Source organism: Hyalella azteca, unplaced genomic scaffold (genome assembly GCF_000764305.2).
Source record: "Hyalella azteca isolate HAZT.00-mixed unplaced genomic scaffold, Hazt_2.0.2 contig1314, whole genome shotgun sequence".
NCBI lineage: Eukaryota > Metazoa > Arthropoda > Malacostraca > Amphipoda > Hyalellidae > Hyalella > Hyalella azteca.
In genome coordinates, this window is record NW_025931635.1 from 139125 (window position 1) to 283303 (window position 144179).

The 144179-nt window shown below is 39.1% G+C and overlaps 6 protein-coding genes across 16 annotated transcripts; 2 read left to right on the forward strand and 4 right to left on the reverse strand.

The window, feature by feature from the left end:
* Window positions 1-8969: 8969 nt before the first annotated feature.
* LOC108670030 (DNA helicase MCM9) lies at window positions 8970-28896 on the reverse strand. 6 transcript variants are annotated; one of them, XM_047882184.1, is made up of 16 exons: window positions 28873-28896; window positions 21708-21804; window positions 19586-19833; window positions 18775-18932; window positions 18240-18380; window positions 17711-17826; window positions 17028-17112; window positions 16446-16577; window positions 15502-15628; window positions 14983-15131; window positions 13774-13884; window positions 13423-13482; window positions 13011-13126; window positions 12595-12816; window positions 11827-12050; window positions 8970-11328 (listed from the first exon to the last, which is right to left on the reverse strand). In XM_047882184.1, exons 2-16 carry the CDS (start codon window positions 21749-21751, stop codon window positions 9425-9427), a joined length of 3837 nt encoding a protein of 1278 aa, XP_047738140.1. In that variant the 5' UTR covers window positions 21752-21804; window positions 28873-28896; the 3' UTR covers window positions 8970-9424. The 6 variants fall into 6 exon arrangements, with proteins under 6 accessions (XP_047738140.1, XP_047738133.1, XP_047738132.1 ...); XM_047882177.1 differs by lacking the exon at window positions 28873-28896 and adding an exon at window positions 28100-28153; XM_047882176.1 differs by lacking the exon at window positions 28873-28896 and adding an exon at window positions 27910-27974.
* A 17436-nt stretch (window positions 28897-46332) lies between these two features.
* LOC108670019 (PDF receptor) lies at window positions 46333-56682 on the forward strand. The gene is made up of 11 exons (XM_018157461.2): window positions 46333-46507; window positions 47026-47136; window positions 47540-47688; window positions 48023-48126; window positions 50199-50361; window positions 51254-51356; window positions 52280-52388; window positions 52645-52714; window positions 53807-53901; window positions 55049-55232; window positions 55419-56682. Exons 1-11 carry the CDS (start codon window positions 46459-46461, stop codon window positions 55569-55571), a joined length of 1290 nt encoding a protein of 429 aa, XP_018012950.2. The 5' UTR covers window positions 46333-46458; the 3' UTR covers window positions 55572-56682.
* On the forward strand, window positions 56477-58152 carry LOC108670010 (mucin-1-like). The gene is made up of 2 exons (XM_018157452.1): window positions 56477-56496; window positions 56946-58152. Exons 1-2 carry the CDS (start codon window positions 56477-56479, stop codon window positions 58150-58152), a joined length of 1227 nt encoding a protein of 408 aa, XP_018012941.1.
* Window positions 58153-59063: 911 nt separating this feature from the next.
* LOC108670022 (inhibin beta chain) lies at window positions 59064-84246 on the reverse strand. The gene is made up of 3 exons (XM_018157466.2): window positions 83831-84246; window positions 63999-64231; window positions 59064-60726 (listed from the first exon to the last, which is right to left on the reverse strand). Exons 1-3 carry the CDS (start codon window positions 84213-84215, stop codon window positions 60097-60099), a joined length of 1248 nt encoding a protein of 415 aa, XP_018012955.1. The 5' UTR covers window positions 84216-84246; the 3' UTR covers window positions 59064-60096.
* LOC108670020 (glycogen synthase kinase-3 beta) lies at window positions 76748-108245 on the reverse strand. Of its 5 annotated transcripts, none has more exons than XM_018157464.2 (9): window positions 107643-108245; window positions 92606-92796; window positions 92075-92158; window positions 91074-91184; window positions 90615-90852; window positions 90135-90328; window positions 89190-89255; window positions 80602-80788; window positions 76748-80476 (listed from the first exon to the last, which is right to left on the reverse strand). In XM_018157464.2, exons 1-9 carry the CDS (start codon window positions 107728-107730, stop codon window positions 80319-80321), a joined length of 1317 nt encoding a protein of 438 aa, XP_018012953.1. In that variant the 5' UTR covers window positions 107731-108245; the 3' UTR covers window positions 76748-80318. The 5 variants fall into 5 exon arrangements, with proteins under 5 accessions (XP_018012953.1, XP_047738153.1, XP_018012951.1 ...); XM_047882197.1 differs by lacking the exon at window positions 107643-108245 and adding an exon at window positions 94494-94535; XM_018157462.2 differs by lacking the exon at window positions 107643-108245 and adding an exon at window positions 93390-93686.
* Window positions 108246-113040: 4795 nt separating this feature from the next.
* LOC108670028 lies at window positions 113041-120268 on the reverse strand. Of its 2 annotated transcripts, none has more exons than XM_047882208.1 (7): window positions 120043-120268; window positions 119439-119599; window positions 118929-119012; window positions 118575-118665; window positions 116880-117107; window positions 115654-116360; window positions 113041-114760 (listed from the first exon to the last, which is right to left on the reverse strand). In XM_047882208.1, exons 1-7 carry the CDS (start codon window positions 120152-120154, stop codon window positions 114605-114607), a joined length of 1539 nt encoding a protein of 512 aa, XP_047738164.1. In that variant the 5' UTR covers window positions 120155-120268; the 3' UTR covers window positions 113041-114604. The 2 variants fall into 2 exon arrangements, with proteins under 2 accessions (XP_047738164.1, XP_018012966.1); XM_018157477.2 differs by having other exon boundaries at window positions 116880-117105; window positions 118570-118665.
* Window positions 120269-144179: the final 23911 nt, after the last annotated feature.

Consider the following 144179-nt stretch of genomic DNA (forward strand, 5'->3'; position numbering starts at 1 on the left):
ATAAAAATTAGTTGGATAATATGCTGGAACAACGATTTCAAAATTGTATTCATTCACTTATAAAAAAAATGTGTGTACATGTACGAATTATGATTGGTTTCAATAATAAGTAGTACATGTCGCTTCGAGTTTTACGCTGTCTCAATAAATTAGTTAATCTCTTATTACATCAAAACTCTCATGTTCTTTCTGTGTGAAACAAAAGAGCCATAATAGCGTTGCTAAATGCTGTCGACGTAACGCTGTGCAGCGCTCACGTCAGCTGCACTGCGGGCCGACTTTCGACCGCACAAGCTTGCAGGTTTCGTCGAATTCAACAGGCAATTGATGAAGAAAAACCAAGCAGTCTTTGTGAGAGATTTATAACAAAATTTTCTGGGGTGACCATGGCTTCACATTTTTAGAGCACTCGCTCACATTTATAAGTACGTAACTTAATACTAAACATAATTTAGGTAGCGAATTCTTCAACTTGATTTACATTTATTGCCTAAATCAATGATATTAAATCTTATCAATCATTACAAGAATATTATCTAGGTTATATTTTGAATAAAATTGCAATAATATCGAAGTTTTGCCTAATGGTTATATGAAATGAAGGATTTCCAGCTGGGTTGAAATTATACCATTGATCGTTGCTAAAACAAAAATTCATAGGTAACACATAACAACATTGGAATGAACCATTTTTAATAAGGACACAAGCCAAATTTTTTGATCATTTTTATACATATCTTAAAAAATATCTAGCAGACTAAGGAAGTAATTAAAACAGGATAAGTGGCAGGAGCCGGTAGCCAATTCTAAATTTTCAATTAAAAAAATTGTTTATTTTTGCGTAAGAAAATTATTTAGCTTTCTATTTTTCCATCCAGAAAGCAAAAAAAGTTTTCTATAAGGCAAAAAACTTTTATAGGAATCTCTTTCTCGGACCAAACACACACCTTGATATTCAGCATAAATTGCTTGCAATGCCACCGTCATGGCGCTTGGCTACGGAACACATTTTTTTTGTTTCGATGAATTTAGCTTGCGTGCATGTACAGGGTTAGTCGAGACTGCAACGTGTAAAGATAACTCATATCTAATAGATGTTTGAATAACATATGTTTTGTTTAATAAGTTCGTGATTTATTTATACAAACAATAGATATGTCATTCCATATTCGCTTAATTCGTATCTCATTAACGTGTTTTTGAGTCTCATGCACAGCGCATTGCTCTGTGATGTCCTACAAAGCGCAGTGAAGCAGAAAACAGAGGAGCCTACAGCCATCAAGAGATGAGTCATCACACTTTGTTCTCTCAACGTTCTTCTATCACATCTCTGCCCCTTCTTCTACCTTCCTTTTTTCCTTAGATCATCTTTGATAATGTAATGTATGATAGAACAAAACTGTCATCGCGGAAAGTGATGGCTTAGGAATAATGCAAGTCTATATAGGAAATTTCTGTTTTTCTTGATGGCTTAGCTAATTTGTCTGCAGTGCTGAACTCCCGAACTCTCAACAAAATAATTTCATTTTTATAAGAAGCAACAGTTGAAACTTAATTAATGAATGCGTTTCAAATTCAACTGAATTAAATATGATAATTATCATGGATTAAACAATAAGGTAAATACAAACAATATAATAATTATACAAACAGTGAGAGAGCGGCTTGAAGGCAAAATTATCGGACAATATTTTATAGGAAAATTGAAATTAATTATATGACGTTCTTTCAAATTTCACTTTAATTAAGTACACTGTATCATAATGAAACTTAAGCATTTACCTGTTGCACCTCCGGAATGCAATATAAGATATCTTGTTATTTCTATCTTGGCCTTTCAACAATAACAGAATTAATTGTTCCACAGCATGCAGCGAGTTAACGAATAATAATTTGATTACCAAGCACATTTATCTGTTCATACAGACATTCTCTTACAGCTTGCACTCATCTTTTACTCGCCCCTAACAACCCGAGGCTCCAAATTGTCAACTGTTCACGCCGCCGCACAACATCCGCGAGTTGTCGCCACGCCGACCCGGTATTCCCGACGCTCCGCCGCCTCTCCTTGCGGTTTCTAGTGTCATCCTGGGCCACTTCCTCCTATCAGTTCCAACATCGTAAATCAAACGGAAAAATCTGTCCCCGCTAGTAAAAATTCTTTCAAGGCAAGCGCAAGCACATCTTTACGTGGCATCTATTTTAAATTTTTTTTGCTAATGCCTCAGAAAATTCGAGGAGAGCTCGTGTGGCCGGTGGAGGTCACGATCTGAGTCTCTGACATTATAAGGAGCCATTTTCTGCCGCAGTTAATGGCTCGGCGTGATTACCGGGAATTCTGTCTGGAATCGAATTGGGAACGACCTCAGATTCCTTGCGTGAGAACTAAAATTACTACCTTACATCACAGTGTCTAGGAGTGCAGCAAAAAGTCACGTTTTAATGTTGCGTGAAAATTTAAAAATTTGGGAGACGTTATAAGTGTTATCGCTGTTATTAATAACATTGAGTGATTACGAAAAAAAAAATAAAATTTCGTCCAAACGCTGTATTTTACCACGTTTTTCTTGACTTCGTTTCGTGTCTGTCTGTCATCAAAAATTCAAACCTTAATTTAAAGCACTTCTAAACATCATAGTAAGTTGAAATTTGGCATGCATGCTTATGCTGCCTAACAATTCAAGATTTGATCATCAGAAATAATAATTTAAATTTTATTTTTTTTAATAAAAAAACACAAAAAATTCACGGTTTGGAATTGAATTTTTTCTCGAACATCCACACTTGCCAACCCTGGAAATTGATTTGAATTGCTAAAATTGCTAACTAAAAAGTAGAAAATAAATGAATATAAAAATATTTTAAAAAACCATGTTTTTCTGATTTTTACAAAACTAAAAATAGTGAAATAAAAAAAAAAATTTAAAAACCACGTTTTCTTCATGGACAAAAAGAAAAACATTTACTCTAACATAACTTTTTACATAACTTAAATGTTATGTAAGAGTAAATGTGTTTCTTTTTTTTGTCCATTAAGAAAACGTGGATTTTAAAAGTTTTTTATTTGTTTTATTATTTCTTACAAGAACGTAATTCGTGATAGAACATGCAATCAAAACACCAGGAGGGATTGTTTATGTATAATTTTGCTTCATTTTGATTTAATGAATGCGCGATATGTCCTTCATTCTTCTTGACTTTTTTACTGACTTTTTGATTGACGCTCGGACTCACGCAAATAATAACTGCAGTTGGGAAATCTCGTTTCATGCAATACTTTTATCGTACATACAAAATACCAAAATTTAGGCACCTGAAGTAATATGTATAAAAAACCATATATACTTATCGGCCCCGCTCGACTGGTCTAGTGATTCGTAGCAGGTTAACTCGGAGTGGAAGGTTAAACAGGAAATTAAGCTGTTCCTGAGTTACTACCAGATTCGAACAAGCGCTAGCACAGAAGAAATTCAAATTCGTGGTGACCACAGGACACCCAGCAATGATATTTGTTCATCAGTGGATCCAAATCCGCGATGAAATCTAGTATACCGAGAATGGTAAAACCCATCAAAACACAAATAAATTGTCATTCTAAAACATACACATGATGATTATACTATCCATGAATACCTTAAATGAATTTAGAGTCAATAAACATGGAATCAATAAATATTTATTTTCAATTTCCGATGAACAATTCACATGAAAACATAACTTCTAAGCTAAACCTAGCACAGGTAACATTATATTGTAATTGTTCGTTCAGTATTTACGTTTAAAAAAATCGAGCCGGTTCTATATGCTTTCAATCTATTGTGTATTTGAACTTATTCTCCTGGTTGGTCAATTACCTGCTATTAGTTTACATTTCCCCGTGCCTTTCCGGTGTTTTGAGAAAAATCAGCAGGAATTGGAGACGGGGAAAAATCTCAATCTGGGAACATTTGCGCCAGCAGACGCTCCTCCAAACGCCGTTTGGCAGACCGAAGATGCAGCTCATCAGCTCAAGTGCCATGCCATGAGAGTCAACTGGAAGCGAGCAGCGCGATTGCCACCACACTTGAGTCCTTTCGCAAGATGAAAGCAAGCTATCGAATTATCAAAGCTTGCTTTCTCAGTTTGGTCCTTTCGCAAGATGAAAGCAAGCTATCGAATTATCAAAGCTTGCTTTCTCAGTTTGGTCCTTTCGCAAGATGAATGCAAGCTATCGAATTATCAAACCTTGCCTTCTCACTTTGGTCCTTTCGCAAGAGAAATGCAAGCTATCGAATAATCCAACGGTCATTTCTCTGCTTGGTCCTTTCGCAAGATGAATGCAAGCTATCGAATTATCAAACATTGCCTTCTCACTTTCGTCCTTTCGCAGTATGAAAGCAATCTCTCGTATTACCAAACTGTTCCTCTTCATTTTATTCCTTTCGCAAGCTGATGTAGATAATGTGAAATCTCACCAAACTTTCGAATTATTAAACTTTGCTTTCATTCCCCAATAACTTTGTGAGATAGAAGTAATTTATCGAAATATTAAACTTTGCTTTCTTACTCCAATTACTTTGTAAGATATAAGTAATCGATCGAGTTGCCAAACCTTACTGTCTTATTCCAATTACTTTGTAGGGTAGAAGTAATTTATTGAATTATTAAACCTTGCTTTCTCAATCCTGCCAAACCAATTCCTTCCAAGGATAGGAGCAAGCTATCGACTTTTAGCCTCGGTGAGCAAGTGCCTCGATTAAAATACGCGTGTCCCCCAGAGCAAATGAATATCGAGTCTGTTTCTGAGTTGCTTACCACGAAAACCAGTCAAGTTTCTGCCTTTATCCAGAGAGAAATTAGAATCGATGCTTGGGGATGTAGACGAAATCGATGCTTAGACGAAAACGATGTCTCAACAAAAATTATATCATAAAACCTAGTTTTGTTGTATACAATTGACTCTTTGCCGAGCAGGATATATAGTTTTTTCATTCAAATTAAGACGTGGTCGGATCAAATCAAGTGGTTGTTTTTAATAACCACAGGATAATCTATTGGAATTTATGTGTATTTCTAAAAATGCGGATCCGGGTATTTACTTTGTTAATCATTTATGGATGAGAATTCATTATTAATTACTAAATTGAATACAAACTCCTTTTAATATGCCTTATTTACCGTTATTCATTCATATACCAAGTGGTTTCTGATGTAACTGGACCAGTTTTTGCTTTATTCTATGCACGAATGCACGATCTAATCGCGATAAGCATTTCGCAAGTTTGTGCCGCTCCTGATAAAATCTGCGGATTTCGCATAATGCTGCACTCAATGAGATATCTCGACTCTTGAATTTCCAAAAACGTAAGAATAAAATCGGTTAAAAAGAAAATACGAGGCACGTGATGAGCTCACGGCCTCTCAATGGCGTTTACAACATTCTTTGTAAGAGAATTGAATGCATGCACAGGGGGGGGATATGGGTTGCCATTTCGATGGCAAATTGCAACATTTCATAAATTAAATAGGCTTGTACCAATATAAACAACATTTATTTTTCGCCATCTTCGAGAGCAACAAAAAAGGTGAAGTTATGATCTCTAGCGGCTCCCATCTTGAGTATAATTTTTATATTCTGGATAATTCCTGAATTTCGTAAGAACGTCATCATATTGCGTAGAATGAATCTCGCGCAATTGATTCTAAAGCATTCAGAGTCAGGCCAGCTTATTTCTACCTCCAACTTGGCGTAGGCGATTAGTTCCCGACCTGCAGGAAGTAAACTTGTTGAAAATCTCTATAGCTAAGTCTTTCCTCCAAACGTAACCTGTTGGAAACCTGTACGTCTTACCTCCGAACGTAAACCCGTTGAAACCTGTAAGTATTTCCTTCGAATGTATTCCTGTTGGAAACCTGCACGTCTTACCTCTGATCGTACACCTGTTGCACACCTTTGCGCCTCATCTCCGAACGTAAGCTGTTGCACACCTGTACGTATTTACTCCGAACGTACACCTGTAGGAAACCTGTGCGTGTCTCCACTCACGTGCAGTGATGTCACCGATGATTCTAAAAGCGCTCTCGGGAATCCCACGAGTACAAATTATGCTAGCTAAAGTTTACGCGATGCGCCTTCTTTCTCCCGAAAAGATGGGCGGGACTGGCTCACAAATTGAGCCTTGTGAATGATCTACGAAGAATGTCTAAATAAGCTTGTTCTCTTAGAACCCTGCTAAACTTGGGTGGCCGCCTCAGTGCTATCTTAATTGCATCTTGAGATGTCTTTCTCTCCAGCAAGGCAAACGCGGTGCGTACATATTCGCGTGTTCCTGAAAACCTGCCCCATGCGTTGGCTCCAACAGTTCCTGCGCCCGCCCTACACACGTTCCTGTATCCATTAGGATGGTTCCTATCTCTAACCGGATATGTTTCCGATCTCTATCCGGATATGTATACTGTCTCTATCAGGACATGGTTACCATCTCTATCCGGATATGCATACTGTGTTTATCTAGACATTGTTCCTGTAATTCAGCGGGAATGGTCTAAGACAATATCAAGTCATGGTTCCAGTTACTGTCGAACATCGTTCAGGCCTCTTTTTGATCACAGTTATTGTCATAATCCGGAGATGATTTTTGCTGAAAACTTTGGGTTATCCTTTCCACTTTCCGTGCATTCTTTTCCTTCCCAGTTTTTACAGAGGAGTCGATTACAATCACTGGCGTTTTCTGAATAGGACTTCAAAGATATCCAGACGTCGTATCGTAAACTCAAAGCATGTAGCAGTGCACGCGATTGAAAGCTATAAGGCCTTATCCTCAGTGAGACATCCAAATCTTGATTGCGTTGGAATGCACACTTTTTCCATAGGTGATGAATGAAAGATAGATGAATACATATTAAATGTGTAGCAAGAATATAATCATATCAACTGACAGCAACGCGATTACAACAGGGATTATTATCGATCACAAAGAAATTGCTGTAGGTTGTTTGAGTAATTTTCATTAAAAAAATATGATTATCCAGCTCAGTAATGTTGAAGTTTGATTACTAAAAAGATATCACGATAATAAATTGTTTTATTTATCTGTTAATGAGCAATAGGGTTTGGGTGCGATGAGCAGTATTAATACTGCTCATCGCACCAAAAAAATATAATAACTTAAAAAAATTCCTAATTCCTAATAAGGAACTGGTTCGCGTGCTGAACAATTTTTGATGAGGACGCATTCGTGTTTAGCTCAGAAATATTGCTCAGAGTTCAATCCAAATCAGAATTCAGAGTTAAAAATAAAGCTTTATACCTAGTTTTGGATAGGTAATTTCGTCAGCTAAAACTGCAATGTGTCAACGAACAGTTTCTTGCTCCTTTGACAGTTTCAGGTGACAGTTTCTTGCTCCTTTCCAGGACTCCATTTAATTGAAAATTAATTAAGAGGCGCTGGGCAATATGAAAAGCAAACGACATTTCAAGGAAAACTTCGCCTGGTGCAGACTTTGAGTCTCATTTAAGCAGACTAAAAAGCTTCAACAGACTCATTAAACAAGGATTTGAGGAGGAACTTGTTGAGAACGCTCAATGGCCCGCCCAGCAGCATACGCCTCACTCAGAGTCAGAATGAATGTTGTTCTGAGACGAAGACTTTGTCAACTAACAAGTAAATTTACCCACCACCATTACGTTTTTTAGTTTGTGTTAGCAGGCGAGGATTTTAACCGGGAATTAAAGTAATAAAGAGAAAATAATACAACGTGCAGTTGTCTACAGGTTATAATTATTTGTTTCATATGTGATCACAATAAACCTACTAAAAAGAAACCTTTTCCTATCACAATAAACCCTCAGCACCTCAGAGATGAAAACATTATAATAGTTTTTTTTTAACCGTGAGGCGCGAAAAATGGTTCTAATGGGTCGAGGCAACGAACAAGATGTCAAAATACGAGAGGAAAGTAGAATCTCAGCTGATGAAGTAAATACAAAGTACAGTATAAGAAATTACTTCCTCACTTCTCCCAACTGCGCATCGCATCCTTCACTTGCTGCCAAGTGATTTAGCCAGCGCACTTCATTTGCACCCATGGTTTAACTAGAATAAGGTTGACCCATCGGAAGCCCATTGGGGGGGGGAGGGGGGAAGCCCAGTTCGTTGTTCACCTGTGACGTCACTGATCTCAGTGACGTCACGGGCATTAACCAATCACCTAAATGCGATCAAACCAGTCAACCCATGGTTGAATTAATGTATTATTTCACCCATGAGTCAAACAATCCGTCATGGGAATGACGGGTTTGTTTACGTTTCTCGATCTACGTGACGTAACAAGAAAGCTGAACTGAGACGGAACTTCTCGCGGGTCAACCTTATATATTCAACCATGAGTTGCACCACTTTACCTGCGCAACAACTACATACCCCTAATATTTGCTAAGACTATTTTTCAACCATCTTATTATGTTGTGTGAATTTAGTTTTTGCATGATCTATTTTTGGCGAGCATTCCTCCTACTGTGCCCTTTTTATTTAGGGTTTTATAACTGGTCTCAAAGTTTTGAAATTGTTACATGCTCCTAATAGATTAAGGCCATCTCGTATCCGTTTTTCCTGTCATTTATTTCTGACTTCATTACGAGTGCAGATGACTGTGGATGCCGTAATATTTTATATTCTGTAGCATGCCTAACTACACCTGCTGCTGGTCACGGCCCTTGTCTTGTTCTTTTCCATCCGGAGCGAACAATTGGATGAAGATCGCTGATTTTGATGTCCGGTTATCCATTTTAAATTTTCACGCCTGGACCAAATCTAACTTCCACGAGTTCCTAGTGAAGAATTAAGAAGAACCAAACCTTGAAATTAAACATCTAATAAAATTTGTCAACCCTACCGTTAAATTTTTACTTAACCTATAACGTGTCATAGTCATCGGTCCTGACACGTCTTCTTAAGACATATTTGACAAAGGATAATTTCATAAGCTTATTACAGAAGTTCCATTTATTAAACGTTTTCATGGGGGACTACCAGGCTAAGTACCGATCAATTTGCAATTTATACATTGATGCGAAATTTTCATAGGATCCGCACTCCATACCACCACCATATATTAATCAAACGGGTGATACATCTGATGCTCCTCCCCAAGCAAGTTGGAGCGAGCCTCCCTCCAGACCTGGCAAAAACTTTTATAATATTTGAAAACCTACAAAAATTCAATTTCGTGAGATCATCAATAGGATTGAGAGCATCAGCAAAATGAGAGCATCGACTATAATGGCCTTCTATAAATTATTAAAATAAATAAACAACTATAATTTAGAATAATTGAAATAAATTTTAGACGAAATTAAAGCTCCTGACGTGAATATCGAATAACGAAATTAAAGCTACTGACGTGAATAAGTGAATAAGGTCGACCGATTTTCGACAGGAAAAACTCAAAAATTGAAGTCATCATCCAAATCTTGAGAACTGGCGAATTTATTGAAGGACTTGCACCTAGAAAAGCCGGCAGTAATCTTCACATCCTCAACCTTACTCTTCTCCACAAGTTTTTTAGCGCAAGGACTAGAGGATTTTATTAGTTCAAGTTTCTCAGTAGCTTGATCACAAGGCAAACTATTTACTGGATCATCTACTAGATCCTTTGGAATGAAAGCGAATCGTTTAAGCTTGGCAGAAATCGAATTCGATGACGCTGAACTGCGCGACACAGCGACAAGCTTGCAGCGAAGTTTTTGTCTGGAAGTGTGAGTAGCATTCTCCTCCCCAGCGTCTCCACAGCTGGAAGATTTCATGTCAGAGTCAGAGGACACCTCGAAATCTGGAGTTGAGTGGTCCATTTCAACACTGCGCCCGGGACCCGCACTTATCTGACCCCCACCTACTGCAGGCATTTTTTTCTTGGTAACCTCTTCGCTGATAGGATTAGCTTCAGGTGTGATATTCTTATCTGCAGCAGCTGCGGCAATGGTAACCAAAGTTGATCCTATGCCGCTACATTTGACTTTATGAGAGAAAGAGAATTTGCGGAGAAACGAACGAGCTTTCTGAGATAAACTGACTGAATCTAAGCTTGTCGATCTATCGAGATTCACTGGTTTCGTGTTTTGTGGTTCTCTGTCGCACAGGTGAAGAGAATCATTGCTTATTCCTTGTACGACATCGGGGCTGGCAGTCAACCTTATATCACAAGTTTCCTGGGCTATGATTTTGCGATCGTCCCTCGCGGCAAATTTTTCATCGCTTTTAACGTCCGATGCTTTTGTTTTCATAAAGTTACTATTACCAGAGGAATTATCCCCAGGAACGCCCCCGGGTACAGTCACACGGTGTTCATATTCGGGACGGATGGTGCAATGCGTTGTTTTTCGATCATTAGGAGTCCATCCATTGCTATCTTCGATTGTTCTATTATTAAAGTTTTCTTTAGACAAAGAAACCTTTTTCCCTCTTACCTGCCGGGATTTTTTGAAATTTGAATTGACACAAAATGGTGATTCCTCTGATTGTTTTCTCTTGGATGATATTTCATTACTCAATGTGTTAGGCTCAACTAAAGAACCATTAGAAATAACTGCATTATCTTTCTTCCCGCCACATACGTTAGGTGCAACGTTTCCTATCTCTTCAACGTTATTCACACTTCCAGCACTTTTGCGGGCATCTGCGATACTTTCAGAGTTTTTGTGCAGTTCGCTCTTAGCACTTTCAACGCCAAAAAGAGAGTCATCACCGACGCATGGAATATCAATTTCTGAGTCGGATTCTGTTGAACTGGCATGATTGGAGCTCGCTGACGAGATTTCGATGCACATTTTCTCCTCGGAACGTTCCTGTCGTTGTTTTCTGGTACGCGACGTTTTGAGCTTCGTAAAACATTTGCTGATACTTTCACTAGGGCTCTTTTGCTTTCTTTTAACTTTCTTCTTTGTTTTTTGTCGTGCCGAGGGTTTTTTATTCGTCACTAGAGCGGTTGAAAACAAAGGAACGTCTTCCAGTTCCTCGATGACATCTCTGCGCCGAGCGTCTTGCGTGGCGCAGGCAATAAATGCGGAGTTGCGAGAGGCTTGCACGCTAGAGAATTCGGGGTTCTGTGAGTGGGGAACGTGTCGTCCTGGCCGCAAGCTGAAGGAGTTACTGCCACGCTGCGTGTTAGAAACCGTGTCAGCAGGAAGACACTCTGCGGTCGTCGTTATCGTCGTGTGCTTCTCGGGGGCATCGGCAGCTTTAAGGATCTCGGCAAGCACGTCTTCTGATGCAAGGCGATCCTCTTCGTCGAGCCTGTTGGATTCTTCATGCCAAACTTCTTCTAATCCCAACCGAAGCAATAAAGATTTTGCTGCACATGCAAAAGCAAATAGAGATCAATCAATTGTTTATAATTATGTGGCCTACGGTGTAACCAATAATTCAAGGTACTTCTGAGGTTCTGATAACTCCACTGCAAAAACGATTACTTGATCAAGAAATGGAGGCTAGCACAATATAACACATTAGAGTGAGGTACATTGAAAACGTAGCAAGCCTAAAATGCAAATGAGCGTAGACAAAATGAAGTAGAAACTTGCGCATTTCTAGCAGTCATGTTTGGCAATTTCTTATTCTCAAACAATCTCTTTCCAATAAAGTTTATTACTGCATAGACAGTAGAAACCCATACTTCTTACCTTCAACCTTATCTTCAACAATTTGCGCTGTATTGTCGCAATAATTAGAAAACAACAAGATAAAGTAAAATTGGTTCAAAACAAATTTCAGGTAACCATCGTAGGAACAGTTTCATTTATGCAGACACACAAGGGATAAACTAAAGCCACAGTGATTTGAGGTGTATAACCTTGCTCTCTGTAGTGCATAATTGGCTCTAGAGGAAAACCGGAGTGAAGAGTGGATGTTGGATTGCGTGGCTGCTGGTCGCCGAAGACCGCGTACAGGGCAGCAGGTGTGGCGGCGGCGGCCTCCCAGAGACCCACAGCCACTACGGCGTCCTCGGTAGTGACCGTGTCACGCAGCATAAGTCTGGCGTGGCCTTGGCTTAGTCGAACGAGCGATTCCAATAATCTGAATGATGAAAACAATTAAATCAGCGATTCAATTTGTATACCAATCGACTGAGTATTGGTCATTAGATTTAATAGAAAAACAAGAGTCAAAAGAGGAGTTAATGGGTAGACCAGACAACTGGAATAACGTCAAAAGGAAAGAACAAAGATTTTACATTACAGTGCAGAGTTATAAGGCGAATAATAGGTAGGAAAAAAGAAAAAATCAAAGAAAATCTGTAGAGAAATGACCGCCATAAATAGTACTCTTGAGTATCCAAAGTTATGAACCCAAATCATAACGTGGACGGCACGTGGAAACTTAGAAACCCCACAAGGTTTACTGGACATTTTTTAATGAATATACAGAATCCTTACATACACAACATATCAGGCAGCAATGGCTATAAGCAAGGGAAAACGCCAATGCCTGACACCCATTGGCAGCGATGAATATAACGAATGAGAGCAATGAATAATTTCCGCGAAGAGAATAATATTCTTACTGCATTTAAAGCTCCAGGGCAAAGCGGGCAAAGCCAGCAAAGTTTTTCTTCACCCACCTGATGGTGGTTCTTGACTGATCGCGCCCGGCGCTCCTCCTCTGGAGCTGGTAGAAGTGGCTGAGAATCTCGTCAGCGGCTGCGGAAAGTTTAGGCTGAAGTTTCCTCACATACCGGAAATACGTGCGCATTTTGTCGAGGCTCCACAAGCCACTACTAACGACAGCGTCTGCAGGGAAGCGTCCCAGCGCTCCCTCAGATAGAATGTAGCTCGACACCAACCTGAGCACGTAAGTTTTTATCAGTGGTGCGGGATTTCAATCGCAGGACGTAATTCAGTTCAGAATTCGTTACGTGGGTTACTGCATATCAACGCAAATTTCGGCTTTCACCTTAATTAGCAGGGACTACAAAGATTTACAGTGAAATAATTGTCTATTCTATCAAGTTTAGTGCAAACAACGAATTCTCATTACTTGTCCCAGTTTGCATTCTCGGTATCCAAGAGAACAAGGATGAGGTCAAACCGCGAGAGTAATGGAGACGCCACGCCTACGTTCAGGTTCAGGGGCACAGAGAGATCATAGCGTCCCTGTCGGATGATTATTGTGAATAAATTCATAGTTAACCTAAAAATACTGATTTGTACTCGTCAACAAATTAGTACTCATTAATTACAATCGAGTTTATTGAACTATCAGAAGAGATCTCACTGAACGCAATGAATTTTGACCAAATAATTTAATTTACACGTTTACATTTCGTTATCGGCACTCAAGTCTGGAGGTCCCAATCATAAAATATTTAATGCATGAATAATATGAAGGCACACCATTGAAAATAATTTAAACATATTTATGTTGAAGCAAAACATATTTGACAGCTAACCTTGGGATTGGTCGCTGCAACGACGCTGCATCGAGTGTTCAGCTTGCACACCATCCCCGCCTACAGCCAAACACAATTTAATCCTCAGCAACATTATTGACTTACAGCTCATATATAAGAATTTTAACCTACCATTTGAAAGATGTTGAATAGTCATAGTGACGGCAAACTTAATGATTGTAATTACAGCCTGGGATTATATTAGACGCAGCAGTTCAATAACGACTGACGAAAATGCTATCAATTGCTTAAAAATCGTTATCTGCTCAAGACCACATATCATGAAATGAGAAATGAACTTCAGAAAGTATGATTGAAATGAAACATGAAGTATCGATAATTTGCAAGCACCTTGGCAACACTGATGGTCTGCTGCTCCATGGCCTCGTGAATAGCGGCGCGGTCGGCCTCCCGCACGCTGCTGAACTCGTCTATGCAGCACAAGCCCCCATCTGCCAGCACCTACAATACCAGTGTAGAATTGTACATACAAATGCAGGCTCATATCAGGAAACAGTTACACCCAAACTGCATGCGACTACTCGACCGCTTCATGACGGTGTAAAAAATTGTATACTCCACCAACGCCTCGTGCCTTGTGAGTAATAGTGATGCATAGTCAGTCCTCCTACACAAGCAAAAAGGTCCTAAATATATCCAAGTACTGGTTCACGTATTTAGCTCTATATTTCCCTTCTAACGGTCAAAATTATGTTCTTTATCGGGAATTCGAAGAGATTTGGGACTCAACGTCAGAGTCGTGCCAACGTGAGTGATTCTGGATTTTTCATAAAGCGTAAAATTAAAGCGCTCCCCAAATGTGTGATACGTTTTTGGTGTTATATCACGTTATATTTATAAAGTTTCACCTCTATTCGAAATGCATAATTTACTCTTAATATTTTTGGCAACTCGCTAAGTAATTTGCTAACATTTGATAAATTTGCATGATATGTAACGTGAAATTTTTAACAGTATGCGACTATGCGTCACAAAAGAGTTTGGTTTCATTTGATTTTCTGCAGCGAATAGTCAGGCGTTCAGGACAAGGCCAATTCGTACGTAGAGTGCCAATTCCAAGGCTCAGCAGATCACAACTAAACGCTGAATTACGCTCTGCAGGGTCAAATAGACTCACAACAATTAATATAATAATGATATGGTCGTTTCAAGATTTTATTCAGGCCAAACCGAGGACAACATGGTACTAAAAAAATCATCTTCCAGAATTCTTTAAATTCAATCCACGTGTTTCTAGATATATTCATACACAATATTTGTCAGTTTTTCAATGCTTCGTCAAACTCTAGGCAGTACACCTTTGGATTAAATAGCTATGATGCTATGGACAATGCCTGTACGAGCAAGGGATATATTTTTGGCATGAATATCCTTCGAGAAAGTAATCGCAATACGATGCAGGTGAGTTCCACAGTGAGCTGCTACGTCCAAAACGTCTACCAAGGACCCTGAGGTGAAAACTACTACGTCCGAAACAATTACTAAGGAGATCAAGGTCTACTATGTGCGAAACCTCCACCAATGAGTAAATAGGCTCACCAAGGCTCCTGCCTCAAGTCCCCAGTCGCCCCCAGGCTCCTTGACGGCGGCCACCGTGAGCCCTGCAGCCGAACTGCCCACGCCCGTCGTGAAGACCGAACGACTGCCGGCGCTACACGCCCACGACAGCAGCTGAGATTTGCCGGTGCCTGCACACATGTAGCAAGTGAATCAACTTTACCATACAGGGGGTCTCCTGTAAAAGGAAGACCAGGAAACCTCAACAAAAACTTTACCATAGAATGTGTTTTAGCAAAGTTCTGGGCTTTATCTGACTCTCAACGTATTACAATTTATCATGCAAAACTTTCAATCACAGTTTCTTGCTTAGACGGATATATTATGGTGTAATGAATTTATAATGCTCCACTTTCAAACGCATTTTATTGCTGAAACGGAAAAATTTAGGCGCTCATTCGTGATTCGATTCCAGTACAGTTGTATTGATGACTTAAGATGCTCACATTTGACAGTCATGTTAGCAACCTAAAAAATTAGGATGAATACAAATGAATGTACCAGGATCTCCGACAAGCAGCAGATGAGGCTCCCCTCTGACGCGGTTGCCTCCGCCGCCACACACACGTTGCACCCCACCACACAGCACCACCGCTACCGCAAGCTTTACCAGGTACAGCCCGTAGATCTGAAAATTTATCATTAATTTATTGAATCTAAAACGCTGAATTTACCATCGAAAATGGGACATAGGGAATTTATTTTTTCTTTTTAAATTAGCGAGAAAAGCCGACTAACTTACCAGCCAATGTTGTTATAATCTTTGGAACTGCATTTATAATCTTATACTAATTTTAATTCATTTTCTACCGATTAAGATTTTCTGAATTTAAACAGGCGAAATTCCTGTAATCAGTTTATACATAACAAACCAATAATCACTTTAGTACTCGATTTTCTGCCTCGAAATATCAATAATTTACAAATGAAGTGTAACTTAATAAATTCTAGAATTATTAGATATGTAAGTAATTTAGCCGCTTCGACTACAGTGAGCATCAACAAAAACCGCGCCACTATTGATTCGAGAAAACTAAAAGAAATTCATTTAATTTGCTAATCGGCTTCATTTTAAAACCGAGGCAATAACAATGGGGGAAATAATTATCGTAGATGAAAAGCCAGATAATGGCGTGCGTTGCTTCCACTTGAAAAATGGGAGGCAAAGGGTAGTATTTCCTAGCAGCTAAAAATTAAAAATTACATATCTAAGGACTTGAACGCGATGAGGTCTCCTCCAAACGCGACTAAAACAGTTACACCATAAAACTTAAAAAATTTTAATGTATAAAATATAAGCAGGTTAGCCCGGTATCACGAAAAGTATCCTGGCTACGCGCTCGTGCAAATCCCCCCAGTGTATTTGCCGTGCCAGGCTTCAAATATAAACACAAATACAGACAAATATGAATAAGATTTCTGCGCAGGCGATGAAGGCAGAAGACCTGGGGACAGACGGAGGCAAGCAGCACGTCTCGGCCGCAGAGAGGCTTGTGCTTGTAACGGCTCCAGAATTCCTGAAATTCTGCCTCTTGCTCGGGCTTGATTGCCGCGTTGCCTTCATGTTTGTTCCGCACCTTTCAATATTAAAAACAGTTCAAAATGAAGATAGTTAAGGAGAGCTTAGAACTATCAAGGTCAATTTAATTAGTTATCAAAAGTTAATGAATGAAAATGCTTTTGCAAGAGTACACACAAAGAAGATCATTCACCGAGAGATTTTTCAATAATGAAAATCGGAAAATCTCAGCAATAATCACATAAGTAGTTATAAAAGTTAATTTAGTGAATAAAATTACGACATTAATAATTCCATTCCAAACAATTTGAAATTAGGCATTACAATTACTATCATGAATACGTTGACAATATTTGAATACAACACAAGATTAAAGGCATAACAGATTTTTTGATTGGCAGCAGGTGATGACAAATCCAATTGGTGGAACTTAATGTAGGAAAAATAAAGGCCAATAATTGAGCGATACTTCTCGTGTAACGTGAGCTGAAGAAAGCAGGACACTCACGGTGACGTTGTTGGCTTTGATGACGACCTCGACGGAGGGTCGCGCGTCGCGCGCCACGGGCCGCCAACGCCTCACCACAGTCCCGCTGCAATCCAACACGAATATTACAACCAAGGAGACCTTCACTTAGCTAGATCTTGCTTAAGAAAAATAATTTTTGCCACAATAAAAATTTCAAACAAAACATATACCTTAGTTTTTATAGGGCTTTTCACCAACAAATATCATTTGGGACGTATGAATAAAAAAGAATGTTCAAACAATTGATTTTATCAATCAGAATGTTATTAGCTTTGATAGTTCGAATAAATAAAATAAAATTCTTGGTATTTCGATAATTTGTAAATTTCACATGTAGATCAACTTTATTTGGTTTGTTTACTTGGTTTAAAGCTTGATTTAAACTCATGTTTTCATGACTAATGTCTTAAAAATGGGCAAAAAATTTCGGCTATGCACCACATCGCCACAACCAGGCATGCTTATGCACCACTCCAAGACATCATCCCCAGGTCTACTTACGCACCACTCCAAGACATCATCCCCAGGTCTACTTCTGTCTCTTATACACATCTAGATGTGTATAAGAGACAGGAGGTCTACTTACGCACCACACCAAGACATCATCCCCAGGTCTACTTACGCACCACACCAAGACATCATCCCCAGGTCTACTTACGCACCACACCAAGACATCATCCCCAGGCTTGCAGGAATCGACTAAGTCGTAGTGGAGCGTCACCCACACGCTCTGGGGGAGGCTGTTGCCCGCACCTCCTGCACCAGAGCTCGTTGGTTCCTGGCAAGGTAAGTAATCTGTTGATCAAGATAAAATATTTTGACCAGTGTACTTGTACTAATCATTGCTGACACATCAAGAGTTGCATTCATTATTGGATCCAAACTCTGTAAATAAAGTTTTATTGCAAAAAATTCTATTTAAAAAATTAGTGTACTTGAATGCAGGAGACGTGCATGAGCAAAAACAAATGCATCATGTTACTACAAATTTAACACTGGAATATTAAATAAGAATTGAAAAACACTACTATGACAGTGAAAGTATATAAAAGAGACATGCATGACATCATTTCCCCGTGCCACGCTCAAATTACGGCCTCAGGCAAAATAGTATTCTTAAATACACAAGAAAAAATTGATAAATGATAACCACATTTCCAAAAATAAAAAGACATCTAAAGTCTCACCCACCTGCAATTTTACTTCCTGGTAATCAATCGTGTGTTGAGCATCAGGCAATACGGCAGATGAGAAATTTTTGGAATAACAGTTGATGTGAGGGTTGGTGCAGTGCAGGGGCTTGCTCGCGGCGTAGTACTGGTCATGATCGCCCTGTAACAATGACAAGCTTTTGGGCAAAGTTGGACTAGAGTGGCATTTGCTGCACACAGTACACTCCAGCAGAGTAGTACACCATATCAGCAAAATACAAGATATTTCTACAGTAGAATAAAAATGTTAACACTTGGAATAAACTGGATATATATAAACTTAATCCTACATTAATATAATGAGAAGAGTGTAAATGGGACATAAATTTATTGTTATTTAAATTTCTGAAAAAGATGCCTGCTGAGCTGTTTAGGACACAAAGCATAATATTTTGGGGGGCAACAGTATTTGCCAGTGTCTCAAATTTAATGGAAAGCAATTACGGGTCGAATAAGTCAAATGAAAATTCCTTTTCACGAAATTGCAAACATAAGAAATGCCAAAGATTTCCCACCTTAACCTCCACAGGATGTTTACAAGCGTCGCAAGTATACAGAAGAGTGTGACGCAGCAGCCGAGGTGCCGTTACCCTCACCACCGTGCCAGAGAAGCTGAGCAGGGAGCCAATATCAGCTGATCTTGGAACACGAGTTTCTGCAGGACATGGAACACCTGAAATGCAACAACTCATTAGGCAATGATTAGGTATCTTCAAACATTTGTATAAGATTGATAGCAAAGAATACTCCGAAAAATACAATAGAGGAAGAGATTTATACTGCACAAACTAGGCATGGTAATTAACAACATGAGACATTCACTGCCAGTTATACCAATACAAGACACACCTGACATACGCCATATTTAAAAAAATTTGCTACAGACATGAATAAATTAGTTAATTTCATACTAAACTATAAAAAATCTTTAAGGAACCTAATGACCAAAATCATTTCAAAGGCATTTCGAATAAGGGGTCAGACAAAAATATATCCAATCACGTTCCTAATTTACCCTCTAACATTCAGAGGAGAGCAGACCTCTGTTCCATATCCACAACATTCTTATAATATCACTTTAAAACTACAGTGGTTGCATGCAATAAACCGACCAGAACCGACCGACCTACAGCCTTTTTATTCAGTTTCGTTACAGTCGAATTTCATAGGCATGGATTAAATACATATGTAGTCCACGTGACCACTTCAGGGGTAAATAACGGTAAGTATAAATAAACGGGTAATAACATAAATGTATTAATGTTAAAGTCACAGAATATGTATAGGTATAGTGATCATATTTAGTAATAATATCTGATGACTCACCAACAAGTCTTGGATGAACATCTTTTTTCACATCCAGGATCTCAACATCAACATCACGCAAACCATGCTTAGTCATCAATGCTGTTCTTTCTGGTGAAGCAGAAGCATGGTCATTGGCTGCTTTGAGAACTAGGAGGAGATCTTTCTGCACTTGAATGATAGCATCACTAAGAACTGGCAGCAGACGTTCTGGCTTGGATAGGAGTGCTTCAGCCACCTCCACATGTTGCTGCATCAGGGGCATGAAACTGAAATGAATGGAATAAATGAATTCAAATTGCATCAGACTGATTGTGCCTGGTGATGAAATAGGTTCAAAACTATTTAATGTACTTCGTCGACCAGACATGAAATAATTATACTTTTATGGCACAATTAGATCCCTATAAAATCTCATTATAATCTTGACTGTTATATCTCTGCCTCAGCCTATGCAATATCTGACTTTTAACTATACTTTGGAAAGTTAATTATAAACATAGGGAGGTGGTATGTGAAGTGATATGAAAAAAGTAAAAAAATGCATGAATCCAATGCAACAACAATTGAGCATTAGGGGCATAACCATATATAAATGATAAAAGACATTTACTTCAATGTTTTCCTTTTCTACTGCCTGAGATTCCAACATTCTGACAATCTTATGAGAGATGGTCATGCTGCAAATCAAGAGACCACCCTTCATCACATGAAATATAAATTTTAATAGATTTCAAAAAAGTACCCTAAAATTAAATTACTAATAAAATAAAATTTCAAGAATACCGGTATGATCAGGAAATAAATCAGCAAATCACCATAACAGAGAAAGTGGAGAGTATAAAAAGGTAAACTTAGTGGGAACCAAGGGTAGGTATACCGGTAGGTATATATATTCTTATATTGGGGATAAACTTTTGCACCTTTTTCGAGACAAACATATGAACACTTCAGGCTAATAAATTAGCCTGAAGTATTCATTTAATTGTGACAACTCAGGAGAGTGATGGAGTTAAATGCACTGTACTCATCTGTGTACTAAATGAAGATATAAACCTATTTACAACACTTCTCTTTAACTTCACTTCTTGTTTGTCTGTCTGTCTGTCTGCTACAAATCTTATAATCAAAATTTAACACACTTCTACTTATCCTAGCAATCTGAAATTTTGCACACTTGCGTAAAGTTGGAGACAATGCATGAATCAAATGATAAAATAAATGATTTTAAAATTTAATTTTTTTAATATTAAAAAAATTGAAAAAATAATTTTGTCAGATACAAATCTTACCAAACTCATATTTGACACACTTTTACCTGTCCAATTGATCTGAAATTTAGCACACTTGTGTGAAGTCGGAGGCAATGCATGAATCAATTGACAGAATAAAAAATTTTGAAACAAAATTTTATAGGTATATTAAAAAATTTAAAAATTAATTTTGTTAATATTCAAAAATTAAATTTTATGAGAATTTCATTGTTCATCTGTAACATTGGAGACACCGGATTTGTTGGAAGTGTTGTATTTAAAATGATTTTTTAAGCGTAAATTATTTATATCTTCATATGGCCTTGTAAATTTGGTCATACTTACTATACATTTGCCAATTATTTGTTCATAAATAATTTAAAAGCAAAGACAGTTCCAAGTATATTCACCATATGTTCAATGAAAATGTTCATCAAAAATTGGACCCACTTTAAACTACTTTTTAAAGTGTTGTCTTTTTAAAGACAACACTTCCAAAGAATCCAGTATCTCCAATCTTACAGATGTACAATGAATTTCTCATCTAATTTTCACATTGCCTCTGACTTCACACAAGTGTGCAAAATTTCAGATCAAAAAGACAGGTAAAAGTGTGTCTGATATCAGTTATAAGATTTGTAGCTGGCAAAATTATTTTTTCAATTTTTTTAATATTGAAGAAAAAAAATTTTTTTTTAATTTTTAAAATCTTTTATTTTGACATTTGATTCATGCATTGTCTCCAACTTTACACAAGTGTGCAAAATTTCAGATCGATAGGATAAGTAGAAGTGTGTTAAATTTCGATTACAAGATTTGTAGCAGACAGACAGACAGACAGACAGACAAGAAGTGAAGTTAAAGAGAAGTGTTGTAAAAATTGGACCCACTTTATTTCTATGGAATAAAAGGTAGAAGCAGAAGATGACTTCATCAGCAGTAGGATGTCAGCAGCATGATGATCTATGAGGAAGGATCCAAATACATCTGAAAAAAATTTCAAAATTAGTATCGTCACCCAAGCACAATAAAAGGTATCAACCAATTTTGAACATAAACTAAATAGTTAGATTTTCAAATTTTTTTTTACAAATTAAGGAAAAAATGTTTCAAATGGTCTTTAGGTTTAATAAAAACAAATGCCAATAATTCCCAAAGTGATGGAATAGCATTAGAAATGTGCAATTATATTAAGGAAGGGTACCAACAATTCATAAAATATTGAAAAGAGATTATGTCTAAAAATGTCAGGAACCATCTCAGATTCCAGGCTTCCAGCAGTTAAATTTCTACAGCAACACTATTAATATTTTTAATTGAAGTTGACTGGAGACCCAGTTGCAGGAAATGAGAGATTTTTTTAGTAGACTTAGGACTAGTTGACTCATCCCGATATTTCCTAGATGAATTAATTCTTATTTAATAGTTAGTGCTAGTGGCATGATCAAATGTTGCTTATGATAAAATGTACAGTACTGTTTGTAATCAAATTTTTGCAGAACATGACATATAGAGCTGCAGATTTACTGCAGCCTGTATGCTGTAAGAGACCTTATTCTTATCTGTCAACTAATATATAATTGTTGGTAAGATCAATTGCTATGTTGAGTGGTGATTGGTGAACAAGACATAATTTAGAAAGAAATTCATTTTCAATTTCCTGATCTAGTTAGAAAGTTATTCAATATCCATATGATAAGTCAAGTATGCATGATGGTGATACATTGTTGCTGGCCAGGGATTTATCTACCTTTCAAACCACAATTTGAGCTTCCCCACAAGATTCCCACCAGGGAATTATCTGCTATCTAAATGTTAAACAAACTGTAACATAGGCCTAAGGCTACAGCTATGACATTCCAAATGTAACAAAAATTCATCACCTTAGTCTTAGTTGTAAGATATCATTCATAAGTAGAAAAATTCCAATCTAGCCTACGTGGCCGGTTGGTCATTCCATGCCAAGTGGTCTAACCCTTCCCACCATCATGTCACCAATTTTCTTCAAATTTTAACTGTAGCGCTAGTGAAGTGCTAAACTAAGTTTCCCAAAATATTAGGCCTCTGGCTGCAATGGTTGCTTTTCTAGAGCCCCTTGTCTGAAGGGTAGTCAGTCCACATGCAAGCACCATTGGACAAAATGCCATTTTTGGGGTCCAATAAAATTGAAACTAATTTATAAAAATGGCTGGTATATTGAGATCCTCTACAGTTTTTGGTGCTGATTCTGATAAAATTACTTTTAACACTAAACAAGTTGACTTGAAATGTACCTCAAAATTTGTTTAGACTTGACGCAAAAAATTTTGACCAATATTTAGACTGCAACAATTTCTTTGCAGATCAAGATATGGACTTGAACTTTTGAACAAGCTTTATACTTGTGCTGGACATAATATAGCCAGATTTTCAGCTTCCCAGACCCTATAGCTGTCCTGCAGGATCTCTTCAAATTTGTCAAGGTCAGCACAAATGGTCAAATTTACCAAAGTTCAAAGCCAGTTGCTAAAAGATAGTCAGCAAAATCTGCTTGTGCATAGTATCATCTAAAAGAAAAAATCTTGCTCTACAAGGCCTACGTATGTATTCTTTTTTTGCAACGCGACCATTAAGTATTTATTTACTCAGGTCAAAATATGTTATTTTTGTATACACGATATGCTAATTTTTCTTCATTTCCAGGAATTTAAATCTTTTTTTTTTTTTTTTTTTTTTTTTTTTTTTTTTTTTTTTAAATTTAAATCTTAATAGTCACTTATAATTACTGATATAATTTTATTTTCATTCATATATTATTCATTGATTGGTAAATCATTTATTGTGCATTGTTATCAATTTGATTGTGCCACCATATGTGAATATTGTAGCTTAATAAAATTTAATAAAAAGTATTTACCAGCTGTTTACCATTCAATTAAAGATGTCAGAAATTAATAAATAAGAAGAATTGGCCCCTTGTTCAGTTGGGAAACATGCTGCTGCATCAAAGTGCCATGTTATCTGCTATGCTAAGACTGGATTCAAACCTTTTGCTGATTTTGCAGAATATGACCAGAATTACTGGTTTCACGTTCAGAAGCAAAACTTGACAAAAATTCCATCATTTGCTTCCACCATGAAGCCATTATACTAACTGAATATCAATTCCTGCCAGGGTTGGTGATTTTTTTATTAAAAAAAAATCAACAAAATAAAAAATCAATGATTTTTTTCAATTTTTCGATTTTTTTGTGATTTTTTTTTATTTATATGATTTTTTTTATTAGCTTTTTTTGTCTTTTTGAAAGGTCATTTTTTATGTTGCAATTAGCCTACTAACAATAACAGTACCGTATATGTATCATAATAGATGGCTAAAAATTTCACTTATTGCCTTCAATAATGGCCAACAGGCCAAGGTGGTGTTTACCACTTAGGGATTTTTGGGTAAACAATTATTGAGAAGTCTATTCATTAGCTTTGTAAAGTTTGTATGGAGCAAGGTACCAAGCTAAATATTGACCATTTAAATGGTTTCAATATACAAGAACACTTCAGGAATGTGGATCTTCTAAACGTTGAAGAGTCACATAACAGATACCAGTAGGTAGCTGATAGCACAGTGCACAACACTATCAATAGATCTACTAGTTTTATGTCATATAAACGTACCAGACTCTACCCTTTATACACACTGACTAGTATAGTGACTGAGTGACTGACTGCACTGTTCACATTTAATTCAGACCAATAAACCAATACTAAATATAAACTGAATGATAACCAAACAAACCTCAAATGACTTGAAACAATACTTATGTTATGAGAATAACACTGTTTGAAATAAACATGTGCACAATTTAAACATTTTATTTCCATTAACTGCATTTAATTATTTTATATGTAGTTTTATAATTGTAACTGTTTTGTTTCTAGTTTTAAATTCACATATTTAAGGATTGAAAGTAATTATTTTAATTAGAATTACTAGTATTAGGGTGGAAAATCTTTCTAATTGCCTAAAAGGTCAATACAATCTCAACCAACCCTTCTTATATAAGCTAGCTAACACATGTAAATTGTATGTGATTAATATATAATAGTCAAATTGTTAAAGACCTTATAAAGCCTTATAAGAATTATAAGCCTTATAAGAATTAGCTAAGCTGCTAGCTATGTTATATGTACAATGTATTGCAACACTTGATGCCTCTCTACCAAAAACATACAATTCACCGGAACATAATATACACTAAGACTAAAGGCAACAGGTTTATATTCCAATTTTTCATAGTACATTTACACTTTACCATGAATAACAATACCTCAAAATAAATTGAAGACTGCCACTCAATATATTTAAATGGGTATATAAAAAAATATTTAAAAAATAGAATATAAATATCATAATTTTTTTTATATAAAAATCAAGTGATTTAATCACATGATTTAATCAGTTTGATTTAATTATTGCCAACCCTGATTATAAGTGACTGTTAAGATTTAAATTCCTGGAAATGAAGAAAAATTAGCATATCGCATATATATAGTCAGATGGGGTAAGACAGGACCGAAATCTCTAACAAGCATGGAGCATCTATACCATGAATAAATAAAAAACCCTAAACCTATCACAAGGTGTAGTTATGCAATGGGCTTCTAAGCTACAACTCAGGCTTTCTGCATACAACATAGTTTTCTGTACAGATTAAAAAAAGTGAGCTGGTCCCATCTTACCCCACTGGGGTAAGATGGGACCGGGCATGGGGTAAGACAGGACCAACAGGTAATTCTTGTGTTACAAGGTTTTTAATAGGTAAAAGTACAAACCTGATAAATTCATTATTTGCATAAGAGGGTTGAAACAAGCACTGAAATGACATGCAATGATTGCTCTAACATATTCTTCTATCAAATTAAATTCAGTGCAATTAGAATGCATGATATGGGCTGGTCCTTTCTTACCCCATGAAGGCTGCGATCCTGTCTTACCCCATTTGACTATACAAAAAATAACATACGTATTTTGACCTGAGTAAATAAATACTTAATGGTCATGTTGCAAAAAAAGAATACATTAGTAGGTCTTGTAGAGCAAGATTTTCTCTTTTAGATGATACTATGCACAAGCAGATTTTGCTGACTATTTTTTAGCAACTGGCTTTGAACTTTGGTAAATTTGACCATTTGTGCTGACCTTGACAAATTTGAAGAAATCCTGCAGGACAGCTATAGGGTCTGGGAAGCTGAAAATCTGGCTATATTATGTCCAGCACAAGTATAAAGCTTGTCCAAAAGTTCAAGTCTATATCTTGATCTGCAAGAAAATTGTTGCAGTCTAAATATTGGTCAAAATTTTTTGCTTTGAGACAAAACAAATTTTGAGGTACATTTTGAGTCAACTTGTTTGGCTGAATTTTGCATCAGTAATAAAAGTAATTTTATCAGAATCAGCAACAAAAACTGTACAGGATCTCATTATACTAGCCATTTTTATAAATTAGTTTTAATTTCATTGGACCCCAAAAATGGCATTTTATCCAATGGTGCACGCACGTGGACTCAGGACTGACTACCCTTCAGACAAGACAAGGGGCTCTAGCCTATAGATCAGCAACTATTGCAGCTAGAGGCCTAATATTTTGGAAAACTTAGTTTAGCACTTCACTAGTGGTCAAGTGCTACAGTTAAAATTTGAAGAAAATTGGTGACATGATGGTGGGAACTTTTTTCAGTTTTAGACCACTTGGCATTGCCAGGCATAGAATGACCCCAGTCTGGGTCTGGGTCCAGGTTTTAGATAGTACCGTCTACTTACTCTACTAGATGGTTTATCTGCGTCTACTAGGCACTAGGCAGCATCTAGTGTCTAGTGTCTACAATAGTCAATAGGTACTCAGGATTCAGAAAAAGGGAAGAGCAAGTTGAGGTGGGCAAGTTCCCTAAATCGAAATGGAAAATTGGGCAGAAGCTAACCTAGAATTTGAAAGAAATGTCTGTGAATCTGGCTATTGGCTAATTTAACCTGGTCCTAAGGCCTTTTTTTCTACTTCTTTATGAAAAAGTAAAACTCCCTTTTTACATTTTTCAAACCTGATTTTCAAAAATCACTAGTAAAAAAATTGCTTCAACCTGCTTATCCTGCTATAGCCTACTGCTAGGCTGCAAGTCCTGCAACAAACCATTATGCTTAATAAAATAAAAAAGTAAATACTACCTACCAGGCTACCTCAAGCGCAAGGCTCAATTCCTTAAGTTAAAGACTCCAAATATTTAATAATACTTTAGTAGAGCTTGTAAACATGTTGATGAACTTATTAATAAGTACCTAATAATTTCCCAAATCATCATAAAATGCTCATTGTCACAGGTTACTTGTCATTACCTACCTAGTTTCATCTTACCTACCTAGTTTCATGAAAGACTTAGGTACGTTAAAGGTACCTACTACCTACTATATGCTAAAATAATCTTACCTTTTGCCTTAATTCTTCTTGGTTCAGGGAGGTTAACCATTACTTTATGGGTCATTATGAGTTATGACATCGACATGTGTTATGACTTAGGTATGACAGCAAGTCGGCAACAATTACTTAGGAGTTGAAGCTCAGGCCTCTGAGTCTGAGATGTAGTTTGGTTTAAACATCTAATGATAAGATTTAAATTATAATATCAATCATTTTTCTAGCAAACATAATTTCCAAAATGGATTCAGATTAGTGAAAAATACTGACATAAGCAACCATTGCCAAAGACTGGCAAATAGGAATTCCAAACTTCATAGTTCAGAACTTCAGAGTTCAGACTTCAGAGGACTCTCTCTTCACAGTTTATAAAATACCAACAATTTTGAAAGTCGCGCGGTCGCCGTAGTGTTACCTGAAGAGCAAAGACTATAGCACATAATAGCAGTATAGCTAGCATGTGGGATCTAGCGTGAAGGGAAAATTCTGCTATAATATGTTTGATAATACAAGGAAGGACTGAAAAACGCAATCATAATCAATAGAAGATAATCAAGTCGAACCCAACACAATAGGCTGTTAAGCTCGAGCAGGTGTTTGGCAAGAGTCAGACCTCGCAGGGACGCACGCACCACGCCGTTAGCCTTACCACGTCTAGTCGTCTTACACATATAATTAGTGGGCAATTTTTCGTTTTCATGATTTCAAATTGTCGCGTTATCAGGAATTAAATATATTTTTTTCTGAGAAGTAAAATCTAAAATATGCAACCCAAAACCGTCGTGCATCCGTAGCAGCTTTCGGAGGCAATTCCATATAAAGAGCAATATCATACTTACGAATTAAAATCAACTGTCTACCGGTAGACGACCGGTCCGACACTTCAGCGAACTCGCGTGCGAACTCGCCTGCGAGCTCGAATGGAAAACCTAACTTAATTTTCAACTCTGGCACGCATAACTCCTTCAATTATGAACGGATTTTATTCAAATTTGAAATATAAGTAGATAATATCAGTACGCTGCGGTGAGTATTTTTTTCAAATTTTTTCATCGATAACTTTTTTTTTAATACGGAAAATCTAACTTAATTTTCAACTCTGGCACGCATAACTCCTTCAATTATGAACGGATTTTTTTCAAATTTGAAATATAAGTAGATAATATCAGTACGCTGCGGAGGGTATTTTTTCAGATTTTTACGTCAATTACTTTTTGTTAATGCCACAAAATACTGAAACTTGACCTGACTAGGACCTAACCTGCGAGGTGAACGTGAAGTTAGGAAAAAAAATACTCACCGCAGCGTACTGATATTATCTACTTATATTTAAAATTTGAATAAAATCCGTTCATAATTGAAGGAGTTATGAGTGCCAGAGTTGAAAATGAAGTTCGAGCTCGCAGGCGAGTTCGCACGCGAGTTCGCTGAAGTGTCGAATCGGTCGGTAGACGTCAAAGTAAGGTTGCGGATAACCCAGCAAACCATCAACCAGTAATTGTGGGCTTGCTGCATTCTACTTCAATACAGTTCTAGGACGGGCTGGACAAATTATCTCTACAACTTCAAAGCTTGTTAATGAACACTAATCTTTTGACGAATGAGAACGTACCTGTTTCGTTTAATTAAAGCCTCCTTCAGGGTGACCGATTTATGGTCGTGCACCAAATTGCCTCACGCGCGACGAGTGCCGGGACATCAAAGGCGGTCCAAGACAATATGCGAAGAATATTTCCAGCGTCTTTACGTGAATACCAACTTAAACACTTCCCCCCTGCACCTAAACTTCCTTTAAGTATGCTGTATAATTTGTCAGTGATCGCTGAAGAATTGTTTATTAACTAGAGGAAATCTAGTATCAGCTAGATTAACAAAATCTAGTATATCTAGTAATTCAGCTAGATTAACAGAAACGTCTTGTATTTTTTATTAAATGATCAGAATGTTACGAGTTTCGTGCAACATGATAATTGTGTATCCTAAATCATAATTTTTAAACATGTTCGAACTTGATGATTAGTTCGTAGCTGACAGCACAACTGCGTGGAAACCTCATGGCACATTTTCGAGTTCTCGCATGTATATGCTATTCCCCGTAGATCTACATTATCACCAAAGAAATATTATCCTACATAATATTTTTCTGGAATTATAAATGAAGTGTATGAGCGGAAATTTTTGTGCAAACATGCGTAAACGTGTAAGGTAATTCAACCGTAATTGATATGATTTGATGTTTAAAGGCCATTATGTAAGAATACTTCAGTTAGGGATACAATCATTTTCTAATACGCTGATTTCACACGTTGTGTTCAGTAGTTACGGGTCGGTTGCGACTGAATAACGTCGATATGTCGTGTTTCTCCTTCGGCTCCAAAACATATTTTTTGATCCCTAAAATTGCTGTAACGGCAAAAGGATATATCAATCTAGTACGCATTTAGAGAAAGTTCCTTATTGCAAGCGTTGCCAACTGCTGTCATTTCATACCAGATTTCACAAATCTGGTATTTTGGGACGGTGTCTGGTATTGATATTTTTTATCTGGTATTTTCTGACTTATTTCAAATTAACTGCATCTCTGCAACGCGAACTCATGCGTTTCTGTTTGGTAGTTTCGAAAGCAGATGGTGAGTTGTCTATATGTACTATTATATTAAACTGAACACAAGAAATGTCTGCTTGTGAACTCGATCAAATGATAGGAAACTTAAATATATTATACCATAGAATATACAAAAATTTACTGAGCATATTACTATAATCGTAAACTGAACACAAGCGATATCTGCTTGTGAACAAGATATTTAGTCTCCATAGGAGACTAAAAATATTATATCTTAGATTAAAATGTTAAAGCATCCTCATTTCTTTAGGCCGACCACTCTAGAGTAGAAGCATTCTTGTATTCGCCAACTCATTTACGAGTCGTCTGTCAGCTGAGATTTATTTATGCCATAGGTCCAGTAATTAGTATTAGTAATTTGTTGATATATGATTCATGATTTAATTGAATTTGTAATATGAATGAATTGTAAGTTCCTTGTATGAATTTATGTATTTTTTAAGAAACCGGTATATGAGTAAAAAATCTCGAAACTGTTTTTTCAATAGTTTACCTCACGAACCTCGAATCTAAGGAATCAACTCAAGATTCTTTAGATAGAATAAAGAAAAAGTTACTGAATATATTATTATAATCTTAAACTGAACACAAGCGATATCCGCTTGTCAACACGATCAACCGATAGGAGACTTTAATACGTATATTATACCTTAGGAATATACAAAAATTTATTGTGCATATTACTTTAATCTTGAACTGAACACAAGCGGCATTTTCTAGTTAACGCGATCAAACGATAAGACAACCATATATACCCTAGAGTGAACAAAACGTTCCTGAGCATATTACTATAGTCTTAAACTGAACACAAGCAATTTCTGCTTGTGAAGACGATCAAGCGATATCAGACTTAAATATATTTTAACTTACAATTCCAAAGAAGTTTCTGAGCTTATTACTATAATCTTAAACTGAACACAAGCGATATCTTTTAGTTAACGCGATCAAACGAGAGGAGACTTAAATATATTATAACCTAGAATAAGTAAAAAATTACTGGGCAAATTACTATACTCTAGAACTGAATACAAGCAATTCCTACTTGAAGACGATCAATCGATAGGAGACTTAAATATATTATACCTTAGAATATAAGAAAGAGTTACTGAGCTGATTACTATAATCTTAATTAACCTGAACACAAGCGACATCTTCTAGTTATCGCGATCAAACGATAGGAGACTTAAATATATTATACCATAGAATAAATAAAAAATTACTAGGCATATTACTATAGTCTAGAACTGAACACAAGCAATTTCTGCTTGTGAACACGATCAAACGATAGGAGACTTAAATATATTATACCCTAGAATAAAAGAAAAATTACTGGGGATATTACTATAGTCTTCAACTGAACACAAGCAATTTCTACTTGTGAACACGATCAAGCTATAAGAGACTCTAATATATTATTCCTTAGAATATAAAAAAGTTACTGAGCTCATTACTATAATCTTAAACTGAACACAAGCGATATCTTCTACTTAACGCAATCAAACGATTAGAGACTTAATTAAATATATTATACTCTTGAATAAACAAAAACTTACCGGGCATATTACTATATTCTTGAACTGAACACAAGAAATTTCTCCTTGTGGACACGATCAAACGATAGGAGACTTAATTATATTATACTTAGGAATTTATTAATTATACTCGGCAACAGGCCATGGGCCTATTTCTTCAGCGCCGACACTTCTATTCTTAAGTAAAGTTACTGAGCTGATTACTATAATCTTAAGGGGAGCGTCTAGGGTAAAATTTATCTCGGCTATTTACGGACGGATCACTCTGAAACTTGGTACACATATGTAAAATAGAAATCTAAGACTTTTTTGTTCATGTGAATTTTTCGAAAAAAATGGAAGAAAACGTGAAAATCTTAGAAAACGGCCAAAAAAGGGGGTACCGTAGAAATCTATCTCCTCCTAGGATTTTCAAGCTAGAACAACGAAACACATATCATTCGATGCGTAAAGACCATATCTAAAATTGAACAGGGCGTTTTTTCGGATTTCCCATTTATGTAGGTGTGGGAGCAATTTTCGTAAATTTTTCGAAAATTTTTCGATTTCTCCCCCGCCACCCCCCTTTTTGCGGGATAAAATCCAAACTATTACGAAATTAGAAAAACGCATTTGTTCAGTTGTAGATAATTTTGTTGCGCATCGAATGGTATATGTCTCATGGTTGTAGCTTGAAAACTCTGGGAGGAGATAGGTTTGCAGTGACAAAAAGTTAACTTTTCAGTAGAGCCCGTCAAAGTACCGCGCTCATCGGAATAGGCACTCAATGTGGCAAGGATACAAAACTAAACGTTACTGGAGCTTGATTCCAGTCAAGGATGGTGGGAGCGACTGCATGCACACCTCTTCATACGACGCCAGGCGAGTAACTAAGGTGCACTTCAAGCAGACACTCTATTTAAAGTGCTCGCAGCGAATTTCCTCATATTCTATTTGTTAAAGAACTACCCCACCCCCCTCCCTTTCATGATCTGTCATGAACGCATAAATCAACGTACAGAGATGGTTCTGGTATCGTTGGATAGGTCAGAATGTCAGCTTTAAGATGAGACTAAAAACCGGAAAAGCCGAAATCCTAAATTTTACCCTAGACGCTCCCCTTAAACTGAACACAAGCGACATCTTCTAGTTATCGCGATCAAACGATAGGAAACTTGAATATATTATACCCTAGAATAAATGAAAAATTACTGGGGATATTACTATGGTCTTCAACTGAACACAAGCAATTTCTCCTTGTGGACACGATCAAACGATAGGAGACTTAAATATATTATACCTTCGAATATAAGAAAGAGTTACTGAGCTGATTACTATAATCTTAAACTGAACACAAGCGACATCTTCTAGTTATCGCGATCAAACGATAGGAGACTTAAATATATTATACCATAGAATAAATAAAAAATTACCAGGCATATTACTATAGTCTAGAACTGAACACAAGCAATTTCTGCTTGTGAACACGATCAAACGGTAGTAGACTTAAATATATTATACTTTAGAATATAGAAAAGAAGTTACTGAGATTATTACTATAGTCTTAAACTGAGCACAAGCGATATCGCTCGTGAACACGATCAAACGTTATGAGACTTTAATATATTATACCCTAAAATGAATAAAACGTTACTGAGCATATTACTATAGTCTTAAGGCCGGTCCACACGCTCAGTTTTCCACGACGATTTGTCTGCGCAGTTCTAATCGTTGCAGTTAAAACGTTGCGTGTGGACGGGAAAGCTGCGCAGTTTTGAAGCCGGCGGGAAAAGTGCGCAGTTGCATCGAAATCTGAGCTACAGAGCATAGATTTCGATGAACTGCGCAGACAAGTTGGAACGTGTGGACGGTATTACAGTTTTCCGATGCAATTTGTGCTCAGTTTCAATGATTCCGGCGACAATGGCGGACCTTCGGTAATGTTCTCGGGAATTTATTGCTCTTCTATACGAAAGTTTTTCTTGCATTTGGCGAGTAAAATTCAAGGACTATAGTAACAGGGACAAAAGAGGTGGAGACATACGCAAACAGAGAAACAGCTGTAAAATAAGTTGAGGAGCATTTACCGTAAACAATTGGGAATAAATCAAAAAATCGATTCCATCTGGACCTGGGGCAGAAGACATCTTCAAGCCTCTCTCTTGTATTTTACCACGTTTTTTTAATTATTACCACGTTTTTCTTAGCTCGCTTTCGTGTCTGTGATGATCAAATCTTGCAATCGATATTTCACCAACTTTCCCATTAGCTAGCGCTCTGAAACAAGCAAACAGAGATCAGTAGCTGCCGAAAAATTATTTTCTACTTTTGAGTCCACATGAAAAACGTGGTCTTTAAAAATTTTTTTTAGACATTTTATTAATTCCTCGCATTCCCTAAATGATCCAATCTCTTTTGTAACAAGGCACAATGCCAAAATATATCAAAATACTGTTTTCTCCATCGAATGTCTCGGACAAATTTACGGTCGGATTTGCGGCCGGTCTCGCCAAATTCGATGAGCATGGAATATCTCCCAAAGTAATGAACGTAGCTCGATAAAACTTTGTACACGTATTCATTAGGACTTATCGGTGATAATTAGCACGTGACAATTTTTTCGATTTGCCTTCGTTTGTGAGTTATACGGCTTTATCTAATCTAAAAAATTGTCACGAGCTGAACATCGCCGTTGGGAGGTTAGGTTTCTATATTCAATGTTTCGTTCAAATTTGTACAGTAGTTGACACGAGAAATGTCATGCTCACTGCAAATTTCGGCACGTCTCGTCATATAACTCACGAATGAAAGTGAAATTCTAAAAATGTTCACGAGCTAAACATCACCGTTAAGTCCTAATGAATACGTGTACCAAGTTTTATCGAGCTACGTTCATTAATCTGGGAGATATTCCATGCTCACCGAATTTGGGGAGACCAGCCGCACGTCCGGCCGTAAATTTGTCCGAGACGTCTCTTTGGCGAGATCGCGCAAAACTGAGCAAACTACTCAGATAAGTCGGCACCGTGTGGACGCTCTAAAAATTGCAACGATTTCATTCCGACTTAAAACTACGCAGACAAATCGTTGTGAAAACTGAGCGTGTGGACCGGCCTTAAAACTGAACGGCGCCTACTAGCGGCCGCTACATTTTCAGTAGCGGTAGCGGCGCTACATTTAAGCAATTGTAGCGGTAGCGTCCGCTACATATTTAAGTAGCGATACGAGGTTTTGCCGCTACAGCGCTACCGCTACATTTATAGATAAAGCCTTTAGATTTTACTTAATAATAATAAATATTATTTAAAAACCAGCATGATTCATACATAATATAAATTACAGAAAAAACTGTACCAAAGATTTCGGTGTAATGTTGTCAACCTCAGCCTGTTACTAGTGTCAACATGTTAGTTGTTACTTGTTAAGTTGTTACCAGTTACCATTTTTTTTTTCAAAAATACCACAGGTATTTTTTCATGTTCCAGTTTGCTTAGTTACTTTTATACAGTTATTTTTATGTTCCACCTTCCCTACATGGTTTTCTACTTTAATCTACCAATCTCAAAAATAATCCACGTATATATACAAATAAAAGACTGATTTTTTATATGTATATGTGGATAATTTTTGAGATTGATAGATTAAAGTAGACATCCATGTAGGGAAGGTAAAACATAAAAATAACTGTAACTTTTATTTACTGTATCTAACCCGTACTAGTTCGGTTAGGTTAATTGCAGTAAAATTGCATTGATATGTTTTGAAAATGCTTTATTATCATTAAATATTTATGAGTAAATCCCAATAGCAGAACAATAAATATTTAGAGATTTCCAATAATTTTGGCCATTGTAGCGGCGCTACATTTTACTGTAGCGGTAGCGCCCGCTACATACTAGTTGGTGTAGCGGTAGCGGTAGCGCCCGCGACATTTAGAGCATGTAGTGGTAGCGGTAGTGGCGCTACATTTCAGAGTGGCGCTGCCCAGCTCTGAATATATTATACCTTAGAATATACAAAAAGTTACTGAGCATATTACTATAATCTTAAACTGAACACAATTGATATCTGCTTCAGAATGCGATATACGATAGGAAACATAAATTTTTTATACCTTAGAATTTACTAAAAGTTACTGAGCAAACTACTATAATCTTAAACTGAACACAAGCGATATCTGCTTGTGAACAGGATCAAACGATAGGAGACTTAAATATATTATACATTACAATATTGAAGTATTTACTAAGCATATTATTTTAATTATGAACTGAACATAAGCGATATCTGATTATGAACACGACCAGACGATTGGAGACTTAAATATATTATACCCTATAATATACAAATATACACTATAATATACAAATATACACAAATACACTCCGACTCCGAGTCTCAGATTAGTCAGATATACGAGTGATAACTTAGCTCAACAGTCAGAGTCTCAGAATTATCTTTGCCTTAATGGCTAGCAGCTATTAAAGCCCTTGGTTGAGTGCAGATATTTTATGGTAAAAATTGAAAAGTCTGAAAAATATTTATGCCTAAATCCATCTCGAAGTGATGGATGCACTTCCCGTGTTTTCTCAACTGAAGTCCTTGGTCCAGTGGGTGTGCCGTGATCCTGAAGGAGCTAAAAACACACAAATTAACTTCTCCAGACAATGCCCAGTGATCTCCCAGGCAAGATCAGTCGTGGAGGTAGTATTTGGTAGAAAACAAGATGCCAAAGATACGCCAAAAGAATTTGGAAAGTTCGTGGGCGCTTCTGTGAATGCTGTTCCAGTGGCTGGACATGTGAAAGGAGCCATTCATTACGCCATGAGAAAAAAAAACAAATAAAAAAACTTTTAAAAACCACGTTTTCTGATCGGACAAAATAGAAAAACATTTACTCTTACATAACATTTAAGTTATGTAAAATGTTATGTAATGTTATGGAAGAGTAAATGTTTTTCTTTTTTGTCCGTTAAGAAAACGTGGTTTTGAAAAGTTTTTTTATTTGTTTTATTTCACTATTTTTAGTTTTGTAAAAACCAGAAAAAAGTTGTTTTTAAAAATATTTTTTATATTTATTTATTTTCTACTTTTTAGTTAGCAATTTTAGCAATTCAAATCAATTTCCAGGGTTGGCAAGTGTGGATGTTCGAGAAAAAACTCAATTCCAAACCGTGAAGTTTTAGTGTTTTTTTGCAATTTTTTTTTTATTTTGTTTAATTATTATTTCTGATGATCAAATCTTGAATTGTTAGGCAGCATAAGCATGCATGCCAAATTTCAACTTACTAGGATGTTTAAAAGTGCTCTAAATTAAGGTTTGAATTTTTGATGACAGACAGACACGAAACGAAGTCAAGAAAAACGTGGTAATAAAGAGCAGGGCGATGCAGCGATGAAAGCTGCATCTCACACCACTGCATGTCATTGGAGGAGGAGTTGGTGCATTTCTGGTAGCTGGTCCTCCTGGGGCTTTTGCTGGAGGTGTTGGTGCTGAAGTTGCCATTGACTCTACCATCACTGCTGTTGATTCTGTCATCAAGGAGTTCGAGCCATACGGTGTTTTAGAACCTCTGGGCGATCCAACAAATCCTGGCAAGTGGTGCGATGCAGTAGGTGGTATGGTGATTGATGGTGTAACCGGCAGGTGTGCTGGAAAGGTGGTAAAACAAATTGAGCTAAAACAAACGTCTAAAGGTGCTGCTGTGACAGACAGTAGCATTGTTGATACTGTGACTCAGGAAAGAGATACTGTATTCCCAGACCTCGTGGTTATATTGGAAGTCGTATAGTATTGGAGTTGAAAGCAGCATCGGGAAAAATATTTTTTAGAGTGATGGAAGTTGGTCAATAGTATGTGGAAAAAAAGTTACTGAATGTTCCTGTTTATCAGGACCAACGCTCTTTTAACAAAATGGAAGATGATGAGGCAGAAAAGGTTGACAAAATTTTGGAAGATGCTTGTGCTGAGGAAGCCAAAGTGTCATTTAAGCTAAATGGCAGTGTCTTGGAAGTATACCACAAAGAAAAACTTGTGGCCATTTAAAATGAAGAAGCCAGGTACATTATCACTGACAAAGGCATGGAGCAGATCAAGTATGGGTACACATACCGATTACTTGACAATGGCTGTTTCGCCAAAGAAGCAACTAGTGTGAATTGTTTAGATAGGCCTCCGCACCACAATTCTACTTGTAGCCTCAATGACGGTGACTCTGAGGTGTGGTTTGATAGCAACGACTCACTTCCACTGCAGCACGGCATTAGTTGCACTTATGATTCCTCCACTCACAGGCTCGTGTGGAGCAATAATGTACAAGATTCTCATTCCACTGAAGATGAAGAACACAGAGACCTGCATTTGGCTGTCGAGAACCGATCCCTTCAGCTTGCTTAATGAAACGAACTTCTTGACAATAAGTTTTTATGTTAAGGATTAAGAATGAACTTTTCCGAGTTCGGAACCTAATCCCGGAAAATTACCAAAAATGTATCTGTTTTGAGAAAAGGTGCATGTGCAATTCACCTCAGAAATCAAAAGAGGCTTCCGAAATATTTTATATGTTTAACTAAAAAAACATGGTAAAGGCATGAGATTGATTTCAAATGGATTATAATCCTGAAATTATAATAAAATAATTATTAGAAAGGAATGGCTTCCAAAGCTTATTTAACGTGAATTCATATGTATATAGTTGTCTTATGCCGGAATCGAGTTTCCTCTGATCATCTATTTTTCATGATGTTCTACGCAGCTACACTTTTGTTAAACTCTTTGAAGGAAAATTAAGTTTTTTGTTTGATTTAGACAATTGTGTTGATTTCTGTGGCTTGATAAAGAAAAAATGTAGACGTCAATTTTGCAAATAATATTTAGAATTTATTTATAACTTGATCAGTGCAGAAGAAACTCGTGATTTTTCATGTTACTGGTTGATTTTTTTTCTAGAGGCTCAATCCTTGACATTATTTGCCACAATAGGTCAAAGTGCAAAATGCTGCTATTTGCCAAGGTCAAAGTGCAAAATGCTGCTAACAATACCCTAGTTAGTGCTTAAATTGTTGTTTTTATCGGTTATATATGAATACTCTTAAATCAAATTGTCTAGCTCCGAGACCTAAAATAACGAGGGTAATATGGCCTGTATTGCTTCATTGTCAAGAAAGGTGGGAATTAATTTGCTCTGTCAACTTTATTACTAAATTTCTGATTATATATATTCCTGGCTGATTATTTTCGTTATTTTTTGCCATTTATTTTCTTTATTACTTATCAAATTACTTGCGTTATTAATTACTTCATCTTCTTGTTAGTCATGTAATTCTCGTTACTTCTGATATTTTTGTTATGCTATGCCTGATATTTTCGATATTCTTCGCCGTATGTACTCGTTCCTCATTGAAGATATTGTTGTTGTTCATTGCCTATTTTTCTCGTTTTATTTGTTTGAATAAAACATTTTTGATGCATTATTTTTTGTGCTAGCGAAAGTTATTGAAGTCTAAATCGCGACCAACTGCTGACGCATGCCTCTCATTCTTGCTCACTGCATCGAGTCTGTCGCTATAAGCAATTCTTTGATGCCTGCTAAAAATTTCTTCCAGAAGTCACTTCTATAGTCATGTTCAACTAGCAGGGTGTCCCAGTAGTTACAATTCCAGGTCACCTCTGTTTTCCCGATTCCATGTGTGGGTGTCGTAGGTGAGGGCTTCCAAAATGGCAAGAGAATACTTTCAATTAGGGTTAGTAGTTTTGGAGTCCGAAAATTTTTTAATTTGATATAATTTACTTCGCAAAAATTTAATATAAGATAATTTGACAACGATTTGCAACGGTGAACACGACGCCGCCAACCTAAGGAACATAAGTACAGATATTCAGTTAATTTCTAGGCAGGTAGATATTTCTTCAGCACCCGCCTGCCCGGGCACAGGAGCTTGGTTCAGAATACTGTAGTTGGGTCACTTGCTTATATCTTGTCAATGAATCAGGTTGTAGTCAGGTAAATGAGGTAATTTACTAGTACTTATGGAAGAAACTCATTCCTCAAAAGGGTTTTCAAGGAAAATGGTCATCCGAATGTTGGATAATTTTCTTCGGTGTTAGCCGTGGTTGCTGCAGTATAGTAGGCACTCAAGAAGTAGAAGCGTTTCTGTCAGTCTGTGGTACTCAGTGGTAGTAGAAGTATTTTTCGTGCCACCACGCCTGTAAGTTCATTCTTCTTATCATCACTTATAGAATAGAATAGAAGTGTCGGCACTGAAGAAATAGGCCCATGGCCTGTTGCCGATGCTTGAATTTTTCGTGACTTGATTCACAAGGGATCCAGCCTTTGAAACCCGATCTTTCCATAACTGACGATTGATTGAGATAGCTGCTGGACTTATTGCCTGGTCCGTAATTTGCTAGGCATTTTAAGACTGAACATATGCTCCTGCATAGCTTCGTCTAGTCTGTTCTTGAAGGCGTTCATACTCGGAGCGTCAACGATGCAATCAAGGAAGCTGTTCCAAATGTCGGTGACTGGAAGCGAGAATAAAATTAATGTTATCGCATGGATGTGTTACAACGCAGTTTTTTTAGTTTAAAGCCGTGGCCCCTGGTGTTGGTTCTTGTTTCAAATTGTGAAACAAACTCATTGTAAAATGAGTGGTGAAAACGTGTTGTAGAACTTTTAGGGAGCTGAGAGAGTCGGTGCATACCTTGTTTAAGCCTACCTAGCTTGGTCACAACACAACTTGGTCCTAGCCTAATGCACAAGCACAACATACACGTAGCACTAATACAAGAAACAAAACTACAACACATATAAAACACCCAACATCCCGGCCTACTCTACAATGCGACAAGACAGAGCACATGGAGCTGGCGGGGGTCTCATCACATACATACATGAGAGCGTCTCATGCATCGACACCACACAACAGACACGCAGAAACAAAAATGCAGACCAACACCTTGAACTTCAATCACTTAGGGTACAGACAGACCACAACACCAACATCACACTCATAAACACCTATATTCCCCCACACAACTCTCCAGGATTACCTGCTAACTATCAATTCTCACTACAGGCCCTGGATACACAAAACATCATCCTGGGCGGCGACTTCAACGCCAAGCTCCCAGGATGATACAACAACCAACAAGCAGATGACAGAGGAACAAACTTAGCCACACAACTTAACACACTCTACATCCTCAACGACACAGAGCAACACACTCACATCCCATACCAAGCAGACAGACAAGCCACCTCCCCAGACATAACATTCTGCTCTCCAAACCTAGCAAACACAACTACATGGAGTACAGTAACAGACACAAGTTCAGACCGCCTACCCATCATCTTCAGAACAAAATTAAAAACGAACAACACACAACCATGCAAAACACACAACAACTTCAAACGCGCACACTGGGAGGATTTAAAACACGAGACAGAAGTAAAATTTGAATACCTGAACCTCCTCCCAATCACAAACATTGACCACACTGTTGCCCAATTCAACAAAATCATCCAAGAGGCTGACAAGAAACACATACCAAAAGGCAACAGAAAACAACACAACCCTAACTTCACACCTGAGATAGCCAGCTTCATCCGTCAACGCAACAATCTCAGACAAACACCCATCCCTCACTCACCAATCACTACTCGAGAAATCCTGGAACTAAACGCACAAATTCAGAACAAAATCACAGAGCAACAGTAACGGGCCTGGCTCAAGTTCCTGGATACTCTGGACCACAAAATGAACATCACACATCTTTACAGAACAATACGCATCTTACACAACTCAAACAGCAAACAAGAACACACCCACGCAGCAATCACCACCAACACAGACAACATCCCCACCAGACAAGCACAAGCAAACATACTAATACAACACTACGCAAACATAAGTAGGTTACCCAAATACAAAGAAGACAGACGCATCATAAGACCCAAACAACAATTTCCACTAGACCCAACAGCTACCCTAGCCACTACAAACGACACCAAAAGGGTCATACAACAAATTAAAAACTCTTCCGCTGCTGGGCCCGACAACATTACAAACATACACCTTAAGCACTTTGGCCCACACGGAATCACGACACTTACAAACATTGCCAACTTCTCCTACTCACGCTCTAAAATACCATACATCTGGAAAATTGGCAAAATAATCACACTTCTCAAACCCAACAAACCACCCACTGAGGCCGCCTCATACAGACCAATCACACTCCTCTGTACACCATCAAAAGTCATAGAGCGCCTCATACTGAACACAACCACTCCGCACATTACACTTTCTCCAACACAACACGGATTCAGACCTCACCACTCGACCACAACACTACTCACAAACCTCACACAAAGCATAAACGATGCATCAACTCCCGCAAACCCGCCCACAGAACACTACTCCTTACAATAGACATCAGTAAAGCCGTTGATGCCATCCCTCGCCTCCATCTCACAAATAAATTTACAACACCACACTACACAACAACAATAAACGCTGGCTTGCCAACTACCTATCAGGCAGACAAGCATACGTACACTAACTACTCAGGCAAGTCATCACACACATCACTCATAGCCAACGGAGTCCCACAGGGCTCCGTCCTATCACCCTCACTCTTCAATCTATACATGCACGACATACCCGAACCACCTCCAAACATCCAAACATCCACATTGCCTCCTACGCAGACGACGTCACAATAACATCCACTCACCCATCCGCAGACATATGTACTCAACAAGCACAAACATATCTCAACACTTTATCACAATGGCTCACATGCACTGAACAGACTCAAGGTTGCTCCCAGTAAATCCACAAACACATTAATGACCAGCCACACAAAGGAGCACCAATACAGACCAAACATCACATTAAACAACACCCCGATCCCGCACACACACGAAACAAAAATATTAGGGGATACTTACAACACCTCCATGACATTCGGCCCTCACATCAACAACATAGTGAACAACGCAAACATCAGACTGAACTCACTTCGGGCCCTAGGCGGTACCACATTCGGCAAAAACAAAGGAACACTAGCACCAACATACAAACAGTTCATCAGAACAGTGCTGGCTTATGCCAGCCCCGCCTGGGCGCCCGCACTATCCAACACAAACATACAGAAACTCCAAACACAAACGATGTGTTGATATCTTGGCTGGAGAAGTGGCTAGTAGCGCTGATGCAGCCATGGTGAGAGCATCTGTGCCGCTCTTGTGAAGTATCTTGGGTTAAGTGAATCATGGCTTGTTCGAACGATAATGTTTCTAAGAAGAAACAAACTAAGTGGATTCCAGACGATATTCAATTATTCTTTGAAATATTCCAAAGATATGAATTAAAGTATAATGCTTTCCATGATGGTTACTCCAACAACATGAAGAGAGAAACAAGTATTTTGAAACGGAAAGAAGACCTTATTAGTCAGGGTTTAGTTGTTCCTGACGCTGCATTTTCAAGGGCTAGAATAAATAGTATAAAAACGACGTACAGACTAGAGTTGTTGAAGGTGATCGCACTATCCATCTTCGCAGACCTCACTCGACGACTTCTAATGACGCACTGGCGGGCGCGAAAGAGAAGATAGCGTCAGCTTCTACTCTCCACGTGTGTACAGGCTTACTTGCCGGATAGTCACCAAGCGACCGTCACTAGCCAGATTTACTAGCCGTCTGCACTATCCCCGTGTACAAGCACCTAAGCAGCACAGAAACACAGCTCTCTAGACTGAAGAGAGTACACCTAGCCAAGCTGCGCTGCGGCCACCACCTTCACTACAAACATACGCAAACAGAATAGGCCAAGCAGACACAGACACCTGTCCATCCTGCCAGAGAGCTACCCACACAATCACTCACATTCTCCTGGAATGTCCGCTCTGGCAGGACCTCAGACCACACCACCACATAACCTCGACCCTACAGCTCTGGAGCGAACCCCTGTCGGTGGCGTCGTACTTGCGCGAGGGGGGTCTCTTCTAAAAATGAGACCGGAGAACCACAACAACAACAACCTAGCTTGGTTTACAAGAATTTTAGTGCACTGAAGAATAAAGATGCAAAGAATTCTGAAGAAGGAATAAAATTATTTCTGCTGGGTCGTGCCATGATGGTGAAGTGTGTACATAATAGCCATTCAGTTAATCTTTTTTATTGCTATTGTTAAAAGGTGCCTGTACACAGGGATAGTACTAGCCGCTAGTTCATCCGGCGCTTGGACTGTCCACGCTACTAGCCTCGTGTATAGGGGTTCAGCCGCTTCAGAGGCATGCGCCGGCAAGTGCCCGAGGCGCGGCCGAGAGAGACAACGATGTGTTGATATCTTGGCTGGAGAAGTGGCTAGTAGCGCTGATGCAGCCATGGTGAGAGCATCTGTGCCGCTCCTGTAAAGTATCTTGGGTCACGCGAATCATGGCTTGTTTGAACGATAATGTTTCTAAGAGGAATCCAACAAAGTGGATTCCAGACGATATTCAATTATTCTTTGAAATATTCCAAAAATATGAATTAAAGTATAATGTTTTCTATGATGGTTACTCCAACAAAATGAAGAGAGAAACGAGTATTTTGAAACGGAAAGAAGACCTTATTAGTCAGGGTTTAGTTGTTCCCGACGCTGTATTTTTAAGGGCTAGAATATGGAGTATAAAAAAGACGTACAGACTCGAGTTGTTGAAGGTGATCACACTATTCATCTTCACAGACCTCACTCGACGGCTTCTAACGACTCACTGGCGGGCGCGAACGAGAAGATAGCGGCACCTTATACTCTCCTCGTGCGTACAGGCTTACTAGCCGGATAGTCACCAAGCGACCGACACTAGCCAGATTTACTAGCCGTCTGCACTATCCCCGTGTACAAGCACCTTTATTCTTTTTCAGTCGTCAGAACTCCAATCGCGACATCCTGCTCCCTTCTTACGCGCGAGTAAATATTAATTTGTCTTAAAGCACCAGCCTTCAATGCACAGTTGCTTTAATCAGAGCAGGATGTATTTTTTTTATACAGCTTGTCAATGAAGCCAGCTTCGCACATGTGTGTTACCAGTTTTTCCGCTGGGAACTCATCTCTCAGCAAAGATGCAAGTGTGAAGGGCCAGCGCCTAGTTTTCTGCAGTGCTGCAAAAAGTAAGGAAGTGTCTTAGTTGTCGTAGATGAAGGCATTATAGTCGGAGATAGTAGCAGTCCAGAGGTTTGGTTACAGGGAAGGCTGCGTGTTGGCTGTTGCTCAGTAGAGAGGTATGCATGGATGAGTCGAATCACTTCCAAGCGTAGTCGGGAAAGTGGCACTTGGTGTGATCATTGGATTAGGTATGGAGCTTTGCCAAGCGCGTAAATGGTTGCACGCAATGCGGCGGCGACCGTACGATACTTTCTGTATATGTTAACTTTTTTATAAAGCCTACCCTTCATCAGCTTGCTGACCTAATGACGACTTTGCCGTGTGATGCAGTACGAGTGCTTTCGTATCTGTGGAAGCATAGCTATGAATAGCTTTTCCTTTGCTAGAGAATAAGAGGTGTTGAAGTCATTATAAAAATTGTTACTGTAACTTGCCGATGTTGCTCGTACTGCCATGCTGAAACCAGAACTAAGTTATGTAAGGCCTAGTAAAAAGTATTCACGTTAACCTCTCATTTTTCCTGTAACTGCAATAATGCTGAACCTAGAGCCTAGAGCCAAGGCATCAAAAAACGTATCATTTTTACATATATTATTTTATTATAATTCTGAACCTATATAGAGCTCAGTTATTGGAGGCATCAAAAATGTATCTGCTGTAAACTCGCGATGTTGCTTGCTGAACCTGTTCACATAATTTCGTAATCTCGTAACACGTTCAGAAGACGAATGCGGTAGTGATGATATGGTTGACTAGGAAATGGTTGCTTGTATTCCAATTCTCTTCGAGCGGCAACCAGCGGCCGTCTACCAGCATCGGATGAAAGTAATGCCCTAAATTTTAGCAAAGAAAGCCATACAGCCATTCGTTGTTGCAGCACGTGCTCTAAAGTGGGACGCTTCGCCGGTTCTGCAGTGGATACGTCGGAAATGCGGTGGAGTTCCTCCGGCACAGCAGTGGTTGTAATGCTTTGTCATTGCTGTGGAGTTTCACCGGCACTCCACCGTTACCGCAATAGAGTTACATACAACCTGCACCGTTGTTGTGATCTAGCGTAATTCGTTGCAAGAAGTGATAAGCGTAACCCGACATAAAATAATCAAGCGATAAGACTTAGTTATGTAAACTACCTACCTTTAACTTTTATTTGCATTAAAAATACATGCTTGAGCGTTTCAAAACATTCTTGAGCGTGGAATCACACCTGTTCATTCTGGAACCAACGCCATTGCGGCCCACATAGAAAACGACGCACGACGACCATAAGGCATATCAAACTGTGCAGGCTGACGTCCGACGCATCACGTTTCAGCAGGAAGTGTAAGGTGAGTAAAGCGTGACCGGCGGGCCTCAGCCTGGCTTATTAGCGCGCGCCTGCTGCCTATTCATGTTGTTCTCAGGGCATCGCAGTCAAGTAGGAGCATATGTGCTTGTACGACGTGTATTTCGAGGAATAGGCGCTTGTACAACGTGTGATTCGAATAATTGGCGCTCGTCCAACTTGTGGTTTGAACCAAAGGCGCTTATTCGACGTAATTCAAAGCAAAGACGCTCGTACGACGAGTATTTTGAACCATATGTGCTTGTACGACGTGTAGTTAGAAGCAATGTAGCTCGTACGACGTTTAGTTCCAATAATATGGGCTCTTACGACGTGTAGCGTCGGTGAAATGTGGCGTGCTGTAATTACCGAGCACTGTTTGTTACCCAGCTTCAGTTGATGTGGTCGCTTCAACATTTCTTTTGTTCTGGATCACTGCCATTTTCCTAACATATATCTTTCTCAAAGTTCAGAAGTATGTACATCCTATTATAGTCAGTAATACACCGGCTTTGCATTTGAGGTGCGTAATAATCGTTAAATGTCAATTTTTACTTTGTGCCGTTGGAAACATTCCATGTGATGGACGCCGAGCTCTGCAGCTCAGACCCTACGCCAGCTACATATAACGGTCAGTGTAAATCGAGCCAAATCCCTGATGTGGATATATCATCATATGGATTTTAAAAATTAAGTTCGTATTTTTTTAATATTTAGCATATGCTTGCGTGCTTGATTGATGATCACAATGCTGCACTTTAATCAGCTATCAACGAATTGTTCATTAAAAATCAACCTGAAAACAATGGAACCGAAATTACGGTTCTGTCTCAACCTGTAAAATATGAAGAGATGAAGTGATATATATTTGATTTGCAAATGTCATGGCATATTTTGCAAATTTGGCGGTATGCGCATTTTTAGCGAAATCCGTCGCAAGTCAAAGTCAGCGTTATCTAAAGCTGTGTCAATTTTGTATACATTTCTACTAATATTTTTTACTAATTACCCAAATAAGAGCTCACTTAAGTTTTTAGCATTCTATATCAATTTTTTATTTTAAGTGAACAAGGTATTCAAATATCAAGTCTGATAAGAGCTGTGCATGTGGTTGACGCGTGTGAGTGTCGTGTTGCGATCGAACAACAGATGCGCAGCGCTGCCCTGCAGTGTGGGACGGCGTGCTGTGCTGGCCCCGAACTACAGCTGCCGGTCTCGCTGTTGTCGCCTGTCCTGCTTACAACGGCTTCGACACCTCGCGTGAGATTACGCATATTCTAACCTGTAATATTTTTTACACCATGTTAGAACTAACACACCAATTGATAATTTTTCCAAACCTGATAAGATGTAACAGCTCTAATTGAAAATTCATAGATATTCATAAAATGCAGTATTTTCAATTAAACATTCAATTTTTGGTTCTCACTTCTTGTAATCATTTATCAAACTGTGCCACTGCAGCTCATATTTCAAATGTTTATTAATACAAAATTTTAAATTTTACATGACAATTCCAGAAATATAAACATTTTACCAAACAAAACAATGGCAAAAATATAACTGCGCTGTACCTAATCTGTGAGCAGTAAAGTATCTCTGCAGACACCACAAAATTTCCGCGACAGCGAACAATTCAAAGCAATTTCAGTGCCGTTGCCAGGAAGTGTGAGCAGGAATTGCACCGCTGAGGGCACCTGGGCTGACTTAGGCCAAGACAACCTGACGGAGTTCTACATGACTTGCCTGACGCCTGAGGTGCTCAACCTCCTGAAGACGGTCAGCGAGGCAGGGGGACAGCACCAGCTCTTGGTATGATCCTTTACTGCAGCCGAGCTTTGAAGAGCAAATCAATATAATTAGTTTTTATCGATATTCTTCAAGGTTCCTTTTTTATAGAGTTATGTTTCCTTCAGCCCGCGGTAAGACGCTTTGATGAGGAGATAATTATTTTGTCATGTCATAGAAATTTGATCATAACATTCTGCAATTTATAATTTAAGTATAAAAAACTTAAAACCCGCACAGCGAGATTATGCACGAGAAATATGATATTACAAATGGCAACGTAGTGTATTGACAAATTATCCTTCCTATGCAAATTGTAAGTTCTGAATGAAAATTTCTCGTATAATTTTGTGGGCAGCTAAAAATGAAAGTCGCAAAGGCAACAAGAATCGTCGAATTCATCGGTTTAATTTTATCGCTAGCCTCGCTGTGGATCTCCATTGCAATATTTTCATTCTTCAGGTACGGAAACTCTTAGAGTTATTGACGTGTGGCCACTAATATAAAATATTAGTTTTTTATTTTAGATTTACCAGTGCAAACGAAAATTATTGTTCGATCTATTGACAAAACTAATGAGAAAATTGTCAATGAAACGAATTCTCTGGTCTTCAATGAAACCTGCTTGAAGGAACAAATTTTGCCAACCTATACTAATATAAAATAGTTTACTCCACGTGTATAGCATCACTGCTGATGCTACCAGTGCACGATACTGTCAAAGCCAACTTGCACAAAAAATTGGCAATGTATAAATAATTATTCAAATTAATAGTAATTAAAATCATTTCGATTTTTTGTTGAAAATTCACGTTGCGATCAAATTGAATCGAGTATTAGCAAGGCATTATACATGCAGATGAGCATGACTAGGAGGAACAGAGTTGGTTTTGCAAATGTAAAGATGAAAAATGAAGTGAAGTTATACGAACATTATTCTATACTTACATTCTTCTTCACCTCTTATTTATATATTATACATTTTTGTAGAATGTATATAGTGAAGAAGAATGATGTTATAGATGATTAAAAGGTGAAATTCGGTTAAAAATAGAGCGAAAATTTTAGAGTTTAAAGCAGATATACTGTAAGTATTTTAGTATCCGAAACTTAACAACAATTTCGGTGGCAAGGTTCAGCGTTGACAGTTAAAGATGTAAGTATTATGGGAGCCGAAACTTTGCAATAGTTTTGAAGGCTTGATTCAACTATGGAAAATTTCGATCTTGGGCAAGGATTAGCTTTATTAAACAAGTTCGATACTTCTAGTGCTGCGTCTGTAGGAAATTCGGCCTGCTTTAAGTATTTCGTTTTGAAATCATCATGCTCGGACCTGGCCAAACCTATTGGACAATATACGAGCATGTTGGAAATTGCTGGTAGCTATTCGTTTTGAAAATTAGGAATCAGATCGAATATCAATCAAGGAAAGGAAGAAAAAATGCTAGAAGTGTTCTCTCCCAGTAGAAGGGCAGAATCAATGTGGATGACCAGAACATTTTTTCATTTATTTTCAAAAAGTGCTGTTGCAGTTTTACAAAAGCCAAAAAAAGTCACAAATATTTTGATTAGTGATATCCCAAATATCATATCTGGAACTGTCCGAATCTCACCTTTCGGACACTGGCACGGCAGGACCATGCGGTCGTTCTCCAAGGTTCAGTGAGCCTTAAATATTTCACTTACTAGTGAACGCAGCTCGATGAAACTTTGCACATGCATTTTTTTAGGCTTTAACGGCGATGTTTAGGTGGTGATAATTTTTCAGATCTTGTCTTCGTTTCCAAGTTATTCGGTCATACGGTCTAAAATTCTCAGTGAGCCTAATAATATATCTTCAATCCTATTGTTCAGGTTTGAACGAAACTTACCGAATTACTAGGAAACGAATGCAAAATCGAAGAAAGGATCACGACCTGAAAATCACCGTTATCGTCATATAAATGCATCTGCAAAGTTTCATCGAACTGCGTTTATTAATTTCGGTAACATTATAGACTCACTGCAAATATGACAATCGGCCTCAGAAATGCCGGTCGTTCCTCTGTATATAGCCGTATAACGCGCGAACGAAGGTGAAATACGTAGAACAAATTTTCATGACCTGAACATCACTGTTAGATGGTTAAGAATGCATATGCAAAGTTTCGTTCAAATCTATATAGTAGGATAGAAGATATATTAGGCTCACTACGAATTTTGGCCCGTATTAGCGTACAACTGACAAACGGAGGTGATATAGGAAAAATGATCACGCTGTAAACCTCACAGATAGGTTCTATTGAACATGAAATCAAGGTTTAAACGAGCTACGGCCAATAGCTTGCGAGTTATTATAGGTTCATAAAACCTTGGATACCAGCTGCGAGTCCTGCCATCAACATGAAAGCGTCCGAGAGGTTCTGTATCTCAAGCAAGAAGCTAAGAATCTAATAAAGGATGATATTTCTATCGGAATTAAGATAAAAGCCTAATTTTGTGCGTATGTAAATCTCATATATATCGATTGATATTTTAATTGAATTTACTCCAAGAACGCTGTTCAACCGTCGTACACGTATTCACCGCTGTTTGTTCATGGCAATGGTGGTGCACGCGAGTGTGCGTCTGGCACTGTACGTGGACCAGCTTATCGTGCGCCGTGACTTCAGCCTCGAAGAAGAAGCTTATCCTACCACGAGCGGCATCGAGAATAACGTAAGCTGCAATCGAGTGTAATATTACAGTAAAGTACGTCGGCGTTTGCAAAAAGGGAAATTTTGCCTGTCGCCAATTATTGTTATTTTCGTGATTTGTTCATATGTGATATAAAATGTGGCATTTGGACAAAGACCCCTTCAAAATTGATGTTGAAATATTTAGCGACTGGAATTTTACCATGTCCGTGGGGTTATGAGAACTTCACTTTTGGTAAGATCATATGCGTACTTATGTTCAGATTTGCTTAAATATGAAGGCACAGTGATGCTGGACTTGATATTTGAAAGACAAGAACGTCAAACAATGCTTAGCTAAGCTTTCTCTCGATTAGATAGACGCTGAAAATAAAAATCATCTGTTGTTAAATAAAAGACAATTATCTTCACAGCATTAATTATATAAGGATAAAGTGGAAAGTCTCTCCCCTCCCCTCTTCCTGTTCTCAGTTTTTAATCATTTTTACCGTGAAAATTGCATTCGTTGCATCTCCTCAGAAATTAAACTATAATTATAGACCAATGCTAGCAGACATTTTATATTTTTCGATCATTTACAGTTAATGCCGCGTACTAATTTCACCACAGCAATTATATCGCTGGCCTTCAAAAGAAACAATCTATTTTGTTAACAAAATTCAGGCACGACTTGCAGGTGATATGGAAAAAGCTTCTTAGTTATTATGTGGCAATCGAACCCCACAAATCGTAATTTTGACAAGTATTATACGTTTTTCTAGACGAGTGATGACTTAAGTACGGTTGTTGCAGAGTGGGGACTTTATGTGTCAAGTGAACATAACTATTAGATGAAATGCATATTCAAAGTTTTGATCAAATCCGAACGATAATAGTTTCTGACATGAACGATTTTGTACTTGCAATCCGAGCAGGAATGGTTGTGCAAGCTGTTCTACACGCTCCTCGAATATTCCAGAACATCGATGTTCATGTGGATGTTTGTTGAAGGTCTCAACCTTTATCAGCAGCTAACTAGTGAGTAAATATGGCCATAAAGCTTAAATAGTGACGGTTTTTTTTCTTTAAATTTAATGTTACAATGAATAACGTTGTGTTAGGTAAGTCATTGCCGCAACATAACGCCATCCACTGTCATATGTAAGATCATTTTCCGTATTAATGTGAACCAATATTGACTTACTAGTTTCTGGGCAAATTCTGCCAGCAGTTTCCTTTAGAATTAGAATTGTTATTTTTCAGTATTTCTTCAAATTCAGTTTCCTTTAGAGTTAGAATTGTTGTTCTTCAGTCTTTCTCCAAATTCAATTTCCTTTAGAGTTAGAATTATTGTTGTTCAGTCTTTCTCCAAATTCAATTTCCTTTAGAGATAGAATTATTGTTCTCCAGTCTTTCTCCAAATCATTATGTGGATTACTTAGTTTTTAGATTTAAAGTTTTCTTTCGCCGAGTCATTTTTGTTGTCCAACCTTTGGAGAATTTATTAGTGAAACCATAATGAAATGAGAAATATACTGCAGCTTGAACAAATAAAGTTTATTTTATTAAATCATAAATTTATATAACCGCTGTCAGATTACGTCATGAACCTAGTGTATCGCTGGAACTAACTTCGCCCTCGCTACACGTTGCCCCTCGGTACACGTTGCCCCTCGGTACACGTTGCCCTCGGTACACGTTGCCCCTCGGTACACGTCGCCCTCGGTACACGGCGCTTTTGATACAGCAAGCAATTCTATGTACAAAATAGCAACAAGCAATTCTATGTACAATACACTTGTTCAAACGCATCACAAAATAGACCCAGTCAAACAAAAGCTAATATTGGTCCGGAAAAAACTTCAACAAAAGTCTGAAAAATTCTAGACTTTCATGGGCTTTACATGATCCACGTTTTAAAGCTACAATAAAATATTTAAGTGTGTTTTTCAACTTGCCAGGCATGCGGCGCAGAACTAAATTTATTTACTACTACGTCATTGGCTGGGGAGCGCCTGTATCTCTGACGGTTGTCTGGCTCGCTGCCGTGGTTTCAACTAACAAATCCAAGTTAGTAAATTACTTTTCAAAAAATATAATACACATTTCTTCAGCATTCATATTACCAACACCATTTTCAGCAAACATAATTTAATTCCTTCAAATGCACTAATTTGCAAGTTTTTAAATTCGTTCTTTATAGTGAATTTTTATTTTAAATCTTAATGCCAATGGATACTTTGTTTACCAACATATAAAAATGTACGCTAAAATCATTGAGTTGCCAATGAATAATTGTTCGTGTATATTATTATTATTATTTCAGGTGTTGGTTCGCCTACAATCACTCGCCCATTTACTGGATCATTGAAGGACCGAGGATCGCAATTGTCCTGGTAAGGCATTCTTTTAATGAGGCGGTGTCGAGTTGTATAAAAAACAGTCATGAAATGTATGTGAATTAACTGTATAGAAACTGTAACTGTGAAGCGATGGTGTCACTGTAAAGTCTCTGCGTAGTAAATGTGCAGTAACTGTCCAAGAAACTGTCTTTAACTGTAAAGTAACTGTCTAAAAACTGTTCAGTAACTAGTAATTGTGTGGTACGCGTGCATGGCAGCAAGAGCGTAGCAATTGGTTCTTATCACGTTCGTTAAACTTTTCTTCCAATTTCGAATTGATGGGAATATATAATGGGTAAATTATAACACTGATATTATTTTATGTCCTGAATCAATGAGCTTCTTCTTCACGAGTGCTACTGGCGATATTCCTAAATTAAGTTTCCTAATCTGTTAAAATAAAGATCTGGCTAATCTTTTTATAAAATCTCTCAAGTAATAATAAGCTAATACTGATTGCATCCGCTTTATAATGGGGTCAGTGCTGAATATTAGGTGAAGATTAGGTCGTCGGTTCCTGATATGTTCAACCATCCTGCCACTGCGCCGACATGAATTTTCGTGTCAAGCTGCTGTCACGAACCAGCAACTCTCTGCTCCAATCTTGTTTATATGGTAACCATTAGATCATAAATTCTTTTAGTGTTATAGAGAACTTGAACTCAATCGTTTCTATTGAACAGGTGAAATTAGTGTTCCTTCCCTAGTGAACAGGTGAACTATGTGTTCCTTCCGTTTTGAACAGGTGAACTTGGTGTTCCTATTCTCATGAACATATGAACTTGGTGTTCCTTCCCTCGTGAACAGGTGAACTTGGTGTTCCTATTCTCATGAACATATGAACTTGGTGTTCCTTCCCTCGTGAACAGGTGAACTTGGTGTTTCTTCCCTCGTGAACAGGTGAACCTGGTGTTCCTTCCCTCATGAACAGGTGAACTTGGTGTTCCTTCCCTCGTGAACAGGTGAACTTGGTGTTCCTTCCCTCATGAACAGGTGAACTTGGTGTTCCTTCCCTCGTGAACAGGTGAACTTGGTGTTCCTTCCCTCGTGAACAGGTGAACTTGGTGTTCCTTCCCTCGTGAACAGGTGAACTTGGTGTTCCTCCTGGTGACGCTGCGCGTGCTGGTCGCTAAGCTCACTCACCGCCCTGACTGCAGCAGCGGCGAAGCGAGGCGCATGCGGTAGGTTGTGACAATTATTAGCGTGAGTCCAGTTATGAATAATATGCATTTAAAAATTACTTTTTAAAGACAACACTTCCAAAGAATCCAGTGTCTCCAATCTTACAAATGTACAATGAATTTCTCATTTAATTTTCGAAAATTAAAAAAATTAGTTTTTCAATTTTTTTAATATATATACATTTTTTTGATATATAAATTTTTTTCAAAATTATTTATTCTGTTAATTGATTCATGCATTGCCTCTGACTTCACACAAGTGTGCAAAATTTCAGATCAATTGGACAGGTAAAAGTTGTTCAAATATCAGTTATAAGATTTATAGCTGACAAAATTATTTTTTCAATTTTTTAATATTGAAAAAAAAATTTAAATTTTAAAAATCATTTATTTTGACATTTGATTCATGCATTGTCTCCAACTTTAAACAGGTGTGCAAAATTTCAGATCGATAGGATAAGTAGAAGTGTATTAAATTTCGATAAAGAAATTTCGATAAAGACAGACAGACAGACAGACAAAAAAGAAGTGAAGTTAAAGAGAAGTGTTGTAAAAATTATTTATATCGCTGTTGAAAAAGTTGCTGATGTGTCTACAAAAACATATTCATGAATAAATACAAAATCTCTTGACTCAACCGTGTTGATATTCATTGCATTGCTAACGCATTTTAGTGTTCACACAGCTTTACATCTTATCAGTAGTAAGTGAGAAATGGTCACAGTTGACCGGTGATGCGTCAACGTGGCCTTGGGCAGTTGTCAAAAAAGACGGTGCTTAAAACTTACTTCGGGCACGTGCTATACGTGGGGATCTTAATTAATCTCTGTAGTACAATACCCAACATTTCACGAACATAACGCCGGTGCATCACAGTCTTTGAATTTGCTCTCGTCAGTTTGCGGTCTTGCGGATTGAAAACAGGTCTCTTTAATCTGTTTAGTTTTGATATCAAAACAATTTTATTCCGGTGATTCAACTTAAAAGAAATTTCTTTGCGACGTTTAATGTCATTATATTATCTCCTTACTTCTTTTCAGTCTCGTTGCAATTTTTCGGTTTATTTAAACTTGAAGCGAATGTACTTTGTTGATTTAAACTTTAAAACGAAGATTTAATCATTTCGGTGAGTTTATCCTGAACACAGGAAAGCGTTGCGGGCGACGGTGTTGCTGCTGCCGCTGCTGGGGATCACGAACCTGGCGCACATGGTCGCCGCGCCCCTCCACAGGTCCGTCGTGGAGTTCGCCCTCTGGTCCCTCAGCTCCCACTTCCTTTCCTCCTTCCAGGGCTTCTTCGTAGCGCTCTGCTACTGCTTCCTGAACGAGGAGGTGGGCCTTCATGCGTGCTACTTGTTCTCTTGTGCGCAGATTTCAAATACCTCTGTTGAAAAAGCCTCATCATAGCGCAATAATGTTATTTATATCAAACAATTATGAGTATTTAGCTCACTGAATCGGTCCGAGATCCGAAATAAAAACTCGTTTGCAAACATGGACTCACTGTGAACGTCGCAGGTGCAGGCCGCTGTCAAGCAGAACTGGAGGAACCGCCACCTGCAGCGACGCTTCCGAGGGCGTCTGGGGTCGTGGGGGTCCACGGCGGCGTGGGGGTCCAGTGAACAGGCAACCCCCCATCCCCCAGCTGGAGGGGTTGTGGGGGTCCAGTGAGCAGGCAACCCTCCACCTCCCTTGCCAGCTGGAGGGGTTGTAAGGGTCCAGTGAGCAGGCAACCCTCCACCTCCCTTGCCAGCTGCATGGAGGGGTTGTGGGGGTCCAGTGAGCGGGCAACCCCACCCTGCGCAAGTTGCTTGTACGTCTGGCCGCTAGCAGTCAAAATTTGTTCTGCTTTTACAGTCACGTTGTAATTTCGCAATATTCTACAGTTGTGAGGGTGAACAGTCAAATTATCAAAGTTGTGGCTGGTGTTAATTGACTATTTAAGTTGTTCAGATAATTAATGAGTCCTGAAAAATAATATTTGATGAATAGAGGGACGCGTGAAGCCCAAAAATGTTTGTTTGTTTATTTTTTAAGAACTTGATTGACGGTGTCAGGGTCTACATCAACACTGGGAGAATAAAGGCGATGACATTTTTCGACACGCTCGAGCTTTTTAAAAAATTCCAAAATTACAGCTACAATGATTATAGGCCCTAAGAAGATATTTTTTCATTGTGTAAGGTTTAGAAGAAACTTGAGCAATTATTAACGATTTATATTTCCATAACAAAATATGAACGACGCAAAGTCCAATATACAGTAAACATTCTCAATACTGAAACTCAGTATAGTTATGGTACTATCCCCGCAGTCAACATCGAGAGCGCAGTTTGAGGCTCAGAAGAGCGATAACAACAAACTGCATCACCGATTTACACGATGTTTCCTCACTCCAATTAATACCTCCTGATACACTAAAAGCGAACATCTTACAATGAGTCTTCTTCTTTTTCGATGCACATGATGGCGTGTTTTCAACTTGTTCAACTCGATTCTAAGCGAGATAAATAATGAACAAATCCATTCACAAACACCGTCTTGAGTACGAGCTATAAGAAAGACATCTCATAGAAATGCGCTTCTCGTTTCACGGGTCAGAACCAAAATAGACTTTCGTTCGCAGGTATTTATATGGTACTTGACTTACAAGACTTACAACCTCATCCTTAGCCAACGCAGCAGATCAAAATTCGTCGATAATTACATTGGTTTCTCTACTCATAATACCTCGAAGTCTTTCGTGTTTTGCCGTTAACCACCAACACCACACGCACAAACATCGGACTAACCTTACTAACATCGGACCGCATGCACGAACATCGGACCACCCTCACCAACATCGGACCGCACGCACGAACATCGGACCACCCTCACCAACGTCGGACCACACGCACGAACATCGGACCGCACGCACGAACATCGGACCACCTTCACCAACATCGGACCCCCCTCACCAACATCGGACCAACCTCACCAACATCGAACCGCACATACGAACATCGGACCGCACGCACGAACATCGGACCGCACGCACGAAAATAGGACCATCTTCACCAACATCGGACCACCCTCACCAACATCGGACCACACGCACGAACATCGGACCACCCTCGCCAACATCGGACCACACGCACCAACATCGGACCACACGCACGAACATCGGACCACACGCACGAACATCGGACCACACGCACGAACATCGGACCACACGCACGAACATCGGACCACCCTCACCAACATCGGACCGCACGCACGGACATCGGACCACCTTCACCAACATCGGACCACCTTCACGAACATCGGACCACACGCACGAACATCGGACCACACGCACGAACATCGGACCACACGCACGAACATAGGACCATCTTCACCAACATCGGACCACCCTCACCAACATCGGACCACCCTTACCAACATCGGACCACCCTCACCAACATCGGACCACCCTCGCCAACATCGGACCGCACGCACGAACATCGGACCACCCTCGCCAACATCGGCTGGACCGCACGCACGAACATCGGATCACCCTCGCCAACATCGGACCGCACGCACGAACATCGGACCACCCTCACGAACCTCGGACCACACGCACGAACATCGGACCACACGCACGAACATCGGACCACACGCACGAACATTGGACCGCACGCACGAACATCGGATCACCCTCATCAACATCGGACCACCCTCACCAACATCGAACCCCACGCACGAACATCGGACCACACGCACGAACATCGGACCACCTTCACCAACATCGGACCACCCTCACCAACATCGGACCACACGCACGAACATTGGACCACCCTCACCAACATCGGACCACACGCACGAGCATAGGACCGCACGCACGAACATCGGACCACCCTCACCAACATCGGACCACACGCACGAACATCGGACCACCCTCACCAACATCGGACCACCCTCGCCAACATCGGACTACACGCACCAACATCGGACCACCCTCGCCAACATCGGACCATACTCACCAACATCGGACTACACGCACGAACATCGGACCACCCTCACCAACATCGGACCACACGCACGAACATTGGACCACCCTCACCAACATCGGAACACCAACATCGGACCACCCTCACCAACATCGGACCACACGCACCAACATCGGACAACACGCACCAACATCGGACCACCCTCACCAACATCGGACCACACGCACCAACATCGGACCACACGCACCAACATCGGACCACCCTCACGAACATCGGCTCGGTAGTCGCTCGGTAGTCCTTCATGGCTCGGTAGTCGCTGTGATCTCTCTCGAAGCATTCCAAAATTAAGTCAGATGATAAACACAGATTGCCTTTTATTAAAATTGGTAGAATAAAATTTATAAATGATCACTAAAATCACTGCCCACATAAAAAATTAATGTTCACACATATTATTGCGAGATTTACTTCATGCGTTCGAACTTGAGTGCTAATTTAAACATCAAACAAATGAAGATACATAATCATACATTTAATTTATTTTTGGAGTTCACTACCTTCATATTTTAATAAAATGTTTATGGATGGATGCCAAAGTTTCATAACAGTTTCGTTACAAGCAACGAAACCACCAGCGTACACTTCTTACGGAAAATCGAACTCGTAGCACCGAAACAGCCAATGAAATCACGAAGTTTCTGAATAAATGATGTGTATTCAGCATTTTGAAAAATGGTGTGCTGTAGTTTAATCATACCTAATATTTTGAACTTAATAAGTAAAATGTTAAAAAATTTACCTTCCAGTGAGCTACAAAGAGGTTGCTTATTTTTTTATATGAATACAAATATGCAAGAAAGCTTCTGGCGTATTTGTGCTGTCTTTATTTACGGGGATTTAAAAAGTAAACTTTTGAATTTGAATGCTTGCCTTAGAACGACTAGGCCACAGCTAGTCTTTAGTAGGTATTGAATTCATTCAAGTTTCTTCTGGACTAACGTTGGTTAACTGACCGAAACCATTTTTCTAACTTGCACATTCAATTTTTTTTGCTTATCGCTGATTGTTCATTTATCAAACCTTCAATATAAAGAAGAAGTTCCAGAGAAGTTGATTACTGTAAAAAATTTGCCAGACTCCACGCTGTACTGATAACTCCTCAGTTACATAGGTACGCAAATTTTTTTTTTTTGGAAATCACCCGTTTCAATCTAATTAAAGTCAAAATAAAGGCGTAGTTGATCAAATGATCTATGATATAATTGGCTTAAAATTTACATGTCCGCACAGAATGCACACTCAAAATGCGAAAAAAATTCTGGTAAAGCCAAAAAACACCATGAAATTAAAATAACTAACTCATATTTTTAGAAAAGAAAGTCTACAAAGTCATATCCTGGAAACGGATGAATAATATGTAGAATTCTGAAGGAATTGGCAGTAGTAAACATGATTAATGTTTATCATCAAAGATTTTCTTCAAAATCAGTCAATCAAAACAGACAGGAACGTTTCAAGTTTGCATGAAGCAAGCACGAGTTAGAAACTAATAATAGCGCTGAAGTAGGTTATTACTGCAAGCATACTTATAAACCAATTCAGTTAACACCACTCGTTACCAATTTGCCTGCACAAATCACTTTTTATTTTCAGGACATAAGCCTAGAGCAGTCGCATAAAATTAGGTAGGGCGTATTAGGGTTTGCACAGCAATTTCTAATGAAATGGCTGATGCCAAAACGCGTTACTTGACTGCGTTAAATAAGATTCTGAGTTTCGTTTAGGGCATTATTCGAGATCTGGGCCAACATGCAACTGAATACAATCTCATGAACTTTCTTCACTTCAATATATTTAATAGAAGACCTAATCTTTGGCTTGATGAATCAATTCCAGTAAATCGTTAGGAATTCAATTTGAGAAGATAACGGCACAATATCCTTAAGTTTTATAGTCACCGATCTCATCGTCTGCAAAATTGAATGACATTTACTCCCGAAATTCGGAAAATTTTTGAAATAAATTTGGCTGTAATAAAAACTTAAAATTTCGTGGAACCGAATTTCCAATTAATCAAAGTAGCAACGTCACCAGAGGTGAATAGAAAAGACATGAATAATTTGTACTGGAATTCTATTTAACAACGCAGAAGCATCTATGAATAACTTAAAGATATGATCACAGATTGGACTAATTCGACAGGTCTTCTATATATACGAGGTCACAGCCTATGCGCACCCACACTCTTCTACAACCATGCGCGGCACATCCCTTTTAATGATACTCTTATTCTCGTCGATGTATATGAGAGTCATGGGAGAGAAGCGTGTCGGCGCGCAACATTGAGAAATTGCGCCTGGCTCCCGGACACGCCGCGCCTCTTCCATGACATGTGCGTACGCGGTGTGCAAGCTGTCCGCAGTCTGATACATGCTATCACAAGACCCACGACAAAAATTGGCATGGTACCCCTTAGGAGCCAGTATCCAATCATCCCAATTTAATTCACTAAAAGACACATAAAATTCTTCTTTACAACAATGCTCAGTGTTCCTTTCGCATTGCAATGCACGACGAGCTAGACGTCTCGTCGGAGACGGCTTCGTTTTGATAACAAGAACTGGCCTGTAAGCGGCATCTAGTCCTCTTGAGTCGGGCTTGTTTGCTCCTTTAAATTTATAATTATTGAATAGTACTGCTTCGATGTGGCCGCTGCAGCTGCTGCAGTCGACCAGAAGTCTCAGTGGCTCGCCAGGCTGAGCGAACCAGTGGCTGGCGGCACTAGTGATGTTGATGCGCTGCCAGCCAGGCTCCGACAGGGAGATGAGCTGCGAGCCGACCATGTGGTTAGGGTTGCGCTGCACATATAGGGTAATTATTAGGGTTATGCTGCACAAACAGGGAAATTATTATGGTTATTTCGTGCCAAATAGGGTAATTGTTAGAATTTTGCGAAAAAAGGCTAATTATTACGGTTATCCTGCGCGAATCGGGTATTTATTAGAGTTATGTTACAGAAAAAGGATAATTGTTATGATTGTGTTGCGGAAGTAGGGTAATTATTTGGGTTATGCAGAGAAAAGTGAAATTGTTGGGTTATGCTAAGGAAATAGGTAATTATAAAAGTTATGCTGAAGAAAAAGGATAATTGTTAGGTTTATGTTGCGAAAATAGGGTAATTATTAGGGTTATGCTGCGGAAAAAGGGTAATTGTTAGGATTGTGTTGCGGAAGTAGGGTAATTATTAGGGTAATGCTGAGGTTTGTAAGTGACGAAGGGTGGCTAGGTATTGTGTTTGTATTGAGTGTTTCGTGGTTCGGTTTCACACCAGGAATAATACGTTGTGTGAGTGAGTGTGTGCAAGGTCTATGATACGTTGTACAAGCTGTGTCCATTTTTCCAAGTATGCTTTTTTTCTTTTTCTTCTAGTGTTAGGTCTGGCGTTGAGGGTACTCGGTGATTTTCTGCCTGTGAGGTTGGATCTGGAGTTTCCTAGATTCGGGTGGTTTGCGTTTAGATCGGCAACGAGGTACACTGGGTGCGGTCTTTTGAGGAGGGTGTGAAAGTCTATGAATTAAGTTTAGGTAACCGGTTCGAGGGGGAATGAACGTTGTTCCAATAGTAATAGGTCCTTGTAGGGTGTCTATTATTACGGCCAGCATTTCGGAGTGGAAGTTATGGTGCAGCAGGTAGGGAATGTGGCTTTTGATTGCGATGGCGGCACCTGTGTGTAGAGCATTGTCTTTGTTGCTAGTGTATGAATGGTGGTTAAAGATTTTCAAGTGGGCGTCGTTAGTGAGGGAGTGGTCGTTCAGTAAGACAAAATCAGGGTTAATGTTGTTGTAGATTTTGGATAGCGCAAATTTTTTGATGGTCCAGATTTAAACGTTGTGTTGGGTAATTTTTATTGAGCGTTGTGGTGTCATGTCGGAGTTGGATATTTTGCAGTGGACGATTCTGTTTTCTTGTAGGTGGATGTTGGGATTTTATGATGGTACCGTAGTGTGACGGCTCATGGCGTCGAAAGCGTCGTGGGGGATTATGTTGATATGAGGTCTCTCTAGGATAAGTTTGTCACGTTTCAGTAGGTCGAAAGCTAGGACTGAGTCTCTTCTTCTATCGAGAGCTTTAGACCGAGGATTTTCTCTTTCAATTCTCCAATTAACCAAATGTTAGAATAGAATAGAATTGAATAGAATAGAATAGAAGTGTCGGCACTGAAGAAATAGGCCCATGGCCTGTTGCCAATTCAGAAATTTTTCGTAAATTGATTCACAAGGGATCCGGCCTTTGGAACCCGATCTTTCCATAACTGACAATTGATTGAGATAGCTGCTGAACTTATTGCTTGGTCCGTAATTTGATAGGCATTTTAAGACTGAACAAATGCTCCTGCATAGCTTCGTCTAGTACTCTATTCTGTTCTTGAAGGCAGACGTTCATACTCGGAGCGTCAACGATGCTATCAGGGAGGCTGTTCCACATGTCGGTGACTCGAAGCGAGCGTTGCGATGTGCTGCTGGAATTAGGGTGAGGTCTTGGTCGCTTATGAAAAGTTTGATCTGAATATGTTTTTTGAGTCCGGGTGCGGTGATATGGTTATGTCATAATAGTTTTTATCGCTCATTTTCAGCTTTTAGCGTCTCGGTTGTCGTCGTGGGTTATTGTTTGTGGATGTAGACTGTAGAGTTTCTCTTGAGTCGTCTGTGCCGTCTGCATTCTGTTGAGTTAGACTAAGTGAGGATCTTCTAGTCATTGTCGGCAAGTCGTTTTATGAAGTCGGCAAGTCGTTTTTTAATTTATGAAGTCGTTTCTGATCATAAAGTCGGTGTTGTCTTCGTGTGGTTAGTTCTTGTCGTGGTTGTAAAAAAATTTAAAGATTTTTACGGAAACTCAGTTGTAGAAACTAGCGTCGATTTTGTAATTTGCTTATAAAGATTCGGAGAGTATTGAGCCAAACCCCTCCTGACTGGCGAGGCTGGCTATGTGAGCTTCTAGGATGAGTGCCGTGAGTGTGATCTGTATGGAGTTATTGAGGATGATGTTTTGTTGGGGTATGTTCGTTTGCTTGATTGTGTGTTTGGCGATCTCGACATACGTATTTTTTGCAATTCTTGGTAATGCATTTTTTTCTGTTTGTTTAGAATTATTTTTTTTTCTTACGACAAGTGATCTATGGTCGAGGCCGCAAGGTGATACGGATGTTGAACATGGCAAAATCTTCGTTTAGGATAAGTTGGGCGATTATTGTCAGTTGTTAGTATTTTGATGACGTGGGTGTAATCCTTGATTTTAACTATTTCGTATATATGGCTCATGTTATATAGTCGCGTTATTTAGTCCTTGAATTCGGTCGGGGTTTGTCTGCCAATATCTCTGTCGAGCTGTCTTGCAAATGTTGTGCGTTTTGACCTTAGGTGTGGTCGTGTGGAGGGATGATTGGTGCCAAGTTAATTTTCTCGAATGCGTCAGTTGCTTTCTTGGATGTCAGTCGGTCTATTGCTAAAATGTCGTCAGTAACGGCGTAAAAAACTGTGGAGGTGTCAGTTAGCCGGATGAATGGAGCGTTTAGGTCTTTAAATGTGGTCTGGAAGATTTGTGAACGGTCAGTAGCGAGTCTAGGGTTGATTAGCTCGAGTTGAATTCTGTAGGTGAGTGGTCTCCAGCGAGTGAGTTTGGTTGATGGCGGCTGAGTGGCATATTTGGGACAAGATGAAGTTGAATATTGATGATTTTTAGTCAAAGTTGGCAGTCTTGGCCGAGAGGAAGGAGGGTCAGAGCCTCGAACTCCCAGGGGCAAGCCCTGGGAGCCCGGCACCCAGACCCCTCCTCGGTCATGAGGGAGGAATAAAACGCATGCAAGGTCTATGGTGGGTGGGGTACCAAAGCAAATGTATAAACAAATAAATGAATAAATAGTGGTAAATAAGACAAGTCACAAATCCTCTTGGACGGAATTTACATTTACAGGAGGTTGGATCCGATCTTTAGGCACAGGGTAGATTACGCAAGCACTACTCAACAAAGTGATTACGTGGTAACTATGAAATATTCTTTCCATAACAAACGTACTAGAAACTCAAGCCTGATGGCAACTGGAAATTGAAAATCTCTTTGCTGAGAAACCTACCACTGCACTGGGTGGGTCAGGGGGCACTCTAAAGACCCAGAGATACGTCCGAGCACCATTCACGCTGGGGTGCTGATGGTGCCGTTCGAGGTGGCGCCCGTGGTGGTGCGCACCGTGGCGACCGTGAAGGCTCCTCACGAACACCCATAGGATTGCTTCTGTCACCTCCAGAGCGTCCATGTCCACCTCGCTTTGCGTGAACTCCAGCAGCGTGTGGTTGTTGAACAGAGCGCCTGCGATCGTTAACTGGCGTGAGTCATGGTTGCTCGGTGTTTATAAGTTGCTACATGCACTTATCATGTATTGTTTTATACTATTTAATCAAATTAATAAAAACCAGTAGGGTATGCTGTAAAGAGAATAGCAGCAAGGTTACATTTGCTAGAAAGTGAACGGCGATAGTGAGATAAATAAATAATAGTTAGAAATCACTTTAAATAAAAGCAGACGATTGCGATCCCTTGGCTTCCCTATATGCTTTCCGCGTTCAGCTCAGCGATGAAGAAAAAATATGACAGTGATAGTCTTTTATTTGAAGACCGCATAAAATTTAGAACGATTCTTGTGGGAATGCAAAATATGAGAGTTTGAATTATGCGAAACCAAGCATCACACTTGAATAATACAAAACGAGCCTCGCTTATTAAAACATTTGCAATCAGTTTTTCCGTGTGTTTTGTGGCAGTTGTGCCAGAACGCTCTCAGTTCTGAGCATGCACAGAATTTGCATTAATGCTGTTATTTTTACCAGATTTAAGATACCCGCAGTGTTTTTGTCCTTTCTTGTACTTCTCGTTCCCGTTAGAATCTTACTTCTCGTTGAATTTGCGCATTTCTTTCACGTCTAACTTTGTATTTTATTTTTGGTGTCCTGTCTTCTCCTTATTCAGATCCCCTCAAGATAATTTGAAGGTGAGCCAGTTTTAAAACATCTTTATTCGTTATTCTTCTTGCCGGCGTATACGTGTATTATGTATATTCTCTTTCATGATAGACTCGCACCTTGTTAGATTTTATTTAAAAAAACTGTAATTTGTTTTTGTTACAGTTTTTACAGTATTGTTATATAATATCAAGCATCGTTTTTTTCGTCATTTTGTCTTTGAAAGATGCAATTACATTAGCGACAGAATTATTCAGCGCAATCAGAGTAATCACTGATTGAAAAAAGTGCAATGTGGTTAGCGGTAACAACGCTTAATTACACTGCAAAACTTAATGCATCGTTTCTACATGTATTACATGCGTAGTTTCTACGTGCTTAGTGTTTCTTATGAACACTACGTCGCTTGAAAACATTACATGGTCGAAATTTAAAGGAATCAGCTATGTAGAAGTTACATAAATTCCCATGACAACCATTTTTGGATGTACGAGCGAAAATGATAGATAACAAACGAGAGACAATTAATAAAATGTTTAATTTCTAAATCAACTATCAAAAAATTTGTACTACTACAAACCGATTAAATTATTCAACATTTGTCCTATTTTCTGCCATTTACGTCAACGAAATGAACGGAGATTGACTGGACAGTCTTTTGATTTTCACGCATCTTAGCTGTTTTTAGCGCATTTTCTCATTTAGAGAAAAAAGGCGCTATTGTGCTCGTCATGTCCGTCTCTCTGTCCGTCCGTCTGTCAGTCCGTCCGTCTGTCTGTCCGTCTGTCTCTCCGTCTGTCTGTCCGTCTGTCCGTCTGTCCTTCCGTGACTTCACGTTTTCGTCGACGAGAAAATGCGCTCTCTGTCACTCATACACTGCAGTGAGTATTGAGTTATATTTTTTCTTCAGATTGTCTTATTCCAGTTTCCATGTAGGATTTCCACGCTAAGCTGACAGGCCAGCCACAAGGATGACCGTTGGGCCTGAAAGCTGGTTAAATTTTCCAAGCCTGAATTAAGCTACTATAAGTTATCAGTGTTAAAGCAGTGACTCTAATCAATGGAAAATGAACGCGCTTTGCATGACACATACCTTTTCGATCCGGCAAGAAAAGCGAACATTTTCTCTTCATGTCGTTATAGTTGTGAGACATTTTTACATTTGAGAAACATTTTGACTTATTTTATGTATAATAAAATGATTTGCTCGTTTCTTTGTTTTGCTTCTATTCCTAGAATTGCATAGATATCATATGTAATATAACATTTAAGAGCGTGTTGATGACTATTATGTAATCAGATCATAATCATATATCTGAGCGGGATAAAATATTGGTTACTATACGAGCTTAAGCTGGTCACTTCCCTCCAGCATGCAAAAAAGATGTACGTATATTTCAGTAATTGATGCAGGTTCTTTTTAAAATTAATATAATTGTTTTTTAGTAATGCACGTGTAATTACTAGCAATCATTGGTTTGGAGTCCACGTTAATTTGCGTCTGCTGCAGACGGCGGCTTCTAAGCGACTGTTGATATGTTTCTAAGTGACCGCGCATTTGACACTCAAAACTACTTGTGCTGGTCAGTGTTAATCAAATTGGGATTCTCTTTCAGGTCACTTTCGGTCTTATGTGAATTATTCGGCAGCGATCTGAAATAATTTGAAAGTGATCTGAAGTAGTAAATAGTTCACTGTGTGGATTATTTACTACATTGCGTCAGTTCTATCATTAATATTCTCGATTTGAACTTGTTCTTCGCTTTGAACTACCGTATGTGTGCAAGAAGAGTGGATAAAAGATAGAAGGTAATTAATGGAAAAAGCCATAATGCAAATTTCTCGCTCACATTTTAATACCTCATAATCACATCTCATTATTTAGTATTTTACAGACAGATTAAAACCAATACAGCCAGATAAACAGTTATTAATTTCTTCGCTCCTTTAATGCAGCGATGAACATCCATCCTTAAGTGTAGAGCTGGACTAGCCTAAACCAGCTGCTCGGTGCGTTACTGGGCGAACGGCGCAAAGCGAAACTAGTTGCGGTCGCTGCGACCATAGAGCGGTCTGACTACTCAAGCCTTGTGTACCAGCTGCCTACAAAATTAAATGCTTCTATTTTTTGTGAGGGCTTGGCGTTGCGGTGATGGTCGCCCAGATGCAGTTGCCCTCCCCGTCTGCTACCCTGGCAGCAAGAGACTACGCCCTAGTCTAGCTCGTTCCCACCCTGTCATGGCACTCGCTCATGTCGCGCCACTACAACGATGCCATGTGCACCGAATTCTCAATGCATATAATGCTTCCTATGCTGCCTCAATAATTCGTGCAATTGCTTCTTAAATCAAAGTGATAGTCCTTCAAATAATTTACTTAGGCTCTCTATGGCTAGCTCGCTTATACCTTGCAAGAAGAACGTCAAGTTTGGCCCGGAGCCTTGCATGCAAATGATGGCGGCATAGCTGCTGAGTCTGGGACTGATTTATTGTTTGCGCTTTGATATTGATCTTAAAAATTGATGAATTGGCTGTCTCAATAGCAGTCGTAAATGCAGCTGCTGTCAGCTGCAAACTGTTCTAATGTCTGAAAATGCATTTGTACGAACCGGAGAGTGATTTATTAATTTTTTATGAGATTTTGTCTAGAAAGCACCTTGCCCAGGTTTGATGAATGATAAAATAATGCAGAAACTTACTAAAATACCTCTATTTTATGGATAAAGTAATATTATACAAATATTGAGGCGAGTTCAATTATGTATTGGCAGCAGGTGAATCACGGTATACACACAAAATATTGATTTGAACTTGTTTGTTGCGAACTGTACTTTATATCATTTAAATTACGTTAGGAAATCCTGCATAAAATTGTTAGTGTATTATAAAATTTTCCATTTTTTGCATTCATGAAACGGATATTTCGAAGCATGCGTTTTTGACTTCCAAAGAAAATTTTTGTTTTAGTTTTTCTCAAAACTTGGATCGCATAAAACATTGAATGTGTGTACGGAGATCGGCAACCGGTAAGGCTGTCGAGTTTTCAAAAAAATCCTGATTCAAATTCCATGTAGGTGTTTGGATTTAAGAAGAGACAGATGGCTGTGTGAATTTTTTTTTTATTTTCTTGCCAGTGAAGACCAATTTTTAGTATTGGCGATTAACCAAAATTTTCAGTGCGAGCAATGCCGGCTCGGTATAGAGGAATTATTTCATAACAGGAACACACAATTCTCGACTAGATTTCAATCCCTGTTCGCCTCAGCAGACAAATTATTTTTCGAAACGAAAATCGGAAGAATGGTATTGCCTGTGACGATATGAAGAATGTTATTGTCAGTTTAATGTATTGCATTATTTCTAACTAAAAACGCCCATGAAAACGTCGCTCACCGCGAAGAAGTAGTATGAGTGAAGCCCTTCCGAGCCTTTCATCGGCGAAGAATAAGAAGAGAATAAAGTCTGGGAGAAAGTGAATATATTAGAGGGAATAAACGCTAGGAAACATGGCAGACGACTTATGAAGACCGCCACCCACGCACCGCGTCGCGTGCTCTATGGCAGGCGCCAGGCGAGACCATCTCACCTAGCGCTGCCAAATCTAGGCTTCATTTGCCTGTCGTCAACCAGGACCATTTTTTTTATTTCTGGATGCAGTAAAGATCCTTAAAATTTCAATTTAAGGAAACCCAATTGGGATGTAATAAAATATTTATTTTCAACTTTTTTTCCATACTTTTGGAATAAACTTCGTCTACATGCCAATTTTGCTATTTCATCAACAGCGCAACAAGTATTTTTGAACATTTGGGCAAGTCGACAAGTTGAGCAGTGAAATAGCAACCATGCATCTCTGCGACTCACTGTGTCACTGGTAAGCAATACAATGCATAGTCCTTGGTACGGTGAGGGCATTCTTGTTACCATGGATTCAGCTACGTAAAAAAAGGCCATGTGAGTATATAAGATTAACGCAAAAATTAGTTAGGAAATACCGTAACTTATTTCACTCTGAGAGAAATTTGATGTGCGCGAGACGAACCTGCTTAATTTATCTTCAAGTGAATTCTGGACGAATCAATCACTTCAACATAATGCTCCATTATTATATTTTATAGAGTTTCCTATGTTCTAAAATGCATTAAAAAGAAAACTTTGAATTCATTAGGTTGTCGCTTGCCTGGAATTACAGAAAATTTTCACATTCTCGTATTTTTGTTTCATAATCGAACTGCGAAATGAAATGAAATGAAATGGGATCTTGTTATACAGTCTAACACTCTAACTCATTCTGTTGAGGCGTCAATCGCGTAAAATATGTCTCCAAAATATTTTCTCGAAGATTTATGGCACATGAACGTTAAAGTATAATATGGTATGCTCGTATAACATTAATAATGCCGAATTAATTGATTTTCAATGAATAGATGCACAGAAATTAAATCCAATTTTTTTTCCTCGAATCACATGGAGAATTTTAGCAATAGCTTAGAAATGTTCGATGTTTCGCTTTGATGCTAGCCCGGGAATGAACTGTGGTCGTGTTCATGCTGAACTATCAACTTCCTTGGCCGCGTATTCGACTTGTTCAACGTCCGTGCGGAGCGTGACTTGCAGCTTCCCGGATACCATGGAACTTCAAGAGGAATGCTCTTCTTACAATTCATGTAAATCTAATTTTTAAAATATGACGTTATAACTGCCTATAGTATTTATAGAATTAATATAACATTATTATATTGCTTCTGTAAGGTATACACGTGAAGCGAAGAGGCACAAAAACAGAGCTTAGACACCGCTTTTCAAATCATTAATTCATGTGAATCTCATAACAAACGTGAGTTTCTGTCGATAACTAATAAACTTTTACCTATTTATTCTCTATTCATGGTAGAAATTTCCCTATCACATAAGCTCGTAGTTTCCATTGTCAAGTGAGACATCCAGACTGCTCTCCATTTCCGTGTTTTCTGCTTTTATCGCGTGCGCAAGGTCCGGAAGGCGGGCTCATGTATACGATACAAGCCTTAAACTTTCACGGCATAAATGGAGCGGCCGCTCAAGTTAAGTTTCCTGAAATGACACAACTTAATTTTTTCCGAAGTATCATTATTTTTCCGAAATATTTTCGAAGAGAAAAGATCGGTAACAGAGTAAGACATTTTTTATTGCTCATGTACGAAGCTAATTATATTTTTACTGTGTATTGTCTATGAATTGATGGCCACATTTATTGGGCATTAATAATTTTATACTGCCCAATATGTTGTTGTATTAATTTTTTCAAGCGTTGGTGGCGGGAAATGTATATTGTAATGGAGTTTCCGCTAGCCTGTTTTCTTTTGGCCTGCGAGCATTCAGGATCTCTGGTCGTATCTATTTTTTTTAATTTCATGAGTCGTCATGTTCTATTTTGCGGTATGTAAATGAACTGTTGACTGCGAGAATTATCATAATATGCAAATCCTGCCAAACGGAAATAGCGTCGACCATTTGTCCATCCTCATTCAAGACATCGACAGGCGGGCGCCGCCAGTGGCAGAGATTGTGAATGGCAAGATTTTAGTTTATGGAGCGACGCTTCGTGACCAAACCAGCGACGACGACGACGAAGAAGAAGGGCGGTGCCGCGACCACCCTTCGTCTGAGCGCCAAGGAAGGATGCACTGACGACAGCAACGCCACGTGTGCACACGCAACGCTCCTAAAAGAGTCATCATCAGCCTGATCTGCTCGATCTCAGCTTCACTTGCTCAAGCAACTTTCTAGGTCAGACACAATTAGTAGATATCCTCTTTTGACGGCTTTGTCAGGTCCATAACTGGAATTGTCACGGACGCTGCCGGGTAAACAGTCGTCGTAAGAAATTTAGGCAGACATTCGCAGCGAGAAGTTTTGTGGCAGTGGATGCTTGCCGCGCCTGTAAAGTTTCTATTGCGACCGGTGAGCCAAAATTAGAATGATCTGAATCACGTTTAGTATGAATGGTACCATTTATTTTATAAGTCCATTCCGTCTCGAAATTTATATCATCTACTAGGCTTGGTATGACCGCATGAGTTAGCTTGATATCAACCAGCAATTTACGGGTCGGAAAATTTCTGCAATGCAACAACTTTTGGCACAATCAGCGGGTTCTCTACGATGCAATGAAACGATACGCAAGACGAACGCAAACAGGCACGCGTCACGGATAACTAACAAACAAAATCTGTCATTACATGCTCACCGTGCCAATTTTTTTTCCATCCAAAAAAATATTTCCTGCTTTCCTTTTTTTGATTTCTTTTAGGAAAAATACGATTTGTTCTAAACATTCGAGCTGTACTAAAAAGAAGTAGGAAAAGTTTGTTCGTGTGGTGCGGGCAAAGGCAACGATCATGTGTGAAGCGTCTAGACTAAAATCTCTTCGTTCTTCACCTTTTCCAAGTCGACAAGAGATGTTGGCAATAAAGTGCCATCACTCCATGTGGTCTGTCGCCATACAAGCGAAGAATTTCAAAGGACTTGCTGGGAGTGGTGTCTTTTTGGTTTTTCCTTCTACTTTTCACAAATTTCTTTTTCATATGTGCCCCGCGACGGAGATAAAATATATTCATGCGAGTGGAAAGATGTGATTCTTGTCTTCCCATAGTTTAAATATTAGGAGTGGCTCGACCATGGGTAAAAACAACAATGACAATCAACCTTACCAACAAAACCAAGAAATTTCAGTATCTCTGACACACGTCTCCACTTTGCAAAGCATGGCGAATTGATGTCATCCATAGGCCACAAGTCAAGCCATACTCCGAAAATGGAATTCGCCCAGCCTTGTCTCTTTACTTGGCGAATTTAAGGATGTTTTCTTGAAGTCACTTGGCCAATTATTCGTTATGGTTGCGCAAGTGTCTTATCGCCCGCTAGGGAAACGCCTAGCAAAGAATGCTCAGGGCAGAAAAGTCATGGGTCGCTCTAGCAATTTTGCATGCAGCCCAACGAATCCCCCTGAATCTGTTGTTACTTTGCTTGAGCTTGCAAGCTGATAAGTTTGCACGAAAATTCTGAACTGAAGAATAAAAACAAAGCATCAGCGGCAAAACTCCTTAAAATGACAACATCGTTGACGTTGTGAGGAGCGCCTGAGAATCCATTCTCTTCATGCGCTGTCCATTCAGCCTGACCTAAGGCTTAGCATAAGTAAATATGCAATTCTTTCAGATAACAGCCACTCCCTGCAGAAATTTTCGATCTGTCTGCAAGAATTGCACTGCGAGTTGCTAAGTTTTCAGACGACTTGATTCCATGCTATTGCTGACATGAATTTCTGTCAGATTTTCCTTTAAATATTAACATGTCTCCTTTTAATTAGAATTGATTAATATTCATCTCTCACCGGTGGAAAATAGTAAACGAAGGACTCACTATTTGTCTGTTACGTAGACCTTTTTTCAACTCGAATAGTTAGATTACAGTAATCCCTTAGCTCTACGTGTTACGTTACACTCATATACATCGGCCGCGATAGGTGAAATCCGCGATGGGGATTGACTGATAGTACAGACGACGTTATTTTTGAGTTTATATTGTAATTGTTTGGTAATATTTTAATGTTTAAGTGGTAACAGACCCTTCCTACATCTGCCGATCGACTTCTTCAGAAAGCCTCTAACAAGCGACGATTCAAGAATGATTCTGCTCGTGAATATTTCTTGAAATCATCACTCGCCGTCATCACATGCATCACTCGCCGCGTTAGGCCAAGAGCGATACAGCCAGGGATGATTGTTCACAAAAAAGATAAGCAGCATAGTTCAGGCGAGTCTCGTCATTGAAGCGCCATTATTAGTGCCTGTATTGCATAGGTGTAGTTTTATATAGAGAACGTGGCAGTTAGGCTAGGTTTTGTTAGGTGCTGAATTACGAGCGGTATTGCTGTCTCGCAACAGCGAAAACTAGGCATTTTAGGAAGTTTTTTTCGCATGGCGCAGCTTGAATATTTTGGAGACACGCTCGTTATTTTAAACCTAACATGAACACTTGAATTTAGTATGAAAACACTTTCATTTTTCAGTAATAATTCAAAACGGAAAAATTTGCGAATAAAAAGAATTGAAGGTAGCTGCGAAATAATATAATTTTAAAATTTTAGAAATCATAATGTTTTAACTTGCCATGTTTCGATAAGGACTTCTAGGCAATGTGATGGCGTTAAAAAATGAACACATAGAACTCCTCTGGAGGAAAAAATTCGCTCAATCTTATTCTGAAATGTTTAGTTAATGTCATGTTAAAGTACTAAGTAATGTTTTGTTGGAAATATACCGTTGAAGTGGCAGGTTAACTCGATCTAAGCCCTGTGTCACTTAAGTACGAGTAAATCACAAGGAAATGCAGCGTAAATCATTCCCGAGTAATTGAAGGAGCGTGTCAATTATTTTATCTCTAAATATGAGAGAGATGCCAAGGATTAAAGATTATTGGTGAGTGGAATTATTTTAATATGAATATAATATCATTAAAATTTCGTTTTTGGAGGGCCTTTTCTTTTTCTATGTATATAACTGGAGAAACCTTCAATGGGAAATTCCGTCCGACTAATGCTTATTTCTTCAGTAGAGACTACAGCTAGGAGAATGCAGGAGAATTACAGAAACAATCTTTGAGTTTGAAGAAATTTTTAATCTTTGAGTTTGTTAGAATTAACTATCTTGAATTTTTGAATGTGCTGTTGTGCTATTACATGATAACGTCGCAAATTCTGTTGACAAAATGGAGTGCACATCGAATGAACTGCCACGCTGGTGGCATTGTGTGTAACGTTCCGTGGCATTGGGATTATAGTCCCCCTTTTCTTAAATGAACATATTAATGGCAACTTGAATCTTATTTTTTTTTTTTTGTAACCATTGGTGGCCCAGTGGTTACAGTTCAGAGTACCAGGATTGGAGCAGAGAGGCGCGGGTTTGATCCCAGATCTGTGCGCCAGTTTCTGGTCAGAATCGGCGAGGAGGCCGGGCGGTTAAAGCACAGCAGAATTATAGCAGCGAGTTGCGAGTTCGAGACCGCAACAAGCTGTGAATGATCTGCCATGTTAAGAATCGGCGACAGGCCTACGGCCTAATAAACGCTGAAACCGCAATTAGTATTACATTATTATTATTATTTATAAAAATCACTCTAAACATTATATGTTGTTCGCTACAGTTATTTTAATCCAATTCAAAACATTTCAACATGCAAGCACGCTATCTTGTCCATCCTCATTAACGCAGCGCAAAAAAATTACCCCAAATGCGGTGCCTTATTGTTACTGGATCGAGAGTTTGACGGACGACGCGTGCTTGCCTTGCCAGTCCGTCGTCTGGCGTCTGCATGAGGCAATATAAGGCAGTTGCGGCATGGGTCCCCTCGGGCTAGGGGCGTTGTCTGAAATTCGCCGAGGAGGGGTTGCAACAGGCTAATCAAAATATATATTAGGCGAATACAAATGAATACAGGAAAAATGTATAGTAAAATGTCGTTCTATGGCGCCATTGTGATAAACATGACGCGTATAACGAGATGAAGAAAACTTGAAAGTAAGTATTGGTATTCGAAGATTGGCAGATGTTAAAACATTCGCATTCATTTATAGTCGTAGGCTTTGTTGGCATGTAACTGCTGTGTCGGCTTGAAGCTCTTGTCACACAGTGGAAGCGTTTGTCGTGTTTAGTGTCTATCTCATGTTCGTTCGATACTATTTACTGAAGTCTCTATAATAATTCGGAGCTGAAATCTACATAAGAAGTCCTAATTGCAGTCTACATAATAATCTGTTGGAACGATAATATATTATTAAATCGCCTCAGAATTTTTTTCTCTTTAATGATCAAAATTTTTTTTCTCTTAAATGATTTCTCTTAAAAGATTTGATCAAAAGGCCAGTCTAGCCAAGAAAAGTACAAGAATCGGCGACAGGCCTATCCAGGCCTATTCTTAAATGCCGAAGATACTATACTATACTATACTATACTATACTATACTATACTATACTATACTATACTATACTATACTATACTATATGACAAAATTTCAGTACCATTGAATTGAATGAGAGCAAGTGACCGGCATTTACTTAAATCGTTTACTCACAGTTAACGAAAACAATGAGCATGGAGGGATTCTAGATAATAACAAAACAGATTCAATTGGTGATCTGCATTCGATGTTAATATTATTTATCGATAATTTTTTTCATTCATGAACGGCACCTGTATAATTGTGAAGCTTAACAGAGATGAGCAACATTGGACAGTTGAATTTATTCATCAGTGGTCACTAATGGTCCAGTATCAATTCTAATCCAAACTGACATCAAACCCCAACCAATCGATAGCAATTTTCTCTCTAATGCTGATTCTATAACAAGATGTCTGAAGTAAAATTAAATTCCCAAGAAGTATAATAGACATCATGTAGGCCAACATTTTTATTATAAATTAAGGTCAAAGGAAAGAGTGAGTCTACGTGAGTCTCAGAATGAGTCTGGCACTCGCGGCACTCCGCGGCACTCGCACCACTCCGCGGCACTCGCACCACTCCGCGGCACTCGCAGCACTCAGCAGCGCTGAAGTAATATATGCATCACTCGTGGTAATTCACATCCGCGCAGTTACCGTGGTAACATGCTTAGGGAAAAAATTTTTTTTCTTATTCTAGAAAAAATGCATTATGATCGTTTTAATTCTAATTAACCAGTGGCAAAAAAGCAAAATTTTTGATAGATATCCATTATTAATTCTATCGTTGTTCCCCCTGCGTTGCGAAAACAAACTACGAACTTGGAGGCCATCCATTTAACTTGTCTATTTGTTATGCAATTCACCAGCCAGGTTTAAAGGCTCTGTCGTCGTTGATAATTTTGGCTAAATTTAAATAAAGAGTAAATTGGTCCTCAGAATACCCGACAGAATTACTCGTCCTTCTTGTTTTCCCACTGTTTAAGTGGGAAAAAAGTCCCCCCCCCCAAAAGTTATTTTATGTTCGCGAGCTGACGATGCAATTCTCAGGAGCAATTCTTACGAGTGTTCACCTCTAATTACACTTAATTAATTTCCTAGCATCCGATTATGGATCTATGTGCGGAGGGTTATAAGTATTTCTTGATCAACTTTCTGACCTATCAACTTCTAGTACGTTCTACTTCGATTCAGTTTACATTTCCTCTCTACCGCGAGTCCAGTTCATTCATGCCAGCCTCTGTGTTTGGCCATTCGGTACCACGAGAGCAGAAGCGTGACAACTTCAATAATTCATGAACATTCGACGAGATGGTGCCTTTCTATTCGATAATTTTAGACCACTAACACAAATATTCTTCAAGTATAACGCCATCAAAAATGTGTCCACTAATTACTCTTTTTTCATAACTCAACATGCACAAGAATATATAAGCAATACACTTCAATCGAGTTCCCCATTATCTCCAGGTAATGCATCACGAGTTCCATCCAGCTGTTACGGTAGACAAGCAAAATTAAGACTCCTAACTCACTGCCCTACTTCCAAATTGCTAAATGAAATGTCAACTAATGGGAGCAAAATTTTCAAAGTCTTCGGTAACCCGCCGCTAGCTGAAGCGGCAGGATCGGTTACGACTGGAGTGGACGGCCTCATTAGACCAGCATACTGGTAGTGGAAGAGTAAAATCAGCTTCTGGCAAAGTAGCTAATTTATAGAAATGGCTACGAAGCGTAATTCTGAATAGATCCACCACGTGCACAACTTACCGGCACAACCTCCGCAACGGGCAAAGGAGACGACGCGAAGGCATTTAACTGGATCCAGTCTTAAAAGTAACACGGCGGCGAAGAAGTAGGCCTCGGGAATCAAGGGTAAGAAGGCAGTCACGAGGGCAATATTTAATTTATAGTCGACAAAAGAGGGTAGCAGGAAAATCTGGTCCACAACTGAACTCACACCAGCAGAAGTACTGAGACGACCCTACGGATCGTAAGCCTTAGCGTACATGTTATCGAGAGGTAGGTGGGTGACTCAGCAAATCCAATTCAACAATTCTCTAAAATACCGATGAAAGTAAGCAAAAAACATGACCATAATTATCTCAAGAAATGAAATCGACGAGAGTTGAGCCTAATTTACAGGAGGCGAGCGCTAAAATGGCTATATGGATAAAATGGTGCCAACACACACGCTTGCGACGCACAACATTCGGGGAGAGACGCGCACGTATCAACTGCTCCTGAGTACGCACTGTCAAATATATGGCCCAGTCTACATAGCTTTGAAGTTACAACGGCTAATACCAAGGGTACAAGATTTCCGTTAGAGTGACGGGATCTTTATATTTATAGGCAAAGGAAGTTCAGATAAAACTATAACAATTTTAATTGGTCAATTAAACAGTATGACAAATATCTGACCATACAAGACGTTACGTCATGGTACTTTCCATCATTACATTGATAATCAGTTCCTTGCAACCGCCCTGCATAACGCTTGCCACTAAACTTCACTCATGATACAAATAAAAACACGATCCACGTGGAGCATTCGACCGCGTCCGTGACACTAATGTTCAGATAATTAAATGTATGCGTAGTGCAATATTTTTAGTCGAATCACAATTTATTAGTATATATGCAAAATGCTATCTCGATAAGTAATACAAGTGAAACGTCAATAGTTAATGTAAAGAAACATCAAGTCCGAGAGCAAAGCCACTGCTGTTTTTTGTCCAAGAAGACTGAGTTGCAACACGCCAAAGCAAGACGACAATTGAGGCTTGGGCTCATCTCAGCGTCGTACGAGGACACGACCATCCATCGCCATTCTATACATAGAAGACCAATCGGCAAGGTTTTCTAGTGGTTCCAGCGTAATAAATCAAAACATTAGTTACAGTGTGCACAACGTCCGAAAATTAAGTTGACTGAAATAAAGGAACCAAGAGAGAGGGAACTTGTGAAGGAGCCGCGTCCTCATACGTCACAACTTCGATTCGTATCCCAATGAGCGATCGCTGTGCTGACGAGATAATAGAGACCTCGAGCCTGCTATCTCCTCACGAGACTTGGGTACAGCGCCTGGTACACAGATGCCATTGTACAACCTTAACTACCCTAAATAAATTCACGCAAACAACAAAAAACATTGGGACAACCGTTGTACAACGCAGACCACAACATAGTCAGAGCAACCATAGATAGAGCGCCGGCTTCAAACCAACTACTCCGACGCAAGGCTCTGTCTACGGCATCAAAAGAACAACAGGGTTCAAAAGCTCTCACTCCGTTATTATGTACGTTAATTCCAATGATCTTTCTCGATAGCTCTCATTACACTAGGGACAACTTAGCTAAAGTACTCATACTAGAGGTGTAACGCACAAAGGCCAGCAAAGCTTAGTGTCTCAAGTATGCGCAGGTTCACGTCTAACTAAGTTATTGCCAAGCGGTACTTCTACACAGTGTTAGACACTATCGAGCTCTCGCCCAACATATCCACCATATGGATAAACAAGGAGTACACTCCCTAGCAAATATGGCCTTCAGGTTCAAGCTTTATACAGAGAAAAAAGTGCATAAATTTATTATGAGCAAAGAAATCGCATTTGTTCATTGTAACAGTCATGAATACAGCAGCTTTGTAAGATTCACAAGCGTGTTCATCACATAGATGAGGAGAGTTTAGAGGTAAGAGCTGAAGAGCCAAGCAAGTCAGACTAAAAGAGGGGGCGTAAACAACATATAATGTTTAGGAAGTGGAAAGAGTGAAAGTCCTACTTCAATGGCTTCATAATAAATGACACAGCAGTCTTAAGCAGCCCAGGTAAGTCAAGATAAGAGAGAAACAGGAGTTACGGAACTCGCTCTCACGACAGAGGAAAGCAAGAGCATCGGAAGCAAGGCAACTTCGGGAGGCACCCAGGGCACCATCTGACGAACGCAGCGACTTTTGAAGCGCAAAGCAACACAAGATGCGCCGAGTCGAGTAACTTTAGAAGAGAAGATCTACATCGTGAGTAGAGGTTCTTGCTGTGTGAAGATAAAATGCTGCGTGCAGCATCGCAAAAAGAATGGGCTGCCGAGGGGTGCTCATGTGACCAGCTGCTCAAGCGGGCATGGCACGAGGTAAGGTCTCTAAATTGGCTGCACTCAAGCCTTAGTATTCATGAGAGCACATCATATATACACGCTCGTTTACAATGCACGTTTACAAAGCATGTTATGCGCAAGGGTACAGGAGACCTTCTGTTAACAGCTACGCTCAAATACACGTTAGGCTACTTGAAGATCACAACTAATGACCTAATTGTAAATTAGAGAGTAAAAAATTATATATACGGGGTGAGAAATGATCATATAATTCATCAGAAATACACTGAACCCAATAGAAGCTAAATAGATTGTAAGTTAGAGTAGAGAATATGCCAGAGTTAACGGCAGGAAAGGCAACAGATATCTGCAGCTCAAACACAGTTAACAAATCTCCGGGTGACTGAACCAAAATATGACTACAGAGAACAATGCAAATGGCTGAGCATTATTTGCAGAGCTGCTACAGCACGCAGACATGATCAAGTGGTATTTACATTTACTATACAACTTCATCCTGAACACAAACAGTATAATAAATTCGAGAAGCTGGTAGAGGCGTTCTAAGTAGATTCTACGTCCGCACTCGGAGGCCTGCGTATCGCCACACAAATGGCTGTCTTTAGGCCACCATCTCTCGGCAGCATGCGCCAACTCCCTGAGCACTGGTTCATACAGTGCACAAATATTCGCCACTTCTCATTAGTCATATAGCATTGCACACTAGAAACTCAAGCTTCGAGTTGTCAACAACTTAACCCATGCTTGACAATAACGAGCCTCGGCAACAACTAATAATTTTTCATCTAATTCATTAAGCTTAAGAATTTTACAAACTTCGTGTCCTTTGAATTCAATGAATTGGCGACACGCAGCATCAACGGATTGGTAAACCAAATTAAAGAGGGAGGAAATTTCACGCCGCAATGAGGCAGGAATACTTCAACGAGGACCAGGGGAGCCACACGAGCGCGGTGGCAATGAGTGAGACCTGCAAGCTGCAGCACAAGTTATGGGCTATGCTAACGACATCGACACTCTAACGGGGGTAACATACATCATCACTACACAACGCTCGTCAGTTCAACTGCTCACCTACTTGCCCATGCTAAAAGAACTAAAAATAAAACACGTGCCTCATCTTCCCGCGTATTGACTACGAGCAATCCCTCTACCAAGCGGGCTTCCAAGTTTACATCACACACGTGACTTTGCAGTGTCGTCGAACCTAACCGAGCGTCGGTCGCGACAATTTGAGTTAAAAACAAAAAAAATATTCACAAAAGGGATAGATATTTTAATACAAAAGAACTATTATTCATTAAAAGAATGTGAGGCAACCAGGCCATTGAGACGCTCGCTACTCGGCGCCCGCAGCTGTAGCAGTGTTGGCGCTCGCCACGCTGCCGCCCGCAGCTCCCGAGGACGTCTCCGTACCAACGGCGCCGCTGTTGCCGCCCTCTGACTGGTAATGGCTCGGGATCAGCTTGCTTGCCAGCTCCGGCTGTATCTTCAGCTCTGCACAACACACGGCACAATGAGTTAACAACAACGGCGATAGCTCCGGTCAATGATAATGTGTACAACACAAACCAGATATTAATAAATAAGCACACATTAAGAAAGAAAATGTTCCACCTCACCCATTTCTGTGAAGTTGAAGAGGGGAGGCAGCTGCCTGTTGTTGGGTAGTCTGGTGTTAGGCTCGCGCAGCTCATCAAAGAAGCGATGCGTGCAGGCCTGGAGAGGAGAGATGCGAGCGCTGGGCGTGTACTCTAGCAGCCGCGACACCAGGTTGATGGCGTCCTCGGGCGTGCGTTGGCGGAACACCTGCAAACAAAACGTCACATTATTTTCATATTTGTTAACAAATTCATCATAGTCGACGACTCAAATTTGCATGCGATTACATTTAAAAGAAATGATTTCCCCAAAATAGAACTACTTTAATTTTAGTGACAGCCCAACGTTGCAAAATATTGTCATTTTAACGCTGTCCCAATTCAGAATGCTGAGAACGCGAATTGCTTTCATTCCTTCCAATGCAGAAAACTCACTCTGTATAAATTTTTTCACGGAATTATTCAAGATTAGCAATGCAAGTGAAGATATATAAAAATGCCAACTAAATACACTAAGTCTGCCTTAAATTAAGAATCTGGCCCGCGAAACGAGCAAAACGTCGGCCAGTAAGCAACAAGTGTGCTATTATTATATTTCACCACATACTTTCAATGTACCATAAATTGAATGATAATGAATTTTAGGGAGCAGCCTTAGCATTTCTTTCATGCAAGATGAAATTACCTAACACGCGTGCTGTGAACGTAGAGATAGGCAAGATCCATAGCATCATTACGAAACACCACATTCACATCAACGTTTAATCTCTCTATGCCGATTCCCTCAACAGGTTCTACGCGGAAAATATTTTTTTCATAGACCGCTATAAGCATTCGAGTGTAGCACTAAAACAAACATTAATGAGATCTAACAATCATAATTACCATTAATTAAATAAAAGTTTGCTATTTCGCAACGTCTCAAACTCCAAATCCCCAATACTGATGCAAGAATCAGCTCCATTCACGCGGGCGCATCAGCATGCGTTTCACGCAACGTTCCTTGGACATTCAAACTCCTAGTCGAGAAGCATGCGACGCGCTTCCAGTCAACAGGAAATGGAAAATGCATCTTTCATCAATCCAATAACGCTGCTTCGAGCTAGAGACTAATTAACCAATTAACCAGTATACAAATTTTCTAATTTACTTCATCTACTGACCATGAGCTAAATTTGAGCCCCAAGTCCGGTTAAGCTAACTGTGGTCCCTAAATGGTGGTTTCAAGTACACGAGTCACTATTTCGACACATCCGATTTTTTCTTGCCTCCTGTAGTACATATTAAAAGCACGAAAATACTCTTATAAATAACAGATTCTTCGCCCATAATGTTATCGTTAGAAACTGCTGACAATAGAGCGTGGAACTACACATAATAAACGCAGTGCTAGTTATTGTGGGATTAAGTGGCGGTGTTCATCAATGCCGTGTACGCCACCGCGAGACTCACTCGTGCAGCAGTGCGGCATTACAGACGCCGATGAACACCATTGAATTAATCATTCAGCAGTCGTCCTCAGAGCTGCCGCACCAAGACGACAAAGAATAATATCTGATCACAAGCATCGTGTTTGCATCCAAGAAACAAAACCGATAAAGTCATGGCTTAAATAGTAGGCAAAGCAGCAGCTACAGCTCTACAACAGGCACATCAGCTGCAGTTGCTCTAGCAGCATCACACTAGGCACAGCATATACTATACTATACTATACTATACTATACTATACTATACTATACTATACTATACTATACTATACTATACTATACTATACTATACTAAATGCGCTCATCTATGTCAAAAAGGGTGGCTGCAAAACGAGCTTTGCTCCTTTAAGCAAATTACATAATCGCAATCGCGTTGGGAGGTTCCACAATCGTACAATTCCACAGGTGTTAAATAAATGATTTCACTCCAGTAATGTAAGCATTTAAATGAAGGTAATTGGCTCAAATTTTCTTAAATTTGAACTTACTTCATATATTTATTTATAAAACGGAATAGAACACGATCGAGTTCATTTAATGGGAGATGTGAGAATGATGACCCGGTATATCACAACAAATAATTACTATAGGGGGCATGTCCTGCGGTTCCCTGGGATGAGCAATACGCTTCGAACATTAGTGAAATAACCAATGCATGTAAATACTTGGATGAATGAGGAATTTGAGACACAACTTAATAATTACAAACTAGTAAGCGTTTAATTGTTCAATGCACTCAGCCCTAAATACTAATGGGATATTGGTAATGTAGATGTGGGTTATTCAATGATATTGCACGGCAGTTTGACGATATTTCACGTCTGTTTAATGAAATTTCACGGCAGCTCAATGATATAGCACGGCAGTTTGACGATATTTCACGGTAGCTCAATGATATAGCACGACAGTTTGACGATATTTCACGGTAGCTCAATGATATAGCACGGCAGTTTGACGATATTTCACGGCAGCTCAATGATATAGCACGGCAGTTTGACGATATTTCACGGCAGCTCTATGATATAGCACGGCAGTTTGACGATATTTCACGGCAGTTTGATGAAATTTCACGGCAGCTCTATGATATTGCACGGCAGTTTGACGATATTTCACGGCTGTTTGATGAAATTTCACGGCAGCTCAATGATATTGCACGGCAGTTTGACAATATTTCACTGCAGGTTAATGATATTTCATGGCAGCTCAATTATAATTCACGGCAGTTTAACGATATTTCACGGCAGTTTAATAATGTAGCACAATTTTTCTTTATGATTATTCGAGGTCTTACCCGTCCGAGCATGAAAAACATGCGTAATGACTGTTTCCTTTAAACGTAGAAGAAATAAGCCAAGTATTCCCTAAAATTTCAGGTTACTAGAAGTTTTGGTAACGGATTATATTTCCTAAACGATCATAGAATTTAATATGCGTGTCGCCATGAAATGAACAAATCTTTCATGCTAATTATTTAATTTGATTTTTAAAATTAGATTTAATTTTCACGCCATACGCATGACTGAATAAAATTTCTATAGTTCATCGTAAATAAAAGAGACTTTCTGCAGTAAATAATATGTCATTTTCATGTAGATAATTTACAAAACGAAAAAGCCAAACAGATAAAATTTGTAAACACAATTGGAATCAGGAAATAAAATAACCATCAAAATAAAATGCACGAGGCACGTTAGATATACAAAATGAATAAAATTCAAAATCGCGCCCGAAAATCATAAAGTTCATCGATGTCAGTTACTCACCCGGGGAGGCGAAGGTAATTATTTCAGAAGTAACGGGCAAGACATCATCTTCATCTTGCAGGTTTTCACTACTCAATTGGTTAGTAACAGGCTGGTCTCCAGACCGCTGGAGCGTTTCCAGCAGCACCTGCCTGGGAACGTCCAGCGAAACATTCGGCCTGTGCTGCAGTCTTAGCTTATTTAGTAACTGTGTTTTGATAGCAGTTAATCGCAACGCGTGCATATCAGCAGGCATTAAAGACACTGGAGGCTGTGAACGATGGAAACATTGAGGACACGGAGCCTCGGTAGCTGTCCTTACATCGCTTTCTGTTTGATCGGCACAGACGCCCACCACTGCCACTAGTAGCAAGTAAGCAGCCGTCTTGCTGCTGCTAGCCATCATCAGGAGGTGGCATTGCTGAACATCAAGCTACTACAGCCGCTCCGGCCGAACTGACGGCAGACGAGCGCTAGACGGCCGAACCCGGTGCCAGAAAAGCAGGCTCTCGACCCGGCCATGGCATCGTCGACCCGCCTCATCCTTCCTGCCTTCCACCCGCGCTCTCCCGCCGCCTCACATCCTTCCTGCCTTCCACCCGCGCTCTCCCGCCGCCTCACATCCTTCCTGCCTTCCACCCGCGCTCTCTCGCTATGGAATGAAAGCATTTGAATGACAGCATTTGAATGACAGCATTTGAATGATGACAGCATTTGAATGACAGCATTTGAATGACAGCATTTGAATGACAGCATTTGAATGACAGCATTTGAATGACAGCATTTGAATGACAGCATTTGAGCTGTCTCTTATACACATCTAGATGTGTATAAGAGACAGGCACCACACCAGGCACAGCAGCAGCTGCAGTCGCTGTAGCAGCAACACACCAGGCACAGCAGCAGCTGCAGTCGCTGTAGCAGCATGTCTTGGCGTCCGCCCAACTCACGAACGTCGGGCCGTACGAACGTCAGAACTGCTGCCGCCGCCGCCGCCAGAACGCGATGACGTGGGCGGGGCGGGCCGGGCAATAGCACACGTCACGGCAGGAAATTATACCAGCTAGCTTCCTCAACATTACAATAATATGATCTCCTGTGTCACTTATATTAGCAGTTAAATGCACGGATATTAAATGAAATAACTGTAAGAGCGTAGCACGACTGGAAAAAAGCTAGCGTGTTCTTTGCTTTCTCCAACGTAGGTTTCGCCAATTCAGAACCGAGAATAGTGCTCATTGAAGAACTGAACATTTTTATCCTGCCAACAATGGCAATTACCGTAGGGGAGTAGTTCCCACCCACACTCATCTGTTAATCGATCACTTTTGGCAGATTGAAAAGCTCACGCCTTCAGAAAACATGTCCATGGTACTTGAAATTTTGTACTGCGACCACAGCTGTGTCCAAAAGAACGTCCGAAAGCTCGACATTGTTGTCAGGTTTCCGAATATATCTATTTTCAATGAAGTCTGCCTAAATAGGCATAAAATTAAAAGTTACGTGACATGTCTATAAATCGCACTTCTGAGTGGTTGGGGAATTACTACTAAATTAGGATGAACGATTACGAGGATACGCAGTAAGCAAATGAGATCGTAACGTTAAGGGGCTCATAAAATATTCTATGAAGAAATTAAGCAATTCTGTGTATTAATAACTACCACATCGCGGCAATCTTCCACCCCGTAAACATTATTCCAAGGTAGGAATTGGATTAAAGTCCCAGTGAGGTACGCGCAAATTTTTCAGTGCATGGCACTTTGACCTTATATGTTAATATATGATTTTTGATATTAGTCCAATTAGATAGGTAAATATTGCATGGTGTACACACCGAGAACACACCGTGTACTGTTGAGAGATCAATGGTACGAGATCAAAACTATCTTAGTCTTTCATGCAAGACCATCACAAGTCACCACACAACACCAGTTCAATGAACCTCTTGAAAGAAAATCAGATCCAGAACCATAATCGTTGAATTTTGGTTACAACAATAATTGTCTCACGAATTAGATTAAACTAAACACCGAAAAAAATTTCCAAGCGAACATACGACAGATTCGCAGAAAAAAGAAAAGGATTATCAGTAGACATCGAGACAAACCTTACAAAATTGGTTCCATAACGGCTCTCTGTTCTTAGCCCAACGCTGAACAAACTAATCGCATCTGAGAAATAAAGCGTGCTACCTTAACAACTATACACAAAAAGTAGAAAGTGATTTTCTCCAACCTATTGATCGAATTGGCAGTATCCCATCGGATCGGTCAAATTTCCAGTTACAGCTCTTGAGCCATAATTTGTCATCTCGACCAGGTTTCTGCCCAAGTATTTCACGGATTCTTAATGTTAAACTTTGACTAATCCTGGAGATGAACAAGCCGTCTTGAAACGTCATTCCAGTTTAGTTGTGTTAATATCTTCAACAGTGATCCCAAAACCCGTCTACAACATCAATTTAAACCATTGCGAGCAAAGAGATCTCCGAAATTCAATATACAAAATAAGTGGATTCGAATTTTAAGCAGTTGACCGTCCCCAACGAATGGATGGTACTCGATAAAAAAATTATAGACAGAGTGATTCATGGAAACTTTTGTATTTCATGGAAACCTTTTTCATGGAAACCTTCATGGAAACTTTTTTTCATGGAAACCTGTTTTGTATTTCGCGCCATGCAGCCAGATGCTGTAGTGTAGGAAAAGGGTGGGCAGTATTCCATATGAAAGGCAAGGTCATGAAGTTTTGTGTCTAGCCTTGTCAGTTGCCAATATGCATTGGACAAGTGAGCAGCGTGCGTTTGCTGTCGAGGTGTACTTTTCTAATTACCGTTTTTCAGAGTGGTCTCCATCTGAGACGTTTTGTAAGCGCCTCATCTCCTCGAGAGGTGACCTTCTTGAGCCGCCCCGATCCCCAGATTTGGCTCCGTGCGATTTTTTATGAGGTTATCTTCTCCCAAATCAATTGTTTTCAATGACTGTTCAAGGACCCCTCCTCATTTGAAGTACATACGGCAAGCCATCGCCAACATACACGTCGATATGCTTGAGCGAGTTGAACGGAACTTGAAAAAATCGACTAACTGATTGCATTGATTTTGAGGGCCGTCATTTGTCCGATGTCGTCTTAAAACTAAATGATATAAAAATTCAGGTATTGTCTTCTTCAAGAAAATTTATATTGTAATGATATCTATACTAGTTCTTTTTTTATTGAGCTTTCAAATCAAGAAGTTTCCGTGAATCACTCTGTATATAATGCCGTCCCTTTCACTTAAAAAAAGAGACAAGTAGTGGCCTCATTGCAACAAAAAACAAAGTCCTTTTATCAAGCGTGTATTTAACCCTTTTCATGAGTTTAGGGTTAAATATTTCCTTCATTCGAGAACACTAGTTGATATCCGACGACTTTACTAACTTGTACCTCAACCCTGAATGACACGAAACATCAGTTACAATCACAAATACTCAACGTGAATAGAGTTATACACACAAAATGCATAAAAAAACTTTGCAGAATTTATTTACATGAAAATAACTAAAAAAGTTAGTAAATTAACGAAACTGACGAGACGCTCAGTAGGCTTGCGTCTGGGAACCGACTAGCAACGTTCCAGATAATAACCACCTATATCTGTTCAATAAGAACCCGTTTTTGACAATGAGATTGACATTGATTTTGACAATGAGAGCAATGTCAAAGATTTAATTATCGCTGGGAAGCTGCAAGTCAAAACTAATGCTACAGCAGCGTAGTAAGGACGCTGCAGCGGAGCGCCCGTCATGTCGGAAAACTCAGACCAGAAGCTCAGCCGCGTTGAAAAATCTCGAACGAGCCAATTTCACAGGTAAGCGATAGAACACCGACAATAATGGGCGGCAATGATACCAATTTCTTGCGTGACATAATATACAAAAATTAATATTCTCGATGTTAGAATAATTAAAAAAACGCCCATAGACAATGATGTCATTTTAATTACGGATAAGTTAAGGCGTTCTATTCTTCTTCACTACTTATCCACTAGCTACTTATCATTACTAATTCACGGAATTATATTGAATCAACTGGTTAAATATCTAATGAATTTCGACATTAGATAAATACAATTTTTAGTATTCAGTTAACAGCTTACTAAGCCGACTCTCAAGATCATATATGGCTTCAATTTGCTTCTTCATTCACGCAAAAATTCTTCTCGACCGTTACTCGTTAAAGAGAGTTTTGTACTTGACATTAAGTACAACATGCTTTCCTATAAAAACGTTAATCAGGCTGTTCAAAGATGATGCATGAAAGCAAATGTAGCGGAAATTAATCGACGACCTGACTCTTAAGAGTAGGTACTGCAAATCGCATAGGCTTTCAGCCATTCGTTCAATATATTCATGTTCATCTACAGTAAGGCATGCATTTAATTAATGTTAATCAACTGATCTACACGAATGTATATCGACGGCGTCTTCCCAGCCAGAATTAATAGCGGGCCGGAAGTCGAGAAGGTCCTGAACACACACGGACGATATTGAGGCTCACACCAGTTTTCTGGTTATTTCAAGATCATTCGCCAACATCACGCGAGTGTCAAGAGACACTTTGTTAAATGAGATTACTCAAGTAGTCAGGTCCTTAACTACAAATAGCATTAGTGATGATCGAGGCATCCGTAGATAAGGGGTTATATAGGACGACACATCGTTCTTAGTATCTAACCAAGAAAACAGTGCCGGAGGATGGGACTGATAAAGAGGCATGAACACAAAATCAGGACGAGAAAAATTGTATAGATAACGGATTTACTTCTACGTCACCGCCAGCTATATCTTTAAAAGACCGGGATTAAAATGCGGGAGCAACGAGTTATCCAAAAATAGACAAGCAAGATGAGAAGAATAAGACTGAGGCGGTGAGCCCAAACGACGGAATTCCATGCGATGACCACAAAGGTTAATGGCACCAACTCGTAACACAAAAATTAATGCAGGAATATACTACAGAAATTAAATCTCGGCACATTGAGTCAGTATGCATCAAAAGTTAAATTCTATGCAATCTAACGTTACTCAAAATGAACGTTAAAATGTACACATTAGAAACGGCAACGTGTAAGAAATGCGTCGTAACTTCGTTAGCGGGTTATTACTACAAAGACTCGAGTAGTCGAGATCGAATTGCTTGAACGACATGTTTTTCAACGGGTTAAGGTAAAAACTGCTATCTTCGAGCGAGTTGAGGGAACTTTGTTACAAGTGTTAGTTGGAAGTAATATGACAGGCAGAGAGTTCTAGGAAACTGCACCACAAAGGGTTTAAGATAGGCCCACGGATGGACGATGGAAGTGTACGGCCACGCACGAGGCGATGCCGATACTCACTCTTAGCCGCTGGGGCTTCTTTTCAAGAATACATGGAGGAGTCTCAGCAGTGGTTGCCATCATATTCTGCAAGACGTGACAGCAGGCCAGCCGTACGTTAGAACCAACGCAATACCAGCACCATGTGAGTCACGCCAACAAGCTCACCCATAATTCAAGCCTCACTTCTCTCACATACCAAGATAAATCAAAATCGATTACAGACCACGATCCTGTTAAAAAAATATCAAACAAGCACGGAGATATCGGAGACGTTACTAAGTGACAAGAATTAACTGCCAATAGGAACGCTAAGCGCCATAAAGGAAGGATGGTTCATTCATTCCTTTATGAAGGACGGATGTAATTCAGACATGAGTATCTAGCTTCTTGGTCGCCAAGTATAACGGTCGTTCACTGCCCCTCATCTAGGTACGAGTTGCACCAAATTACCTATGCCATCAAAATAACCACCGCCGGCCCAAACGTGTAACTTGTATACGAAAAAGCAATTTTCCCATCATTGTTTCGTTCTTTAATAACAGAAAAATTTCGTCCAATATAAATTCGATATAGTTATAAATAATTCACACTTACCTTTCACATCTCACTAGGCATGAAAATGGAAAAAAAATCCTAAAAATAACACAAGAGAAGAAGTGCATCAGACGCATGAAGACGTGGCAAGCAGAGGAAAGTAACGGCAACAAAATTTCACTTGAAATAAACTGCTTGAATTATTCGTGACGTCTTTGTGCCATAACAACTGATCCCGTTGAAAAACGTAGAAATAACTTTAGCTTTCTTGACGAATGCATAATCGAATCTAGCTATATATTAAAGTAATAAACTTCAGCACTGAAGTTAGTGTTAACGTTCAGATTGCAATAAGTGGTACAATTTCCATGCATGGCCACGAGACTTCATCCGCGCGATGCCCTTCACCAATAGCGCTGTTCATCTCACCTTTTGCCAGGGGTGACTCTTGATCTGCGGGAATTTGAACTCTGTGTAGTTAGGGTTCATTTCTCTAATTTGCTCGCGTGTGGGCGTCCCCAAAACTTTGATGATCTCTACCAGTTGATCAACTCCGCTGTCACCAGGGAAGATCGGCTGGCCGAGGAGCAGTTCGGCCAAAACACAACCGGCGCTCCACACATCTGAGGTACAACAACTGGCTGTGTCAGCCTCCCATACATTCATAGGTGCCCAATACACTCTTCTTGGTCAGAAGGAGCAAAACCTGGCAAATTGCTGTCAAATATTGAATCAAAAATAATCGAGTGAAAATATTTTATAGACCAAATCTAGTTAAAATTGTCTAACAAGTGGAATAACGACGGCAGTTAACAATCAAGAACATCTCTTGAAGAACTAATTTTTCCCCTGTGCCATAAAAGGGATATACCCGCTGTATTGTTAAGAGATAACCAATAGAATACTCACCAATATTGGTAGTGTAATCAGTGGCACCGAAGATGAGTTCTGGAGCACGGTAGTACCGGGAGCAAATGTAGGAGACGTTGGGTTCGCCCCTGACAAGGTGCTTGGCGCTACCAAAGTCGCATAGCTTCAGGACTCCAGTCTCAGGATCGAGCAGCAGATTCTGGGGCTTGATGTCTCGGTGACACACGCCCAGTGCGTGAATATAAGCCAATGACCGGAACAGCTGATACATATACAACTGCACACCGCACAACAAAATACACCATTACTTTCAATCCACGAACTTAAGCACTACTAAAAGAGTCAAAGGATTGTGTACATAAGATGCCGTCAGCATAAAATATTGAAGTAATACTTCAAAGAAATGTCGTCAGAACATCGTACAGATAACTTTCAAGAAATAGAACTAAAGCAAAGAGCTAGTATTATTTACATGTATTACTGTGGAATAGCACTCACCTTAATATAGCTGATAGGTATAGTTTGCTTTTGTTTACTATGATGCCTGGCTACCTTATAAATGGTCTCTGGTACATATTCTAGTACAAGGTTCAAGAAGACCTCATCTTTCTGCGGAAAAAAATAGAATACATGACATCAGTTATTTAGGAAATGAAGCATTAGTATTATGATCAATGATCGTGACTGTGATCAATGATGTATCGTGACTGTGATCAATGATATATCGTGACTTTGATCAATCATGACTGTGATCAATGATATATCGTGACTTTGATCAATCATGACTGTGATCAATGATATATCGTGACTTTGATCAATCATGACTGTGATCAATGATGTATCGTGACTTTGATCAATCATGACTGTGATCAATGATGTATCGTGACTTTGATCAATCATGACTGTGATCAATGATGTATCTTGACTGTGATCAATAATGTATCATGACTGTGATCAATAATGTATCATGACTGTGATCAATGATCTATCATGACTGTGATCAATGATCTATCATGACTGTGATCAATGATGATCAATGATGATCATGACTGTGATCAATGATGTATCATGACTGTGATCAATGATGTATCATGACTGTGATCAATAATGTATCATGACCGTGATCAATGATGTATCATGACTGTGATCAATGATGATCATGACTGTGATCAATGATCATCATGACTGTGATCAATGATGATCATGACTGTGATCAATGATGATCATGACTGTGATCAATGGTGTATTGTGACTGTGATCAATGATCTATCATGACTGTGATCAATGATGTATCGTGACTTAGATCAATGATGTATCATGAATAAGATCAATGAAGTATCACCACATCACTAGTCATATACAACATAGCATCAATTCCACAGAATTTTAGTCTAGTCCGTAATTTTTAGCAAAAAAAAATACCAGCTCGCTGCCTGTCAACAAGAAAACCAGCTTGATACACGAGGCATCGAGACGCTCAGTAAAGCAAACCCACTCACCTTGTCCCCGCAGGAATAAAAGAAGTATTTCAATTCGACTATATTACAATGCTCCAGTCTTCTCATTATCTGTAGCTCGCGATTCTGTTGGTAGTGAAGGAAATGGTGTCAATGATAACGGAATTATCAATACGGCAAATACCGAACACATTTGCTGTGCAATTGCAGTAAGGATTAACTCGGTTCAAATAAAGTTATGATGACAGGTCTACCTATATGATAAAGAATTGAATAAGAGAGCAAACTACCATCAGATTTTAGGCTGATATGTTTAGATCATTGTAAAATTAATTCAGTACAAGTAGTATAAATGAAACGGTATAAAAATAATCCAATCGAACATTAGATTGTGCTAATGGCGGAAAGAATTCATGTTAGTAGAAGTCTATGCAAATCGGATATTGTCAGGCGTATTCCACTTGGAAGTTTGAAAAAAAGAGTAAGAAATACATACTCATGTCTGAATATACTCAAATGTCAAGAGAATCTTACTAATAAGAACTAGTGTTAAGAACTGCGCGAATAGAGCACCTTGAAGCGTTTGTCTTGAAGCACTTTCTTAATAGCCACCAGTTCGCCAGACTCTACGAGTTTAGCCTGAAAGACCACGCCGAAGGAGCCGTTGCCTATGACTTTAGTGTCCATGTAGGACACCTCTTGTGGTCTGTCCGAGCCCTGCCCGGCGGTTGCAACCACGGTAGTGACTTTGTTGCCATCCTTACCTGCAACAGAAAAACTCAAGTTCCATCACAAAATTCATATCCAGGATAATGAGGTCACGAGTTAAACATGTGAAAGTCTATGGATTAACTTGAAGAACCAAGAAAAATTAAAGAAAATATTCCTGTGATCCAAAAAAAAACTGGTAAACTTTTGAGATAACGAAAAAATCTTGAATCCTAAGAAATACTGTGACTATAATTACGGGAAAATCGAGCAAGCAAACTGCGCAGTGACGTGACGGGCAGCACGACACTCAGGACAATGCCAACACGCCGAAGGTGTCACAGCTAGAGTCGCAAGGGAGAGACGTACACGGGACGTGCTCGCGCATACACGACCCATTAGTTCAACGAGTACAATTCGACACGGAATTCCCATCGACGTCCACACGAATCTGATAATCGAGACCTCGGTATGCCTTATTCCACTAGTGAAGAACATCGCTGGCGAGAAACTCGAGACCTCCAAAGGTAAACAAATGGAGATCGTGGATAGTTAGAAAAAAACAACAGGGTAGGTAGCTTTACAGAGAACTTGGGCAATACGCGAGGAAGAACTTCATTTCGATGATAGAAAGTTCAAAGTTCCTTACCTCGCTTCCTGCGCTCAAGCTCGTCTGCATCGTCATCCACATACTGAGGCTCTAACTGCTCATCCGTAAGAGCATCTTCATCGTGGTCTTCTAGCTCCCAGTCTTCAAGGACGTTCAGGAAACGGTAAGGCTCACACTTCCTTTCGAGCAAGTCTAAAGTGAGGAGACTCATGGCAGCAGCTAGGGAGATGAGCGAGCTGCTGCTCTGCGCGGCCAAGCGCTGGTGCTAGCAGCTCAGGCTGTTTACAACTGCACGCGAGATCCCGATAGCTGCCATGCCACGTCTCACCTTAACCTCGGCACCAAAATAGATGCTTCTCTGCACTTGCGAGAGCAGGCATCGAGGGCACTATACCTCACCGTCACATGACGTGCGTATATGACGCCACATATATCATAAAAGCTGAACGCGATACACAATACGAGAAAGCTTGGAATCCCCACACCAGATGACACTAGATAGCGCAGTTCATTCCACCTCGAAGAAACGTACAGAGAATGCAAATATCTAGGAAAAAACTGTACAGAATCAATCCCTTTAGAGTAAATACCAACGATCAAAAAAGAACGGGCTAGGGGAAATCTTTATGACGAAGGTTTTAGAAATGGGGAAATCGCATGATGCAGTGGCTGCCAAAATGTGGTGGGCAAGGGTTATCAGGAAGTTAGCTAACACTTCCGAAGCCGTGAACAATTTAGTGTTGACCATTTTAACTTATTGATACAAGATAGTCCAATAATGACTTGCAACTGTACCCACACGCCAGCCACCTGAGCCCAGCGGCCCACCGTTGAATTCAAACAGTACACTCAAATACCTAATGCGTTTATTATTGGCGGGTTAAAATGAACTGCAACTAATAATACATAAAAAATTATGATCCAAAAGTTATATTCTACATAAAAAAATCAACTATTGGCATGAAGCACCTAATAATAACTTGACAATGTGCTTGCCATGCAAGGCATGCGTATACCGAAAAACCTGCTTGCAATGGCGCAGTACATTCTCAAATAGTTTCCCGCTATAAATTGCCTAATTTCGAGATCCTCAAGAAGATAATTCTATAATTTTCTATGTGAAATTTACCAATACACATTTACCAGTCTCAACCGCCATTATTCTGACTGGTGTAGATCAGGTTCCGCTGCATACCCCCGACTTCAGCTGAAAAGGTCAGTGGACATAGGGAGTCTAGTCTGATGTAAAGCATTTCATTGCCTATCATTGCAAGATAGTAAGGCTATTCATGACTCAAATGATGAAATCCAAACTGAATCACACACTCATTTATTAAAAAACCTTTACGCAAGCATAAGCAACATTGCGGAACCTATAAAAAGAAACATTTAGCTAATGGTTCAAGGCGCACACCGTAATTCAGAAAATCTGATCAGGAGAGTCGTTCTACTCACTACCGAAGAAATTATGAGCGACTTGTTATTAAACGATGGAATAAATCAAACATAAGGATGCTACCTAACAAAATTACGAGCATAAGAGTAAATTCGACAAGCGAGTAAGCTACGATAATCTGTGGAGAACTTCACACAGACCCCGTTCACGAGCAACAAAGAAGGCATTGAACGTCAAGAGTCTAACCACCTACAATCTGAACAAACAGCTTGGTTAGGGAAAACATATCAGCGTTTCGCGCCAGGTGTATCGTAACTGTGAACGGTATCTTATCACGTCTTGGACTTTAATAGCCAAATTAGAATATATGCTTCCTTAACGCAGAACGCACATTAGGTACGGTGTAATACCAACGCTATTTACGACTACCCGCATCGATGGTGGCAGTACAAAAGGAATGCGCGCGACGGTATTTCTAGACCTATACAACACCAAAAATAATATTGAACACCACATCCCCAACAAATGATATGTAGAAGGGAAGAGAAAACATCCAACACTTCTGTGCTTATTGGGGATTAAAACAGATGCCGAAACATTCGCGTTCGAATGGATTACATGGGAATTGTTTTTTTAAAGAGTGACGTCTTTAAAATTCAAGTGGCATAGCGCCAGAATATCGGAAGCGGTCGCAACTGAAAATAAATGAAGGTAACGCGCCAACGATTAAGGAGACCATCTACCCTCCTTAAAAACTTCTACAGTTATTATCCGATCATGTGAAACTTCACATACACACGTAAAATGTAAAAAAATAACATTTTGCTCCTTTGAATTTTTTGAAAATATTGATAGAAAACGTGAAATTCATAGAAAACGGCTAAAAACGGGTACTTTAGAAAATCTATCTCCTCCTACAAATATCATCCTACAACATCGAGACACGTATCATTCGATTCATAAAGACCATACCTATCGACTCTTAAGATCACTTTTCTCATTTTCCCCATAGTTTTTTTTATGCGCATTTTTTTCATTTTTCTCATTTTTCCCCCTTCCCCCCCCCCTTCTCCCCCATATATAAGACGAACCATATACAAATTCCAAAAAATTATCTTAGAGTCGATAGGTATGGTCTTAAAGGAATCGAATGGTATTTGTCTCATTGCTGTAGCTTGAAAACTATAGGACGAGATAGGTTTGCCGTGAGAGCAATAGGTTTTCACCACGCCCAAAAAACTGCCGCGCGGCAAGTAAAGGGACGTAAAAGAGTCGTAACGTAGCCTAGATACCGTAATTAAGCCTCAAACCAAGTCAGCGAGGCATAGAGCGACTGGCTGCATACCTCTCACCTCGCTGTCATGATGGGCACTGACTGCTTTGGCGGTAGCAGGCTATATTTATAGTCCTGCTCTCGAATTACGCCCATAGGAATTAGTGAAGGCCGCCCAATACCGCGCCCCATTCCACGTCGCGTCGTGTACGTCAAAATGCAGGTAGAAAGATGGTTCTGGTACCGTTCGACGCGTCAGAAAGCAAGCTTTAAGATGAGTATAAGCACCGGATAATGCCATAATTGGCCGCTTCACGTCAGACGTTCCTTTTTAGTGTGTCCAGCCTTCGAATTAATCCCATACACTTTACTGCAGGGCCCTCAAAACCGCCCCCCTTTAGGGAGCTGTCACGAAATCATTTTTCGACGTAGAGAGATGACTCTGGTACCGTTCGATGCGTCAGAAAGTAAGCTTTAAGATGAGCACAAAAACCGGAAAACGCCAAAATTGAAAATTTAGGGGTAGACGGTCCCCTTAACAGCTTTTCAATGGATTCAGTTCAGCGATTATCTCAGAAAATTCGACTGTACGGCATCACACATAAATTCATCAAAATATGGCTTCTATATATTTGGCAGGAAATTTTCAACAAATTAGAGCCCCCACTAGGATCGAGTCATGTCAGTGAGAAACTAATAGTTCCCCAACGCATTGGGGTTGTTGCAGCACGAGCGGACTCAACGAGCGAAGGAATCTCGCCCAAGATTTTGTGGCGACCCAGCAGGTATCTGGTGCAAAAATTATTAACCGTAAAACGAAGGATCGTCAACACGTCCTAGAATCCTGCGACGAAATTCTGGGGCAGCAAAGATACATCATGGGCTGAATAATTCCTAGAAAATTAAGACACCTGGGCTCGTGATCACTAACATCTGCAGAGTAGTAGTTGAATCATCGCAAAAAAATCGAGTAATGTACGAGGCCAGTTTTGAATGTTAATTTCTGTCATACAGAATTAGACGCATTGCACTGCACTTACTCTACTATGAACTTTTCAGTGAAAAAATTCCACGGTCAACATAGGTAAAAAGGTGACAAATTTTCATTCCATAACGATTGCGAAGAACCTCGCCTGTCTGCTCTAAAACGAAACAAACGCCCTTCCGATGATAAATTGTTCAATTTAAAATTAATTTAATGGAGTACGTTGTAGATGTTCGTTCAGTGTCGAGCCAACTTACTTTTATGATATGCATCAAAGAAAAATTAATCTATATGAAAATCAGTGCATAGGGAGTTCAAAAAATGGTTGCATCCGAACGGGGTTTGAGTGCGAACTTCCAAATAACATATAATTTCGTACCAAGTGTCGAGCACAAAACCTACTAGAACGATCTGGGAACGTTAAACCCAGTCTCGCTGCACTAAACCGTACGCCGAAAGTATGAAGCTCTTTCCATGGTCTTTATTGCATTTGCACCCCATGCAAGAACGCTAAAATCTATCGCCCTAAGTGAAATCAAACTCAGACAATATTCTCTAAAAATTTGTGAGATCGACGATTCAGATACTCGCTACACCTAATTAGGTAGAATAAAATTGCAGCATGCACACAAGTTGCAGAGTAAAATAAAGATAAATGATGTGAACACTAAAATGAACACTTGCGGCAAATTCAAATCTACAGGGCGATGAACCAGGATACCAAGGAAAAAGGCAGACTGAAGTGTGTAGTTGAATGACGCCGTTACAGCCAAATAAGCTAAAAATAATTGTAGGCTCGCAAAACAGTTGAGTAATATTGCCTGGCTGCTACTGTGAAACTCTATTCCTTCTAATACATAAATGATTTCCAAACCAGCCTCTTCTGAATTCATGCGATTCAATACACGATCAACCGATCAAATCAATTATTAAGAGGCTTATGAAAAAAAAGTTCGTGCAATAACTTCTATCTGCCCCATCAAATGAATCAAAGCAAACCTCGGTTTTCTTACTCTAATTATTCATTGCGAATAGCTGAGCGTTGTCGGCGGGAATCTATCAGCAGTAAACGAGCTAGCCGAGAGGCCAGATAAAACAATTTGTCAGCCGCGGCCGTACTATCGTAATACGACTGTAGCTGCGGACGCCAATACCTGCCGGCTTTTACAGCTCAAGTCGCCAATGTAAGACGAGAAAGCGGTCGCTATGTGAACTTAGGGCGATACGTGTTCACAAGCCAGTTTCAACAGTAAGGCCTCTGGTATCATCTAGAGCAGTGCCACTTGAAGTGTCTGGCACTCCACACTCGTGCGTAACTCAAATGACATGAGTGGCGTCGAAGAAAGAAGAATTATAACTCAATATTATTTAGCAAAAACTGAAGTAGCAAGCTCCGACTCCACTGATCTAGGTGGGGCTATCAAAATTTTCCAGAAAAATTACGGAACCAAGAGATACTGCGGCAAAACTGATGACAATGAACAACGGCGTGCTCCCTCTAAGACATTGAAGTTCTACATCAATAATGTCTTGACGTATTGAAGAGACAAATAATGAAAAACGAACAATTTCCGTATGAATAATTCTCATCTATGATAACCCAGCACCTAATAATAACACTATTCTAATGAAGGACACTTGACATTCAAGATACCCGGCCATCATAATTCAAAGCTCACGAGCCCATAAAGAAAGGGCGACCACCGGGTTGAGTTCTGGGCGTTAATGGTCCATCCAATTGTTTGCTCTTACTTAGTCATTACGATGCAATAAGGCTTTGAATGCATTCTCTTACTAGACCTGCGGTTTCAACAAGATCTGCACAATATGAAAATGTATATGGTTAATTAGGGTGCATAAATTTCGGATTCAAGTTCACATTCATTTCCAGAACTCCACACTAGGTACCAGTTCAACCAGGATCTGCATTCAAGTGTCATTTAGAGGCATTGAATTGAAACATCAACCCAATATTATTAAATTGTGATTCAATTTAAATGTAGGTATTAATTTGAAGCCTAAGCCATGATCATTTGATTTTCCATTACCGTACTGCATTTCCTTTCTCAGGAAATGGAAGCTTCATTTTAATTGAAGTGGATTCAAATTTATTGTAAACTCGATAGCTCACATGAGTTGCATCATCACAATATTGGGCAACAGAGCATATTTGAGTTCTGTATATTGTTAGGACCCTTTTTCTTGCTGCAGGAGAGCAATGCTATGTAGTAGCACATACCGAATGGATGATGAAGCATTTCCAAGAATGTTTTTTCCTTTAATTATCAGAAAAAATTCTGAATTATTTCATTCATATCACTCGAATCAGATTGTAATATCCACCATGAAGGTCAATGTAGTGCTACGAATATCATTGATGGCATTTTAGTCATTCAGGACGAAATGGTTAACAAGAAGTAGATGACACATAACACAGCAATAAATCATGTGATTGAGATACCTTAAAGCAAGGATCTCTCAAAACTACCACAATCAAGCAATTTATTGTTGTTGCCTGGAGGTACAAGTGATACACTTGAGTACATGCGGAAGGTATGGGGGCAGTGTCAGCAGAGGTGGAATATTATAGGCCTATTCACACACTCCATGAACATAAATAGCATGGCATAGTAATGAAGCAATTCAAAGTTTTATTTGTACAAGAATGGTAGGTACAAGTGAACTCAACTTGTGTGCAGGAATAAGCAGGAATAGTATGTCATGTAAGTGTTATGTGATATTCTAAAAATAATAATATGAAGATCTGGCTCAAACACCATGCACTCTTTTGCAAGCAATTTTAAGAATATAAAAAATATAAAATAATTTAAAATCAAATTCCAATGATGTCCACTATGTCTTCCAGTTTGTGATGGAGGTAATGTTACCATACACCAGGCAATTACCAATCACCTGTCCATTGTTCCATTAATGTGATTGCTCTGTATAATGCTAAACCATATCAATATGAGTATTTAATGAATCTTAGTAACTGCCACCAAAATTTATGTTCCCATTATATTATGTACAATCACATATATACAAGCTAGGTCTCTTCAATTAAATCAGTAATTTGATTGACTGAAACTGAAAAAAAAACTCAGAAAAGATAGTCTCCTTTATAATTGCCTAAATGACTATTTTGAAATAAATTTCAAATACTCCGTAGGAAACATATCTTAGGATTGGTCATTATACATACTAGACTCATGTAGGTCTATGATTGTAGACTGTGGCCTGAGGTTATGATTGTAGACTGTGGCCTGAGGTCTATGATTGTAGACTGTGGCCTGAGGTTATGATTGTAGACTGTGGCCTGAGGTTATGATTGTAGACTGTGGCCTGAGGTTATGATTGTAGACAGAGGCCTAAGGACTATGATTGGCCAAATGTTTGTTCTGTTTAATGCAGTCCGGAATGAAATTTTTGTGTACTGTAAACCAAGTTTCATTTTGTGTAAATTACACCCCAGTCAGAAAATGTGAAGACCAGTGTTAGGTGGTTTGTAACAAACCCTAGGCTGGATAACAGATTTCAGCAGTTACATGCACAACATAATTTGAATATGCACCAGGAATTTGAAAGCAATGACAATGCTTAGATTATTCACCATATCTTAATCAAAGGTAGGTATTTTTGATGTGAATATGATGAATTTAGTTTGAGTTTTCTTTGCTTGAAATTCTTGGTGAACTTGTGAGAAACTAAGTAAAAGGGTATCACTAAGTAAGTGAAAACATATTTAATTTTAATTTGTGGCTCAAATATCTGACCTAAAGCTCAGAATATTTTATGTTAAGTACTGCTAATTAGCTCAACTCGACTACAAAAATCCAGTTATGGCTTGGCAGTTAAATCTTCAAACCTGCCCAAGTATTTATTTTGTGCTGAAATCTTGGAATTGTTTATTCTATGGAACCAGCAGCCAGTTTGCAGAATCTGTATTATCAGCATTTCTGTATTACAGGAACATGGGGTTAGGTCAGTCAGCCAATATATCTTTAACATTTAAATATAAAGGAACTTAACCAAACTTGACCTAACCTTTTCTAACTCCAACTGTTGATTTATGTTCTAACTATGTTCTAAGTCAAATTATCTGAACACGCAACAAAATGCTGATTCTACAGATTTGGCAAACTGGCAGCCAATTCCATAGAACTGTCAATTTCAGCATGACATATACAAGTACATTCATCTTTTGTGATTTTTTCCTTATTTCTAATCAAATTCTGATTTTTTAGTAGTATTCTATTAACATGATTTTTTCTATTAATGTCAATCAAAATTTCATCACCCTATGCGCCCTGTAATTTGATAATAAATGATTGATACAATAAAAATATTATTGAAAAAAAAATTTCTATCAGTTCACTGATTTTTTACTTAACAGTGTGCACCACAAAAAAATATGGTTTGATATATTGAAAAACTATATAGTGTTTAGCCTCTAAAATACAACCCATGCCAATTTGAGTTAAGAAATAAAATTTTTCATTTATGTCACTAGGTCCTGTCTTCTGTCACTTGCTCTACAGTCATTTAGGAACTATCACAATGACATGAAGTCAAAAAAGTGACCACCAGATATCTCCTTGATGTCAAAATCCATTTTGAGAGTTTTGTGATTTGATCTGAATTCTCAAGCACTGTTTCAGCAATTTTTGTCATCATTGCAAGAGAAATTAACTTTACCTTTTCTTGGTAACAATGTTATGTTAGCTCTGCCTTAACATTATGTTTGACATTAATTTCAACTTTGATGTTAATTTTACATCTTAATTAAACATGTGGGTTTAACAATTTTGCAATAGTTAGCTTCCTAATTTAAACAGCTAGCAATACAAGCCTGACAATTTTTGAGCATTGACAATAATATAGAAGTGTCCAAGTTTGGTTCAAATTTCAACATGCTAAGTACATTACTTAAAAGTTGTGAGGAAAAAATTGAAGATGGGTTTTAGAGGCCAGCAAAATACATAGCTGCTAATTTGTCAAATTGGAAGATTATGCAGAAACAAGCCATGAGCTGGTTTCTGCAATGACACAAAAACACGAAAGCTCATTGACAATTTCATCTCTTCTATGGCCCTTGTCTGATTAATTAGGTGAAAATTAAGGACACCATGGAATTCTGGATAGTTAATATACAAGAGTGTATGTAACAAAATGGATGGTACATCTGCCATGTAGTACTTCCCAGTTCCCACCACTATGCCAAGGAGTACATTGAGCTCATGAGAGGCTGTTCTGCATTGGTGCTATTTACAACTGCAGTTTGATCCCTAGCATTCTGTATGCAAACATCTAGACCAGTTTTTTTTCTTTAATTGAACAGTATCCACAATGAATGTTTTGAATGGAAAAAAGTATGTCAACTTTTGCAGTAGAGCCAACATTTTAATAATACCAAGGAAGTTTTGAAGAAAACTATACAAAAATGATGAGATTGTCTCCAGTAACTTTATTGCACATTACCATGTTAATCACAGTGAACAACTGGAGATGTCCCAACAAGACACTTCTCAGATTCAATTTCATAATAAATAAATTTGCTGCACACTGAGATTGAAATAATGGAAAGTCATTTGAAATTAAAATGCCTCTTTTTGCAAGCCCTGATACAAATTTTTTCACATTTTTGTACTAATTTTGTCTATATTGTCCTAACAACTTCAGAGTTCAGATAACACTGAAGACAAAAAATAATATAACTCAGTACTCACTGAAGTGAGTGACAGAAAACGCATTTTCTCGTCGACAAAAACCTGAGGTCATGGACAGACAGACAGACGGACATGGCAAGCACAATAGTGAATTTTTTCCATAAATGAGAAAATGCGCTAAAAAGGGCTCATGAATGACTGTCTCCCACTGGGAATTTAAGAGAATCTTGTCTCTTGTAGAAAATGCTAGATGTTCAGAAGCGTAAATTATTCTATTTTGATGTTAGAATTTCAATCCAAAAAATTGTATAAAATGAATTAGAATTCATAACCTGGCACTACAATTTGCAAATATATGATGCAAAACTTAAGAATCTGTAATGAACATCAGAAAAAGTTTGCAGTTTATAGGAATTTATAGCATGTAAACAAGTATCCATGACACGAGGATTCTTCAATTATGATATTGACCAATCAATGGTAGAATGTGACTTTGTGGCTTCCCAACGCACGGTTTGATGGCTCTTTCACGATCTTCACAGCTGCGCCTGTACAAATACCATGGGAAAGAAGGTTTAATTTTTGTCCATCAATTCCAAATTGAATACTAGGATTCTGTAGTTACTTAGTGAATTTCAATTATAAGTGATTTTGCTTCCTCAAATAGCCTCGGCAGTGTGCATTATGTTGTATTCAAATTGATGGCATGATTTGTTATTAATTCATTAAAGTTAATTTGTTATGTTCAACTTAGAGACAAATTGTAAATGAACTATTCGTTATTATTCAGTTTAATTGAAATATTAAAAGTGTTGCAACCTTCATTCTTCCAAGTGCAAATTTGATCCCTCATCCCTTCCATTTTATTCTTTCCATCTTAAGTAAAACTTAGGAGCAAAAAACTGGCCGAGATGGATCATAAATGATATATTCGCCATTATTCCTAGAATTCCATCCTGAATAAGGAAGAGAGCACATTTTTGTCTAGGGTTTTCAGAAATCTCCTCAAATGAATTTTGTTCAAGTCAAATTTTGAAAATTTATAGCCTACCCTATAATTTCTAGAATTATTCTAGACTCAGACAGGTAATTTTGTTATATTTCACCAATTTTTATTGTTTGAGAACCCAATAAAAATAGAAAGAAAATAAATTTATTTACAAATTTAATCAATAATTTCATCTTGTACTTTTTTGATAGGCTAAGCACAATTCAGCAAAATTTCAGTCAACCTGATTAATTGTTCCACACATCACACATGATCCAGCATAGAATATAAAAATTTTCAATCTGTAACGTAGCTAACTAGAGCTTTCCACTCAGTTTCCACTTTCCAGACATAGGGTAAATGCAGTATATTCTTCTGACACATTAAGGACGTAGCAAGAAAAGAATGGCTATAAAAATATCACCGTATGCGCAACTTGAGTTTTGATTGCTTTAAGTCACTCTCATAACACCACACTACACACCAGCAACAATGAAACATCACAAACTGTTGCCATATTTATTTAAAAGCCTTTAGAATGCAAACCTAAAAAATCCCTGAATTCCGATGCTGTGTGTGACTAAATTTGGCATATTGTGAGACTAATTCTGGCAGCGCTTCAAACTCTATTAATTTGTAATTCTGGTGCCCTACGTTGGAATTCAAATGCCCTGTGTGAGCTGTATCGGAATACAATACAGCTCGGAATGAGCTTTATTAAAAAATTTTAATTTTTTAATTAGGCTTTTGATTAAAGAGCTATTAAGCTTTTAATTAGGAAAATTTTAATTATTAAACACAGCTTGGAATGAGCTGTGTGTGTCTAATTCTAAGCTGTGTCGGAATTAATTTTTATGCGTCAAAAACCGTCGCTTAACTTAATCATCTATCAATTTATTTACCACTTGAAATCAGCAAATACAAGTATACTTAAAGGATTCCTAATAATATTCACAGACCATAATATTCTGTCTCAACAATAATAATATTCTGTCTACACAAACAGTTTATCACTATTTGTTAGAGCAAGGTCAACTATCAACTGTGACATGTTTTTCAATTTTCTCACTGGGTGACGTGCACAGTCTCTTTGGATCTTAACATTTTCCCGCCAGACGGCCCAGACCTAGTGTTTTGGCAATAGTATGGCGCGCAATAGTATGACGTCAACTCAGTGTGGAATTCCAGAGGGGTAATATATTAACTGGTAAACATAGCAAATCAGAAAGCATGACCTAAAAATCTGGAAAGCATACCTCCACTTTCAGTCCATCATCATCGACAAGTCTCTGCAAACTGCCACAGCTATTTCATTGAAAAAACATAGCTTACATCATCACAGTAACAAGGATCCCATCAATGCTTGAACGCGTCCAACGTCAGTCACATGAATCCAATCATTGCTAGAACGTGTGCACGTCACAGTCACAAGAATCCAATTAGCATCAGAATGTGTGCAACGTCACAGCCACTGTAGTCCAATCAGCGTTAGAAAGCTAGAATGGACCGCCCCAAATGTACACAATGTTAACGCACTGATGCTAATTTAATGCATAATGCTACACTTCTTATTTCAAGTGTGTAATATAATAATGTAGTTATGTCACTATTGATGGAAATTGCAAAGAATAACATCTTCACAACGTACATTCACTCACACATACATGAAAAACTGTCTATGATTCAAGCCACAAATACAGAACTAATCACTTATGCACTCACTGAAACATGCAGACTCCTTCCCATTTGCGATCACAACTGCCAACCGAACCTTCCTAATGTTAACAAAGAAGGCAGAGATACCAATATCAATATACCTACTGATGTGAAAAAATGAAGGATATGAATTCATCTATATTACAAATTTATCAATAACTGACATTCAACAAAATGATTTAATAACCTTTGTAAATGTTATACATGCAGAATCAATTGTGTGTAACAGCCAACAGCCAAGGTGGCAGGAATCTAATAATGAATCTTACTTGTTAATTCTCATTTACCAATTGGTGGGTGAGGTAACTACAGCGCATTAACTGCAGATAAAGCTCCCAAACTTTGGGATGATAATTGAGTGAAAACTTTACGTGATATATTGTGAGCCTTCTTTAGTTTTAATAATGAAGAAATCACAAGGTTCACAGAATCTAAAGGTTTGAATTCTAAATTATTTAGTACTCTACATAATCTAGTCAGTCAACTGAGTTATGCAAGTGTCATGTTGTGCATTGCCTTTTCTTTAAGATAAGTTTCTCCAATTGCCAATGAGTTTCTCCTCAATTTGACAGCTGACATAATGAATAGGTGCAATAAATGTTTTATTTATATTTAATCTGAAACCATTATGTTAAGAGTACCTAAATAGTATTTCCTGCTGTAGATCCTTCTTGCACATCCGTGAGCTACAAGCACAATTAACAATGTTGGGAGTGGGACGTTCTCTGTGTTGCCTGACATTTTATTCATGCCAAAGCCAATTTCTGACAGCTTGCATACTTGTTTCTAATTGCCTGCAATGTTTTATTTCTAAGGCGCAACACTTTTCTTAAGTAAACCTCTAATCTCAGAATTTCATACTGATGTCACTATTTCAACCATCAACGAATGCGTGGAACTAAGTCTAAGACAAAGCTTAATGTAAAGGAAAATATTGAGTAGTGTCGGACAGTGTGGAATTCTGTATAGTTAATATATTCTCATGTTAATATATGAAAACGTATCGAAAAATCAACCCTACCACCGCGTTACACCACCTCACCTTCCACTGCAGTGAAATCATATAAACTGAGCTCATTGGAAACTGCCTGCCGCTCTTCCGAAATCGCGTGTGGTTTGAAATCCAATCCCGTGTTGCCAACGCCGAATCAAGTTAACTAGTCAAGATCAGAAAGAGAAAAAGGTTTCGTTCATTTGATTAGAAACAACATAATTATTCATTCTCTTGCACTTAGTATACGAGTGATTAGTTCGACTCTGTTATGAGCGATTGTTCGACTCTGGATGATCAATGTTAGTTCATTGATCATCCCGCTAGATTGAATACCTAGCGGGAATCATCCCGCGAGGTATTCAATTCAGTATCACGATAGCTTACATGTGATGTAGTTCTGATCGTCTGAACTCTGAATTGCGTGTTTAGTGTTGCATGATGGAAATCCCTGCCAAATGATTACATAATGAAGTTTAGTTCATTGCGGTCAACTTAAGAGACAAACTTTTAACTAACTAATACTTTATATAAGTCTAAGTTTAATTGTTGAGTGAAAGGTGCAGGCATAAAACTTCCAAGTGGTTAGGTACTTTATAGAAACTGAGCAAGTTAGCCTATGTATTTTATGCCTTTAAGAAGTTCATTTTTTGCCTCAAATAACAATGTTGGATAGAAAAAGTGGTCTCGGTGGATCGAAATAATATATGAACCTTCAAAATTAGAATTCCATCCTGGTGTCGGAATTACCCACGATGTTGAAATATACCGCATTTACACTATTGGGAAATGCAAAAATTCTCCTTGTAGATTCTAATGATTTCTTGCCTAATTTGTCATCGTAAGCCTGTAAGATTTTACATTTATTGATATTAGCCTAGACAAATTTCACTTGCAACCTGCAAGATATGCATGATAGGTAAAAGGAAGTATAAAGCCTTACATGACCAGATTAGGCCTAGTCCACAAGTCCAGTTTATGTATACCTACCTATTTGCCATGTCACAATCCCCAATCCCCATGGCCATCACAGGCCAAGTGATCTTTATACTTTATAGTCAAGCAAGCTCATTTCCTAAGCAAAGAAACAGGCATCACATAAATGAGGATAAAATTATAACTATTTTACATATGGATAAGGATACCTACATAGGCTAATTCGGCTCTTGACAATTGACATGACTCACATGATAAAGTATAGGCTAATATAGAAGATTTTAGTAGGTACTTCACTGCATATTAACGGTTACACCTTAGGCAATAAACAATATACTTACTACTGATTTTCATTCCTGGAAAATTTACAGCTGCAAGAGGTCCTTTATTTCCTTCAGCAAAACTTGTTGTTCGAGGCCTGCCGCTCATCGTAAATAAAGCTCAACAAAATAGGTCAAAACAAAAGAACATTTCATTTGACTCAGATGCGAACAGACGACATAGCTCTGGAATCAATCACTACACTTTGACTTTTAGAATCCTAATTACTAGTAAAACTTTTATAAAAAGGTCACTGGTATGAGCCAAATGCTCATGGTTCAAAAGAAACGGAAAATTACGACGGAGTTATTTCATTCATCAGTCTCATAGTTAGGCTCCGTCTTGGGCACTCAGTGTTCCACTATTGATCCTCAATTGCAGGCTACAACAGGCTCAAATGTCTTACACGGGCACAAAATCTTCGATTAACTTACAGCTTTCTGTAAATTTTATGGCTTTAATTTACAAACCATCTGCTTAGAAATGTTATTCGAAACTATGACCCATTTAAGATCAATAATCTCCGTGCAATTTGTGAGATATCAAACATGGAGATAATACTTTAGAAGACTGTAGTGGCCGATCAGTAGAAAAAGCCTTGCATATTTTACCAAATTGAAATATTTGTAATATCAAAGCCCATGACCAAAAAAAGTTATATTACCTTCATCCAACTCGTTAGCAACAGAAAGATACTCAAACGCAATACGATATCGAATTTTTTTTTTAAAAGACTGTTCTGTGAATTTAAATTTTGGGAATTGCGGCTAAAAATTCAGAATGAGATATTTATATATAACATTTGATTATTAGCATAGCGCGGATGCATAGTTGTTCAAAACTCCAGTTATAATAGTATCTTAAATTCTATTGAATGTGATTTTGAAGAGTTAGTGCAAAAATCAAGGGTACCAAGAGACCTAACCGTGGTCAAAATTTAGAAATGGTCATTTTAGTTAGTATTTATTCGCTTACATTCGTCCCAACATATATATAAAGATGAGTTAATTTAGAGTTTGATATGTATGATGTGAAATCGCTTATAATTCCTACATTAACCAATATAAATGAACGTCTCGGACAAATTTACGGCCGGCCGTAAATTTGTCCGAGACGTTAGAAATGAAGCACACAATGTACTAAAATTTTTACTCCCACATAGATATGAATAAATAATAAATGTTGGAATATGAATATCATGCTGTGCTCTATGCATTTACTAAACAGACCAGAGATTGTTTCACAAGTTACACTCAATATTTTTAAGGAGAGAAAACACCCTTAATAATGCGCACGTAGAAGTTGATGAACTGTGATGATGAAATGAATATATCGATAAAAAAAATGTAGAAGAATAGAATAAATGTTGAAGATAGTGAATATAAGAAAAGTGTTGTAGGTCAACGATGAGTGCATGCGAACTAATCTAAAAAATTAATCAGATTGACTGAGTGGCTGAGTTCGAGATGGCTTTCTGCTGGGTCTGTTCGCAGCAGAACCGACGTCCACCTACACTCCTATCCGTCGGCCATCAGAATATGGAACTCCCTGAGTGCAGACGTCGTGGCAGCCACATCGCTACCTGCCTTCCAGTTAGCTATACAAGGCTGGCTGAAGGCGTACCATAACTAAAACCTTTCTAGCGCCTGTTTATCTTAAGACGTTACATGTTCTTCGAATATCGAAACGTTCTCCAATGCCCTCATGTGCGTACGCGCAACCGTTGGTGGGATTTATCTTCAATTATGGAGTATCCACCGTATTATTATGAATATTATGAATACTGCCAAAAACTATCAAATAACATAACATAGCGATGTCGGCGCTGATGAGTAGGCCTGATGTGGCCTGTCGCCGATTCTTACTTTTTGTGACTTCTGGACAGATCTAAATCGTGTCATTTGACCAGATATTTTCAGGACTGACGATAGTTTGAAATAGCTACTAGATTTCTACCGGGTTCGATATGGTGCTAAGCATTTCCAATCTGAACATATATTTTTCCATAGCTTTATCTAGTTGTTCTTGAACGCGTTCATACCCGGAGCGCCAACGACGTAATCGGGGAGGCTGGATACGCAGAACTTGGAGGTTACCCAATTCTTTCGTGACCCCATACTAAAATTTTATTTGATTTTTTTAACAGAGCGGTGGTTAAAAGCATTGCCATTTTTCAATTTTATTTTTAATCCAAACAATTTTCTTCGACGACGTAACCTATTGATCAATGTTGTTGGCCGTGTCGAAGATGTAAAGGAAACCTCATACAGGCCAGCTGTAACATCTAGACACGGCCTAATGAACAAGCACCTCTGCAAAATGCAAGCTTGAAACGCCAAATTGGTATTTTACATTCACAACGGGCTTCGAGACATCGTGATTATCCCGAAATATATATTATAACACATATCTAGGGACCTAGGGTAATAAATTTGGCTTTCATCTTCTAATGCCTATCATTATCTGGTGTTGAATGTTTGGATGAAAGGAAATTTTATGGACAGAAAATTTATATTGAACAGGCAGGCATTTTAATGTGCAGGGTAGGGTGGTCCAGTGGTTACAGTTCATAGTGCCAACATTGGGGCTTAGCGGTGCGGGTTCGAGACCTAAAAGGCTGCGATTGTTGTGCGATGTTAAGAATCTGCTTCAAGTCTAACGGACTATTGAACGCTAAAATAAATAACGGCCTATTTAATGCTTAAAAAATAACCTCCTATTGAACGTCGTAACAAATAGCAGCCTATTGAACGCTGAAATGAATAACGGCCTATTGAACGCTGAAACAAAATAACGGGCTATTTAACGCTAAATGAACACATAAAATCATTATGTAGGAAGCACCAATTCAAATGTGACAAAGAGTGAACCTAAAAATTTTCAATTTTTTCTCATAAATTCCCATTATTTCTCCCATGGATTTATGTTCATTTTACAAATTTTGTTTTGTATAGGAAATAAGCAACAATGATAGAAAACGCATAAAAAACAATTTTATTGAAGTTTTCATAAGAACAATACACAGCCCGATAGACTAACAATCTTTTCGCTGCCGGGGTAACATAGCGAGATGCGGCTCGCGCTCAACGAATGCAATATAATTTTAATTACCGTATATATTTAAAAATAACATCCGGAGCTCGAGGGACAGATTAAGGAAAATTTTGATGTAGGCATTGGTCGGGTGCCTGCACATATCAGGCTGGAATATAACTTTTATGTCGTTTCTTTATACCACGTCTCCAGGTAAACTGCTTTCCTGCTAAAGAGTCGTTGGCTAAAAGAATTTGCAAAGAAAGGCCAGGATCAATAGCCAATAAACCTCTAACAATACTTCTTTATTGGCCACGGTGCTCCAAGTTTACTGTACAAATTTGAATAAACTAGTAAATGATCTATCCGGTTATCCGGTACTATCATGGCGGAGGTTAACTTTTGGAGGGTTTTGCTAGACCCGGTGAGAGGTTACTTGAGAAGATAGTATCTGGAACAAAGGTTTTTTCGCTGAGAGGATCTGGCAACACTTTACCCTTCTCTTGTGTTTCTTGTACGATTTTGTTTACGATGCGCTCGTCGCGGGAGTTTTCCACAGATGGCCGGTTGGGAAGCTGCTTACGGTAGAAGCCCTCGATATTGTACCTGGAACATTAAATTTGTATAACATGAAATAATATACAATTGCACCATTTTAGTTGCTGTGACTTGGATAGAGAAACGAACGGCTTTTGATAATTTGGGTTTGCCCGTTCATTTGGAGATACTCCAAACGCATTGAGGTTGAAAAAATATAACTCAGTACTCACTGCAGTGAGTGACAGAGAGCGCATGTTCTCGTAGACTAAAACGTGAAGTCACGGACGGACAGACGGATACGGCGAGCACAATAGTGAATTTTTTCCATAAATGAGAAAATGCGCTAAAAAGAGATATCTTCTAATTAAAAGGACGTCGATCTTGTAAAATAATTATTTATGCAAATACAAATATGATGAAATCGTGAGATTTTAATGAAAATAATTACTATGAAGTAGACAAATTGTGGGCTGAAGACTGGACGACTTGACAGGTTAATGAAGACTTAACTTGATGGGCTGAAGACTGGACGATTTGACAGGCAAATGAAGACTTATAATAAAGACTAACAGGCAAATGAAGACTTAATGAATACATGACTCACCCGATGAAACCGATGAGGGCGGCAGCGGGCAAGGTGATGTAGGGCGCATAGGTGCGCGCAAATTGCATCAAAATGGGCAACATGGCAGCCTGTTTTGCCTGCTCTAATATTTTAAGAGCTTACAGTTATATCAGCTTCTTTTTGAAACAAGGATATAAGTGGCAATTAGATCAGTTAATGGTGGTCATTGCTGGATCCACTGGACACGTGAGAAAACTTCTCACTTTGTCACCCAATTCAACAAGTTTCTATTTATACACTTACAGTGCAAACATCAATTTCGCTTAATTAAAAAAAGGAGCCACGAGAAAATGATACATGAAGACCTGAAATTATTGTACGGTTTATCCTTCCATACAGCCAAGTGATGACCTTAGTCGAATAAAAAAGTTATCGAGAACGGCGCATAAGGGTTAAGTCAAATAAGCTCATGTGTATGTATGAGTAGCTACCATAAGCGGTAGCTCGATATGAATTAACATACATTAATTCATATCATTTTACGAGAATCCTCCACATCAAAGTGTTTATATTATTGCCTTAATTCATAAGAATTTACCAGAATTCTCTGTATAAACGTATTATTATTATTATTGCATTTACTTGCCCTAATTCATACGAATCTAAAATAATTCTCCGTATAATCGTAATCGAATTGTTGCAAACACCTCAAAAATAACGTTAAACTACTCATGGCGTAAAGAATCGGTAAATCCCACAAGTGTTGAAGTTGACACGAGTGAACCCGTGTTGAAGGTGTCATGTGTGACACTAGTGCTCATATAATCTTTCAACTCGCGTTGAACCAAGGAAATTCTTTCAACTCGATTTAAACTAAAGAAATAAGAAATCTGGCTGGGGATAGCCCGCGGGATAGCCCATTTTCCCGTGCAGGGGTTATAACCTAATGGCTTGATGAATACCGAGTACTTAATAAGTGGGTGGTCATCAAGAACTGCTTCATTAGGTTATAAGGTGCCCTTGTCCCCGCGGGTAATGGTTGAGTAATAAATCATCAAGGCAGGCGGGACAGGTCACAACCATCAAGACAGGCGGGTCAGGTCACAACCATCAAGGCAGGCGGCTCAGGTCACAACCATCAAGACAGGCGGCTCAGGTCACAACCATCAAGGCAGGCGGGTCAGGTCACAACCATCAAGGCAGGCAGCTCAGGTCACAACCATCAAGGCAGGCGGGTCAGGTCACTGAAATAACTTGATGGTTTTCATTCAAATAAAAAATATAAAATCATCACTTTACTGGCAACTCCAACCTTATGCTTCACTACTGAGAGGATTGCATAATTCTCCAATGAAATGCCTTTTATTGAAGTACCACGGCAATGAAACTTTACACATCGCAGGCTTTTTTTTTACCACAGATGCAATATCAGGTCATTAAACTTAAAGTAAAATCAACACAACACGTTCAAGTCATGAAAATGAAATAAATAAATATTAATACTTAAATAATCAGTGAAATCAAATGGAAAGAACATAACAACTAAGAAATGAACAAATTTATATATTAAATATCCCGAACATACGACGGTTGTTAGCTCTTGAATGAGAATATATGAATTTTGCGGATCTACACGCCAGAAATCTGTAGCAATTGGGACCAGGCGGAGGGAAGTTTATGAAATACTTAGGGAAATAAATAAAGGAGAACTGAGAAACATTAGAAGAATTTACCGGTCACTAGTACCGCACTAGCGTTAGCAAGGATGGTAGAGACGAGAGGTAAGGGAGTGGGTAGGTAGGAGCTGGCGATTGGAACGTGTGGTAGGATAGTGATAGAGGCACGTGGTAAGGTAGTGAAAGGGGCATGTGGTAGGGGGCGTACGGTGGGTGTAAGGGAAGATTCCAACATATGACTGTAAAGTAACATAACCCATTGAAGTATCAAATTTAGCGTAACAATGAAAACAGAAAGTATTCTCTCATAAATGGCCTTACACGGAGAATAGCCGATAAACTGACTTGAATTCCGTACCATTTCTTTAAATGCCACGACAACTTAAGTTTGGTTAAACGAGGCACAGCACAAACCTTTACTTTTTGCACAAGTAATTTTTTTTATCACTAAACAGCGGGAGGTCATATGATCTGCACCAAAACTATGAACAAACTATGCAAGAACTTAAATGGTACAATAATATTCTAACCCGACGTAATAATGCTGCTTAAATCTCGCAATTACATAGCTTCTTTATTAAATTTTGAATAATAAGAACTATCAACATATCCTATTCACAATAATGCTGCATTCAACGTCTACACAGCAGAACTTTTACTTATCGCACTAAGCAGGGGCAATTTCCGGCATAGTTGAAATAAAGAAGTTCTGAACCGCAGCTACAATCAAGCCAACGAGCATAGGATTGTAGATTGCTGGGAACCGAGCATAGGAAATTGCAGTTTGTTCCATACAAAGTGCTGTACTTTACATTGTAAAGCCAACACTAGACTTGACCTAAACACTTTAATTTATTGCCATCCAGTGAAAAGGGACAAAAAAATTTATCGTGACATCGTCATTTATCCCTAATTGCAGCTTGTCAAGAAACACAGGTTCTACCTTGTAGCCTAACTCAGCATGCCAAAAAGCATGTCTCTCCTCACCAAAGATTGCCATTTTACATATTTTTGATTCAATATAAGCTTTCGTCCCATTATTAACCCCACACTCAAAAAAGGGAATGAAGTATCAGAAAGAGCTTCACTCCAGTTTACGATCCCTGTCTTATGGCTTTCTAATAGCGTTTTTCTTATCACATAAGGATACTAGAGATAGGCGAGTTGTTCATCTGTCAGTGAAGGTGAAGCGTTGATTCAGGGACTTGCCGGTTTTGTTCGGGACAAAAACCAGGTTTTTGATGCCAGGCCCTGGCCCACTTTTGCTCTTGGGGTCCTTGCCTTGCAGCGACGCAATACTTTCACGAACTTGCGGGTCCAACACCTGCGTAAAAGGATTATCAGTGAACGAAGCCATAGGTTCAAGAATACAGCCACCAGTCAAAATGATTTTAGCTTCAATCTATGTACATAGGACTTAAAAATTATAGAGCTTCTGTGAATTGAAAAGGATTAGTAAAAAAAATTAGCCATTGTGACAACTCAATATTTCAAATAACTCCATGAACAAGGCTCCTAAACCAGTCATGTTGGCCTTTATTTTAATTAATTAAATTTTTGTTCCTTTATTTTAATTCTTCGGAATAATCAAGGCGGTTGTCTTGTGGAGAAAATTATAGCAAAATACCGTTAATTTCCGGTGATTTAATAATGACTCAGATATTTTAGTTTCATAAGCAGCAGTGTTTTCATGAAGATAACTTGATAGGATTAGTGAATTTAATGCAAAAAAATGAAGATCACAAAACTGTTTGAGTTAAATTGATATGCTTCCTTTGTTTATTTTAAACATAAAGCTACTTTCTCCAAAATATTACATAAAATTGATTAGTCCTAGGGTTCATTTACCAATAGATGGAAAACTTTACACTAATGCATGACGGGAAAAACACTCAATAGTTTTGCTCAAGCTTATCAGAACACATTCAGCTTACCAAAATACTTTAATTTATTTTGGACGATTGCCCTGAACTATGTAAGCCATGATAAGCCTGCTTCACAAGGGGCAACTCTTGATAATTAAATAAAAATCAATAAATAAATATAGGAGCAACTCTTGATAAATGTAAGGGGCAACTCTTGATAATTAAATTAAAATCAATAAATAAATATAGGGGCAACTCTTGTTAAATGTAAGGAGCAACTCTTGATCACTCGTATATTCTCGAAGAGGAGAGTTGCTGATGAGCACTGTCACATGCACTAGCAGAGTCTGACCTGCTGATGAGGCTCGGGCAAAACTCGCTCCTTAGGGGCCTTGTACGCTGGTCGTTTAGGGATCTCTGATGATGAAGAGGAACCAGACGACGAGGAGCTGCTGGAGTCACTGCTGATGGTGTCAGGAGACGAGGAGCGCGTGGAACGAAATTGTTTCGTCTTCTTGCCCTTTACGATTTTACCAGCCTTGACTTTCCTGCTCTTCTTGGCAGGTTTCATGAGCTTAGTGCGCTTTACGGCCTTGACGGATTTGACGGAAGATTTGGGGAGCTTGGTGGCCGCACGAGAGGTTTTGATGGAAGCTTGCACCACGGGGGAAGGGGACAAAGACGGGCGAACTTTATACCGCGGGTGGAAGCTTGGAGGGGAAGGTGGAGGCGGGGGTGAGTAATCCTCCGAGTAATAAGGTTCGTCTTCTTGCACATATTGGCTGGAGGAGCGGCGCGCCAAAGGAGGTGGTCGGTAGGGGGACACATCACGGCGGACAGGACGGTAACTTGAGGTGGGTGGGGGAGATCGTCCTCGGGATGGTAGGGCAGCTCGGTGGCGCGGTGGTGCCGGTGGAGATGGGGACAGAGATGGCGGGCCGTGATGGTGATGATGATGGTGATGGGTGGTGGTTCGTGTAAACATCAACGAAGCGTTGTACACATCAACCCCTGTGTCGACATCCATTGCTTCGGCATCATACACGCGACTCCGCCGACCTGCAACAATGGCCATGCAATTAGGACAATTGCGGGCTGTATGTAGCATCAGTGAATCAAATGATACATGAACAATCAAAAAGATCCGAAACTTACAGAATAATCTACATACAATGATCGTGACAGGTCCTCTGTCTGCAATAATTTCACTGGAATAATTAGGTCTTCTTTGTAATCAAAATGAGATCACGCTCTCATCTGAAACAATTTAAAAGCATATGTGAACTCGAGGCCGACGTCCTCGTCACGGCGCCCACTCACCCCTGAGCTCGAGGCCGACGTCCTCGTCACGGCGCCCACTCACCCCTGAGCTCGAGGCCGACGTCCTCGTCATGGCGCCCACTCAACCCTGAGCTCGAGGCCGACGTCCTCGTCATGGCGCCCACAAACCCCTGAGCTCGAGGCCGACGTCCTCGTCATGGCGCCCACTAACCCCTGAGCTTGAGGCCGTCGTCCTCGTCACGGCGCCCACTAACCCCTGAGCTCCCGGCTGACATCCTCGTCGCAGCGTCCACTCACCCCTGAGCTCGAGGCCGACGTCCTCGTCACTCTCCCAGGCGAGGGGCGACGATGGGCCGGCGCGGTCGTCGTGCTGGCGGTAGGAGGCGCCACCCCCGCGCTGTCGCCCCTTGTTGTTGTGCAGGCTCACCGTCAGCCCGCGCGTGGCGTCCATGGCGACTACGGGGCGTCCAGATGGACGAAACTCGGGCGAGAACTGAGGTGTGGCGGCGCCTCGGAGCCCAGTCTGCCGAGATCAAGAGCTGTTAAGGTTTGACTAGCAATTGATAGACTCAATTTATTTCAGGTTAATGATGGTGAGTAGACAAATATATATAATGATTTAGGTAAACAATATATTGTGGGCAAATACATAATGATTTAGTAAATGATGGTCTGTGGACAATTATACAATGATTTGAGTAAATGATGGTTTGTGGGCAAATATTGAGTTAGGACTGAAAAAATGCAAGGAATTCAAGAATGAGAAAAACATAATTTAGGGAAGTGACACGTTTGAAACATGTATGTGACACAAATTAGTTAACGAACAATGACTACAATGAAATGTTCTCAATTAGATGCAGGAATACAGAACTTAAGAAAAAATTGCATTTATTTTTAGTCAAAGAATAGAGTTACCATATTTATTTCAGAATGCAATATCATCCATCAAGACTAAATAACAGTCATAAATATATATACCTGACCTCTAACTAAAACCAAAATTTTCGTTTTTCTCAAAACATTTGAAGAAATAAATTTAGCACTTATAAACTGTTATCAAAGTTGAGTTTTTCACTACCTCCTGCATATGTAAAATAATTTCCAGGCTACCTGTTTTTAACTGCAAAGCAAAACATTGAAAACCCACACATTTCACAAAAATAACCCAATGAGCTAAAAAATCCACCTTTAAAAAAATTCTAAGAGAACATTTGATGTTTTAAATAAAATATACCTAGAAGGTTTAATCTTTTTAATTAATAAGTATTTTGATATACAAGTCCATTTCAGAAGCCAAAATATCAACGGTTACAAACCATAAGCTTTTGGTCTCTTCATTTCACCAGCTGACTGTGGGAGTGTACTTATGACACATTTTATGTGTTTTTGTGTTGAATTACAAGAAAAATAGCAATAAAATTGAACATGTAGCTTCGAAAAGTATAGTGTATGGATATATCATTTGTAATATGAATAGGTTTTTCATGACCAAAGTGTTATTTTTATACTTACCTATGAAATAGTAAAGAATACAAATTACATCAATATTGAAACTACAAAAATATGTTAAAAATACAGTTTACACATGACTAGCATAAAATAGTAACTTCACACCGCTATGAAGTTTGGTTCTTAAACAATGATGTGATAAAAATAACCATAACTGTCTCAAAAACTCAGATGAGCTCACGAAAATTGTAACATGGAACTGGGTGTGAAAGAGATGTTTGTTGGTCATCTTTTTGACTTCACATCATTGTGATGCTCTTAAATGACCACAGGGCAAGCTAGAGGATCTAATCATGATTATTTTAGGAGACATTTCTTTTCTGGTGTTTTTTTAGAGGACAGCACCATATATTACTTGTAAAGTATTTATACTTTACATTTATTTCATCAGTAACAGGCCGAAAACAATGCAATGAAAGAGAAGAATGAAGGGCAGCACAGCAACACATAACAAACAATTTAGCCACACTAGCACCATTTCTTTGATGAGGTCCGCGTGCATGCCTCCCACCAGCCGACCACTCGACATCTTCAAGCGTGCAGGGGCTGCTCCTGAGAATGCTTTACCATCCTGGCAAATAAAATTAATGATTTACTTCAACAGCATGCAAAAATATATTTTTATACATAGGTATTTAATGCATTTTTCCTTCTTAAATTGTATAGATAATTTATGCAAAACCGTCATACATTACACAAATCAATGTCTATATTCACTGCACTCCAGGAATTCTCACAAATCCACTTTCCCAAGTAAAAGAAAGATGTACATCTTATTGTTCAGTTAAAAATGTTCAGCAAAATATTGTCTTGTCATTAGAAGGTCACACTCACATTAATGCCTCTACGAGCAGCCAAGTCTGCAGTGCGAATATTTCTGCGCCATCTGTCTGCACTCACGGCACCGGCACTGAGTCTCTACAATGGGCATGAACAGGTGTAATTAGGAAATGGTATACAAAATAAATGGATGTAAGATGAGAAGTGGAACATCAAGAACACTACCATGCTCATCAATGCCATTTTTTAAAATAATGCTTAATTGTGATGGCTACAACACTACAAATAATTCCATGTCTTTCATTAAAGTATGCTCCAACAGTATGGCTTTAGATACACATCTATGAAATATTCTGAATTAATCCATTCCTCATATCATTGTAATGACATCAAAAGCACAGAAGTATGTTTAAGACCTAAAATACAAGGTGCAATAACTGTAATCCTCATAATCTATTGAAGAACATATTAGTAGTTTGAGGCCACACAACATGGCTTTGCACAAGTCTAACATAACAGAAGTTATTGTTACTTGGGTGCATCATAAGATAAACTTGAACTTACCTCCTCTGCAGGGTATGGTGAATAATATTGCTGGTTATGTGGCCTAAAGTATGCAGTCTTCTTGGCACCCACACCAAGTCTGGCTTTGATGCCAACACTGAGACTGGACCCCACAGATGACACGGGCACTCCAAGACGATGTGCTAAGGCTCCCCCAACACCTGTGAGTTCGTATACATTCAATCCAGGAAACAATGGGAGAAATCTAATTTGAACAATCAAAAATAAATCAGAATGATGAAAATGCTTCATAAGAAAAAAATATTTAGAATTTAAAGAAACATACATACAGAATTTCTCAGAAAATTTTGAAATCTGACATAACATTCATGCAGAAATATTTTAGATTGTTTTAAAGGAAGAAATTATTAGCAAATGTTATAAATGTATTCCAGGCCTTCTTCATCTTGAAGCATGATCACTAGAAGAGACTGAAAAATAAACAACTTATTCTTAATATGGGAGACCATAAAAAGAGATAGGTATCATACTATAGATAAAATCTATGTCTAAACTATCAAACACAAACTAGTGATTTGAATAGCCAATAGAGAATGGCAAATTAATAATGGATAGATGGTGGAATAATGCAACTCTTACTCACCAGTTGAGAGTTTCTTAGTAGCAGCTCTGCCTTTGACCATTGATGATCTGGCGGACACGGAACCTCTGCCAGGCACTCCTAGTCGCCCAGCCAAACTACTGCTCACACTCATGCTGCTTTCTATATCAATCAAATGAATATGACTTAAACTTGCCAGCACTCAAGACTGAAAATATATGGCAGATAAGGTTGAAAAAATCACTCAGAGGAAAGGAAGTAGCTGTGAAAATTCATGGGAACATTTCACAAAAATTTCAATGTGAACTTAGCCAAAAAATGATCTAGGCAATTACCGAAATTCAAATAATGCATTACAAAAGTTTACCCTCAACTTTTTGGCCCAAGATAATAATTTAAAATCACTGATGTTTATACATATCTCACAAATATGCACCGTCACTTTATATTGCAATTTAGGTTTTTCAAGGGACTCAGTCAATAACACAAGGGAAACTATAATCATTGTCTCCCACAAAATACTGTGCCCAATTATTTACTTAAATAAATAAAATAATAATCATTTAATATATTTCACAAAACACATTAAACAGGTTGCATGCAGAATAATACTACTCAAACAAATTTAATATACCGTCAAACAGGGTAAAAGAGGACGGGCCGGGTAAAAGGGACAGTCCTCTGACATTTCATAGAACTGTTGCAGCAGCTAAATTAATTCCAATATTTTAAAACCAAAAATAGTGGTGGAAAATTCAACATATTTACTATCTATATGGCATAAAGCAAGTTAAAAAATTGTACATTTACTACCTCTAAAAAATCCGTGAAAAAAATTATGAAAAGTGAGATTGTGGAATAGTACCTCTGCTAAGGTCTGTAGCAAAAAATATTTGCTGTACGGTATTAAAAAGTTTTACTTAGGTACATAAAAGTTGCACACAGGTGTTGGCTTGAAAACATGATTTACGGAATTTGCGTGGCTCATTCCATAAAAAAATGGTGACCCATCTACACACACGGCGCAACAAGGGACACCCCCGGAGTAATAAGGGATGCCCATAAAAACTCGTTTACAGTAGAACCTTGGTTAGCAAAGGTGCCAGTTAATGAAAAAATTAATTAAGAGCAAAGAGTTTTGACTAAATATACCTCACTCAGTAAAAAAATTTCACTCAACAAAAAATAATTGCATTATAGGTCATCACAAAATTGTGCAAAAAAATTTTACTAAATAAAAAATTAATGCATCTTTGGACATCACAAAATTGTGCATAAAATGTCATAGATAAAATTGTGCACTGGACAACAATATTAATAATAATAAATATAAATATAATAATAATAATATAATAAATAAATAAAATAATAATAACAATAATAATAATAATAATAATAGTTGTTTCAGTGCATAGTAGGCTGTAGGCCTGTTGCCGATTCTTTACATTGCAGAACATTCATAGAATTTTGCGGTCTCAAACTTGCAACTCACTGCTACAATTCTGCTGTGCTTAACCCCTGCCTCTGTGCAGGTTTGCACAGAGCTGGGAGCAAACCTGCGCCTTTCTGCGCTAAGCTTGGTACCCTGAACTGTAACCACTAGGCCAGCCACCCTAATTAACCTAATCTAATTAACCTAAACTATCATTTATTTCTTAAAAAAATATGATTGTTGTTACAAATACATCCTTTTCTATTTCAGGTATGTTTTTTTATGATCTTTTTTTAGTTATAGTGAATTCACTTGACTTAATTAAAATGGTGCAAAATTACAAGTGTCCTGTAAGCTTACAGATACAGAAGAAATGCTATACAGCAGCTGATATGAAGCTTGCAGTGGACAAGGTCATTGTTGATGCTCAATTGTATGTCCATGGATGCGGTAATATCACATCAGCAATACAGTAATGTATGAATAAGGTAATATTTGAATAAAGGAAAAACACAGAAATCACAGAAAATGTCATTTATTCCACATCTACATCGTCTACACAGGAAGAGGACTTCAGAGTACCGTACTGTTAGTAATGGACGAGTACACTCTGCATGCTTCAAACGTTTTAAAATCAAGATTTATTTCACGTGTCATTTATTGCCCCCTTCCCAGGGGTATTTGGGAGGCCTTTATTTTGTGTCGGGCATTACAAATAGCACATGGATGGATGGATATGTTTTTACACAACAGGGCTTTTAGAAGAGATATGAAAGGCTTTTAGAGGAGATATGGGATAGAGTACGTTTAGAGAGAGAAGAATGAAAGCAGCATCGAGATATGAAGTACGACTGGAAAGAATGGATGATGTACGTTGGGCATGTAAGGTGTACCTGTGGAACTTGAGATTGAGCAAATGGGAATGTAAGTATCATAATAGTACAAAAGTGAGAGTTACATGAAACATGGGCTTGCCCTGGGAATAATTGACTAAGAGAGGAATGGATAACAGTACAGGGTGCAACAGGGATCAAATGGGATGTCAAAGAATGGAAGAATGAAATAGAAAAGAGTGAAATTGTGTGGTCTAAGAGTTTGGATGCAAGAAATGGAAGGAAAGGACAGCCTGAGATTGTACATGATGAAAGAGATGCCAAGGTATGAGTACATATATGATGGAAGTTGAGGAGGAGACCTAATGTTCTGTATGAGAGCAAATGCATTGAGTGTGAATCCATGGACATACTGGTGGAATGAAAGAAGAAAGGATATTTGTTTTTATGTGTGACAGAGGTGAGAGGGAAACTGTGGATCATCTGATGATGGAGTGTGATGCATATGAGTGGGAGAGACTGGAAATGATGAGAGTGATACTGGATGAGAGGGATGAGGGTGATGGTGTGATGTACAAGCAAACAGAAGACGAATCAATTGCAATGATAGTGGGCCTGTTAATGGGGGGTGACTGCTGCTATGACAGAGTGAAAAGCAATTTTTGGAGAATGCATGGAGGGTGAGGGAGAGGAGGAGGTTGGCAAGAGTGGAGGCCCTGGGGTGTGATAAAAAAGCAATAATAAAGTTAGAATAACCAAACCATGATAATTTAATACAACACAAATAGTCATTCAGGGCCTAAGAGGCCCCATACCTTATATAACAGTAAACTATACAGTGCAATAATTGGGATATAGCAATAATAAACCAAATAAATTTCTTCTTCCCCTTGTTCCCATCTCACCCTTAACACAAACTTTCACACTCTCTAGCCTCTCCTTTAATGTCACTTCCACCTGGCTTGGTCTCCTTTTTACAACACTTCTCTTTAACTTCACTTCTTGTTTGTTTGTTTGTCTGTCTGTCTGTCTGTCTGTCTGTCTGCTACAAATCTTGTAATCAAAATTTAATACACTTCTACTTATCCTATCTATCTGAAATTTTGCACACTTGTTTAAAGTTGAAGACAATGCATGAATCAAATGTCAAAATAAATGATTTTAAAAATTAAAATTTTTTTTAATATTAAAAAAATTGAAAAAATAATTTTGTCAGCTACAAATCTTATAACTGATATTTGACACACTTTTACCTCTCTAATTGATCTGAAATTCTGCATGCATGTGTGAAGTCAGAGGCAATGCATGAATCAATCAACAGAATAAATAATTTTGAAAAAAAATTATATATCAAATAAATTAATATATATCAAAAAAATTGAAAATAAATTTTTTTAATTTTCGAAAATTGGATGAGAAATTCATTGTACATCTATAAGATTGGAGATACTGGATTCTTTGGAAGTGTTGTCTTTAAAAAGTAATTTTTAAACGTATATTATTTCCTTCCAACTAACAAATGAATATGTGATGTGCGGCTGATGGCTATTGCAAATGCCTGACTCTGAAATGTCTTTTTTTCTCAGAGTCACCATGCCCCAAATCCAAAAGACTTTTAAAATGAGCTCAAACGCATTTCTGAAATTTTTAATGGTAAGAAGTTATCAACAAATAATGCTCTTAACCATTCCTCATTATACCATTTGATGGTACTGCTGAAGTGCTGATGACGTTTTTGGGATCAAAATCCTTATCTTGGTAACATATCTTCCAAACTCTGCACTCGGGTACATCCCTAATCCACAGGATATTGAACAAATTTTTTAACTAGATCAGGCAATGTGAGTGAGAGACAATAATAGCCATGCCAATATTCAATTTATCAAGTTTTACAGTCTCCAGTCTGTAGAGTATGGCACAACATAGGTCGAGGATGCCGTTTTTTTGCTCAAACGACGCCAAGGCACCATCTAAATGGATGGTGGATGTTTGCTGCAAACGGATGGCGAGGACACCAAAATTGATTGCCCATAGTCTGGAAGGTGGACGTGGATGCTGGAAGTTCATTTTGGGATGTACACATCAAGTAATAGTATGACAGGGAAGAAAGTTGCCAGTATGTTTGCTAGAAAAACGAAAGTGCATCTCTGACTGATGCATGATGATTGATATTGACCTGCTCGCTTTACGATCGATTCGGCTGAAGCCCAATGACACATGTACTTGCGTGAATGATGCGGCTGTTGCTCAATGATTGACAGACGCCTGCGCTTTATGATCAATGATCAACACGGATGCACGCATTTTACGACCAATGTGGCTGATGCTAACGCTTCATGACCGATGCGGCATGATTGACATGGATGCATGCATTTAATGATCAATGTGGCCAAAGCCCAATGATCGATTCCAACACTCACAATATGCGAGCAATGTAGCATGATTGACATGGATGCATGCATTTTATGGTCAATGTGGCCGATGCCCAATGATCAATTCCAACGCTCATGCTTTGCAAACAATGCAGCATGATTGACATGGATGCACGCATTCCACTGTGCAGAGAGTGGATGAATATTGCAAGATCTTTGGCGACGCAAAAAATTTACGCCTTCAGAAGATCTTGCCGACACATTTAGATTATAATTCTTGCATTTAATATATTTGTCAGTCTTCAGCCAACTATTTAGAAAAAAAAGTAAGGTTTCCAGTATGTTGGATGGATCAGGATGCAGTAAAGCTTGTCCGGAAATCCATAGTGACAAACCAGAGAGTTTTTAGAATCAGTTCATTTTTAATTTCCTCATTTACCCAAGATGCAAACCAATTTCTTATGTATGATGATGCTGGTATCCAGGATACTTTACTGGTCTACTTATAGGACTCAAAAATGAACTTGAGGGAGAGTCTAAAAAACTCTCTGCTTTGCCACTATGCTTTACTTGTCTACTTATAGGACTCAAAAATGAACTTGAGGGAGAGTCTAAAAAACTCTCTGCTTTGCCACTATGCGGAAATCAGTTGCGATGAGTTCCCGCCAAAAAAATGTAAAAAAGATGTAGTTGCAGTCACATTAGAGCAGTCAGACTGCATCATCACATGTTCAGTTGACACTTGCTGTACAATCGGACTGTTTTTAGGGTAAAATTAGTTATATGGGGGTAACACATGCATGGCACTGCATACAACCTTGTAAATAAGTTTGTGGCTTGTAAATAGTTTTTCATTATACTCAGCGTAAATGGCATTTCATTAAAAATTACCCGGCGACGCATCTTTAAAATGGTTGGCGACGCTTTGGGCTTAAAAACCCATATATTGGCAACGCTGCTTCCACCTTCTGCACCCTGGCACGCATTTTACAATCAATGTGGCTGATACTCTCATTTCACAAACGATGCGGCATGATTGACGGATGCATGCATTTTACAATCGATACGGCCAATGTCCAATGATCGATTCTGACGCTCATGCTTCACAAACCATGTGGAATGATCGACACGGATGCACGAATTTTATGATCAATGTGGCCAATGCTCAATTTTAACACTCACGCTTTGCAAATGATGTGGCATGATTGACATGTCTGTACGCATTTTTAGATCGATGCGGCCGATGCTTTCCCATTGCATACAATGCGGCAGGATTGACATGGATGCATGCTGCATGCATCAGAGATTTTTTAGAATCAGTTCATTTTTAACTTCCTCATTTACCTAAGATTTAAACCAATTTCTTATGTATGATGAGGCTGGTATCCAGGATACTTTAGCTACTGGTCTACTTATGGGACTCAGAAATGAACTTGAGGGAGAGTCTAAAAAACTCTCTACTTTGCCACTATGACTGTCCTCCAGCAAGTCCAGTCCCTCTATCAAGTAGCCTATCAACTAAACAAGGGTCAAGGCAAGTACCAACTGTAATGGAAATAGAAAATTGGAGGAATTTTGGTTTGTTTGCAATTTGTATTAGGGTAAACGCGGTATATTCCGACACATTAAGGATGCATTGAGAAATGAAAAACTATAAAAAAATAACCGTATGCGTTACTCCAGTTCCGTTTGCTTTATGTGACTCGCAAAACACCGTACTACGCACCAGCAACAATGAAACGTCACAAAATGTTGCCATATTTATTTACAGGGTTGGCGATTTTTTTGATTTTTTAAAAAAAAATCAAAAAAATCAAAAATCAATGATTTTTTTTATTTTTTCATGATTTTTTGATTTATTTGATTTTTTTTTTATTTTTTCAACTTTTTTGTCTTTTTGATGTGTTATTTTTTATGTTGCAATTAACCTACTAACAATAACAGTATATGGATCATAATGGATGGCTAAAAAGGGCACTTATTGCCTTCAATAATGGCCAACAGGCCAAGGTGGTGTTTACCACTTAGGGATTTTTGGGTAAACAATTATTGGTACTATGTCTATTCATTAGCTTTGTAAAGTTTGTATGGAGCAAGGTAATAAGCTAAATATTGACCATTTACTTGGCTTCAATATACAAAAACACTTCAGGAATGCAGATCTTCTAAACATTGAAGAGTCACATAACAGATAGGTAGCTGATAGCACAGTGCACAGCACTATCAATAGATCCACTAGTTTTATGTCCTTAAAATCTACCAGACTCTACCCTCTATACACACCGACTAGTAGTGACTGTAGCTGATAGCACAGTGCACAGCACTATCAATAGATCACTCTGTACCAAAAACATTCAATTTATTGGAACCTAATACACACTAAAGGCAACAAGTTTATATACCAATTTGTCATTTATAGTACATTTATACTAAACCATGAATAACAATACCTCAATATAAATTAAAGACTGCCACTCAATATATTTAAATATATGAAAAAATCAAAAAAATAAAAAAAAATAAAAAAAATCATGATTTTTTTATAAAAAAATCAAGTGATTTAATCACATGATTTAATCATTGCCAACCCTGTTTATTTAAAAGCCTTTAGAATGCAAACCTTCCAAATCCCTATATTCCGGTGTGTGGCAATATTCGGCACGTGGTGAGGCGTATTCCGTCCGCGCTTCAAATTCTACTGATAGGCGTAATGCCGTCATCCACGTGTTCGAATTCTGTTCGCTGTGTGAGCTGTATTGGAATACAACACGGCTTTGAATTTGAACACTAATGAATATTGAACACTACTTAATTACGCTTCTAATTAACAACTATCAAGCTTTTAATTAAGCAAATTTTAATTTTTGTACATAGCTTGGAACGATCTGTGTGTGTCCAATTCAAGTTGTGACGGAATTAGTTTTCATGTGTCCAAATCCATTTCTCAACTTAATCATCTATTAATTTATTTACTACTTGAAATCAGCAAATACAAGTATACTTAAAGGATTCCTAATATATTCAGACGTATTTAAAAGTCTCAAACTATAATATTCTTCCTATACAAACAGTTATTCACTATTTGGTAGCATTGCATTGGTATACCGCTTGCACGACTGCTGTGAGCGCACTCTTCATTGCGCAGCTGGCAGCTGCACTGCCGCAGGCAGTGTTATCTAGACTGTCAGTGTGGGAGGTTGTTTGCCGGAGGCTGCGAGCCGCTCCTCTAATTTAAGTTTAGCGTTCACAAAACTCATATTACCAAGGTAATTTAAAATTGATATGTAATTGCACCATGTTCATTAGTGTTCTAATTTAAAGCCGTGTTGTATTCCAATACAGCTCACACAGCAAACGGAATTCGAACACCTGGATGCCGGCATTACGTATCAGTAGAATTTGAAGCGCAGACAGAATACGCCTCACCACGTGCCGAATATTGCTACACACAGTGCCAGAATATAGGGATTTGGTAGGTTTGCATTCTAAAGGCCTTTAAATAAATATGGCAACATTTTGCGATGTTTCATCATTGCTGGCACGTAGTAAGGTGTTTTGCAAGTCATATAAAGCAAACAGAACTCGAGTAATGCATACGGTTATTTTTTATAGTTTTTCATTTCTCGATGCGTCCTTAATGTGTCGGAATATACCACGTTTACCCTAGGCCTTTGATGGCCATTGACAAAATTTTTCTATGTCAAATCATTTTTGAGTTTTGGGGGTTTTTGTTAGAAAAACGAAAAGTGGTCAAAGTTACCCCGCCGGCCCGCCGGTCAAAGTAACCCCATTTTACGATACTGCGTTTACCCTATACACATTTGATACTTTAACATAAATTAAATGATAACATTTATAATATTTTTTCTTTTCAGCAAGATGAAAGACTAAAAGTTATATTAGCTATTAACATAGTGACAAAACAGGGATTTTTTAGAATCAGTTCATTTTTAATTTCCTCATTCACCCCCAATTTAAACCAATTTAATTTCTTATGTATGATAAATGATAATGCAGGTATCCAGGATACTTTAGCCTACTGGTCTACATTTAGGACTCAAAAATGAACTTGAAGAAGAGTCTAAAAAAACTCTCTGCTTTGCCACTATGGAACTTATTAATTTTGAAAAAAATATATATTTGCATAGGCCCTAGCAGGCTAGCCCTAGCCAGCTAGCCTTAGTAGCTACTTTAGACTAGTAGCCTATAATCTATAATATTTGTAAAATTAAGACAAATTCTAATCATCTGCTTGTAAAGTGCTGCATTAATTGCACAAATAAAGTCAAAAAAGCTACTAGTTAGCCTATCTACTTATTTCTACTATCTAGTATATTTAATGATTAGAATCAAATCATTACAAATGCTTGTCATTTCAGTTGTATATGACAGAAGCCTGAGAAGGAAAAGCGACCAAAGGCAAAGCAAATCAAATGGCGTCGAATTCTCAATAACCGAGAACATGAAGGCTGATGAAGCTGTAACGGAATGTCGTCTTTTTCTTTTTTCATTTTCTGATACCTCAGGAAAGAGCACTCTAACTTCTAAGTCGAAGCGATTTAATGTATAGGATTTATAAGGTTTGTAGGCTGTAGCACTAGCCCCTCTGGCCCCCTCAACGTCAACGGCAAGGGTTGCAGCTTTACTGCTTTCGTTTAATCGTTTTACCAACGCTGAACTTCTAGCTAATTATAAGTTACCCTGCGACGTTGTTGACGCGGAGAGCTACCTACTAGTAGCATTGAGATAAAAAAGATCAAAATTATAGTGGATATGGGCTTATTAGTTAATTAATCTACAAACGTGCATGTCACAATTGTGCATTGGTCATTATTTTCCACTTGCCGCCGCCTGTTGAGCACTTTGCAGGTTAGGTCATCTATGCGAAGTTTTTTCATTAATACATATACTCGCATGATATTATCCTTTCCTCGGTGGTTGCACTGAACTTGAAATCTTGAACTGGCATATTGACGTGCATTATTACAGTTTTATGCGTTGATTTCATCAACATGATATTACGTCAATTATTCTTACACACGTTTCTCGTTCGTTGTTACTTTGTTAAGATATGGAGCAGCACAGACGAAGGTATTAGCGCCCCCACTCCGCCTTATTTCAGTTCGATTGCAGTAGGTGAGTCTTAAGCAGAAATTGTATTATCAGTTCTGGGTCAAAGGGTGGCAGGAGAACTGTGCTTAGAGAGAAGGGAAGGTTTAATGCTGACAGGCAGAGCGTTGGCTACGTTGCTGAAGGGTGTATAGTGGGCAGTCTATGAGAATGTGTTTCATTGTTTGTAGGCAATGGCAGGAGGAGCAGGTGCGAGGTAAGGACTTTGTAAACAAGTGACTGTGTGTAATGAGGCAAGATTCTAGTCGAATGGGAGTGATGGCTAATTGGTGGGGTCGCGGCATTTCTGTGGGGGTGAGTGAGGCTAGTGTTGGGTTGAATTTGGTTACATGTGGAGGCAGGGAGGACCAGGCAGTATGCCAGACCCTACGGTAGTGCTTCGCGATTTTGGCTTTCCAGTCTCTTGTGCCTAAGGCGAGGTTGGCCGAGTTTAGAGCTGCATGTGCAAGAGCGTCTGCGGCTACGTTGCCCGGAATGCCGCGGTGTCCAGGTACCCACTCCACTATTAGTTTGCCAGGTGTGAGTCGGTTGTGTGCGTCGATGATCCAAGTGTGACCGGAAACACCGCCGCGAAGTCGAAATAGTTATGGGTAGCGTGCCGACTTGACGGTGACTTGCGTATTGGTTTTAACACAAGGGCTAAAGAGTCGCTCTTTGGTCCGGCTCTAAATTCCCTTGCGTTTGGAGAGAGGAGGAATAAACACGAGGAACTTTTCTTAATATATTGGTGATCTTTGGGCGATACACAATTCCTTTATACAAGGCACACAATTTATTATGTCCAAAAGCTCCGGGATACGGGTACGAGCCGCACCACAATGCCGACAACCAACGCAAGAACGGACAGCAAGGGAACGGGTACGAGCCGCACCACAATGCCGACAACCAACGCAAGAACGGACAGCAAGGGTATGGGTACGAGCCGCACCACAATGCCGACAACCAACGCAATGATCAGGGGTTCGAGCCCTAATGCACTGCCCAAGACACAGAGCCGGGGTGGCAGTCACGCCTCAAAAGCACGACTATTGAAGGGTACGAGCCTCCAATAAGCCGCAGACAATTTACTCGAGCGCAGAGGTTATTAGCCTCTACCTCGAGGTTGCGATTTGAACGGCTGTTAACCGCCCAACGCAGCCAAAACCTGGAACTATCCAAGAACTCCACCTGCGCCGTTATTACTCCGTTAGAGGAACTCATTAAGAGTTATGCCCAGAACTGCGGTGGAGTTCATTCTTGGAAGCCCAAATTTGGCTCTGCCTTACTCGAGTCGAAACCGTGTTACCCATACTCATCACCACTGAGCACACACTACTTCCGAGTGCACACAACGAGGGGGTAACTCGGCCAAAATGAGCTTACTTCAACTACTGTTCGCAATGTACAAAACAGACTATAAACACTTCCTAAGTGCAAAAAAATAGATAATATAATATAATACAATAAAGTCAACATATTTGTAATCATTTGGCAATCTAATCACAGTTAAAAATCTAATAATCTTAAACTAATTCCAAAGAGACCAAACTCTCCATCGTTCACGACTGCCTAGCGCGCGCTATAACGAGGTTAGGAGCAGCTTGACCAATCACGCTGGAGCCACGTACGCCCCGTCTCGTTCCAAGACTACAATCACCTCAGCTAGACAAGTTTCCATGTTACGGTCACGAAATACATATTCGTTTACTTTACACATTGTTTAGTCATAAATTAAACCCTTTAGTTAACAAAATAATAATATCACAGTTAAATGAAGTTCCTTATTTCAGTCACAAAATAAATGTTACAACAATTGACTGGTCACTAACCTAGCACAGGATTAATAGAACGTACAAGTAAAAAAAAATATACCACGAAATGAGCATCCCGTCATACAAGGAATCAGGAAGTGGGTGGGAGCAATATTGGAGCGCAGGGCCGATATACAGCTGAGTGAGTCACTGAAGATGACAAAGTAACCTGATATATATAGTGGGGCGACGAATTTGATGGCGCAGTAGATGGCGTAGAGCTCGGCGGTAAATATTGAAGTGTTGGGGGGTAGTTTAGCTTGCAGGCAAAAGCTTGAGGAGTACACCGCGCAGCCAGTGTTGCCTTGAGAGGCTGATCCGTCGGTGTATACTAATGTGTGGTGGGAGTATGACTGGTAGGTCAGGTCTTGAAAGCATTGGTACCATTGCTCATCGGAACGGGAATTCTTCGTGGCAATAGCTAGTGAGGATAAGGCTGGGAAATTGAGGCGGGTGTATCGACAAGCCATTGGTATGGTGTGGATGCTGTTGGGTGTAAGATGCAGGTCCTGAAATTCTTTGTGAGCTCTGCCTGGTGGTGGAAGAGGCAGGGAGAGGTGGTCATATAGAGCTTAGGGGTAGTATTCAAGAAGGAGTTGGCGTACAGGGTGGCGTGGTATTGTGAGGATACGACAGCAGTAGGTTGTGAGGAGTTGGGACCGCCGAATTTGCAAGGGGCATAGGGACGCCTAAGCTTCAAGCTTCGAGGTCATTGTGCAGTGGAGGGCACCCAGCATGATTCGCGCTGCTGCGTACTGAATGCGGTCTAGCCGCGCCAGGTAGGACGGAGCTGCCGTGGAGTATATGATTGAGGCGTAGTCCAGTTTGGGTCGAGTAAGGGCAAGATACAGTCGCCGCAGTGATACATAACATAACATAGAGATGTCGGCGCTGAAGCGTAGGCCTGATGTGGCCTGTCGCCGATTCTTGATCTTTTCGTGCTTTGTTCACAGAAGATCTAATATCGTGTCATTTGACCGGATCTTTTCATGACTGACGATAGTTTGAAGTAGCTACTAGACTCCCACCGGGTTCGATAAGGAGCTAGGCATTTCAAATCTGAACATATATTTTTCCATAGCTTTATCTAGTCTGTTCTTGAACGCGTTCATACTTAGAGCGCCAACGATGTCATCGGGGAGTCTGTTCCACATGTCGGTGATTCGAAGCGAGAAGAAATTTTGTCGCGTGGAGAAGTTGCTGCGCAGATTTTTTAGCTTATAGCTGTGGCCCCTGGTGTTGGTGCTTGTTTCAAATTCCAGTAATCCTTCGGGGACCTTGTATAGACCATGAGTATATACTTGTATACTTCAATGAGGTCCCCACGCAGACGTCGATAACTGAGGCTTGGAAGCTTCATAATCTTCAATATTTCATCAGAGGACTTGCCCTTCAAGCCTGGAATTATCCTTGTTGCACGTCTTTGAACATTCTCTATTAAATTTCTGTCCTTTTTAAATCTCGGTGACCACACAACGTTTCCAAACTCTAGATTCGGGCGCACGACCGCAACAAACAACTGCTTCATCGCTTCTGCATCTAGGAACTCGTATGAGCGTCTGATTAGTCCTAGAAGTTTGTTGGATGTGTTAGCTTGCGTTTCAACATGCTTGATATGCTGGTGTATTGCTGCAACATGGTGCATTGCTGCACCATGATACAAAGTCAGCTCCCTAGCGCCTCGCAGCAACGACGGCGAGGAGCCTGAGATCTGACTTGCAACGGATGATTAGGGCTTCGATGTGAGATTGCCAAGTAAGGTGTCGATCGAAGATGACTCCAAGAAATCTAACTTTTTAGTGTATTGCAGAGGCAAGTTGGAGAAGTATAGTGGAGGTGTCAGTTGTGGGCGGTTTCTGGTGAAGAGGACGGCTGATGTTTTGCTGGGGGAGACGGATAGGCCCCATTTGCTGCACCATTCCTCGATGTTGGTCAGAACCGCCTGCATCCTCTCAATGGCGACTGCCGGAGTGGGGTGAGAGGCCCAGAGAGCACCGTCGTCTACGTAAAGGGAGCATTTCACGCCAGCTGGGACATTGTTGAAGATGTCATTGATGAGGATAGAGAATAGTGTTGGGCTTATGACGGATCCTTGAGGCCCTCCACTGTATAGGGGGTATGAAGATGACAACCAGCCTCCGACTCGGACGCGGATGGAACGAAGGCTAAGGAAAGGTTTCCCCTCAGGCCTATGGTATTAAGTTTTAGCAGAATGCCGTTGTGCCAGGCAGAGTCAAATGCGCCGGCAATATCGAGAAACACTGCGACGCAATAGCCTCCGCTGAGGTAGCTTTCGCGGATAGAAGTCTCGAGGCAGCACAGGGCATCCAACGTGCTATGCGCCGCTCTAAATCCGCTTTGTTGTGGGCTGAAATATGAACAGCGTTCTAGGTGGGCATGCAGCCTCCAGTTTACCATCTTCTCCATTATTTTGCATGGGCAATTTGTCAGTGCGATTGGACGGTAGGACGTAGCAGAGGTGGCTGGTTTACCGGGCTTGAGGATAGGTACTACTACATCTCGTTCGTTAATCAATAAAAATTTAACCTAAACAACATTGCAGTGACGTCTCGGACAAATTTACGGCCGGACTCGGATATACGAAGAAACGACCGGCATTTCTCAGGCCGATTTTAAAACTTGCATTGACCAAGAGCCGTATACGTGGTGGTTGCCGGTTGTAGGTGAAGAAGAAAGGGCACGATGACCGCTTGTAACACCTGACTCAGCAATAGTTATTTAGTTTAAGTCGTCATCATGTTTCTCACAAGTTCATTTTCTTCTTTGCTGGCGTCAGCTCTCCATGTTATTAACAATTTTCTTGTTTGGGCAAATCACTGTTTGATCCAGTGCAAGCCAGATACGGAAACACATCTTGGAACGGACACTGCGACGTGCGCGATGCTGGTATAGGAGTTGTTGTTGACCGATGAACACAGGACCGTATAGTATAGTATAGTATAATATAGTATAATATAATATAGTATAATATAATATAATATAATATAATATAATATAATATAATATAATATAATATAATATAATATAATATAATATNGACTCGTAGGCTGGACACAAACGTGAGGTGGCTCGGTGTGGCCCTTTGCAGTTTATGCATTTAGGTTCTTGATTCACGTTTGGGCAGGTGTCAAGAGGGTGACCACTTTGGCTGCAGTGAGCACATATGGGGCTTTGGCGGGAGCATCTGTGCTTGGAGTGTCCATAGCGGAGGCATTGGCCACAGCGAAGCGGGCTAGGGTAATATTTGTCCACTGTGTATGGGCAGTATCCAATTCGTATTTCGTTTGGGGGCGAGGGGCTAAGGAAGGTGAGGACGTATAAAGGAACAGTGGACTTTTTGGGGTCGCTTAGGAGCTTTCGGATTCCAACTACCTTGTCTGCTTTAAGGATTGAGAGCAAAAAGTCCAAAGATTCTTCCTGGAGTTCCGGTGCGTAGATTTTGCCGTAGGAAATCTGGGTAGACCAGGCAATTGTTGCAGTCACTGAGTGGGTGTCGTCGCCGACCCTCAGGGATGTGGCTGAAAGTAAGTCATGCACCTGGTCTAAGGTCTTGGTAGTTATTAGCAAGGCTCCTGAACGTTGATGTTCTATGCTTTGTACTGGCCCACATAGTGTGTCCATGGCTTTGGCAATTCTATATGGGTTCAGACGTGATAGTTTTACTTGCGCGTCCGTGCTCGTGAGGAGAACTTGGCGGGTGGATTGGGGCAGATTAGGTACATTTTCGGCTAGGTTAAGGTCAATTCGTGCGCTTGTGGCTTCTGTAAGGTTCTTTTGTTGTTGGTTATTAGAGCTTAAGTCTTCTTTTGATGCAAGTTCTTGATGAGGGGCCTGAGACTTAGAGTTGGAGGCAAGTGGGTTGTGAAGGCTTTCACACGAGTCCGATATCACACCACTGATGATTGACGAGGCATCTTCTTCAGCTTGGGCCTGGACCATGGTTGTTACAGGGGGTGCGGTTGCTGGGGTACTGATAGTTGATGCATTTTTCTTAGAGGGTATGGGGTCGTTGGTGGGTGAGGTGTTGCGCCTTTTAGTTCCTGCGGTAGAGCGTTTACTGGTCTTGGATGCATGAGGCATATTTTGGCTTGAAGTTTCCGACGTTTTGAGGAAGTCGAGCGGAGCCTTGGGCGGATTATTTCGCCCTCGGCTTGGCCGCATGGTCGGTATTTGAGGATTATCGTAAATCAATGGAATTTAGGTTGTTACTATGCACTTTCCGAAAGATATTGGTAATCAGTACAGAGTACACGACACGAGTTAGGCACTTTTCAGTTACGAGGTACAATATGAGAACCGGCTCGCTTCACTGTTACATTCGAACTGTAGATTGAGATAGCTGCTGGACATATTGACTCGATCGACAATTCTACGGACTCGCCAGCGGACTCGCCTGCGGACTCGCGGAACTGGGCCGCTCATAATTCCTTCAATACTTAACGGATCTGCATGAATTTTGGAATGTGAGCATTAATTATTGATACGATGCAGCAGGAATTATTACAGATTTTTACATGAATTATTTTTTAATTAAAACCAATAAACGTATTTTTTAAGCAGCTGGGCCGCTCATAATTCCTTCAATACTTAACGGATCTGCATGAACTTTGGAACATGAGTATTAATTATCGATACGATGCCGCAGGAATTATAACAGATCTTTACATGAATCATTTTCTAACCTAACCTATTAATAAGTCATGTTAAAATCTGTAATAATTCCTGCGGCAGCGTATCGATAATTAATACTCACATTCCAAAATTCATACAGATCCGTTAAGTATTGAAGGAATTATGAGTAGTGTCATATGTAATCATTACTCATTTATTGGTCTTTTTAACAATAGACGGCGTATTCATTAACGTCTTTACCAACTCGTAGTAAGTTTAATTAGCAGATTTAGAGTGGCGGTCCACGTTAATGTCACATACACAGCCACTCGCTTTGCTTTGCCTGCTGTCACTAACCGAGCGCAAAATACATTCGTCGACATTTGCTTACTCGGTGTCAGCAATTTAAGCAATAACATCGGCGTGCCCTCAGTTGGGGCCTGGCGTCCATTTTGTACAGCTGATCATTGCTTAGTTATGTTAACCCTTAAATTGCCGGTATATTTTCCCCCATTTTATTTTAAAAGTTATTGCGTAAATAATTCATGTCTTAATCCTGAGATACATATGAGAATAACCCAACAATGAGTAAAACATTATTTCAACTTAAGATCTAAAAGTATTAATATCCGCAGATAAAAAATTTCAACAAACATAAGTGCTGTAAATTTCTTATTTTCAACTTTCATTCATTATACTTGAAACGTTGGGCCATGTTTGAACTAGTATTGTTCAACCATGCGTTGGGCATTCATTTCTTAGAAACACTTCAACGTAAATATTTGTTCGGTCTTTTGGTGCGTACGTACGATAATAGGTAATATATCTCATGTCTAGATATTAACTGGGAGTATCATTGCATTTTCAATAGGGTCATCGAACATCACTGCGGTACGCGATAAGAATTATGGTAAATAGCAAATTTATAATTAGATTATTAAATGTTAAGTGCAAACCCTGGCACCGTCTAGAAACGTTTCCTTCTAATATAAATCTTGAAATTCCATGATAAATATAGGTCTCAACGGTAATTCTTTAACCTACGAACATTATTTGCAAACTGGTAATTTGATTGAGATGCACGGGGTGCGGGATGACAGGATAACGGTGTTCTCATATTACGCGCAATATCAATCCCAGTAAAACCAAATTACTTCGAAAGCCAAATGCAAAAGTCTGAGGAAATTAGGACAACGTATAAATGATTTTGAAGTTAATCGCGACAGAAGCTTGGCGTGATAGCTGATTAGCGATGAAATTAAAACTAAACGTTATATACTAAATACCAGGAGGTCGTTATTCACACGAAATAATATTACTACCAACTAATAATGTAGAGTTCATACAATTGTTAGAAGCAATAAACGTGTGCGATTATTTTGTTATAAAAAGTAAATTTTCGAGGTTTCAAGGAGTTAACCTCATTTTAATGTTTATTATAACTGTATGATGATGGGGCAACACGTCCATGTTTGCATTATTCACCAGGGGGCCGTACTTTCAAAACTCGCTAAGTGAACGTATGTACTTACTCTCTATTTTCTTGTCTATGATTGGTGGATTTTGTTCGAAAAACCGTCAATGATTGGCTGATAAACTTACGATCTCTTAACTTTTTTTGGAAGTATAGGCCCAGCATTGTAGTAAAACACTCGAGATCCACTTGATGCAGATGTAACTTAAGGAAGAGGATTGCACGCACTGCAGAATACCTCTTCACCAACATTGAATTACATCTTAAATTAATTTCATTATAATTATTGAATCTGCAAGGCTCGGAGAATATAATTGGTGAAAATATAGCATATTGTGAATATCATTGTTCTGAAATAGCAATTATTAAATGAATAATTTTAAATTTGATATTTTACGGTTTGTATAAACATTACATAGAGTTTTCTTAAAATAGAGGCATTTTATTGAGCAAAATAATGCCGCCCAGAACGTGGCCTCCGGCTATTTTGTAGTTTTCAATTTGTGTAACGTTTATAAGAATTCAGTCGCTAACTGTCCAATATCTGGTATCCTGCTGATAGTTGACTGCGGTCAAGTTTGGAGGCACAAAATAATTTTTGTGGCAATTAATTGACATTTATCCGTGTATGTTTTAATTGACTAAAGTCCGCGGACGCAACATAAGGCGAAGAATTAATATTCAGTGTTGTTCGCCATTTATCACTGCCTGAAACCTACTGATCAATTATTATTTCGCACAAGAAATACGTTGAATACTAACCCATCCGATGACACGGTTCAGTGCATTTCTTAATAACTCTAACATTTGTTTCAGTATATTAATTCGCGTCCTCAAACGGTTCAAGTCCTTATGGTGGATGTCAAGTTGGCAGAATAATTAGAGGATTACCTCCATTTCTGTGGCACACTTCTGATCTTTCATGGTTGAAAGGACTAGTACATTTTTCCTGTGATTATTGCAGACATTGTCTCTATTTAATAAAAAAAACGTTGAAACGATACGTATTTAAAATATTCAATAGCTCAACATAAAGTCTATTGCATGACAACCTATTAAAACTGATGCTTTTCCGAGCCCCAAGGTAGGGCTCAACTATAGTGTTGAATGTTTTGTAAAATAAAGGTGCCTCTATAGCGACAAATTTCTGATGACTCTTCATGACGGACCCGCTCACTAGGTGCGGTGTCCAATTTCAGTGTACCTGGAATATCTCGCAAAGTACTGAACGTAGCTCGATAAAACATTGTACACGTATTCATTATGGCCTGACAGTGATGTCAAGCTCGTGACAATTTTTTTAATATCGCTTTCATTCACGAGTAATATGACGAAACGTGCCGAAATTTGCAGTGTACCAAAGAAATCTTCTAAAATACTGAAAAGATTTGAACGAAACTTTGCATATAGAAACCTAACATCCCAACGGTGATGTTTAGCTCGAGACAATTTTTTCGATTTTGCCTTCGTTTGCGAGTTATACGGAAATACGTATTTGGCTCTTGATCAATGCAATTTCAAAAATCGGCCTGAGAAATGCCGGTCGTTTCACCGTATATCCGTAAAACTCGCAAACGAAGGCAAAATCGAAAAAATTGTCACGAGCTAAACATCACTTGTTATCAACAATTCTCTTGTTTAGGGCAAATCACAGTTTAATCCAGTGCATTTTACCAGCTACATGGTAGATAATCGACCGGTTTGCATGAGGTATGTGGTGGTTGCTCTCATTATGTGGTGCTGAACTCTTCTGGGATAATTTCCTCCACCAAGGAGCACACGTACAGATGTGAGAGGGACTCCCAGGGCATGCACACTTGATATCATCACCTGTCTCTCATGATCATATAGTGTACATGAAAGGAGGAAGTGTTCAATTGACTCTTCAACCCCACAGTGCAGGCACATGGGAGTGTCAGCCATGCAATATTTAAAAAATTTAAAAAATTCATGCGAAACGTGCCGAAATTTGCAGTGTACCAGAGAAATCTTCTAAAATACTGAACAGATTTGAACGAAACTTTGCATATAGAAACCTAACCTCCCAACGGTGATGTTTAGCTCGAGACAATTTTTTCGATTTTGCCTTCGTTTGCGAGTTATACGGATTTACGTATTTGGCTCTTGATCAATGCAAGTTCAAAAATCGGCCTGAGAAATGCCGGTCGTTTCTCCGTATATCCGTATAACTCGCAAACGAAGGCAAAATTGAAAAAATTGTCACGAGCTAAACATCACCGTTGGGAGATTAGGTTTCTATATGCAAAGTTTCGTTCAAATCTGTTCAGTATTTTAGAAGAAATCTCTGGTACACTGCAAAATTCGGCACGTTTCGTCATTTTGCATTTTGTTTTCATTATAAATATTAGTTCGTATATCTTGCAAATTTATAAAATAATTTGTTGGGCATCCTGCAAAATTTTTAACAATTTTTAATTGATTAATTGCAGAACGATCCCAAAACAATGGAACTTATAACACCTTTCGCAATAAAAAATAACTGCTTTAATATAAAAAATTTCCGTTTTATTTTCATAAAAAATACATCCATGAGATAAATTGCAAGAATAAGGAGTGAAAATGGAAGGATAACAAAAAATTTAGCTAATCCTGCATGACTGACTTATGAACTGGAGTTTAGGTGAAAGTATGTGACAGAACGTGTACTATTCATATGAGACAATGATAATATAACTTATGTATAACTTATGGAAGCTTAACAATAACTTCAAATGAATACTCTCAACAAAAGTTTATGCTTCTTCATTTTCAACTCTTCCAGCCATAAATCCAAAAATACCGAACGGATTTCATTCAAATTTGAAAATTAAGTAGATATTATCAATAATTTGTGGACGAATTTATTTCAGATTTTTACATCGATTACTTTTTTATTAATACGGAAAACCTAACTTCATTTTCAACTCTTCCAGCCATAAATCCATCAATAATGAATGGATTTCATTCAAATTTGAAAATTAAGTAGATATTATCAATAATTTGTGGATGGATTTATTTTAGATTCATCGACCAATTACTTTTTTTATTAATACGTACAACCTAACTTCACGTTCACCTTGCAGGTTAGGTCCTAGTCAGGTCAAGTTTCAGTATTTTGTAGCATTAAAAAAAAAGTAATTGATGTAAAAATCTGAAATAAATCCGTCCACAAATTATTGATAATATCTACTTCATTTTCAAATTTGAATGAAACCCGTTCATTATTGATGGATCTATCTATGGCTGGAAGAGTTGAACGTCAAGTTAGGTTTTGCATTCGAGTGCGCGGGCCAGTTCGCAGGCGCGTTCGCTGAAGTGTCGATCCGGTAGTCACTCGTAATTGGTCATACAAAGCGCCCAAATCCAGAAAATTCTGTATATTTACATTTTTTAAACAATTGGAGACTCCAAAGAATGTTTAATAAATAATTAAAATTTGTAATATTGTACAAAAATGATAGTCATATTTCTTGGAAGTGACTACAGATACAGGATTACATCACAGGGTAGCCCAGTGGTTAAAGTTCAGAGTACCAGTATTGGCGCCGAGAGGCGCGGGTTCGATCCCAGCTCTGTGCGACAGTTTCTGGTCAGAATCGGCAAGGAGGCCGGGCGGTTAAGCACAGCAGAATATTGTATCAGTGAGTTGCGAGTTCGAGACCGCAACAAGCTGCGAATGTACTGCAATGTTAAGAATCGGCGACAGGCCTACGGCCTAATAACGCTGAAACCGCTATTATTATTATTATAATTAGACAATTGGTGTTAAGCTAATGGCGCTCTGTCTTGATACAAATGTCATTTGTATCAAGACAGAGCAGACGAAATGAAAAAATATCAGAGGAACAATTAGATGCTGAAAAATAATCGTTTCCACAACAGTATTGAAACTTAGCCTAACACAATATTTCTAATACAAAGATATGATTTAAACATTTATGTCTGTAGTGTATGTAGTCATATGCTGCCGAAGAGCTCCAAATTTCTAATCGATCTTACTGGCGTACAATATCTGATTGGTAAGCATTATTAATGATATTGTATTAGATATTGTATTGCATCTAAATTACTGAACCAACCAATTAATGTTAATAGTAAGACCACTTAGCGTGTGAAATACTTCTACTAATTTGCACTACGTTGGTGCTCATGTTTACCCCAATCCCAATGTAGTTTAATCTAACTTTTACATTTCAAAGTTTATTTTATTGAATTAATGCTCAGTGTAGCTATATGTGTATTTATGTATTACAACTTTCATTTATTTGATTCCGCGTATGACTGTATAAGTAGAGAACATGAGTGAAATTGAAAAAATTAACACATGCCAGACATCGCCGTTAGGTCCTAAAAATACATGTGTCAAGTTTTATTAAGCTGCGTTCATTATTTTAGGAGGTATTTCATGGTCAGTTGAATCATTCAAAACCGGCCGCAGCAACGCCGGTCATTTTGCCGTAAAGCTGTGTAATTCGCAAATGAAGGCGAAATAGAAAAAAATCACACTGGCTAAACATCACGTTAGGTGGTTAGGAGTATGAGTATATATGCAAAGTTTCGTTAAAATTGATTTTATAGTTTGAAATATATTTGGTGGTCGCTGCGTTTTTTACCCGTATGACAGTGTAAGTAAAAAACGAGGGCAAAATATAAAAAGGTCAAACGGGCTACGGTAGACATCTCCGTTAGGTCTTAGAAGGTGGTTTATGTATTTTAGTCCGTCAGTCAGTATGTTTTCAGGAAATACAGCTGAATCACTTTGCTGGTGGAGTATTGGAGCTGCAGGCTGTGAAGTTGCGGTTGGCTTCAGGCACCTACTTCTCAATACTCAATCTTTATAACCCAAATGCTGCAGTAACTCTTCAAGAATTCACCCATTATACAAATCAGCTTACTCCCCCATTTATTCTTACAGGTGATTTCAATGCTCATTCTCCATTACTTTCCTCCTCTTGCCTCAGACCAAACTTTACTGGACAATCTCTTGAACAATTACTCTTGACAACAAATTTGACTCTACTTAATGGAATAGATTTCCATACTTACATTGACAGGCGGACAGGAAGGGGTAGCTGCTTGGATTTATTTCTTATTTCATCTGATGTTTCTCCATACTTCCATTTAGACCGTCTCAGAGATGTTGGAAGTGATCATTACCCTATTTCTGCATCCTCAGTTATACCTCTTCACCTTCTTTCATCAATGCCAGTTCCTCGATGGAAGATTACAGATGAGAATTTGAGAACGCTTTCTAGAAGTGTTGCTCCCTCTTCTCTGGTACACCCAGTATCGGTAGAAGAACTGTCTCTTATACACATCTAGATGTGTATAAGAGACAGCTGTGGAGTAGAGCGCCATGAAGCAGTGGCTGTGACGTAACGGCGCTGTTATATCAGGCGCTAAATTTTCAAAAGCCGCGAATACTCCAGGCTGTGTTTAATACAAACACGCAACAGTTAGGCACTTAGGCTATTTGCCCACGGCTGTTGCTTCGGTGGCTTGATGTTATCTGGCTGATTGATTCATATCCAGGAAAGGAAATGACACCTATGGCTTTAGGCACTTAATCACACTGGCTAATATGCCCTCTAGCGTGATTACGAGCGGAAAGGAATAGATATTGAATTGTGGGCAAGGGCTATGTAGGGGTCTATACTGCGTCCCCAGGGCAGTAGTGGTCTTCGGCAGGCGACACGTCTTCGGCAGTCGACCCCCTCGAAACTGATCTCATTCGTCTCTGTTTAGAGGGAGTCCATTCCATGTCCCATCGGGAGCGCAGCCCTACACCACAAATTTAGCTCGTAAACAAGCCCTGGCGCCAACGCCTACCCTATAATGCAATAACTAGTCCCGTCCCATCTCCATACCGGATCTCAGGGCCTCCACCGTAGTCCACCTGGGGGCTCCTAGACGTCTCGGACAAATTTGCGGCCGGACTCAAGGCCGGTCTCACCAAATTCTGTGAGCAAGGAATACCTCACAAAGTAATGAACGTTGGTCGATGAAACTTGGTACGCGTATTCATTAGGACGTAACGGTGATGTTTGGCTCGAGAAAAAAATTTGGAATTTCAACTTCATTCATGAGTTATATGGCGATAAGTGCCGAAATTCGCAGTGAGCAAGAAATTTTTTTAAACTACTGTACAGATTTAAACGAAACATTGAATATACAAACCTAACCTCCCAACTGTGATGTGTAGCTCGTGGAAATATTTTAGATTTTGCCTTCGTTTACCAGATATTGAATGAGCTGGATCTGCCTCCTTGTCGTAGGCATCCCACTCCTGTGTTAGATCTGATTCCTCCTTGGTGTAGTTTGTCTTCTCTGATTTGTCTTGACTTCCAATCGGGTTCAGATTTGCCCTAAACAAGAGAATTGTTGATAACAAGGAGAGCTCATGCCAGCAAAGAAGGAAATGAAATTAAGAGAAACATGCTGAAGACTTCAACTAAATAACTATTGCTGAGTCCAGGTGTTACAAGCGGTCAACGTGCGACTTCTTTTTCACCTACA

Bases quoted from the DNA above. Each gene is read 5' to 3' on its own strand.
- LOC108670030 (XM_018157479.2), bottom strand. From the start codon at position 27,327: ATGACCCATAAAGTAATGGTTAACCTCCCTGAACCAAGAAGAATTAAG. The intron at 16,578-17,027 runs GTGAGTGTCCTG...TAATATTGAAAG, and splicing joins TCAAAGCCAACAACGTCACC to GTGCGGAACAAACATGAAGG. The intron at 13,483-13,773 runs GTGCTTGCAAAT...GTTTGGCTGTAG, and splicing joins AGACCATCAGTGTTGCCAAG to GCGGGGATGGTGTGCAAGCT.
- LOC108670028 (XM_018157477.2), bottom strand. From the start codon at position 120,154: ATGAGTGTGAGCAGTAGTTTGGCTGGGCGACTAGGAGTGCCTGGCAGA. The intron at 119,013-119,438 runs GTAAGTTCAAGT...TGCCCATTGTAG, and splicing joins CACCATACCCTGCAGAGGAG to AGACTCAGTGCCGGTGCCGT. The intron at 118,666-118,928 runs GTGAGTGTGACC...TTTATTTGCCAG, and splicing joins CTGCTCGTAGAGGCATTAAT to GATGGTAAAGCATTCTCAGG.
- LOC108670019 (XM_018157461.2), top strand. From the start codon at position 46,459: ATGGACGCCGAGCTCTGCAGCTCAGACCCTACGCCAGCTACATATAAC. The intron at 48,127-50,198 runs GTACGGAAACTC...ATTTACTCCAAG, and splicing joins GCAATATTTTCATTCTTCAG to AACGCTGTTCAACCGTCGTA. The intron at 52,715-53,806 runs GTAAGGCATTCT...CCTCGTGAACAG, and splicing joins CGAGGATCGCAATTGTCCTG to GTGAACTTGGTGTTCCTCCT.
- LOC108670020 (XM_018157462.2), bottom strand. From the start codon at position 93,561: ATGAGTCTCCTCACTTTAGACTTGCTCGAAAGGAAGTGTGAGCCTTAC. The intron at 90,329-90,614 runs GTGAGTATTCTA...GTTGTACCTCAG, and splicing joins TGATTACACTACCAATATTG to ATGTGTGGAGCGCCGGTTGT. The intron at 80,789-89,189 runs GTGAGTATCGGC...TTTTGTTTGCAG, and splicing joins AGAAGCCCCAGCGGCTAAGA to GTGTTCCGCCAACGCACGCC.
- LOC108670022 (XM_018157466.2), bottom strand. From the start codon at position 84,215: ATGATGGCTAGCAGCAGCAAGACGGCTGCTTACTTGCTACTAGTGGCA. The intron at 64,232-83,830 runs GTGAGTAACTGA...TAACGATCGCAG, and splicing joins AATTACCTTCGCCTCCCCGG to GCGCTCTGTTCAACAACCAC. The intron at 60,727-63,998 runs GTAGGTTTCTCA...CTATATGTGCAG, and splicing joins CTGACCCACCCAGTGCAGTG to CGCAACCCTAACCACATGGT.
- LOC108670010 (XM_018157452.1), top strand. From the start codon at position 56,477: ATGCGCTTCTCGTTTCACGG. The intron at 56,497-56,945 runs GTCAGAACCAAA...GCACGAAAATAG, and splicing joins ATGCGCTTCTCGTTTCACGG to GACCATCTTCACCAACATCG.